Source organism: Arachis hypogaea, chromosome 12 (assembly GCF_003086295.3).
Source record: "Arachis hypogaea cultivar Tifrunner chromosome 12, arahy.Tifrunner.gnm2.J5K5, whole genome shotgun sequence".
Lineage (NCBI taxonomy): Eukaryota > Viridiplantae > Streptophyta > Magnoliopsida > Fabales > Fabaceae > Arachis > Arachis hypogaea.
The window spans coordinates 15,021,284-15,147,455 of NC_092047.1; the positions used below are offsets into that span (position 1 = coordinate 15,021,284).

Genomic DNA, 126,172 nt, shown 5'->3' on the forward strand with positions numbered 1-126,172 from the left:
TATTTTGAGCCGCCAGAAGTGAAGAACAAAGTGACGATCCATGTGATTACATGTTCGACGCATGAGGAAGAAAAGAGGGACCACCAGAAGCCATGCGAATGCTACAACTGTCGAAAATTCAGCATTAAAGGTAAAAGAGAATAACCATCGATTTCATAATAGGTTGCCGACGACTAGGACAAAAGGTGATACTGTTAGGGAACTGTGGATCAAGTGACCAGGCCCATTTTGCCCATCGGAGTAAACCACTTCTTGGGGATATCAAAGAGACTATGCATCAAGGAGAAGGTGAGACTTCACAGTATGTTAAACACATTTGAATTAACCGAAAACTGGAATACCAAACGTCTTAGTTCCTGAATTTGACAGCCGAAACAACGGAGGAAGAGTGACACAAATCTAAGTTAGAATTCTCACTATGAAAGCCGACAAAAGAGTTAGGCAGATCTAAGAAGAAGACTTCTCAAGTTGGAAGGAAGAGGATACCTATTTCTGAAGATCACTTCAACGAACTAGAATCGGATGATCAATCAAAAACTAAAAAGCTAAATCCCCATCACATCGGACTAGTGGCGTATAGGATCGTTTTACTATCACAATGTTCGAACCTGCATGATGTGTTTCACATATTACAGCTTCATAAATACACCTTCGACCCAGTTATGTCCTACAACCAGAATCAGTCCAAGTAAGAGAAGGTCTGACGCTTCCAGTAACTCTGGTTAGGATTGATGATACTAGCATTAAACGTTTACGCAGGAGAGAGGTTTTCTTAAGTGAAAGTAGCTTGGTGTTGGGCTGGTATTGAAGAATACACCTAGAAACTTGAGACAGAGATGCGGAAGGACTACCCACACCTCTATTCAGGTAGCGCACTCTGAATTTTGAGGACAAAATTCCTAATTAGGTGGGTAGGATGTAAACCCCGCTAAAATCGGTATATAATTAGTCAATAAATCGAATTTTCAATAGGAAAATTAAATACGCAAAACTGATATCAAAATAGGATAGAGCTCGTCGAAACGAGAATTTTGATACCAATTTCGAAAAGTTTGGCCCAAGATTGGGCCGGATGGGCCGAACTGGTTGAACCGGACCCAAAATGGGCCCAAGGCCCAACCAAACCCAATCCATTAAAGAGGCACAGCTTCTTATTTCCTTTCTTCTTCATTATTCACGCTGGGAAACTTTCTTAGGGGGAAGAAGAACACAAGCAAAAACCTAACCCTCACTTTAATTTCAAATCCATGTAACTTTTGATCCGGAGCTCCGATTGACGAACCGTTTGCGGCCACGCGTTCACCGTGACGAGCTCTATGAAACCCATGGAACAATTGGGTAGGTAACTCATTATTTCCTTCTCAGCCAGCTTCTCCTAATTTCGGAAATTTATGAACAATTAAGTCAAAAATTGTTCAATTCTTGTGTTCTAGGTTCAAGTTAGCTTCCGGAACTTGTGGGCTCAAGCTATTGAGCATATGGGTATGGTAAGAATACCCTAACCCTAGCCAAATCTTGTTTTAGTAATGGAGAACTGAAATTGGAATATGTATATGTAATAGGTGTAGATTAAGTGGGTATATATGCATTGGGAATATTTGGAGGCTTGTTGGTGATCAAAGCTTAGTTTGTGGCTGTTTTACTTGAGCTTGAAGAGGCTGTAATTTTGTGTTAAGAAGCTGCCTTGGGTGAATTAAGTGATCGGCCAAGGTATGGTTTAAGTTTCATACGTTTAATATTTACGGTATTGTGAAAGCTTAGGTTAGAGGTACCATAGGATAAGTTGAATTGTTTGTTGTATTTAATGATTAGCCTTGTAATGTTATTGGAATAGATTTGTTGGTGGACATATATATTGGAATTATGAGGTGTGGAAGTTATTAATAGTGTGTTCTTATATTTATTTATGATGGATTAGGATTGGTGTTTGTTGATAAGGATGTAGAGTTGTGTTGTGGTGGTATTGCATGTGCTGTAACTAATTATGTAATGATCGGAATTGCATGAGACCAAGTCTGGGCTAAACTTGGGAATATAAGGAACTAAACTGGAAAATTTGGGACCTTTTTGTTAAATATACAATTTATGGCAATTTTTTTAAAGTTAGGTTGTTAAATCTGTCCTGCAGCAGAAAATGTCAAACAGGGCAGCAACTTGTTTACCTTGTTGCGACTTCTACGAGTTGAGTTTTGGAGCGAAACCAATTTTGTTATAAAATTTGAATAATTTTCCTTATTTCTCTAAAACCTCTTAATTTTAAGAGTTGAGGATTGGGAGTTGTGAGTTTTTGAATATTGGTGGTCAGAGCTGAAAAGAAACAGATTTCAGCAAGCTATGTATCAACTTCCAATGCTTGTAACTCTTAGAATTGAATAACAATTGGGTTGCAACCAAGACACACTTGTTCCTGGATGAGTAAAGTTTAACTACATTACTTTTAAAAGTCATTGGATTTAACTTGGATTTTATATTGAATTTTGAATATCATATGCTGCTGCTGTTTTTCTGGTTTTATGCACTGCAGAGCAGTCACGGTTTTTCCTTTATTCCCGAGGCTAGAAAAATCAGAAGATTATGATATTTAGTTTGTTAGAAAGCTTATTTCAATATGAACGCCTGGATATAAAGTTTGTGCAATTCTGAGTTCATTTGCTATATTAGAAACAGAAAAGAAAATAGAGTGTCGAGGATGTCTTAGTGATGGTCATGGGTTCGAGAAGTTAAAGTTTAATCCTCGTGTGATGTGATTGGTTAACGTTAGAGTTGGGTTGATTTAAAGATTATTTGATATTAAGAAGTTTGAGAAGAATTTGATAAATAGTTTGGTCAGGACCTGGAAAGGGTAATCAAGATGAATTATAAGGGAATGATGATGAAAGGTGTGAAAGGGAGGTTGTTAACAAAAGGAGTTAATATGCCATGGCTTGATGAATGATTAAACAATGATTATGACTATGAAATGGCTTATGAATGATGATATCTGAGATACGAGTTTCCCTGGGTAAAAACCGTGGCTTGCCACCACGTGTTCCAGGTTGATTCTCGATACTCTGTTAACCCTACGTCGTAAGGGTGACCGGGCACGTATAAATTCCCGGGTATGGATCAACCCCCATTGAGTGATTATATGATGAATGTATGTGAAATCTATGCATAGACTCTTGGGGATGCGCGACGAGGGACAGTCTAAGGTTTTCGGACTTGTCGGGTTGGCTGGATAACCGACAGATGGGCCCCATCAGCCATAGGACAGACATGCACCATATGCATTTGTTTGCTTTGATTGCTATGCATTTTCTGGGTTTGCCTAATTGATTTATATCGCCTGCTACCTGCTATACTTGCTATTTGTACTATCTGCTCATTACTTGTGCGTGATCTTGTTTGGTTGCTTGTTTTTGTTGCATTGTGGACGATGGAGGGATGGAGGAAAGGAGAAATGGCTTGGTGTTGATTGAATATTGAAAATGAAGGATTAACCACATGACCGTATTTCGGTTCGGTGGCTTTCGTGATAGTGGTTCAGTGGCTATCGTGATAGTGGTTCAGTGGCTATTGTGATAGTGGTTCAGTGGCTATTGTGATAGTGGTTCAGTGACTATTGATATAGTGGTTCAGTGGCTATTGTGATAGTGGTTCAGTGGCTATTGTGATAGTGGTTCAGTGGCTATTGTGATAGTGGTTCGGTGGCTATTGTGTTTTTCGGTTCAGTGGTTGTTGTTAGGTTAAGTTTGAACTTGAATAAGTTAGGCAGATTTAGAATACCTACCCCTGTTTATGGCTTCTATTTTTGTGCTCAAGTTGGATAATTGAATAACGGAGTTCTAGGATTGCCTATAGCATTCTCAGGACCGTACTTCTTATGCGCGTGGCACTTTTACCATGCTGAGAACCTCCGGTTCTCATTCCATATTGTGTTGTTGTTTTTCAGATGCAGGTCGAGAGGCTCCTCGCTAGGCGTCTGGATTCTGGAAAGCGAAGTAGTTCTTGGGTGTATTTTGGTTTCTATTTGTATATATGTATATATAAGTGTAGCTTACTCTCCAAGTAATTTATGTATGCTGCTCCTCTTAGAGGTTGAGGGAGAGATAGGAGTTTACTTTGGTATTTTGGTATATTTTGGGGACACTTATGTATGTTTATATGTATATACGTATCCTCCGGCCAGCCTTAGCTTCGCAGGCTGAGTGAGAGGCTAGTTATGCTGTTCCTTGGCTTTCCTTTATCTCTTCGTTTATTGTTCTATCATATTCCTATTAGGTTTCTTCACCCGCAAGTAATTCGATTTCCCGAGAGTTGTGCTTTTTATTTTGCGATTTTGTTTTGCCCGTTTTTTTTTAAGGCTCCTAGTTAAGTATCTCTCTTCCTATTATTATATATATATAATTCTATCTTTAGAGGTCGTAATATCTTACTATCTCAATCTTATGACTTAAGCATAAGATTTAGGATAGTAGGGTGTTACACATAACAAATTTCATGCTTATTGAATTTGAATGATCTTAAGTTACATAAAACTAGTTTTATTCTTTAATAAGTTTAGTGCAAAAATTCAAATTAAATTATGTAGATAAATTTGTTACAAGTTTATAGTAAAAAATTACGCTCTAACCAACCAGCCTAATATATTAATAGTATTTCGTGAATATCTCAAGCTGAGAGAATTTTAAAATTTATATAACCATAATCACATATATAACATAAATTTAGGTAAAAATTTAAATATGATATAATATTATTAATCAATTTACTAATTATTTGACATATATTACATATATCATATATATTATATATTAAAATTATATATATTATATATATATTGGAGCGGGTATTACCTAAACTGACTTCGACCAAAATTTGCTTCGCAGAAAATTTGTCCTGTATTGGAACGAGCAATTACCCACTCTAAACGGAGCGGAGTAAATATCTATGAATTTGAGTAGTGTTACTACCTCTACTCGTTGGAATAAGAGATATCGTAGACAATAAAAGAAATATAGAATATAGTTTTAATAATCCTAGATTAATAAAAACTTATGTCCCTGTCCCAAAATAAAACTTATGTTAACAAAGAAAAAATTAATAAAAATCCATAAATTATGATATTTGTATGAAGTTTTAATTTTCTCAAACAAGCAAAATCATTTCTATAGTCAGGTTGTATATTAAAAGTACATTTGAATAAAGTATTTAAAATGTTTATTTGAGAATTTTAAGCGCAAGAAAATTTAAATATTGTTTTTCAATTTAAAATATTTGTTTAAATAAGGTAATTATGTTGGTTGCACCTCTAAAATATTTTATTTGAATAAAATAATTAATTATTCTAACATATTATTTTACTAAAAATTATTTTAAATATTTTTATAAATTATATTTTCTCTTTAAAACACTACTCTAAACATATTTTGAAAATACTATAAATTTAGTTTGTATTTTTATTTTTTATTTTTTGAATTTTATAAAAAAAGTAAAAATAATACATTTTTTTGTTTTTAACTTTTATTTTCCTCAAATCTGAGAAATTATTTTTCTGATATTTTCTTTTGGGATTATTTTCTAAAAATAAAAAATTATAAAAAACAATAACCGCAAAAGTTGTAAATACGTGTAAGTTAAAGGACGGCAAAGCAAAAAAGAGGAAATGTTGTGTGAAAGATGATTGTATAGTAGTGGTGTGTGTTACTCTCTCGTCATCCTTAGCTGAAATTCTTCACCGCAATAATAAATTAATAATAGAATCAGAAGTAAACCTAAATCCGTTCTGATTTCTGAACACCGCACAAAGCCTCCGCGCCTTTTCTTTTTCTCTCTTCTCTCCGAAGCTTCTCGAACAACGTAACTCTCAAACCCTAACTCCTCCTCGTTCTTCTTCTTCTCTCTCTAGGGTTTCTACATTCTCTTTTTAGCTCTTACTTCATCGTTGTTATTCACTTTGTTATCACTCTTTTAAATTTTTCAGTTACTTGTTCTTCATTGAAGTATCGCATTTACTTTCTTCACGCCTCTTTCAATTTTTTAATCTTTGTTTTTCTTTTCTTCTTCTTCTGCCTTCGGAGTAGGCAGTTTCGAGAATTCGGTTGGTGACTGTTACTTTTTTTTTTTTTTTCATTTTTTCTTTCTCTCTCGTTTCTTAAATATGTATGTATGTATGTTTGTATTTGGTGGGTTTGTATGACTGTATACATGCTATATTTTATGTTTTTATATACATGCTCATTGTTTTAATCTTTTTCTGTATGTTTATTTTGTTGAAACTTTAGGAGTTTTGTAGTTCAGTTTTTTAAGGCTCTAGATGTTTATTATACCATGCAGTTAATTGATTTTGGAGCTTGTTTTAGTGTACACTTGAAATTTTTCTTGTTTTCTTTTTGGCATGTGAGGTATTGTTTGTTTGTTTGTTTGTTCATTTTAGTTGTTGAAAATGGTGTTGACGAGTTGTTTCAATTGGTTTTTCCTCCTTCAGATATTGTGATGTCTGGGGAAGAATATGATGCACAAGATGCAGGCTATGTGCCTGAAAACCCTGAATTTCCGCAAAACCATTCCGATGAACATGATGAAGGAAATGTGATTGATGATGCGGGGTTTCCTCAACTGCAGCCTGATGAACATGACGATGCCAATTTGGATGAGGGAGCTAATCCTCCTGAAAATCAGTTTGATGGCCACGAAATTGAAGGTTTGCCCGAAGATACCGATGCTCCTCCACAAGAGAATGCTGAGGAGGAGGAGGAACATCATGATATTGGGGATGTTACTGGGAATTTCAATTCTCAGGAGAAACAGGGAGCACAGGATAATTCGAAAGGAAATGAAATAAAGAAGTGGCCTGGTTGGCCTGGAGAGAATGTTTTCCGGATGTTGATTCCTGTACAAAAGGTTGGCAGTATCATCGGCCGCAAGGGAGAGTTTATTAAGAAAATGACGGAAGAGACCAAAGCTCGCATTAAAATTCTTGATGGTCCGCCAGGAACCATGGAAAGAGCAGTGAGTTTACTTTTCGTGTTCTTGTTAGTTATGCCTTGTGGGATAATCCTGCATATTTTGTTTGAAATATCATATACTTTTATATTGTATAAAATTTTGAAATTACAAAACATTTGGTGTTTCTGGACGGGCTATTCCATTAATCCATTGCTGTTTGTTTGAATACTCTTGTTTGTTTCTTGCATTATTATATCTTCTACATTCCAATGGCAGTATATAGTGCATTTCATATTTTTCAATTATTACATACATAGGTAATATGTAAAATTACAAACATTTGTGCTGTGGGGCATGACATTTGTGAATACTTGCTTACTTGGCAATGAAATTGCAACAGCCGCCACTATATCTTGATCTATTTCAATTGTGTGAATATCATTGTTGCACTATTATGTTTGTTACATTCTGGATTCTGATGGCAGTTTATATTGAATTTAATATTTATGTATGTATTATTGTATCGACCGTTGAATTGTGAATCAGCTTTCTGCTGTTTTAATAGCTGGTCATGTTTTCAAAAAAATGTTATTACCTATACTACAAATTGATAATCAATTGTGTGACTTGGTTGGTATTATTATCTATTAATTTAGTGTGTTATGTGGATTTCTGCCTCATTTCATTATTGTATATTAATGAAATTCTATCATGGGGAGGGCGGGGAACATCTATAAGTCACATCCATGTACTTTAACTAACATCATAGTTATTAATGACTTAAAGTGCTATCATTTGGTAGCTACTATAGTCTTTTAAATAACTATCATTTAAATTGATAGTGGGTAGTGAAGTGAAATTAAAAATGTCTGAACACATGGCAAAATAGTATAATGGATAATATAAATTATGACCACAAAGCAGTTTATCTTGCCCAATACTCTTATTACATAACAATATTGCATTTAAATTGATAATCATTACTGATTAGTGAAGCGAAATTAAAAATGTTTGAACACATGTTAATAGTATAATGGATAATATAAATTATGACCACAAAACAGTTTTTCTTGCCCTATACTCTTATTACATAACAATATTGCATTTAAATTGATAATCATTACTGATTAGTGAAGCGAAAATAAAAATGTTTGAACACATGTTAATAGTTAAGGGTATAGCGGGTGTAATATAAATTGTAACGAAGAGATATCATTAATTTGAAAATGAAACTAAATCGTTTATTCGTGATAAAAACATGTTAACAATATTAACTCTGTTTGAAGAACAGTGTTGTTAAATTTAGGTGAACTGAAAGTATACATAATCTATCAGAGCACAACAATTACTAAATAAACAAACAGATTAATTATATAGATAAGAAGAGATTCTTTTGTCAGGATAACCAAATGGGTGTATGCAGGTTGTCAGCATATATGAATGACCAAAGTGGCTTCAAATTGAAGAGCCAAAGTTCCAGTTGGCAGGAAACAGCAATGAGCATATACAACTGCTGAAATGTTTGTCTTAAGAATCAGAAATAATTTGTGCAGACTTTGGTGGCAAGAAGCATTCATTTTACCTGGTAAATTCAGAACTTGGTCGGTTGGTGTCTTGCCACACTTCCTAAAACTCTCACCCAGAAAAGAATATAAAAGTTACTATGAAAATTAAAAAAATAATAAGCTTCTGAAATTTTATAAGCATCACAAATTTTTGATACGGTAAGTAGAACAATCCTGTAAAATTTAAATGTATCATGACCATTTAATTAAACCAGTGGCATATATCATTATTAAATTAAATTATTACCAAGCTATAAGAATTATTAATAAAGATTTAATTATTTATGCCCCCTAGAAATTTGACATAGTGGAACTAATTGCTAATTCATTGAAGAAACATAATGGAAATAAACATAAAACAAAAGTTAGTTTCACATGGAGAAATCAAATTGCTATCAACAAACATTGACCTAAAGTTAGCAACCAGATTTTATATATTTATGTCAGTGTTACATATTGATGAATAAGGCAACAATCATGTTTCTGGAACGTGCAGATTAATCAATGAGTCAAATTCATTAATTTGGCTTATTTTGAAGTTTGTGTTTTGAGGTTTATTATAAGATTCTGTTGTTTCTTGCGTGTTTCTGATTTCTTTTTGTTTGATGCTTAAAAAGGTAATGGTTTCTGCAAAAGAAGAGCCAGATCGCGCCATACCGCCTGCTGTGGAGGGTTTGTTAAGGGTTCATAAACAAGTTGTCAATGTGGACCACAATCCTCCAGATGCATCGGCCGCATCAAACCAAGTTGTTACGAGGCTTCTGGTGGCAGATACTCAAGCAGGAAGCTTGATCGGGAAGCAGGGTTCCACAGTAAAGTCCTTTCAAGATAACACTGGTTGCAATATACGTGTTCTTGGATCAGGTGTGCACACAGATATTGTTAATTTTGTTTGCATGTTTACCACTAGATCTATTATTTGGAACCCCAATCCATATCAACCAGATTTCTGAGACCTGTGCCTGAATAATGCATTATTTTTAGCTGAATACCTGCCTGTATTTGCTCTACGGGATGATAGTGTTGTTGAAATACAAGGGGAGTCTGCTGGGGTTCACAAGGCAGTTGAACTTATTGCACTTCATCTCCGTAAATTCCTGGTTGACCGCGGCATAGTTGGAGTGTTTGAAACACAGGTATGTCCATTTATATATTTTAGTAGTTTGTCAATCTGAAGGCTGGAATGGTCAGACTATGTATGCGGATGAGTTATGTCATGAGATACGACTTGTGAAGAAGAATCATCAAGCTGATATGAATATTCTTGGCCCTTTATCAATTACATCTTTTAAGTGTAAACTGTATTTCGGAATGATGAATTGGTGTTGCTACTGACAGCTTGGGGTGGAATGCATAATAAGCTATATCTTAATTATTGCACATTAGTGTGCCTGACTTCCATCATTCACAGTTAGCATGATGATTTTTTTCAATATGGTTTCCATTGAAACCTAGTGTTTATGAAAAGAATTAAGTTATATGGATCATCTTTGTGCATGTGGCTGATTATTCCTTTTGTTGTTCTTGATAAAAAATCATTATCCTTGATTTCATTTACTCTTCTTTGTCCCAAACTTCAGATGCAAAGGCCAGATGCTCGAGTTAACCAGAATGTGCCCCCACCTCAAGCTTGGGGTCCTCCACATCCACAAGGGTTCCCCACTCCTGGCAGCGGCGGACCTGCTTTTGCACCCAATCCTCAATATATGCCTCCTTCACATAACTACGATAATTACTACCCACCTCCTGATCTGCCTCCCGTAGATAAGCTCATTCCTCCACCTGCCTATGCAAGGGATACTTCTCAATCACAGCAGTCTGTTGCAAATAAGGTGTCTTCTTTTGCCCAACCTGAGGACTTCAGACTGCCATGCCAGTTTTAAATTATTTGTTGTCTTGATATGTGATTTCCTTTGTACCCTACAGGTCACACAGCACATGCAAATTCCTCTAACCTATGCAGATGCAGTTATTGGAGCATCAGGATCAAATATCAGCTACATTCGCCGTGCTAGTGGCGCAAGTATTACAATTCAGGAGACCAGGGGTATTCCAGGGGAAATGACTGTTGAGATAAGTGGCACCGCGTCACAAATACAGGCAGCTCAACAACTGGTGCAGGTAATTGATTTTGAAGGGATAGTGGATTCTTCAGCCTTGTTGAGAAATTCTTGAACCTGTATTGGAGCTCGTGTACTGCGTTCATAACTAATTAAAGAACTGTCTTTTCAAGAGTTTAAACTAGTGATGGGCTATATCTTAAAATGATATTCATTTTATTCTCTCATTGGATTGTGACCATAACCTCAGCGGTGCTCCATGAACTCCAAAGAATTTCTATGGGTTTCCCTGTACTTGGATTTTGTTGTTTTTGTGCATGCATCTGAATTGACAACAATAAATCTTATCTGATGCAGAATTTCATGGCTGAAGCGGCGAGTGCGGCACAAGATCATATGGGGGGGTCAATTAACCAAGGTTACAATTCCTATCCTACCAATGCTTCTGTTTATGCATCTCCACCTTCAAGTGCTGGAGCACATACAGGTCATGCACCTGCTGCTGATTATGGTTCGGTTATGGAACCAATTATGGTTACTAAGAGTTAAAAATTCCCCAAAACACCCAAATCCCCCGCGCACGGGGCGGGGATAGAGGAAAAGAAAGAGGATTACATTCAATTTTAGTGGAGGAGCAGTGTTTCTGTAAACTTTATGTTCAATTCTAGCTAGTTCTCGTGGGTATTGTAACCAGGATTGTACCCTTTAGATTTTTACCTTGTTTTACATTGGATATAACTGGACATGGTTTAGTATACATTTTTCTGTCGAAGTGTTGCCTCGCTCATCTTTTATCTGTTTGGTCTTTTACCGAAGCATCTTTAGATTAGATTTTCAACAAAACAAATATGTTTGATAATTGTAACAAACTTATTTTTTAACTAGTTAGGGTGTGTTTGGCAAATGCGTTACAAGAGAAGAAGTACGTTTATACTTCTTGAAAAGTTTTAATTTTTGGTTTGGCAAATTTTTTATTAAGTATTAATTTTTGGTTTGGCAAATTTTTGATTCATGAATGCAGAAGTGATTTTGCTTTCAAAACCATGATTTTCAAGAAGCGTTTCATTAACGGGCTTCTAGACATCAATATTTTATTTTTATTTACCTTTCATTAACTTTATCCTTTATGTATGTTATTATATTATTTATGGAATTCTTATTATTTTTGTTTACATGAATTCTCTTTTTTTATTATTTATTATTTTTATTTTTTATTAATTATTTATTTGATATTATACACTTTTATAATTGTAATTTTGTATTATTTTTATTATTTTTTATAATATGATTTATTGATTCTATTAAGTAAAGTAAATTAAACAAAAAATTAATAATAATAATAATAAATTATAGCATACTAAAAAAGAGTACTAAGAATACTAAAAATATACTATATAAAAAATATCATAAAAATTTTTTTAATTTATTTTAATTACTACCAAGATAAATATTTAATTTTTTTATTATTCTTAGTACTCTCTAAAATTTATATTTTGTTAGTTTTAATTAAAAATATATTTTGCCAATTTTTATATATTATTTTTATTTTAGTGTATAAATATTAATTTTATTATAGAATTAATTAATAAAATCTATTCAATTATCTAAATTAAAATGATAAGATAATATACAAAAATTATTTAAGTTGGTGTCTATTTTAGTAATTTTTTATCTAAAAGTGATTTTGAGTAGTATAATCCAAACAACATTTATTTTACTATAATTTATTTTGATGCAAAGATTGCCAAACATAAATCACTTTAACATAAATTTACTTTTCATCAAAATCAAATTTACAAAATCAATTTTATTAAACTCCTGTTTGTAAACTGTAATCCAAACACACACTTAGTTAAAATTAGCTTCACCCCTAGTTAATTTCTTAACAGAAGACGGTTGGTTACACTTTCTGCAAGCAGTCAAGTGCGAACAAAGTTCTGACTTCTGAGTAATCGCAACATAGCAGTGTGTTATTCACAACGCTAATTTATCACCGTTGTCCTCTTTATTTGACACTGCAAAATGTAAAATTCTTCTACTCATATTTCTTGATTTTATGGGTGAACGCAGATCGGATCTTCTGCAGTTTTTAAGGTTGGATTTGCAAAACACAAATATTTTTAGAAGCTCATTTTTATTAAAAAAATATTAATAAAATTTATTTTTTTTATTCTTTTAAATATGTTTACTCTTAAATATTAAACATACTTTTCTTGAATAATAAATTAAAATAATACAACATATATGATAATTATTAGTTGAAATAAAACATAAAAAGAATATTTACCTATTTATTTTCTTTATTTTTGCGGATATACAGATACTAACACAAAATCCACAATCCAATCCGACTAGTGTGCAGATCCAATCCGATCCAAAAGCCTTGCAGATCAAATCCATATCCGCAATTTTCGGATCGGATTCGGATAAACACCGTAGAAATGCAGATCGTTCCGATCCATGAACACCCCTACTTAATTTCTTTGTATCTAACATTAATTTCTGTTGTTACTTTATACTTGTTATCAATTTCTGTTGTTACTTTATACTTGTTATCTAATGAAACCTCGTAGAATTGAAAACTTTAGGTTTTACTCATGAGAGTGTATTTGGAATTCGATTTGAGGGATTAGCTTTGCCCATTTTGATATTTTTCTTTCTAGAGATCAAAGTCAATTGCTAAATTTTGATTGGAAGCAGGGAACATGATAAACCAATGTCCATAATCCCCACTCAAAATCTAATAGTGAGTGATACAAAAACAAACTATGATCAGAGGATAAAAGCTACTGCCCTCTACCATCGATAAACTATCAATATAAACAATAACATATCACTGCTTAAGAAGCATTCATACAAAAATGAAGCCAAAAAATTGGTACCTATCAGGGGAAAAATAAAAAGCTCTGACTCACTGGTGCTTGGTGTATAGGTGCCTTTGACACCAAAGAAATATTGTTTGTGACAGGAATCGTAACAATTCAGTTAAAATGCTTTATGAGCAGCTACCTCTCACGTGGCCATGTACTTTGCTCAAACAAATGCATTTAGATTAGTTATTGCAGTGTAACTTGGAGATTTACTCTGCTATATGATTTAGAAGGATGATGGAAAAGAATTACTTCACTAGGATGGATACACCGTATGATGTAACATATTATCTGGAATTTATCATGCCGTCACATTATCGGGTATCTGTGGATGTTCAAGCTTAGGCAAGAGCTCGGAGGCGACCTTGTCATATGGGACATGGTTGAGATTGTCTGGATTGCCGATACCGTTCATCATGTGTGACAAACATGTTATTTCCTGAGCTATCGCATTCTTCCCAAGTACATTGGTCCAGAATTTGGTATCTTTGCTGATGTTTGATGATTTTAATAAATCTTTCACATTTTCCAGTTTTGCTACATTCCTACCAGCACCACACCCCATGGCTGTGGCAGCACCCACTGCGTTTGCAATTGTTAATGTATTAACCAACGGCATATTATGTATATAACCATATGCAACAGCAGCAACAAAACTGTCTCCGCACCCAACAGTATCAATGACATCCACCTGATAAGAATTACGAATCTAGTCTGTTTGAATCAAGAGTAAGATGGAGAATAATAACAAATTATCACAAAACTTAAAATGCAAGACTGACAAACATTATAACTTGATAACAGAAGATGTAATAACAAACTAAATAGCAATGATGGAAGAAATCATGATTTCCCAAAATGCTAGAATTTGAACAAAACAATTGAACACAAAATCAGAAGCTAATACCTTGAATGCAGGAGCACATGCTATATTTGATGCAGTTATTAGAATTGAACCATGAGAACCCATTTTTATAATCACCCATTTTGTGCGGATCCCTCTTTTGAGAAACTCCTGTCCTGCTAATATTGGATCTCCTAGGCCAGTTAAAGACTCGGCCTGTTGGGCAAACCAATCACGTGGAGACATTAGCAAATTATATTTTTAAACAGAAGTTTGAAAAATAATTAAACAAGTTCTCAAGGAGATATCCACTTATTGAAATTATCTTCAATTTAGAATGCAATGCAAAAATGATATCACAATAACTTGCAAAGTTGCAATTGATAATTATACAAGCATTGCAAATTGCAATAGACTTGAATGAAGTAAACTATAACAAGGCAAAACTAGACAACACTTTTTAAGATTACAGAATGACACTTTGGCATGCACAACAGAAAATTGAGCTGTCAATGAGGGAACAAAGGAATCCATCAATATATAAGTAGCGATACACAAGATGTACCCAAAAATAGGAGGGAAAAGAAAAAGATATTAGATATACAAACAACGCAGGCCCATGTTAACAAGGAATGGATTTGGTAGAACATTTGCATAATGTAAAGCAGTTCCTGATTAACATAATATGAATATTAATTTTTTTAATTTCAGAATAAGAAACTGAAGATAATGATAATATGGAGTCTTTGTCAGCATCCAAAAGAAAAGTGTAAAACATGATATAGCTCAGAAGATAGATATACAAGCAGAAGTAGAGTTCCCACAATTTATAAAGCAAAGAAAATAATGTTATACAACATCATACCCAAAACTGCAGAGCACGAGCTAAAGGCAATAACTAGAGTCAATCATAACAATATTAAGGATATATGTTTTCTATATATGAGGAAAGTTATAATTGAAACCTCATCAGAAGTTAGAAGAAGAACATCACTCATTCTGAGAAACTGGTCAAGAGCTCTTTGTTCTTCTGAAGTCCCAGTGGAGAGACTCTTTCCACGTGGTCCAGGATCAAAGAATATCGATGTGCCGACATCAACAGCATAGTCCACTGCTGAGAGCAGTAAACTAGGAGAGAGCTCATCAAAGCCATATCCATTACAGAACAAAACCTTTGAATTTCTGATAGCTAGTTTTACTTCTCTGCTCAGTGTGCTCATCCAATGAAATGCAGGTTCCTTGCTAAAATCTGCTCGACTAATAGATAAAAGATATTGACTTAGGCCCTTTGAAAACGAATGTTTAAGAAAAAATAAAAGCATTAGAAGTAATTAAAGTTTACCTGCAAAAACCATGTCTTTGTAACGGATCAACAAGAACCCAGCATAGAAGTGTTTCGATAGATGCACTGGAGCTGTTCACAACATCAGTACTATTACTCATCTCAACCATACCAATGCCCTCATCATGAAGCACATCTAACAGAAACTTCCCATAGATTTCATTACCCACATGACCAATTGATACACAACTAAGTCCTAGCCTTGCAGCTGCTATTGCCATATTGCAGTTCCCACCAGCTTCCCAATATTTCTACACAAAAATCCATAGGAAATATGTTAAATGAATGACAAAAACCAATTCCAGGAATGAAACATATGCATTCCTTGTTCAGATTATTAATTGATACTTGAGTCTTCAGAATTAGATGTGCATATTCTTGTACTACGATGGCTAGATAAAGGAATTCAAATCAAAATCAAAACAAAACCCTCTTTCTCTTCTTGGGGTTCATTGATCAGCTACCTGTGCAAATCCAAATAAGTTGCAGTGGTTATGTAAATCCCATAATGTTGACTCTAGCATTCTTGACATTACAAGTGGAATATGCCAGCAAACAGTTACTGATATTTTAATACCAGAAAGGAAACCAGCAGCTAATGCAACAAGTTAAGCAATTTCGGCATGGTATGATGGTTAGGTAAATTCCTTCTCAAAGTCGTGAGTAAAAAAATCTACAATTCAGATATTACACGTTGCAGGTAAAAGGTTTGCCACAGTCGCAACCCACTTCTATTTTGTACAATTGATGTTTGTTTTGCTCTAAGACAAGAAGTTTGCAAGTTAACTATTCCAACATTAGGTCTTAGACTTTATTGCTTTACTTGTTTCTAAGAGGCATGCTGTTAGTTCCAACCAATGCGCTATCCTCAAAATTTCTTCTCCTTTTTATTATTTCACTTTCTTCTAAATTTTAATCGCAGCAACTCTATTTCTTTCACATAACAAAATCATGTACCTTCCCTAACCATAAAGCTACAAACTCCCCGCCCCCTCCCCCCCCCCCCTTCTTCTAAAATAAAAAAAGTTTCCCATGCATATAGAGCATAACAATTTGTGTCACAACACAGACCCAAAATTTCGACGGTGTAAAATTACATGGCATGGCAGATTTTTAAAAAATAAAATAAAATAACATCACATGCAGTTTAGTCCCTAAAGCATCAAAAGATTGAACAGAAAAGACATTAATACAGAAAAGCAGAGACTCTAGACGCACACACACATAAGAAATGAAATGAGAATCCACTGAAGTAAAGAAGAAATATTCTGAGGGACTAAAATGTAATTTTCCAGTAGTAAGAGATAGAGATAGAGAGAACCTTGTTGGGTGGAGAAGAGGCCAAGCGGTCCATGAAGGCCTTGCGTTCGTGAAAGGAAGGCGGGGGCAATTGGGGAACATTGAGAACTATATCAACGCAGAGGTTCCCAAGCGTGGAAACGTCGACGTTTTTGGCACTCCGAAACGTTCGGTAATCGTAGGATGGTGAAGGAGGAACGACAATAGGATGATTGTTTGCGACGGCGATTTGTACGGCACCCCTGTTTTTGGTGGCGAATAGCACGGAACGGCGTCGTTTTGCGGGAGAGAGAAGGTTTAGCGGTAGAGTCAACAACCCAGGGTTTGGGGTGGGATTGGAATTGAAGGAATGTGAAGGTCCATGAGAATGGTAGTTAGGGTTTGGGAAATTGAGGGCTTTGTGTGTGAGATGCATTCAGATTTTAGAGAGAGAGAGAGAGAGAGAGAGAGAGAGAGAGAGAGAGAAATGGTTTCTGGTGTGTTTCGTTTGGGGAAAGCTTTGCGAGTGTGTGAAGGGGTTCAACTGCTACTACAAAGTACATACAAGAATAACGATTCTATGTTTGAAATGGTGGGTTCTTAATTTCTTATGCCGGACAGAGTAATCTTGGTTTTTTTACTTTTTGTTAGATTTGGAGTTTTAAATTTTAAAATTTATTTTAAAAATAAAATATAATTTATTTTTTTTATTATTTATTTTATAATATGAACAAAAAAATATATAAAAGAATATTTAAAAATAAAAATTATATTTTATTTTTTAAATAAAAATTTAAAATTTAAAGAGATTCAAATTCTTATACTTGAGTAAATTAATGAAACAGCACAATATTTTTTTTTATGATTTTATTTTAAAATTTTATTTTGATGCAAAGACTTTTTAAGTGAATTATCAACTTCACTAATTCTAAATTCACTCTTATTTTATTTTTGTTATACTTTAAAAGTAAGTACTTAATTTTGTTATCAATAACAAAATACCACCTGAACTAAAATAATTATATTTATATTAACTATATAAATAATCATCTAAAAACTAAATGTATAAATTATTTTTTATAATCAATACATTAAAATTAAATTTTAAAATCATTAATATTGCAATATAGTTCTTATGAGATTAGTCAAGAATCAAGATAGTAAGGTCTTTGTTGTTCAAATATATATATAATTTACAATAATACTAAATGAGACTCAAGTAGTCAAGTGTTTTAATGCTAAGTTCAACTAATTTTTTAATTACGCAGTTTTTTTTTATACTCTCCAACTTCTTTCTTCTACTTTCTTCAAATCTTCTTTTCTTCGTCTTTCCTCTTCTTTTACATCATCATTGCTATCATTTTCTTTCTTTTTTTTTTTTTTTGGTAATTCTCGACCTCTAAAAAAAGAACAAGAAGATGAAAAACAAAAAAAATTGCATAACAAAAAGATGTAAAAAAAAATAAAAAAATAATAAAAAAATTACTGCATTAAAAAAGACATTTCTATATTTTTAAAACAGAATTTGTGTATTTTTCAATTTTTTTTTTAGTTTTATACATAACTTAGAGATTTTTTATTTCATTTTTTAGTTTATCTTTTTTAACAATAAATACAAATTTTTTTTTAAAAAAAATACATAACTTTATAAATAATAAAAAAATTTTGCCTGAAAAAACAAAAAAAAGAATAATAAGGGGGAAAAATGGTAACATTAATGAAGATATTTTTGTATTTTTATTACAAAATTTTTGTATTTTTAGTTTTATTCATAATTTTATAACTTTTGTTTTTATTTTTTATTTATTTCTTTTGACATTAAATGCAAAAAATTTCGTAAAAATATGTAATTTTATAAACAATAAGAAAGAAGAAATAAGAAGAATAAAAAGCCAAATAATTTTTAATTGTTAAAAAATTTCATTGGAACGGTTAAGAAATTTAGATGCTATTTATTTTTAATAACTTTTAATTAGTTATGAAATTTTTGTGTCACAATTAAAAAAATTTATGTTACAGTTAAAAAAATTTGGTATTATTTCTTTGATAAATTCTACACAATTTAAAAATCTCGCTCTTTTTCTCTTTCTCGTTCTACTTTCTCATAATTCTTCTTATTTCACCCTCCTAAAAAAAGACAAAAAAAAAAAAGAGGAGAAAAAATCAAATGAAGAAAAAGAAATAAAAAAGGGTGCAACAATTTTGTTAGATTTTACATTTTTTTTGCAATGATTTTAATATTTCTTTCAGTTAGATTTTGAATGTTCCATTTTATTATGTATTTTATATTTTTTTTGCAATAATTTTAGATAATCCTTTTTGTTATATTTTGAATTTTTTGTTGTTATTTGTATTTTTTTTTTCAATAAAGGACGCTATTGTGGTAGCTGCCACGAAATCCACCTCTATCAGAAGGAGGGACGGTGATCGGGAGGCACACAATGCTGCAGAATTAATGGTGATAGGAAAGACGCATAAAATATTACAGAAATGACTATGGCAAGAGGTGCATGACGCTGCAAAATTGATGATCAGTGGCGCACAATGGCGTAATGCAGTAGAATTTACGGCGACAAGAAAAGTGCACAAAATACTATAGAATTGACAACAACAAAGAGGTGCACGACACTGTAGAATTGATGGTCAGTGAAAAAACATAACATGGAAGAAGAGTAGCGCATTAAATCAGCGTTGTGTTAATATAAATAAAAAGATTTTGTTATAAATTAGTTGATTTGTTAAATTGTTAACAAGAAGACATGTTGGTTACCTAAATTTTTTCATATTATATATATATATATATATATATATATATATAATTTAATTTTTATATATTAGCGATATAAAATAATTTTTTACAAATATTTAATCTCACATCATCAAATCTAACTAATTTTTAGATCTAGTACATAAAATATTTTTAAAAAATGAATGTAAATACTAAATAGACGATTATATCAAGCGATCTTTACATTATAATACATTAAAATTAATAAAAAATACTTGGGAGATAAGAAACAATAAGCTAAAAAAGCAACCCAAAGTTACATTGTTTTGTATTCCTTAATTATTGTTTAATAATTGAATAATATTAGATGTAATAAATGTGTAATTTTGAATAAATATTACATGCATAAAATTAGAGTTAAGCTTCAAAGTGGTACCTGAAGTTACACACGTGCTTCATAGTAGTTCCTGAATTTAATAGTTACCCATATTGGTCCTTGAAGTTGCACTCCGAGACTCAGTGTCGTCCTTCCGGCACATTTCCTCCAGCTGGCGTGATCGGAAAGCTGATTTGGATAACTTGCTGACACGCTGGCGACGCTAAAACGACGTAGTATTGTTGGTGGCGCGTAAATGCCCAAAAACGACATCGTTTCACTCCAAAATTGCTTTTGAAGAATCCCCCATCAAACGTTAACATAACGTATTGTCTCCCCCCTCTCAAAATACAATACAAACAGAGTCTTTCCTCCTCCCTTATACTCATCAATGGCGGTGGTGTGATTGCTGTAACTGTTGCGATTTCGTTGAAACACGACTGCTTTAGAGGATCGGATTTCGTCATCTGCATCAAATGAAGACAGTACTGAAGGCTGGTTTCTCTGAAAGAGGTAACGAAAAAAAAATAATGTGATAATAGGAGTGCTCTATTTTTTGTTATTGTTGTTAGTTTAATGTCTTCAGTAGTTAGAAATAATTTTTTGGAGTGTAATGTGTGGGTATGCATGTTTGTGTTTCACAATGTTTGCTAGGGTTTGATCGTAACTAGCTTTTTGAGTGGTTAGGCTAATGAAATTGTTGACTGGATAAAGGTTGTTTGTCATGGTGAAAAGCTGTTTCTTATTTGTTAGGGTTTGCTACATTTACAGTTGATGTGGTTTCTAACTTGTTAATGTGGTTGAAGATGATGAGGTTGATCATGAAATTTTGTTTTTAAATTGTAGATGGGTGATTCTTTGATTACCATCATATTTCACTATGGAGGGTCATCTGTTACAGAGCGTGATGGAAGTGTGAATTACAGTTGTGGACAGATTTCTGAGTTGCTGAGAATTGACGTAGACACACTGGATGTATTTTTTGTCCGAGACTACTATAAGAGAATTGGGTATGATAATGTGACTCACTGTTGGTGGCTGGTGCCTAATAGGCCATTGCAAAGTAGTCTTAGAGCTGTGACACATGACAAAGAGCTCATGGAGATATGTTACCTTGCTCAGAAAAACAAAAAAATTGTCCATGTGTACTATGAACATGGAGTCTCTGAACTTGTGTTTGATGAGAAAACAGAACTAGCATCATCCAAAGGCAAGGAATTAATAGTGATACAAGACCCTATTCCACATTCATACCCCACCATCAATGCCACAGCCAATATAATTTTTACCACATCACTATCAACTCCAATTCCAGAGCCAACTCACACCACTAGCCCCAAAACAATTCCCACCACATCACCACCAATTCCAATTTTAGAATCAATACACACCACCATTCCTACTCCAACAACAATCTCCACAACTAAGCCTGCTGGTAAAGGTATTTCAGGACTAAAGCATAAGACTCAACCTACTGCAACTTCTATTAGTAATTCCAAATCACCACAAAAAAGAATGGCAGCACCCACTGCTGCTGCTCCCACTATTAAGCCCACCCCACCACCAAAAATAATGGCCCAATCCACTACTGCTCCTACTACCAAGCCCAACCCACCACCAAAATTAACAGCCCAGCCCACTTCAAAACCTCTAACAAGATCAGCATCACAAAAATAAAAAGGTCTGATATACCAAAGAAAGGCCCTCAAAAAGTCAAAAATGCAGCATCACATGCAAGGAGGCCCTTAACAAGATCAGCTGCAACTGGAACTTTTGAAAGAGCATCTATTAAGGAAAAGGAGCCTAAAACTGTGTTTGTGAGCTTGTCTAGTGAGGAAGAATCTTCAGACAGCCATGACAGTTATGACAGTGTAGAGAACGAACCGTATAGGCTTGCCGGTGATGATGTCTCTAGTGAGGAAGAAGAAGTGATTGTGGTTTCTGTTAAGGGAAAGGAGCCTGAAACTGTGTTTGTTATTGTTTATTGCTAGATATCTTAACTAATGGTAGTGATTCTTAGATATAACTGCTGAGTAGTAAATCCCTTTACTTTTATTTATTGTTAGATATCTTAGTTATTGTTGTTTAGTGTTTTATATGTGTGCTGAGTAGTAAATCTATTTACTGCTATTTAGAACAATTGAGTAGTTGTTGTATAAACTGGATGCTGCATAGTTGATGGTTGTTTTATAGGGGTAGTATCTGTTTACTCTGTTGAGGGGCTAATGTGATATCACTTACACAAATTTAGAGACCACTCTGAGTTCATTAATAGAACATTAGGGACCTTTTTTAGGCTTGATTTGAAATTTTTGTACTGACTTTTTGGTTATGCAGGGTCTTATCCATGCAGTTGAGGATGTGTTCTCAAATGTCCATCACAGATTCTGTGTATGGAATTTATGGAGGAACTTCAACAAACAGTGGAAGGATAATCAGCTTAGAGGTTTGCTTTGGGAGTGTGCAAGGTCTACGACTCAAGAAGGATTCGTCGAAGGGATGAAAAAATTGGAGAAGCTAAATAAGGATGCATGGACTTATCTATGCAAATGGCCAAATAACTCATGGAGCAGGGCATTCTTCAGCAGTGCACCTAAAATAGACAATATCTACAATAATGCATGTGAGATTTTCAACTCACAGATCAAAGAACCTAGAGCCAAGCCTATTATCACACTGTTGGAGGAGGTTAGGATGTATGCCATGAGATCTATAGCCAGAAACAATGTGAAGTTGAGGAATAACGTCGGGATCCTACCTCCAATACAGCGAAGCAAGTAGGAAAAGATAAGAAAACAATAAAAAAATTAGGTTCCCATGTGGTCTGGTGATGCAGATTATGAAATATTTAAAGTTCATGAATGGCCTACCAATATGGCTGTGGACTTGGACAAGAGATCATGCACATGTGATTTTTGGCAACTAAGTAGTATAGTCTTTTATGCATATTTTTTAATTTTTTATTCTTGATTTGCAGTTGGAATTTTGTTTATGTATGGCTGTGATGTTCTCTGTAGGGATGCCATGTATGCATGCATGTGCCGCTTTGGCCAGGGTTGGTAAAAAGCCAGATAAATTCTGTCATTACTGGTTGACCATGGAAGCATACAACAACACCTATGCCTTCCATATAAATCCAATTCCTGGTCAGGCACTGTGGGAGAAATCATCACATAATAGACCTCAAGCACCAAAGTTCAAGAAGAAGCCAAGGCCAATTAAGAAGAATAGAAGAAAGGATGCTGATGAGGAGCCAAGTAGAGGCAAGAAGCAGAAGACCTCAATGAAAAGAGTTTATAAAAAAAGGACATTGTTGCTATTGTGGTGAAATAGGTCACACCAAGAGGAATTGTCGTAAGAGGGCCGTTGACGAAGAATCAGCTATTGTGGCTGTTGCAGCTGCTGTAAATGGTGGTGATGCCCCACCTGTGCCACAGGATTAAGTCGATATTCAGCTTGATCTTAGTCAACTTGTTTTGTCAGAAACTGATGACTTGCAACAGGTTCGTAATATTACTTACCATATATATATATATATATTACTCATTTAAATTTTCTTAGTTACTTTAAATATTTCGTGTTTTATACATAGGTGCAACTCCCTTCTGTTCGGCCAACTAAACTGCCTCTTAAGAGAAAATTGTCTACACCCAAAAAGAACACTCCATCAATAAGCACACCAACTGCTACCACCTAACCAACCAGCACCCCATCTACAAGAATTCCATCTGCAAGTATTCCATCTGCAAGCACTCTCCCAACAAGCAGTTAGCCTGCAAGTACTCAAACAGCAAGCATAATGAGATTTGTGCTTAATCCTAGATTCAAGCCAACCAGAATTAAGAATTAATGACTTAGATTATTATGTTTAGGGACAGATGGTGTCTTTGTTTGTCTGTTTGGATGAAGTAATCTACTGTGTATACTTTCTTAATTAGAATTTCAGTGTTGGAGATTTTAGTGTTGAAAACTTATGAGACTTATGTTTTGACAACTCTGATATACTTGGTGACTATTGTTCTGGCTTTATAATGCCTTATTTTGGATGTAATCACTATATTATGAAACATGAATTATGACTTTCTTGAAGAGATCTGTGTCAGATTTTTAGTTTCATTTTGTTCTCTTATATACAATTAAGATGCATTCCAAACACTGTCAATTCCCATTTTATTGACAAGAATTATATTTTGGATGAATAAATTGGTAGTTCATATTGTTTCTCCAATTTTCAAAATATGCAAGCATAGTAGTCTCAAACACTTTAATTTGCATTTCTTTCAAACAAACTGACAGGTACAACTACAGGAACAACATATGCATGTCATTTGTTTCTTGTCAGATATAATTGACCAAATTGCCTATCTAATCTTCTAAGTTTCCAAGCAATCTTCATCTTCCATTCTTCATTGTCAATTGAAGGGCTTGTTCTACCATCACATGTGATCACATCTTCTTCAAGAATTTTATCAATCTACAGAAACAACCCACACCACCTCTTACCTACAGCCTGTAGCAAGATAAAAGAATCAACCAAGTTTATATCCAAAATTACAGCAAACAACAACAACAACCGCTTACATTGTAGTTTGAACAACCCACGAATGGTCTCCCTGGATTAGAATCTATCGCTGACCATCGTAGCACTGGTCTCAAACCGCATCCACACCATACTAGCAAACGCGAATCCCTGTTCCTGTTCATTCTTCTCATGATACTTCTAAACGATCGTGGGTTATTTAAGCTCCCAACTACGTTGCTCGCGCCATTGCCGTTTGGCTATCAAGATGCTGAACAGAATCCAAGAGAAGAGACCAGAAGAGAAGAGAAGGGGCACTGGAGATTGATCTTTAAATTTGGGAATTAGGGGTTTTTAACTTCGAATTAGGGACCAAATTGAGTCAAGAAACTTTGTTCATCTATCCTCCTTGCTCCAAAGAAACCTACTCTGTAGGGAGATCAGTTTCTCTGCATCAGACTTTGGCATTTTATATAAACTCAAATAATAGACAGGGAGGCTGTTCAATACAGATTTAATAAGCACCAGCTTACCGGCTCTATTGAGGACCTTGGCTTTCCAACTGCTCAGTTTCTCCTCCAGTTTTTCTATAATGGGCTTCCAAGTCTTCACCAACCTCAGGTTTGCTCCTAATGGGATCCCCAAGTATTTCACCGGAAGAGAGGTTGTCTTGCAGCCTAGCACCCTACACATACGCTGTACCCACTGATAATCACAATTGATAGGAATGAAGCTAGACTTATCAAAGTTAATACTCAACCCCGACATAATCTCAAAACAACAAAGGATTCTCCGGTAATTCTTAATGGTCTCTTCCTCCAGGGGACAGAACAAGATAGTATTATCCGCAAACTGAAGATGTGACAGCTCGACATGATCTCTACCCACCAGTAACGGCGAGATTCGTCCATTTCTCACTGCCTCCCCAAGTATCCTATGTAGAACGTCAACGACTAGGATAAACAGAAAAGGAGACAGTGGATCACCCTGTCGCAAATCCCTCTCCATCTTAAAAGGCTTAGATGGTGATCCGTTTATCAGCACTGACATAGAACTCGTACTTACACACTCCATAGCCCAACTCCTCTATTTTCGTCCAAAGCCCATCTTTTGCAACACAAGGTCTACAAAGCTCCACTTGATTTTATCATATACTTTTTGGAAAGCTAGCTTTATTATCACCGTTTCCTTCTTCCTCTTTTTAATCCATTGAACAGTTTCGCATGCGATAAGAGCCCCGTCATGAATCTTTTGTCCCTTGACAAAAGCACTCTGAGTCTCACCTACTAGTCATTGCATGATTGTTCGCATCCTCCTAACCAACATTTTCGAAATGACTTTATACACACAACCTACCATACTGATCGGTCTCAGGTCTTTGATTTCCTTTGCACCAGTAAACTTAGGGGTCAACGCCACCCAAGTGAGATTCGCATCTGCTGGTAGCTTGGAGGTCAGGAAGAAATCCATCACCGCCGCCGTAAATTCAGAGCAAATTTCAGACCAACACCTCTTTATAAAGTTCATGTTGTATCCATCACTTACTGGAGCCTTGGATGATTCGCAATCCCACACTGCTTCTTTTACTTCCTCCGGAGTCGGTTGCACCTCCAACGCCAAAGCATCCTCATCACCAATCATGTCCACCAAGCCGTCCCTGAACCCCACCAAAGGAGACTCTTCCTTTTACAAATTCTTGTAAAAGTCTCTAATCTCAATCTTGATTCTAGCTTGATTCCTTATCAACCTTCCATTAATGAGCAGTGCGTCAATCCTGTTGTTCCTCCTTCTCGCAGAGGCTAAGTTGTGGAAATACCTCATGTTCTTATCAATGTCCTTCGCATGTCTGGAACACGACATCTATTTCCAATGTTGCTCCTTTCTTACATACAATTTCTCACAGCAAGTCACAAGCGCCTTTCTTCTTGCCTCCACTGTTCCATCATAAACTCCGTCACCCACCGTGTCATCAATCTTTTTTATCTCTTCCTCAAATTTCATGATTTTCTTATCCACGTCACCAAATTTATCTTTATGCCATCTTCCCAGGGGACCTGTCATAGCCTTCAATTTGTCCGTGAATTGCGCCTCACCTAGGCCTTTCCATTCCTCCTTAACCATTCTCAGGAAATCTTCATGTGTAAACCACGAATAAAGGCTTCTGAACGACCTTGGCCCATCTCTTTGCCTCCTATCTTCCACTATAATCGGACAATGGTCAGACAGGCCCCTAGGACCACCACGTAACCGAGTCTCTGGAAACTTTTCCAGCCATTCCAGACTAACCAGGACCCTATCAATATGGCTGCATGAGCGATCTCTAAACCATGTAAATTTGCGGTCAGTAATCGGCAAGTCCACCACACCCATGTCATGTATCCAATTCTTTAAGTCTTCTGCTGACAAGGGTAAGCTATCAGTATCCCGTCTTTCTTCCACTTGTACAATCTCATTAAAGTCCCCCATGAAACAACAGGGGACCTGGCATAACCCTGCTATGTAACTTAACTCCTCCCATACAACAAGCTTTCCATCTCTAGCATGCGCACCATACACCAACATAAAAGCACAATTAAAATTATACTTCACTAGCTCCCCTTCAACACACAACCATCTATCCCTTTTGTGGCTATTTCTTATTTTAAAAAATTCATCATCCTATATTAATAGCAACCCACCAGATGCACCATTAGATTCAACAAAGTCCCACCCTGCACAACTATTTTTCTAAATTTTTGGTATATCAAATTTAGTCACTAACTGTCTTTTCGTCTCCACCAGGCCTAACATGTTTAATCTAAATTTTCTTTTCAGGTCTTTTATCATCCTTAGCTTCCCGTCACCCCTCAACCCCCTAATATTCCAAGAACTAAAAATCATTTCAATAAATTATAGCACACCTTTTTATGAGCTTTGGGTCTGCTCCTCCTCGCTTTTGCCTTTTGTTTCGTCAAGCATTTTTTCAAAATAATTTCTTCGTTCTGCTGTTGAAGAATCGCCATAATGTCATCTTCTTTGTTATACAATACTGCTCCTGACTCTGTTGCTAGTTCCCAAGCTCTTTTCTTTTCTGCAAGCTGCTCTTCCAATGTAACACCCTCATTGTCACTGGCTTCATCATCATTGGCATGTGCTCTGTCCTCCAAGTTGTCCTCGTCTTCGTCATATCCATCTTCGTTAATAGGCACTGGTAAATATTTGTCAATACAAGCTTTCATACCCAATCCAGACTTCCCAATCTCTTCATCATCTTCACCATTGTGTTCATCAACATCACCATGTCCTACCTCAGCATTGTCTTCCACGCCTGTAGCTCCTAGTAGCTCAGCCGCCCTTCTGCCCTGAACTGCTAAGCTACCTCCTTTTGCCTCCACCACGTGTGTCAGTGTTCGAGTCTCATGATGCCCAACAGCTCGTGCTATTACCGGCTCAACACAAGGGGCGACAGGGGCTTCTCCTAGCTGATACACATGCACTCTCGCCGCCGCCGCATGATGAGCGGATAATTTATACGCTTTTTGACATTGTTTTTAGTATGTTTTTAGTAGGATCTAGTTACTTTTAGGGATGTTTTCATTAGTTTTTATGTTAAATTCACATTTCTGGACTTTACTATGATTTTGTGTGTTTTTCTGTGATTTTAGGTATTTTCTGGCTGAAATTGAGGGACTTGAGCAGAAATCAGATTCAGAGGTTGAAGAAGGACTGCTGATGCTGTTGGATTCTGACCTCCCTGCACTCAAAGTGGATTTTCTGGAGCTACAGAACTCGAAATGGCGCGCTTCCAATTGCGTTGGAAATTAGACATCCAGAGCTTTCCAGCAATATATAATAGTCCATACTTTGCCAAAAATAGACGATGTAAACTGGCGTTCAACGCCAGCTTTCTACCCAAATCTGGCGTCCAGCGCCAGAAAAGGAGCCAAAACCAGAGTTGAACGCCCAAACTGGCACAAAAGCTGGCGTTCAACTCCAAGAAGGACCTCTACACGTGCAACACTCAAGCCCAGCCCAAGCACACACCAAGTGGGCCCCGAAAGTGGATTTATGCATCAATTACTTACTCATGTAAACCCTAGTAGCTAGTTTATTATAAATAGGACCTCTTACTATTGTATTAGACATCTTTGGTCTCAGTTTTAATCCATTGTTCATCTTAGGAGACTATTGATCACGTTTTAGGGGGCTGGCCATCTCGGCCATGCCTGGACCTTCACTTATGTATTTTTAACGGTAGAGTTTCTACACTCCATAGATTAAGGTGTGGAGCTCTGCTGTTCCTCAAAGATTAATGCAAAGTACTACTATTTTCTATTCAATTCATCTTATTTCGCTTCTAAGATATCCATTCGCACCCAAGAACGTGATGAAGGTGATGATTATGTGTGACGCTCATCACCATTCTCCCCTATGAACACGTGCCTGACAAACACTTCCGTTCTACATGAAATAAGCTAGAATGAATATCTCTTAGATCTCCTAACCAGAATCTTCGTGGCGTAAGCTAGAATGATGGCGGCATTCAAGAGAATCCGGAAAGTCTAAACCTTGTCTGTGGTATTCCGAGTAGGATTCAATGATTGAATGACTGTGACGAGCTCCAAACTCGCGATTGCAGGGCGTTAGTGACAGACGCAAAAGGATAGTAAATCCTATTCCAGCATGATCGAGAACCGACAGATGAATAGCCGTGCCGTGACAGGGTGCGTGAGCATATTATTCACTGAGAGGATAAGATGAAGCCATTGACAAGGGTGATGCCTCCAGACGATTAGCCGTGCCGTGACAGGGCATTGGATCATTTTCCCGAGAGATGACCGAAAGTAGCCATTGACAGTGGTGATGTATCACATAAAGCCAGCCATGGAAAGGAATAAGACTGATTGGATGAAGATAGCAGGAAAGCAGAGGTTCAGAGGAACGAAAAGCATCTCCATTCGCTTATCTGAAATTCCTACCAATGAATTACATAAGTATCTCTATCCCTATTTTATTATATAATATTCGAAAACACCATTATCACTTTATATCTGCCTGACTGAGATTTACAAGGTGACCATAGCTTGCTTCATACCAACAATCTCCGTGGGATTCGACCCTTACTCACGTAAGGTATTACTTGGACGACCCAGTGCATTTGCTGGTTAGTTGTATCGAAGTTGTGAACTATGGTATTGGCACCATGTTCTTGGCGCCATTGCCAGGGAAAGAAAGAGTCATGAATTTTACATAATCAAAGTGTAATCACGATTACGCGTACCAAGTTGCTCACGTTACCAGGGATTGTTTGAGCCTGGACATCACAATTTCGTGCACCAAGTTTTTGGCGCCGTTGCCGGGGATTGTTTGAGTTTGGACAACTGACGGTTCATCTTGTTGCTCAGATTAGGTAATTTTTTTTTATTTTTTTTTTAAAAATTTTTCAAAAATATCTCTAAAATTTTCTCATCTGTTTTCGAAAATAATATAAAAATGTTTTCAAAAATTTTATTCAAAATTTTTAAGAATGAATTCTAGTGTTTCATGAAGCATGTGAAGCCTGGCTGGCTGTAAAGCCATGTCTATTCCTTTGGGAATGAGTATGTCAGGCATGTCATATCTAAATTACATGCTGAAGCTTGGCTGGCCATTGGCCATGTCTAGTGTTTTGGACCGAAGCTTTCATTGAAAGCTTGGCTGGCTAGTGAGCCATGTCTAATTCCTGGACTAAAGCTTTAGACTAAGAATGCAAGATTCCTGGAATTCATGTTAAAAATTTTGGAATCCTTATTTTTCTTTCTCATATAATTTTCGAAAAAATACAAAAAAATTTAGAAAATCATAAAAATCAAAAATATTTTGTGTTTCTTGTTTGAGTCTTGAGTCATGTCATAAGTTTGGTGTCATTTGCATATGCATCTTGCATTTTTCGAGAATTCATGCATTCATAGTGTTCTTCATGATCTTCAAGTTGTTCTTGGTAAGTCTTCTTGTTTGATCTTGATGTTTTCTTGTTTTGCATCTTTTAGTTGTTTTTCATGTACATTTTTCGTTTGTTAGAGTCTAAACATGAAAGATTTCTAAGTTTGGTGTCTTACATGTTTTCTTTGCATTAAAAATTTTTCAAAAATGTGTTCTTGATGTTCATCATGATCTTCATAATGTTCTTGGTGTTCATCTTGACATTCATAGCATTATTGTATGCATTCATTGTTTTGATCTAAAAATTTCATGCATTGCATAATTTTCATGTTTTTCATAAAAAAATTTCAAAAAAAAAATATATATCTTTCCCTTTTTCTCTCATCAAATTCGAAAATTGAGTTGACTTTTTCAAAAATTTTTAAAATAAAATTGTTTCTCATGAGTCAAATCAAATTTTCAATTTGAAAATCTTATCTTTTTCAAAATCTTTTTCAAAAATCAATTCTTTTTCAAATTTCTTAGTTATTTTCGAAAATTTCAAAAATATTTTTCAAAAAAATCTTTTTCTTATTTTTATATCAAATTTTCGAAAATAACATAATCAATTAATGTTTTGATTCAAAAATTTGAAGTTTGTTACTTAATTGTTAAGAAAGATTCAAACTTTAAGTTCTAGAATCATATCTTGTGATTTCTTATGAATCAAGTCATTAATTGAGATTTTAAAAATCAAATCTTTTTCAAAACTAATTTCTATCATATCTTTTCAAAAATATCTTCTTACCTTTTTCAAAAATTTGATTTCAAAATATCTTCTCTAACTTCCTAACTTCTTATCTTTTCAAAAATTGGTTTTCAAAATTTGTTTCAACTAACTAACTAACTTTTTGTTTGTTTCTTAACTTTTTCAAAACTACCTAACTAACTCTCTCTCTCTCTCATTTTTCGAAAATATCTTCCCCCTTTTTCAAAATTTCTTTTTAATTTATTAATTAATTTAATTTTTAAATCTTAATTTTCGAAAATTACTAACAATTTTCAAAAACTATTTTCAAAAATCACTAACTCTTTTTCAAAAATATTTTTCAAAAATTCTCTCTCTCCCATCTTATTCTATTTATTCATTCATATCCTAACATCTCATCTCACATCCCTTCTATCCTCACAGTTGTGTTTCTTCCATTATATTACATTCTTTGTCTCCCCCTCTTCTTCCACTCACACAGGGATCCCTATACTGTGGTATAAAGGATCTCCATTATTATTATTACTTGTCTGTGCCTTCTTCTTTGTCATATGAGCAGGAGCAAGGATAAGAACATTCTTGTTGAAGCAGATCCAGAACCTGAAAGGACTCTGAAAAGAAAATTAAGAGAAGTTAAAATACAACAATCCAGAGATAACCTTTCAGAAATTTTCGAACAGGAAGAGGAAATGGCAGCCGAAAATAATAATAATGCAAGGAAGATGCTTGGTGACTTTACTGCACCTAATTCCAATTTACATGGAAGAAGCATCTCCATTCCTGCCATTGGAGCAAACAACTTTGAGCTGAAACCTCAATTAGTTTCTCTGATGCAGCAGAACTGCAAGTTTCATGGACTTCCATCTGAAGATCCTTTTCAGTTCTTAATTGAATTCTTGCAGATATGTGATACTGTTAAGACTAATGGAGTAGATCCTGAAGTCTACAGGCTCATGCTTTTCCCTTTTGCTGTAAGAGACAGAGCTAGATTATGGTTGGATTCTCAACCCAAAGACAGCCTGAACTCTTGGGATAAGCTGGTCACGGCTTTCTTAGCTAAGTACTTTCCTCCTCAAAAGCTGAGCAAGCTTAGAGTTGATGTTCAAACCTTCAGACAGAAAGAAGGTGAATCCCTCTATGAAGCTTGGGAAAGATACAAACAGTTGACCAAAAAGTGTCCTTCTGACATGCTTTCAGAATGGACCATCCTAGATATATTCTATGATGGTTTATCTGAGCTATCAAAGATGTCACTGGACACTTCTGCAGGTGGATCCATTCACCTAAAGAAAACGCCTGCAGAAGCTCAAGAACTCATTGACATGGTTGCTAATAACCAGTTCATGTACACTTCTGAAAGGAATCCTGTGAGTAATGGGACGCCTATGAAGAAGGGAGTTCTTGAAGTTGATACTCTGAATGCCATATTGGCTCAGAACAAAATATTGACTCAGCAAGTCAATATGATCTCTCAGAGTCTGCATGGAATGCAAGCTGCATCCAACAGTACTGAAGAGGCTTCTTATGAAGAAGAAGCTTATGATCCTGAGAACCCTGCAATAGCAGAGGTGAATTACTTAGGTGAACCTTATGGAAACACCTATAACTCATCATGGAGAAATCATCCAAATTTCTCATGGAAGGATCAAAAGCGTCAACAAGGCTTTAATAATGGTGGAAGGAACAGGTTTAGCAATAATAAACCTTTTCCATCATCCACTCAACAACAGACAGAGAACTCTGAACAAAATGCTTCTAATTTAGCAAATCTAGTCTCTGTTCTATCTAAGGCCACTGTGAGTTTCATGAATGAAACCAGGTCTTCCATTAGAAATTTGGAAGCACAAGTGGGCCAGCTGAGTAAAAGGATCACTGAAATCCCTCCCAGTACTCTCCCAAGCAATACAGAAGAGAACCCAAAAGGAGAGTGCAAGGCCATTGACATAAGCAAAATGGCCGAACCCAATGAGGGAGAGGAGGACGTGAATCCCAAGGAGGAAGACCTCCTGGGACGTCCAGTGATCAATAAGGAGCTTTCCTCTGAGGAACCAAAGGAATCTGAGACTCATCTAGAGACCATAGAGATTCCATTGAACCCCCTTATGCCCTTCATGAGCTCTGATGAGTATTCCTCTTCTGAAGAGAATGAGGATGTTACTGAAAAGCAAACTGCCAAGTTTCTTGGTGCAATCATGAAGCTGAATGCCAAATTATTTGGTATTGAAACTTGGGAAGATGAACCTCCCTTGTTCACTAATGAACTAAGTGATCTGGATCAACTGACATTGCCTCAGAAGAGACAGGATCCTGGAAAGTTCATAATACCTTGTACCATAGGCACCATGATCTTTAAGGCTCTGTGTGACCTTGGTTCAGGAATAAACCTCATGCCCCTCTCTGTAATAGAGAAACTGGGAATCTATGGGGTGCAAGATGCTAAAATCTCATTAGAGATGGCAGACAATTCAAGAAAACAGGCATATGGACAAGTAGAGGACGTATTAGTAAAGGTTGAGGGCCTTTACATCCCTGCTGATTTCATAGTCCTGGATACTGGAAAGGAAGAGGATGAATCCATCATCCTAGGAAGACCTTTCCTGGCCACAACAAGAGCTGTGATTGATGTTGACAGAGGTGAAATAGTCCTTCAATGGAATGAGGACTCCCTTGTGTTTAAAACTCAAGGATCTCCCTCTGCAACCATGGAGAGGAAGCATGAAAAGCTTCTCTCAAAGCAGAGTCAACCTGAGCCCCCACAGTCAAACTCTAAGTTTGGTGTTGGGAGGCCACAACTAAACTCTAAGTTTGGTGTTGAACTCCCATATCCAAACTCTAAGTTTGGTGTTGGAGAGTTTCAAAGCTCTGCACATCTGTGAGGCTCCATGAGAGCCCACTGTCAAGCTATTGACATTAAAGAAGCGCTTGTTGGGAGGCAACCCAATTTTTATTTATCTAACTATATTTTTCTTAGTTATATGTCTTTGTAGGTTCATGATCATGTGGAGTCACAAAATAAATATAAAAATTGAAAACGGAATCAAAAACAGCAGAAGAAAAATCACACCCTGGAGGAGCATCTGTCTGGCATTCAGCGCCAGAACAGAGCATGGTTCTGGCGCTGAACGCCCAAAATGGGCAGCTTCTGGGCGCTGAACGCCAGAACAGGCATGGTTCTGGCGTTCAACGCCAGAAATGGCACACAAATGGGCGTTGAATGCCCAAAATGGCCACCAACCTGGCGCTGAACGCCCAGAGTTGGGTGCAAAAGCATTTTTACATGCCTAATGGGTGCAGGGATGTAAATCCTTGAACACCTCAGGATCTGTGGACCCCACAGGATCCCCACCTACCTCCACTCACTTCTTCTCACCACTCTCTTTCACACAACCCCATAAACACTCCTCCCCAAAAACCCTTCACCAATCACCTCAAACTCTCTTCCCCATCACCTCTTCACCACTCACATCCATCCACTCTTCCCCATAAACCTACCTCATAAACTCCACCTACCTTCAAAATTCAAAACCAATTTCCCACCCAAACCCACCCATATGGCCGAACCTTAACCCCCCTCCCTTCCCTATATAAAGACCTCTATTCTTCATCAAATTCACACAACACATCCCTCTACACTCCTCGTGGCCGAAACCACATCTCCCTCTCCCTCTCCATATTTCTTCTTCTTCTTCTTCTATTCTTTTGTTTATTGCTCGAGGGCGAGCAATATTCTAAGTTTGGTGTGGTAAAAGCATAGATTTTTTGTTTTTCCATTACCATTGATGGCATCTAATACCGGAGAATCCTCTAGAAGAGGGAAAGGGAAGACAAAAGCTTCCACCTCCGAGTCATGGGAGATGGAAAGGTTCATCTCCAAAGCCCATCAAGACCACTTCTATGAAGTTGTGGCCAAGAAGAAGGTGATCCCTGAGGTCCCTTTCAAACTCAAAAGAAATGAGTATCCAGAGATCCGACATGAAATTCAAAGAAGAGGTTGGGAAGTTCTAACAAATCCCATCCAACAAGTCGGCATCCTAATGGTTCAAGAGTTCTATGCCAATGCATGGATCACCAAGAACCATGATCAAAGTAAGAACCCGGATCCAAAGAACTATGTTACAATGGTTCGGGGGAAATACTTAGATTTTAGTCCGGAGAATGTGAGGTTGGCGTTTAACTTGCCCATGATGCAAGGAGATGAACGCCCCTACACTAGGAGGGTCAACTTTGATCAAAGGTTGGACCAAGTCCTTATGGACATATGTGTAGAAGGAGCTCAATGGAAAGTTGACTCCAAAGGCAAGCCGGTTCAACTAAGAAGATTGGACCTCAAGCCTGTAGCTAGAGGATGGTTGGAGTTCATTCAATGCTCAATCATTCCCACTAGCAACCGATCTGAAGTTACTATAGACCGGGCCATCATGATCCATAGCATCATGATTGGAGAAGAGGTGGAAGTTCATGAGATTATACCTCAAGAACTCTACAAGGTGGCTGACAAGTCCTCCACTATGGCAAGGTTAGCCTTTCCTCACCTCATTTGCCACCTATGCAATTCGGCTGGGATTGACATAGAGGGAGATATCCTCATTAAAGAGGACAAGCCCATCACTAAGAAGAAGATGGAGCAAGTGAGAGAGCCCATTCATGGAGCTCAAGAGGCGTATGAAGCTCATCACCATGAGATCCCGGAAAATGCCTCAAATGCACTTTCCTCCACAAAACTATTGGGAGAAAATCAACACCTCCCTAGGAGAATTGAGTTCCAATATGGGACAACTAAGGGTGGAACATCAAGAGCACTCCATCATGCTTCATGAAATAAGAGAAGATCAAAAAGCAATGAGGGAGGAGCAACAAAGACAAGGAAGAGACATAGAAGAGCTCAAGGACATCATTGGTTCCTCAAGAAGGAAACGCCACCATCACTAAGGTGGATTCATTCCTTGTTCTTACTTTCTCTGTTTTTCGTTTTCTATGTTATGTGCTTATATATGTTTGTGTCTTCATTACATGATCATTAGTAGTTAGTAACTTTGTCTTAAAGTTATGAATGTCCTATGAATCCATCACCTCTCTTAAATAAAAACTGTTTTTATTCAAAAGAACAAGAAGTACATGAGTTTCGAATTTATCCTTGAACTTAGTTTAATTATATTGATGTGGTGACAATGCTTCTTGTTTTCTGAATGAATGCTTGAACAGTGCATATGTCTTTTGAAGTTGTTGTTTAAGAATGTTAAATATGTTGGCTCTTGAAAGAATGATGACTAGGAGACATGTTATTTGATAATCTGAAAAATCATAAAAATGATTCTTGAAGCAAGAAAAAGCAGCAAAGAACAAAGCTTGCAGAAAAAAAAATAGGCGAAAAAAAATATAGAAAGAAAAGAAGAAGCAAGCAGAAAAAGCCAAAAGCTCTTAAAACCAAGAGGCAAGAGCAAAAAGCCAATAACCCTTAAAACCAAAAGGCAAGGGCAAATAAAAAGGATCCCAAGGCTTTGAGCATCAGTGGATAGGAGGGCCTAAAGGAATAAAATCCTGGTCTAAGCGGCTAAACCAAGCTGTCCCTAACCATGCGCTTGTGGCGTATAGGTGTCAAGTGAAAACTTGAGACTGAGCGGTTAAAGTCAAGGTCCAAAGCAAAAAAAAAAAAGAGTGTGCTTAAGAACCCTGGACACCTCTAATTGGGGACTTTAGCAAAGCTGAGTCACAATCTGAAAAGGTTCACCCAATTATGTGTCTGTGGCATTTATGTATCCGGTGGTAATACTGGAAAACAAAGTGCTTAGGGCCACGGCCAAGACTCATAAAGAAGCTGTGTTCAAGAATCATCATACTGAACTAGGAGAATCAATAACACTATTCGAAATCTGAAGTTCCTATAGATGCCAATCATTCTGAACCTCAATGGATAAAGTGAGATGCCAAAACTATTCAAGAGGCAAAAAGCTATAAGTCCCGCTCATATGATTGCAGCTATGTTTCATTGATAGTTTGGAATTTATAGTATATTCTCTTCTTTATATCCTATTTGATTTTCAGTTGCTTGAGGACAAGCAACAATTTAATTTTGGTGTTGTGATGAGCGGATAATTTATACGCTTTTTGACATTGTTTTTAGTAGGATCTAGTTACTTTTAGGGATGTTTTCATTAGTTTTTATGTTAAATTCACATTTCTGGACTTTACTATGAGTTTGTGTGTTTTTCTGTGATTTCAGGTATTTTCTGGCTGAAATTGAGGGACTTGAGCAGAAATCAGATTCAGAGGTTGAAGAAGGACTGCTGATGCTGTTGGATTCTGACCTCCCTGCACTCAAAGTGGATTTTCTGGAGCTACAGAACTCAAAATGGCGCGCTTCCAATTGAGTTGGAAAGTAGACATCCAGGGCTTTCCAGAAATATATAATAGTCCATACTTTGGCCAAGAATAGATGACGTAAACTGGCGTTCAACACCAGCTTTCTACCCAAATCTGGCGTCCAGCGCCAGAAAAGGAGCCAAAACCAGAGTTGAACGCCCAAACTGGCACAAAAGCTGGCGTTCAACTCCAAGAAGGACCTCTACACGTGCAACACTCAAGCCCAGCCCAAGCACACACCAAGTGGGCCACGGAAATGGATTTATGCATCAATTACTTACTCATGTAAACCCTAGTAGCTAGTTTATTATAAATAGGACCTCTTACTATTGTATTAGACATCTTTGGTCTCAGTTTTAATCCATTGTTCATCTTAGGAGACTATTGATCACATTTTAGGGGGCTGGCCATCTCGGCCATGCCTGGACCTTCACTTATGTATTTTTAACGGTAGAGTTTCTACACTCCATAGATTAAGGTGTGGAGCTCTGCTGTTCCTCAAAGATTAATGCAAAGTACTACTGTTTTCTATTCAATTCATCTTATTTCGCTTCTAAGATATCCATTCGCACCCAAGAACGTGATGAAGGTGATGATTATGTGTGACGCTCATCACCATTCTCCCCTATGAACACGTGCCTGACAAACACTTCCGTTCTACATGAAATAAGCTAGAATGAATATCTCTTAGATCTCCTAACCAGAATCTTCGTGGCGTAAGCTAGAATGATGGCGGCATTCAAGAGAATCCGGAAAGTCTAAACCTTGTCTGTGGTATTCCGAGTAGGATTCAATGATTGAATGACTGTGACGAGCTCCAAACTCGTGATTGCAGGGCGTTAGTGACAGACGCAAAAGGATAGTAAATCCTATTCCAACATGATCGAGAACCGACAGATGAATAGCCGTGCCGTGACAGGGTGCGTGAGCATATTATTCACTGAGAGGATAAGATGAAGCCATTGACAAGGGTGATGCCTCCAGACGATTAGCCGTGCCGTGACAGGGCATTGGATCATTTTCCCGAGAGATGACCGAAAGTAGCCATTGACAGTGGTGATGTATCACATAAAGCCAGCCATGGAAAGGAGTAAGACTGATTGGATGAAGATAGCAGGAAAGTAGAGGTTCAGAGGAACGAAAAGCATCTCCATTCGCTTATCTGAAATTCCTACCAATGAATTACATAAGTATCTCTATCCCTATTTTATTATATAATATTCGAAAACACCATTATCACTTTATATCTGCCTGACTGAGATTTACAAGGTGACCATAGCTTGCTTCATACCAACAATCTCCGTGGGATTCGACCTTTACTCACGTAAGGTATTACTTGGACGACCCAGTGCACTTGCTGGTTAGTTGTATCGAAGTTGTGAACCATGGTATTGGCACCATGTTCTTGGCGCCATTGCCAGGGAAAGAAAGAGTCATGAATTTTACATAATCAAAGTGTAATCACGATTACGCGTACCAAGTTGCTCACGTTGCCAGGGATTGTTTGAGCCTGGACATCACAATTTCGTGCACCACCACACTTCCTTGGCCAGTTCGTCGTTCTTTTCTCTGGTTTACTCCAACCCCGGTCGCCCAGCAACCGTCCCCATCTTGTGATCTGGTCATCGCACAGCTTGTGAGCCAGCCGCCGTTACTCGTTCTTCATCAGGGGAGGTTTGTGCTTCTTCAGCCCTAGAGACCGTAGCCCCCAACTTCCGAAGATCCCCAGGCGCAGAGGCTTCCACAGCTGGTGAAACGAGACCCTGCTGATGCGCGTTTCCCCAATCCGCTGGCTTCAACACCAACCCGGAGCAGACTCGACCCGAGATCTCCAAGGAAGGCTCATGATGTGCGTTTCCTCCAACGTGCTTTGTTGCTTCGGGCCTTTGTCCATCAAGTACCAAGGCTTTATTGCAGCACCTAAATTTGTTTAGGGGCCCCCTTGTATGTTTACAGCCGGCCTTATTTCTCCCCCTACCTGGCCCAGTAGGATTGCAACCATAATCCCAGGAAATAGTCAATTCAGAATTCACTTTATTACTCACTTCATATCCCACAAAATTTGCCATGCCTTCAATATTACCTTTATTAAATTGATAAGTTACCAATTTTAATTGATTGTGTCTTAAATTTTCATAACTCCACTCATTCAAAATTGTTTCTGAATTTACCAATCTAGCCTCATCTTCAACTTCCTCTCGAAACACCTTAATAACCACTTCAACTGCCTAATCTAAATTACTTGTTAAATTTGTTGGCCTTGGTGACATTATAGCTACCTTATCACAAAAATTTGTAGATATATTTCTCTAGTGTTCACAGCTACCCCTTCCATTTCTCATCATTTCCATCTTATTTTTTTATTTAAAACTTTCATATAATATTTAAATCTATTTGATTTATTAACATTATTTATCCTAAAATTCATCTCACAACATAACATGTTATTTATATTGGAGACTACCTATAATTTCAGTCATCGGTTGACAAGTGTTCATGTGATTATGCCTCTCATAAATTGTCGGAAACTGGAAAGTGAATGCAAGAATCCATTTTCAGGAATTTTTTATTTTTAAAATTGAAAGTAGTCTATTCAAGTGCTGGCTTCTGAAAATTTATTAATTAATTAAGTTAAATTAAAGGTATCCCTCTAAAACGACATATTGAAAAAGAAAATGTTTGAACGGAATTCAACTTACAAATGTGGCTACAAATCAACCCAGTTAAGGAGAATAAGTGAACGTATTTTATTATGCGACACATTATAGAAAGTGACAAGATGCCACCTATAAATATAAGTACAACTGAACATAAAGTCTATGTATCTTAATAAAAGAGATTCCAATATACTAGGAAAAATAAATTGTACTAATTAAATTGCAAGTAATTCATATTCCAAGTTCCCAATAAAGCCTCATATTCCATAGAGTTTTGACCAGCACCACTAGCAAGTCTTATAAAGTGACAAGATATTAAACTCAACAAAATACTTATTCAAAGAATTATTAATTTGATTGATTTTCAATCAAAATATAACAACATATTTATCATTTCCTTAACTGAAAATAAAAAAAGTAATACATGACATAAAAAAAGTATATTGTTTGATAAGAAAGAACTATTAAACTTAAATGTTCCAGATATGCCAACTACCTTAATTTTAACGGGGATGCTCTCATAATGACGCAGAAAACGTCTTTTTTTAAAGATATTTTTTAATAAATAAAATTTAACATATATAATAATTTAAATTATATTATTTTTGTCAAAATTAGGTCAGACAAATTAATTTGATCGAAAAATAGTGAATTAAATTTTGAATCCGTCTAAATTAATATTATTTTTTTTATAAAAAATGACTATAATATCTCTATTATATAAAATGACTAAAATACTCTTATTATATATATTAATTTTAAAAATTCTAAATTCTAACTCTTTTCTTTTCTATCGTTATAGGGTTAGAATTTAAAGTTTTCAATATATATATATATATATATATATATATATATATATATATATATATATATATATATATATAATACGGATATTTTAGTTGTGTTTTATAATAGGGATATCGTAGTAATTTTTTATAAAAAATATTAATTTATACCAGTTCAAAATTTAATTTATTAATTTTTTTGTTAAATTGATTTGTCCGGTCTAATTTTAATAAAAATAATACAATTTAATTTATTTTATGTGTTAAATTTTAATTTTTAAAAAATACCTTTAAAAAAAGACGTTTTTAAAATCTTTATTTAAGTGGCTCCCAATCTTAATATGAAGAGTTTAAGATTCTTTATCCTCTTTGCGTATTCTACTTAAACCCATAAAAAAAAGAAAAAAAAGTTTGGAATTTAATAACTTTTATTAATTTTTTTTAATTAAAAAAAACATTTGCATTCTATAACATCCTCACCATCAGAAATTATGCTTTCGGCTGCGCTACTCTGATAGCAAGAAGTATTACGACTACTTTACATACTAAATATTAAAATAGGACCATGTGACTCGACATTGTATCGCTGATTTCTTTGAAAATCGGAAATAAATACTATATCTTAAGAAAAATACAAGTAGGCATAGATTCATATACAAGACTCCTTACATAATATCTCATAATATAATATACACATAAAACATACAACTCCTATCCCTCTTACAAACTTGTAATAACAAAGACGAGGGAAGAAAATAATCTAATTAACACAACATATAAACCAAATGCAGTATAACTCTTCTTAATGCTTCTTCATCCGGTTCCTAAAAAGGTAAAGCTATAGGGGGGTGAGAACCTAACCACATGGTCTCACCACGGAATTTCAAAGTTGTCATAAGAAGATATTTAATAAGAAAATTATTTTCAAACTCAGTGATTATCGTTGCCTTATGAATCTTTTAAAAACCAATAGGTAATCGTTCAAAACCTTTTCAAAGAAACAATGTTTAATCTGTCAGAAATCCGAAACCTTTCCTTTCTTATAAAAAAATCTCAATCAGAAACCAACCACGCAATCAAACAACACAATCATTAATTCAGCACCAAAGTTCATTCTCAAATCTAGCACGCCAGTACAAACACAGGCAAGACAGACAAGGAAAGCATAAGTAGGTAGCAGTTACAGCAAATAGTTCAAGTAGCAGCTAAGAACAGTTTAGCAATTAGGCAAACCAAAACAAGTTCAAACCCAAGCAAAGCATACAAATGCATATGATGCGTGCCTGTCCTATGGCTGATGAGGCTCATGTGTCGGTTATCCAGCCAACCCGACAAGTCTGAATTGTACTTAGACTGTCTCCCGACGTGCATCCCCAAGAGTCTATGCATAGTTTTTTCTCAAATAATCAATATTACTCAATGGGAATAACATTTCCGGGAATTTATATAGTACCCGGTCACACACTTACGTCGTAGAGTCAACAGAGTATCGAGTTTTCAACCTGGTACACGTGGTGGCAAGCCACGGCACTTAATCCAGGGAACCTCATATCTCAGATATTTCAAATTCATAAGCCATGTGAATAATTCAAAGTTCACATCTCAACATTCTCAACATCATAATCATTCATCAATCCAAATCTCATTTCCAAATTCATTTAAAAACCATATTTCAGGGAAAATCCTCATCAATCCTCTTTTTCATTCTGTTCGTTAACAATCTCAATTCCAAAACAAACTTCTTTCTTTGATAGACAAATCAATCTTAAAACGTATAATGCTTAAAAACAAATCTTTTTAATTAATTACTTTAAATAAAACTTTCAATTTTATAAAATTTCGGCAGCATCTCCTCTAAAACTCGGACACTGCCACCCTTTTTCGGGTCCCATCCAAACATTTCTCAAATCCTTTCTCAACCATTTCCAAATCTCAATCACTTTCCAAAATTCAACCAATTCCAGTATCAAAGTATTTTCAAATCAGACCAATTCCAATAATAAAACTCTTTTTAAAGTCAAACCAGTTCAAGTATTAAATTATTTATAAAATCAGACCGACTCAAAATCAAACCGCTTTAACTTCAAACCAAGAAAAACCACTTTTCATAATAATCAAGTAAATGACTTTCCAAATCCATTTCTTATCAACAATCGTACTTCACTCAAGCAATCAAACACCCAATAATTCAGTCCAACAAACCATCACATCCACAAGACAAATATAATCACAGAAATATATCTTTTTGCATCAATATCTATTTATCACAACTCTGTAATGTAAATTAGATTTTAAGAAAAAATCATACCTCATTCGCGATCCAACTACGCAACAAACTACATTTCTATTCTTATTCCACAGTAGCAGCATCAATACCGACCGTTCCCCAGCAGCTACAGCCTCTAAACATAGCCTTAGCTCAATCTAGGCTTACAAATAATTGAGAAAATGGAGCAACAGCAGCTTCGGTGACGACGCAGCACCTTGATACTCAACAATCAAGACCCGTAACTCGATCCTATGACACTAAGACCTTAGATCCTCAAATAACTTAGAACAGAAATACTAATTTATAGGTTTCGAAACACATTGCTTACCCAAACAAGGACGAACGGCTGAACTGAAATAATGGTAACTCCGATGGTGGTTCCGGTGATCACTGCCACGTTCCCAGTGATCCGAACGGCAGCAACGATGGTGCAACAGTTCAAAACAACAAGCAACGGCAGTGGATAGCGATAGTGCACACTCCGGCGGTGGTAGCGGGGTTTCGAGCTGCAGAAGCGGCGGTGGTTAGCGTGGGTCTCTTCTTTCTCTCTCTGCTCCTGTGCTTTCTCTCTCTCTCACTCTGTGCGATCCGACGGCTTCCCCCTCAACGACACGGCGGCGGTAGACACGACTGCGAGAGGCGGCGACCGCGGCTGGCTTCGCACTGGACGGCGGCGATAGGAAAGGAGAGCAGCGGCGACGAAGGCGCGGCGGCTCCAAGCCCGCGACCTCCCTTCAGTCGTGAGCCATCTCTCTTTGCGATCTCAACGCGACGGCGGCGGCGGCGCAAGCAGCAGGACGGAGCGGCAGCGGCGGTCCGCGATGATGGCACGACCTCCTCCACCGGCACTCCCCTCTCTCGGACCTCCCTTCCCTGTTTCCTTCTTTCTTTCTTTCATTCTTTTTTGCCTCCTACTGCTGTTGCCGTATACGTTGTTAGAGAGGGGAAATAAGGGCGGTTAGGGTAGATTAGAAAGAATTAGGGATTGTTGCCTCAATTAGAGTTTTATTTGGGAGTTTAGAATTAGGGTAAAATTCAAATGAGTAATATAACAATTTTATAAAATTAAGAGCAATAGGATAATTGAAAACATAATTTAATCCAACACTAATATTTATTAAAAAATACTATTTAACTATCCATTTATAAATTATTTTCAAATAAATAATTCTAATTCGATAACTATAAATAATATAATTAATTTTCTTTACTCATGAAAATTAAAGTATTAATTTCTAAAATCACAATTATTTAAATCAAATCATGTAAATTTTTATTATTTTACGAATCCTAAACTTGATTTAGTAGCTTTAATAAAATAATTTCTGAAATTAAAATCTTTAATGAATAAATAAATCAAAATTAACTCATAATAAGATTTTTCGAAAATTCTGAGTCTTACATCCTACCCAACTTATAAAAATTTTTGTCCTCGAAAAATTAAAGTAATATATAAGGTAATACATAATCTTTGCACTCTACTTTTTAAACACTTTATAGAGAAGTATGAAATCTTAGTATGCATATATAAATGTTCAAACCTTTACAAAAGCTTGGGGGAACAAAATAGGGTGCAAATCAAGATAGGCGTTCACAAAACAAAACGGCAGCTTGTGTGGCAAAAAGGGCTACAAAACAGGTTGGTACAAAACAACGGATATAACGCTCGCTCATAGATCTCTTATCCATTTTAGAACTTCAGCCCCCAATTCCATCAATCATTTCACAACTCCAAAACCCGTCACAATCCTAACATCCGTAAACTTTTACGAGGAACAAACTGTTATACTCCTCATAACGTTGCACGCTTACCAATTCATCTTTCATGTCTATGAATAGCATTTTTTAAAGTTTCGTTTGCCCTTAAAAGTCATACGTGATTCTAAGGCAATCCTCGAGTTTATTCAAAAGAATATAAGACCTTGGAAAAAGACAAGCGACAAAATCCGCCAGGGTTTGAAAGGATTGTTGAAATCTCAAGTAATCAGGAATGCATAAGAAATGAAGAGTGTCAGACAGAAAATCAGTTTGGCAATCTCAAGAATGATTCCCGAATCTACAAAACCCGATAGAAATAACAAAAGAAAAAGTAGTGCAGTAATTTGAAGCAAAATTAAGTCGAGTCAAGGAATATGAGGTTTACAGAAAAAAATGTCTAAGACCAAAGACAAGGCTTATAAGTCTCGAGTAGAATTAAGAATACTTTCAAATGAATTGCTCATAGAGAATGAAAAACATTTCAAAAACTATTTCACATTTGTCAAAGGAAAAGTGCGCATCAAACACTTTGTAAAAGAAATAACAAAAGTATATTTGTGGCATTACATTAATACAATTCCATGTTGAAATAGATTATGTAGAGTTTTAAAAGAAAATGAATACCGATTTGACTAAGAACAAAAATATTCCCTTAAATATTTGAGAAAAATAGTTAGGTGCACCACTTAACCAAAGGTAGGCATAAAACTCAGAATGAAATCAAATTGCCTCTTGTCAAAATAATTTACAAGTTAAAGACAAAATAGGTGAGGTTTGAAAAGAGAAAGTCAATTGGGTTAAGGCCAAAACAACAATTTTTTTTGAAAATCTTAAAAGACGTTTAGGTATTCAATCAAATAAAAGTACAGTAAAATCGTGAGAAGGTTGTAAGAAAATCAAATGTTTGTTTAAAAATTCTCGAAGTTTATATTCAATCAAGTGCGTATAAAAATTATAACAAATATGGAACAAGAAGTTAAACTTTATTTAGAAAAGAATTCTGAAGTAAAAATTTGCTTATAAGTCGGTTTCAAAACTTTATTTAAAACAGCGCATGCCGACCTCAAAATAACTTTGTCAATTTAAAAAATGGCTATGGATACAATTTAAGCGAGAAAAATTGATTTAACTTTCTTAAGAAGAGAATCCAAAACTTGCTTTAAAAGTTCATATCAAAGCAAAATTGCCATCACGTAAAGAATATTCAAGAATATTAAGATGTACTTAAAAAGAAACCAGGCCATACGAAAAAAGATATTAAATCAAAGGAGTTCAAACAAGATCAACTAGACATAAGACTTCAAACAAGCTTTCAATTTAGCTACTGAAAACTTAAACCTCCTTTTCTACTAGTCGTTCCCTAAAGAGCTAACACCTCGGTTTTTACCTCTAAGAATCACGTGTAACACTGAGATACGTACAAGTACGTTCAAAGAGACACAATTTGCAGGAAAAGAAAAATAAGCGATAAAATTATGTTTCTCATAAATTCGGAAGGAGGTGTAAGATTACAACTAAGCAACGATGTATAGGCACGAGAACACGTGTCGAAAAGAGTCATTTCGCATCATAACAAGAAATATATAATTTAAGAACTCTAAGAGATACAAGAGAAAGGTAGTAGTAAATTAGATCAAAATAAAATAAAACCAAATCAGAGGAGTACAAGGTTTACAAAAATATGAAGGAATGGTTGAAATGACCAACAAATAAGAATGACTAAAAGTCATGAAGTATGCCGGAAAGAAGAATAAAAATGCTAATAGAAAATAATTTTGATTTCAAAAAGCTCTAATAGAAACTATAGAGGAAAACAGGGCAATTGCTTTGCAAAATTCAAGAGAATCTTCAGAAACGTAAATATTGTGTCATGTTAAAATAAATTCAAGTCAAACTAAATTATGCAAGATTTGTGAAATGAAAATTATCCAAGCTAAGGATGAAATATTTTCTTAACAATCTTGAAAGGTACTTTACATAATCAATTAAAAATTTGCATAAAAATAAAGCGAGTTTGGTAGGAAATCAAGTTGTTTTTCACCAAAACTATTTCTAAGGTAAAGACAAAATATGTGAAATTTGAAAAATAGAATTTAATTGAATAAAGGATCAAAAGTAATTCCTCAAAAAACTTAAAAGATACTCAAGTATTTAGTCAATTAGGTGTATATAGTGAAATTACAGTGATATTGAAAGGAGTTCCAAATTTTGTTTAAAAAAAAAAAATTTGAAGTAAGGTTTCAAAAACACATGAATAAAGACATGCCAAATTCAAAACACTTTTGTCAAAATTTAAAGAATGATTATAGGTACAATTAAGTAAGAGAGGATTGAGTTGAAATTTCTTCCAAGAAAATCAAAAATCTCTTTTAAAAAGTTTAAAACTAAAATTCCAAGTGTATATATATTTTATTTTATTTTATTTATATTATTATTTTTTTAAAAAAAATTACAATCTCATAAAGATATTTAAAAAGACTAAGAGATATAAGAAAGAAAACCTACTCACATTTTGAGAAAGAAATTTAAATCAAAGAACTTGAAAAGAATTCACAGAACATGACAAAAACAAATCCTCCAAAGAATTTAAGTAAACATAGACAGTTAGGATTAAATGAGAATGCATTTCAACAAAAAGATAAGGTTGAACAATAATCAACTACTTTTTTAAAAAGAAATCTCAAGTAAGAATTTTCAAGGCACACTATGAAAGAACAAGTTACAAGTCATCAATAGAATTTTCAAAACACATAAAAAAATATCCTCGAGAATTAACTCCTAACGTCCCCAAGTCGGCAGTAAGCGTTATCTATTTCTTATCAATTCTAATTCGCCTATATTAACCTATTAACTTCCCATTCACATAAGCCATTAACATTAAGTTGACCAGACTTAATATCAACAGATACGCAACAGTAAGCTAACAGTGTTAATTGATAGGCAGTCATGTGCATAAGATTCTAATTCTTGTTACTTGGACAAGACCTACAACATGACAGACACTCAGAGAATGCAGTGAAGCATAGTCAGTCCATCCCCAAGGCTCTAATTAGGATGAACTGCACTGATACCATAATGTAACACCCTCACTATCAGAAATCACGCTTCCGGCTGCGCTACTCTGATAGCAAGAAGTATTACGACTACTTTACATACTAAATATTAAAATAGGAGCCTGTGACTCGATACTGTATCGCTGATTTCTTTGAAAATCAGAAATAAATACTATATCTTAAGAAAAATACAAGTAGGCATAGATTCATATACAAGACTCCTTACATAATATCTCATAATATAATATACACATAAAACATACAACTCCTATCCCTCTTACAAACTTGTAATAACAAAGACGAGGGAAGAAAATAATCTAATTAACACAACATATAAACCAAATGCAGTATAACTCTTCTTAATGCTTCTTCATCCGGTTCCTGAAAAGGTAAAGCTGTAGGGGGGTGAGAACCTAACCACACGGTCTCACCACGGAATTTCAAAGTTGTCATAAGAAGATATTTAATAAGAAAACTATTTTCAAACTCAGTGATTATCGTTGCCTTATGAATCTTTTAAAAACCAATAGGTAATCGTTCAAAACCTTTTCAAAGAAACAATGTTTAATCTGTCAGAAATCCGAAACCTTTCCTTTCTTATAAGAAAATCTCAATCAGAAACCAACCACGCAATCAAACAACACAATCATTAATTCAGCACCAAAGTTCATTCTCAAATCTAGCACGCCAGTATAAACACAGGCAAGACAGACAAGGAAAGTACAAGTAGGTAGCAGTTACAGCAAATAGTTTAAGTAGCAGCTAAGAACAGTTTAGCAATTAGGCAAACCAAAACAAGTTCAAACCCAAGCAAAGTATACAAATGCATATGATGCATGCTTGTCCTATGGCTGATGAGGCTCATCTGTCGGTTATCCAGCCAACCCGACAAGTCTGAATTGTACTTAGACTGTCCCCCGATGTGCATCCCCAAGAGTCTATGCATAGCTTTTTCTCAAATAATCAATATTACTCAATGGGGGTAACATTCCTGGGAATTTATATAGTGTCCGGTCACACACTTACGTCGTAGGGTCAACAGAGTATCGAGTTTTCAACCTGGTACACGTGGTGGCAAGCCACTACACTTAATCTAGGGAACCTCGTATCTCAGATATTTCAAATTCATAAGCCATGTGAATAATTCAAAGTTCACATATCAACATCATAATCATTCATCAATCCAAATCTCATTTCCAAATTCATTTAAAAACCATATTTCAGGGAAAATCCTTGATGAGCGGATAATTTATACGCTTTTTGGCATTGTTTTTAGTATGTTTTTAGTAGGATCTAGTTACTTTTAGGGATGTTTTCATTAGTTTTTATGTTAAATTCACATTTCTGGACTTTACTATGAGTTTGTGTGTTTTTCTGTGATTTCAGGTATTTTCTGGCTGAAATTGAGGGACTTGAGCTGAAATCAGATTCAGAGGTTGAAAAAGGACTGCTGATGCTGTTGGATTCTGACCTCCCTGCACTCAAAGTGGATTTTCTGGAGCTACAGAACTCGAAATGGCGCGCTTCCAATTGCGTTGGAAAGTAGACATCCAGGGATTTCCAGCAATATATAATAGTCCATACTTTGGCCAAGAATTAATGACGTAAACTGGCGTTCAACGCCAGCCTTCTGCCCAAATCTGGCGTCCAGCGCCAGAAAAGGATCCAAAACCAGAGTTGAACGCCCAAACTGGCACAGAAAATGGCGTTCAACTCCACAAATGGCCTCTGCACGTGGAACACTTAAGCTCAGCCCAAACACACACCAAGTGGGCCCCGGAAGTGGATTTATGTATCAATTACTTACTCATGTAAACCCTAGTGACTAGTTTATTATAAATAGGACCTTTTACTAGTCTTTTAGACCATCCTGGATTGTATTTTGATCCTGTGATCTCGTTTAGGGGGCTGGCCATCTCGGCCATGCCTGGACCTTCACTTATGTATTTTTAACGGTAGAGTTTCTACACTCCATAGATTAAGGTGTGGAGCTCTGCTGTTCCTCAAAGATTAATGCAAAGTACTACTGTTTTCTATTCAATTCTTCTTATTTCGCTTCTAAGATATCCATTCGCACCCAAGAACGTGATGAAGGTGATGATTATGTGTGACGCTCATCATCCTTCCCCCTTATGAACGCGTGCCTGACAAACACTTCTGTTCTACATGAATTAAGCTAGAATGAGTATCTCTTAGATCTCCTAACCAGAATCTTCGTGGCGTAAGCTAGAATGATGGTGGCATTCAAGAGAATCCGGAAGGTCTAAACCTTGTCTGTGGTATTTTGAGTAGGATTCAATGATTGAATGACTGTGACGAGCTTCAAACTCGCGATTGTTGGGCGTTAGTGACAGACGCAAAAGGAGGGTGAATCCTATTCCAGCATGATCGGGAACCGACAGATGAATAGCCGTGCCGTGACAGGGTGCGTGAGAATATTATTCACTGAGAGGAGGGGATGTAGCCACTGACAACGGTGATGCCCTTGCATAAAGCCAGCCATGGAAAGGAGTAAGACTGATTGGATGAAGATAGCAGGAAAGCAGAGGTTCAGAGGAACGAAAGTATCTCCATTCGCTTATCTGAAATTCCTATCAATGAATTACATAAGTGTCTCTATCCCTATTCTATTGTTTATTATTCGAAAACTCCATAATTATTTTATATTCGCCTGACTGAGATTTACAAGGTGACCATAGCTTGCTTCATACCAACAATCTCTGTGGGATTCGACCCTTACTCACGTAAGGTATTACTTGGACGACCCAGTGCACTTGCTGGTTAGTTGTATCGAAGTTGTGACAGACAATAAAACTAGATCAGAGTACCAGGCCTTTGAAGCCATGGATATGTATCACAATTTCGTGCACCAAGTTTTTGGCGCCGTTGCCGGGGATTGTTTGAGTTTTCGGCAAGCTTTTGGTCCGGTAACATCAGTGCCAGATTCCCTTTTGATCCGGCAACAGCACCAAGTTTTTGGCGCCGTTGCCGGGGATTGTTTGAGTTTGGACAACTGACGGTTCATCTTGTTGCTCAGATTAGGTAATTTTCTTTTTATTTTATTTTCAAAAATTTTTCAAAAATATTTTCAAAATTTTCTCATCTGTTTTCGAAAAAAATAATAATAATAATAAAAATATTTTCAAAAATTTTATTCAAAATTTTTAAGAATGAATTCTAGTGTTTCATGAAGCATGTTGAAGCCTGGCTGGCTGTAAGCCATGTCTAAATTTTTTGGACTGGGGTTTCAACTTGTCATCACAAATGAAGAGATTCTCACACACTGAGTTGTTCTATACATGAAAAGTATCCATACCTGCTGAAGCTTGGCTGGTCATTGGCCATGTCTAGTGTTTTGGACTGGAGCTTTCATTGAAAGCTTGGCTGGCTAGTGAGCCATGTCTAATTCCTGGACTGAAGCTTTAGACTAACATGGCAAGATTCCTGGAATTCATATTAAAAATTTTTGGAATCCTTGTTTTTTCTTTTAATATGCGAAAAATATAAAATAAAAATCCAAAAAAAAATTAGAAAATCATAAAAATCAAAAATATTTTGTGTTTCTTGTTTGAGTCATGAGTCATATCATAAGTTTGGTGTCACTTGCATATGCATCTTGCATTTTTCGAAAATTTCATGCATTCATGGTGTTCTTCATGATCTTCAAGTTGTTCTTGGTAAGTCTTCTTGTTTGATCTTGATGATTTTTTGTTTTGTGTCTTTTCATGTTTATCATATGCATTCTTGAATTCTTAGTGCATAAGCATTAAAGAATTCTAAGTTTGGTGTCTTGCATGTTTTCTTTGCATTAAAAATTTTTCAAAAATATGTTCTTGATGTTCATCATGATCTTCATAGTGTTCTTGGTGTTCATCTTGACATTCATAGCATTCTTGCATGCATTCATTGTTTTGATCTAAAAATTTCATGCATTGCATAATTTTCATGTTTTCATAAAAATTCAAAAATCAAAAAAATATTTTTCCCTTTTTCTCTCATCAAATTCGAAAATTTGAGTTGACTTGTTCAAAAATTTTTTAAAAATCAAATTGTTTCTCATGAGTCAAATCAAATTTTCAATTTGAAAATCTTATCTTTTTCAAAATCTTTTTCAAAAATCAAATCTTTTTCAAAATTCTTAGTTATTTTCGAAAATTTCAAAAATATTTTTCAAAAATCTTTTTCTTATTTTTATACCAAATTTTCGAAAATAACAATATCAATTAATGTTTTGATTCAAAAATTTGAAGTTTGTTACTTACTTGTTAAAGAAAGATTCAAACTTTGAGTTCTAGAATCATATCTTGTGATTTCTTATGAATCAAGTCATTAATTGTGATTTTAAAAATAAAATCTTTTTCAAAAACTAATTTCTATCATATCTTTTCAAAAATATCTTCTTATCTTATCTTTTTCAAAAATTTGATTTCAAAATATCTTCTCTAACTTCCTAACTTCTTATCTTTTCAAAATTTGTTTCAACTAACTAACTAACTTTTTGTTTGTTTCTTATCTTTTTCAAAATCACCTAACTAACTCTCTCTCTCTCATTTTCGAAAATATTTCTCCCCTTTTTCAAAATTTCTTTTTGATTTATTAATTATTTTAAATTTTAAAACTTAATTTTCGAAAATTACTAACAAATTTTCAAAAACCATTTTCAAAAATCACTAACTCCCTTTCAAAATAATTTTCGAAAATTATCCCTCCCCCATCTCATTCTATTTATTCATTCATATCCTAACATCTCATCTCACATCTCTTCCATCGGTACAGTTGTGTTTCTTCCTTTACATCACATTCTTTGTCTCCCCTTCTTGTCTTCCACTCACAAAGGGATCCCTATACTGTGGTATAAAGGATCTCTATTATTATTATTATTATTATTTTTCTGTGTCTTCTTCTTTGTCATATGAGCAGGAGCAAGGACAAAAACATTCTTGTGGAAGCAGATCCAGAACCTGAAAGAACTCTGAAGAGAAAATTAAGAGAAGCTAAAATACAACAATCCAGAGAGAACCTTTCAGAAATTTTCGAACAGGCAGAGGAGATGGCAGCCGAAAATAATAATAATGAAAGGAGGATGCTTGGTGACTTTACTGCACCTAATTCCAATTTACATGGAAGAAGCATCTCCATCCCTGCCATTGGAGCAAACAATTTTGAGCTGAAACCTCAATTAGTTTCTCTGATGCAGCAGAACTGCAAGTTTCATGGACTTCCATCCGAAGATCCTTTTCAGTTCTTAACTGAATTCTTGCAGATATGTGATACTGTTAAGACTAATGGAATAGATCCTGAAGTCTACAGGCTCATGCTTTTCCCTTTTGCTGTAAGAGACAGAGCTAGATTATGGTTGGATTCTCAACCTAAAGACAGCCTGAACTCTTGGGATAAGCTGGTCACGGCTTTCTTAGCCAAGTACTTTCCTCCTCAAAAGCTGAGCAAGCTTAGAGCTGATGTTCAAACCTTCAGACAAAAAGAAGGTGAATCCCTCTATGAAGCTTGGGAAAGATACAAACAGTTGACCAAAAAGTGTCCTTCTGACATGCTTTCAGAATGGACCATCCTAGATATATTCTATGATGGTTTATCTGAGCTATCAAAGATGTCACTGGACACTTCTGCAGGTGGATCCATTCACCTAAAGAAAACGCCTGCAGAAGCTCAAGAACTCATTGACATGGTTGCTAATAACCAGTTCATGTACACTTCTGAAAGGAATCCTGTGAGTAATGGGACGCCTATGAAGAAGGGAGTTCTTGAAGTTGATACTCTGAATGCCATATTGGCTCAGAATAAAATATTGATTCAGCAAGTCAATATGATTTCTCAGAGTCTGCATGGAATGCAAGCTGCATCCAACAGTACTCAAGAGGCTTCTTCTGAAGAAGAAGCCTATGATCCTGAGAACCCTGCAATAGCAGAGGTAAATTACTTAGGTGAACCTTATGGAAACACCTATAACTCAACATGGAGAAATCATCCAAATTTCTCATGGAAGGATTAAAAGCCCCAACAAGGCTTTAATAATGGTGGAAGAAACAGGTTTAGCAATAGCAAGCCTTTTCCATCATCCACTCAGCAACAGACAGAGAACTCTGAACAAAATGCTTCTAATTTAGCAAATCTAGTCTCTGATCTATCTAAGGCCACTGTAAGTTTCATGACTGAAACAAGGTCTTCCATTAGAAATCTGGAAGCACAAGTGGGCCAGCTGAGTAAAAGGATCACTGAAATCCCTCCTAGTACTCTCCCAAGCAATACAGAAGAGAATCCAAAAGGAGAGTGCAAGGCCATTGACATAAGCGCCATGGCCGAACCTGTGAGGAAAGGAGAGGACGTGAATCCCAAGGAGGAAGACCTCCTGGGACGTCCAGTGATCAATAAGGAGCTTCCCTCTGAGGAACCAAAGGACTCTGAGGCTCATCTAGAGACCATAGAGATTCCATTGAACCTCCTTATGCCCTTCATGAGCTCTGATGAGTATTCCTCTTCTGAAGAGAATGAGGATGTTACTGAAGAGCAAACCGCCAAGTTTCTTGGTGCAATCATGAAGCTGAATGCCAAATTATTTGGCATTGATGCTTGGGAAGTTGAACCTCCCTTATTCATCAATGAACTAAGTGATCTGGATCAACTGACATTGCCTCAGAAGAGATAGGATCCTGGAAAGTTCATAATACCATGTACCATAGGCACCATAATCTTTAAGGCTCTGTGTGACCTTGGTTCAGGAATAAACCTCATGCCCCTCTGTGTAATAGAGAAACTGGGAATCTATGGGGTGCAAGCTGCTAAAATCTCACTAGAGATGGCAGACAGCTCAAGAAAACAGGCTTATGGACAAGTAGAAGATGTATTAGTAAAGGTTGAGGGCCTTTACATACCTACTGATTTCATAGTCCTGGATACTGGAAAGGAAGAGGATGAATCCATCATCCTAGGAAGACCTTTCCTGGCCACTGCAAGAGCTGTGATTGATGTTGACAGAGGTGAAATAGTCCTTCAATGGAATGAGGACTCCCTTGTGTTTAAAACTCAAGGATCTCCCTCTGCAACCATGAAGAGGAAGCATGAAAAGCTTCTCTCAAAGCAGAGTCAACCAGAGCCCCCACAGTCAAACTCTAAGTTTGGTGTTGGGAGGCCACAACCAAACTCTAAGTTTGGTGTTGAACTCCCATATCTAAACTCTAAGTTTGGTGTTGGAGAGTCTCAACAAAGCTCTGCACATCTGTGAGGCTCCATGAGAGCCCACTGTCAAGCTATTGACATTAAAGAAGCGCTTGTTGGGAGGCAACCCAATGTTTATTTATCTAACTATATTTTTCTTAGTTATGTGTCTTTATAGGTTCATGATCATGAGGAGTCACAAAATAAATATAAAAATTGAAAACGGAATCAAAAACAGCAGAAGAAAAATCACACCCTGGAGGAGCATCTGTCTGGCGTTCAAACGCCAGAACAGAGCACAGTTCTGGCGCTGAACGCCCAGAATGGGAGCATCCTGGCGCTGAACGCCCAGAACAAGCATGGTTCTGGCGTTCAATGCCAGAAATGGCAGCAAAGGGGCGTTGAACGCCCAAAATGGGCACCAACCTGGCGCTGAACGCCCAGAGTTGTGTGCAAGGGCATTTTACATGCCTAAATTGGTGCAGGGATGTAAATGCCTTGACACCTCAGGATCTGTGGACCCCACAGGATCATCTCAGGATCTGTGGACCCCACAGGATCCCCACTTTACCTCCTCATAATCCTAGTTTTTATTTCCACATCTTCTTCTTCATCTATTCCTTCTTCTTTTGCTCGAGGGCAAGCAACATTCTAAGTTTGGTGTGGTAAAAGCATAGCTTTTTTGTTTTTTTCATAACCATTGATGGCACCTAAGGCCAGAGAAACCTCTAGAAAGAGGAAAGGGAAGACAAAAGCTTCCATCAAGGGTCTATAGCTCAGTGGTAGAACATTTGACTGCAAATCAAGAGATTCCTGAGATACCTCAGGGGATACATTTTCTTCCACACAATTATTGGAAGCAACTAAGGGTGGAACATCAAGAGCACTCCATCATCCTTCATGAAATCAGAGAAGATCTAAAAGCAATGAAGGAGGAGCAGCCAAGGCAAGGAAGAGACATAGAAGAGCTCAAGGACATCACTAAGGTGGACTCATTCCTTGTTCTTACTTTCTCTGTTTTTCATTTTCTATGTTATGTGCTTATCTATGTTTGTGTCTTCATTACATGATCATTAGTAGTTAGTAACTCTGTCTTAAAGTCATAAATGTCCTATGAATCCATCACCTCTCTTAAATCCATCACCTCTCTTAAAATAAAAACTGTTTTAATTCAAAAGAACAAGAAGTACATGAGTTTTGAATTTATCCTTGAACTTAGTTTAATTATATTGATGTGGTGATAATGCTTCTTGTTTTCTGAATGTATGCTTGAACAGTGCATATGTCTTTTGAAGTTGTTGTTTAAGAATGTTAAATATGTTGGCTCTTGAAAGAATGATGACTAGGAGACATGTTATTTGATAATCTGAAAAATCATAAAAATGATTCTTGAAGCAAGAAAAAGCAGCAAAGAACAAAGCTTGCAGAAAAAAAAAAGAAAAAAAAAGGGCGAAAAAAAAATATAGAAAGAAAAAGAAAAAGCAAGCAGAAAAAGCCAATAACCCTTAAAACCAAAAGGCAAGGGCAAATAAAAAGGATCCCAAGGCTTTGAGCATCAGTGGATAGGAGGGCCTAAAGGAATAAAATCCTGGTCTAAGCGGCTAAACCAAGCTGTCCCTAACCATGTGCTTGTGGCGCGTAGGTGTCAAGTGAAAACTTGAGACTGAGCGGTTAAAGTCAAGGTCCAAAGCAAAAAAAAAGAGTGTGCTTAAGAACCCTGGACACCTCTAATTGGGGACTTTAGCAAAGCTGAGTCACAATCTGAAAAGGTTCACCCAATTATGTGTCTGTGGCATTTATGTATCCGGTGGGAATACTGGAAAACAAAGTGCTTAGGGCCACAGCCAAGACTCATAAAGAAGCTGTGTTCAAGAATCATCATACTGAACTAGGAGAGTCAATAACACTATTCGAAATCTGAAGTCCCTAAAGATGCCAATCATTCTAAACTTCAATGGATAAAGTGAGATGCCAAAACTATTCAAGAGGCAAAAAGCTATAAGTCCCGCTCATATGATTGAAGCTATGTTTCATTGATAGTTTGGAATTTATAGTATATTCTCTTCTTTTTATCCTATTTGATTTTTAGTTGCTTGGGGACAAGCAACAATTTAAGTTTGGTGTTGTGATGAGCGGATAATTTATACGCTTTTTGGCATTGTTTTTAGTATGTTTTTAGTAGGATCTAGTTACTTTTAGGGATGTTTTCATTAGTTTTTATGTTAAATTCACATTTCTGGACTTTACTATGAGTTTGTGTGTTTTTCTGTGATTTCAGGTATTTTCTGGCTGAAATTGAGGGACTTGAGCTGAAATCAGATTCAGAGGTTGAAAAAGGACTGCTGATGCTGTTGGATTCTGACCTCCCTGCACTCAAAGTGGATTTTCTGGAGCTACAGAACTCGAAATGGCGCGCTTCCAATTGCGTTGGAAAGTAGACATCCAGGGCTTTCCAGAAATATATAATAGTCCATACTTTGGCCAAGAATTGATGACGTAAACTGGCGTTCAACGCCAGCCTTCTGCCCAAATCTGGCGTCCAGCGCCAGAAAAGGATCCAAAACCAGAGTTGAACGCCCAAACTGGCACAGAAACTGGCGTTCAACTCCACAAATGGCCTCTGCACGTGGAACACTTAAGCTCAGCCCAAACACACACCAAGTGGGCCCCGGAAGTGGATTTATGCATCAATTACTTACTCATGTAAACCCTAGTGACTAGTTTATTATAAATAGGACCTTTTACTAGTCTTTTAGACCATCCTGGATTGTATTTTGATCCTGTGATCTCGTTTAGGGGGCTGGCCATCTCGGCCATGCCTGGACCTTCACTTATGTATTTTTAACGGTAGAGTTTCTACACTCCATAGATTAAGGTGTGGAGCTCTGCTGTTCCTCAAAGATTAATGCAAAGTACTACTGTTTTCTATTCAATTCTTCTTATTTCGCTTCTAAGATATCCATTCGCACCCAAGAACGTGATGAAGGTGATGATTATGTGTGACGCTCATCATCCTTCCCCCTTATGAACGCGTGCCTGACAAACACTTCTGTTCTACATGAATTAAGCTAGAATGAGTATCTCTTAGATCTCCTAACCAGAATCTTCGTGGCGTAAGCTAGAATGATGGTGGCATTCAAGAGAATCCGGAAGGTCTAAACCTTGTCTGTGGTATTTTGAGTAGGATTCAATGATTGAATGACTGTGACGAGCTTCAAACTCGCGATTGTTGGGCGTTAGTGACAGACGCAAAAGGAGGGTGAATCCTATTCCAGCATGATCGGGAACCGACAGATGAATAGCCGTGCCGTGACAGGGTGCGTGAGCATATTATTCACTGAGAGGAGGGGATGTAGCCACTGACAACGGTGATGCCCTTGCATAAAGCCAGCCATGGAAAGGAGTAAGACTGATTGGATGAAGATAGCAGGAAAGCAGAGGTTCAGAGGAACGAAAGCATCTCCATTCGCTTATCTGAAATTCCTATCAATGAATTACATAAGTGTCTCTATCCCTATTCTATTGTTTATTATTCGAAAACTCCATAATTATTTTATATCCGCCTGACTGAGATTTACAAGGTGACCATAGCTTGCTTCATACCAACAATCTCCGTGGGATTCGACCCTTACTCACGTAAGGTATTACTTGGACGACCCAGTGCACTTGCTGGTTAGTTGTATCGAAGTTGTGACAGACAATAAAACTAGATCAGAGTACCAGGCCTTTGAAGCCATGGATATGTATCACAATTTCGTGCACCAATCCTCATCAATCCTCATCATCCTCTTTTTCATTCTGTTCGTTAACAATCTCAATTCCAAAACAAAATTCTTTCTTTGATAGACAAATCAATCTTAAAACGTATAATGCTTAAAAACAAATCTTTTTATTTAATTACTTTAAATAAAACTTTCAATTTTATAAAATTTCGGCAACATCTCCTCTAAAACTCGGACACTTCCACCCTTTTCGGGTTCCATCCAAACATTTCTCAAATCCTTTCTCAACCATTTCCAAATCTCAATCACTTTCCAAAATTCAACCAATTCCAGTATCAAAGTATTTTCAAATCAGACCAATTCCAATAATAAAACTCTTTTTAAAGTCAAACCAGCTCAAGTATTAAATTATTTATAAAATCAGACCGACTCAAAATCAAACCGCTTTAACTTCAAACCAAGAAAAATCACTTTTCATAATAATCAAGTAAATGACTTTCCAAATCCATTTCTTATCAACAACCGTACTTCACTCAAGCAATCAAACACCCAATAATTCAGTCCAACAAACCATCACATCCACAAGACAAATATAATCACAGAAATATATCTTTTTGCATCAATATCTATTTATCACAACTCTGTAATGTAAATTAGATTTTAAGAAAAATCCCTACCTCATTCGCGATCCAACTACGCGGCAAACTACATATCTATTCTTATTCCACAGCAGCAGCATCAATAGCGACCGTTCCCCAGCAGCTACAGCCTCTAAACATAGCCTTAGCTCAATCTAGGCTTACAAATAATTGAGAAAATGGAGCAACAGCAGCTCCGGTGACGGCGCAACACCTTGATACTCAACAATCAAGACCCGTAACTCGATCCTATGACACTAAGACCTTAGATCCTCAAATAACTTAGAACAGAAATACTAATTTATAGGTTTTGGAACACATTGCTTACCCAAACAAGGACGAACGGCTGAACTGAAATAACGGTAACTCCGATGGTGGTTCCAGTGATCACTGCCACGTTCCCAGTGACCTGAACGGCAGCAACGACAGTGCAACAGTTCAAACAACAAGCAGCGACGGCGGATAGCGGTAGTGCACACTCCGGCGGTGGTAGCGGGGTTTCGAGCTGCAGAAGCGGTGGTGGTTGGCATGGGTCTCTTCTTTCTCTCCTCTGCTCCCGTGCTTTCTCTCTCTCTCTCACTCTGTGCGACCCGACGGCTTCCCCCTCAACGACACGGCGGCGGCAGACACGGCTGGGAGAGGCGGCGACCGCGGTTGGCTTCGCACTGGACGGCGGCGACAGGAAAGGAGAGCAGCGGCGACGAAGGCGCGGCGGCTCCAAGCCCGTGACCTCCCTTCACTCGCGAGCCATCTCTCTTTGCGATCTCAACGCGACGGCGGCGGCGGCGCAAGCAACAGGACGGAGCGGCAGCGGCGGTCCGCGATGATGGCACGACCTCCTCCACCGGCACTCCCCTCTCTCGGACCTCCCTTCCCTGTTTCCTTCTTTCTTTCTTTCATTCTTTTTTGCCTCCTACTGCTGCTGCCGTATACGTTGTTAGAGAGGGGAAATAAGGGCGGTTAGGGTAGATTAGAAAGAATTAGGGATTGTTGCCTCAATTAGAGTTTTATTTGGGAGTTTAGAATTAGGGTAAAATTCAAATGAGTAATATAACAATTTTATAAAATTAAGAGCAATAGGATAATTGAAAACATAATTTAATCCAACACTAATATTTATTAAAAATACTATTTAACTATCCATTTACAAATTATTTTCAAATAAATAATTCTAATTCGATAACTATAAATAATATAATTAATTTTTTTTACTCATGAAAATTAAAGTATTAATTTCTAAAATCACAATTATTTAAATCAAATCATGTAAATTTTTATTATTTTACGAATCCTAAACTTTATAATTTAAATATGAAAATTACCCAATAATTGTATAGATAAAATTTTTAATTTAATTATCAAAACTTGATTTAGTTAGCTTTAATAAAATAATTTCTGAAATTAAAATCTTTAATGAATAAATAAATCAAAATTAACTCATAATAAGATTTTTCGAAAATTTTGAGTCTTACACATTCAAACGCAAAATTATTTTCTAATGTAACTTTTGATTCAGCTTATCAAAATATATCTAAATAAAATTAACCAAACTGGCCAATACAATTTAATAAAGATAAATTCTATAATGTCTATAACTTAATATTTAATTTATTTTTTTATGATAAATTTTAAATATTTAATAATTATTTATTTTTATATTTTAAAATTAAATATTAATTTTTAATCTTTTTTAATAAATTAAGCAAACACTTTTAGATACCATAATAATTACCTTTAACAAAATCGTAGTCAAATGATAAAATCTGTTTATATATCCATAAAGTTGGTCATTTAGTAAGCACATCCATTTACTTTTATGATCTTCCATCCATATAAGAATATATTCCCCATAAGCAGACCCAATATGATGACCATACACTAAAAGGAATCATATCTATGACATAATTGCCTTCTCTTTACAAGATGATGTTAAAGACAATTCTCCCACAATGCATCAAATCAAAGATAAAACAACAGACAAAATAGGCAATGCTTATCAAGAGACTCATGAAACAACAAAACTCTGTAGCCTCATCATTACAGTTTGATAAATCTGCTTATTTTTCTTCTACTGAAAAATTACATAAAAATGATAATTAAACAGCACTTGTGTTATGTGAGGTCAAAGAAACATTCACATCTTATTTTACAATATTCATGGAGATTCTGAAGCCTACAAATATAAATCATAAGCCTAATAGTTATCAGTTATCACGTAATAAAGCTTCCACTATATGATCTGCAAAATTATACTCTCACAGCTCATGTTCTCTACAATTCCCAAAATCTGAAAAAACGGTTAAAGATCTCATATGAAAGGACTGAAAAGGTAGTATGCATTCAGGGTTTTCAAAAAATATGTAAACATCATATCTGGGTAAGGAACAATCTATATATCAATGCTAATAGCCTTTAGGAATTATTCAGCTGTCATCACTCGAATTGTATTATGAAACAAATACAAAAGCACACATAAAAACAGACCATATAAGCACAAATGAATTTGTTTCAAGTACACGTTTGAATATAAGATATTCTTCTCATCCTTAATCAAAATAATTCACAGAAATAAGCCATTAGAATTTACAAAAGCAAGACACTTGCTTTCATAACTAAAAACTAATTCCAACTAATGCAACATAGTGATTCGACATAATTAGAAACTACAAATAATCTAATGAGGGATGTCCATAGAAAGCACAAAAACAATGTAAATAATGCATTCATTAAAAAGAAATTTGAAGATTTTTCTCTAAAATAATTGATACGATTCTCCGATGATGCAATTTTCTAACTAAAAGGATAACATTAATATCTTTCATTGGTTCTAAAAGAATTAAGTCAGATAAGGTACCAATCGTATTAATTCTAACAACACAAGATAGAAACACGACTCAAACCACCGTAGAGACTCTAAGTGGAATGCCAATATGAAATGGGTGAGATAACAATTCAAGTTGTTTATTGAAACGAAACGCAAGATATGGAGATACATATGAATAATGAGAATCCGTATCAAATAACACTCGAGCATCCAAAGAACAAACTTGTAAAGTATATGCCACTATTGCATTAGAAGCTTGAACATCCTGACGTGTTAAAGCGTGCACACGTACATGACCTCTTTTTTTCTGACTTCTTCCTCTGTTATAAGTCTTACTCCTATCACCTACTCCTCTACCACTAGGACCAGAAGAGTTCCCAATAGACATAGCTGAAGATGATGACATTGGTATTGTAGAATGTGTAATACCTTGAGAAAAGTCTTCTCTAGGATTAGGACAATCTCTTCTAAGATGACCAGATTGGCCACAACCAAAACATACTCCAATGGCCTTGAAACATATACTAGAATGGTAACTCTCACACTGCTAATAGTAGGGCTGAGCTGGCCTTGTCTGATTTGAATCCTGTGCACTAGATTGAGAGGTACCTCCAACAAAAGGTCTTGGACTCAAAACACTCATGGGAACAGATCCAGAAGAAGCAACCCCACCAAAAGATGTTTGAGGATGAGCTCGATAAACCGAATAACCTTGTTTATTATTAGTCTAACCATGATGAAACTGAAATTCTCCTGAACTAGATCCACCAGAAAATTGTCCCTTCACCTTGGACTTCTTACCAACATCCTTATAAGCATTTCTCTCTGCTATCCCAGCTTCAATTCCATAAGCAGAGTTTAGGACGTCCTTGAAAGACATGCGTCCGACTTCAGGCATAAGAGTGATGAACATAGGTTCTGCCAACCCACGAACGAACCGACGTATTTTCATCTCTTCTGAATTCATCAAGTATGGAGCACTCTTAGAAGGTCTAGTAAACTCCTTAGCATACTCGATCACTGTCATATTCCCTTGCCTTAATCTTTCAAAGGCGATTGCATCTTCTGCTTGCTTGTTAGAGGGATAAAATCGAGTAAAAAACTTTTCGGTGAACTCTTCCCAAGAAGGAGGAAGAAGTCCAACTACTTCTTTGCTCTCAATAAGAGATTCATACCAATATCTTGCTGAACTGCGCAAGCTGTAGGATAATAACTCAACAACTGATTTTTTGGTACACTTGAGAGACCAAATAGCTTTCTTTGCATCCTCTAGATATTGTTGTGGATCTTTATCCAAGGAATCTTCATTGAAAGTAGACGAATTCAACTTCAAATACTTCTCAATTGGCAGCTCTTAATCCCCAAACAATTGATGAACTCTTTAAGACTGAAGATTTTGCACATTAGAAAGTATCACTTCACCCCTATTTTGATTTGTTAGGACTTGTAATTCCGTAGTAAGGGTTTGATTCATTCCCCTTAATTCAGCTGCCAAGTCTGCTTGAGCTACTCCTACTGCAGGATTTTCTTGAACTCCCTCACGGGGTATCTCTTCTTCGCGCCTATCAGCTATCCTTTGGATCCTTGATCTTTGTCGAAGTACTCCAAGTGGCGAAAAAATTGCCCTATTGGATTCAACCGTATCAGGAGCATGAACAGCTCCACTATGTCTTTTCTTAGGTGACATCTTTTAACTATGGAGTAAGTAAAGTGATTGGATCACAAACGACATATGTATATAGAGTTCAAAAGACAATAGGACAGAGAGAAGAAATTATGAGAACAAATGATTGAAGACAACTTCCTATAAGCCTCTGGTAACATCACACCTTATGAAAATGAGCCGGCTTCCATTTGCACAATTGTGATCTTACTAAAGGACACTTGCTCCATATTACACAGAAAAACCGCTAAGGCTCTAATACCAACTTTGTTATGGCCCGAACCAAGCCATGACTAACGCTGAAGGGACAAGTTCCTCAATAAACCAAATGACCAAATTTTCAGAAAAATAGATAGAATCTCCTCTATTTCTAGAATCTTACCAACATGAATATTATCTTCCTATATCAATAGTAAACATCTATTTTCGAAGACAACAACATATTCCAATCATATCCACAACCCAACATGTCAAAAGTCGAATAATATATACTAAGTCGATAACTAAAGTATATAGTTAAATCCATACGTTTTACATAACCAAGTCATAATTATTATCTAAACAGTTCGAGATTCAAAATAACATAACCCATATGAGGATCCTACCTGTGGCATATGAAGCATTAACAAACTCTAGGTTTTTACATAAAGGTTCCATTACATATCACATATCCCTTGAAAAGAAGAATGACTCACCGAAATGAATAAGATCTACTGTGGGACGAGTGGAATGGAACCTGAAATGATACCTGTATGTGAAAAATATGGAAATATGATAGGGTGAATTTTGCAACTGAACAAACATTATATCTATAATCCACACGAGACAATACAACTTTTACCTTCAAAGTTATATTTCTTTCAAAGATGAGAAATTCATATTAATTAATTACGCAAACAAATAGATAAATAGTTAAGCGAAATGAAATAAAATGAGAGTCTCGTTCCAAAAGTCAAATCAAATCAAATATTACACACTTAAAGCGACTTCACCTCTAAGGGTAGCCGTTTTTTCTAGTGTGCCTGTACGGTATAACAGATCCAATGTGTGGCCTACATGATAGGCTAGTAACGCCCCTGCTAGCTGAGATCTGAGCCAAATGCATCTAGATTAATATCATAACCGCTGTTAACTACGGTTTTCTAGTCAGAGTCTCCCAAACCAATCCAAACTAAATCACATATAACCATTTCTAGTATTTGTAACATATTACTAAATTTCATAAAAATAGGGTATATATAAGAATGCATACTAAAAATTTAATTAAAGTTTAACAAAATCAAACAAGAAAACATGGTATGTTTTATGAAATATATAAATATCGTCCTATGTATATTTTTATAAAATTATAAGTTTTTTAGAAATCGATATCCATTCCAAATATTCAAAAATCACATCAATCAAATATTTTCAATTGCTAAAAATAATGATTCGATTTAAATATTGATAATAATATACTTAAAAATAATTATAGACATAATATTCACTTACAATTTGATTCCAAAAAATCGGAAGCAACTCTGAGCGCGTCAACGAGCTACCAAATAATATCCAATAACTCTACAACTCTAGAAATATGACATAATGATATTTGTGAGTTATTAATGATATTTGTCAATTAATATAATTTTACTCATTTTGACAAAAGCTCTAAATTTTTTAACCTAATAATTCTAATTTCATATTTTGCTATACTCACAAGTATGGAGATGACAAAAATTAGAGATATAGCTAATTATTGAATTAAAGAGTTACTTTGACACCTTAATAATAATTAAAATTCAAAAATTAAATGCTTTCTTCATTCATTAAGTTGAACTCCTTGATTTGGGATTGTAAAAAATAAATTTTTTTAGATATAAATAATATATTAAAATGAAGATAAAATAGAAGGGTAAAATGAAATTTAGTGTGTTGTAGTTGGATGAAGATTTTATTTTTTTGGAACAAAAATGATAGAAGGAAAGAAATGATAAAGGAAAAGAGAGATTTTGATTTGTAGGAAGGAAATGAAAAAAAAAATGAGAGAAAAAAAAACGAGTGTGAAGAATCAGGAGAAAGCTGGAGAGAATAAGAAAAAAGGGGTTTAAATGGGGGCATGTGCCCCACGTGACTAATACTCTTTTTTTTTTTGGGTATTATAACTTGACGAGAATAAAGTGTTTTAAGAAATAAGTTCAACTATTTTTTTAAATAGGCACTCTTTTTGTTCTATTTTTCTTTGTATTATATCTCAACTTTTTTTTTTACTCCTTATGCCGGTTTTTCTCTTCTTCCTTCTTCTTTTACATTATTGCTATCATCTTTTTTTTTTTATTTCTCTACCTCTAAAAAAAAGATAAAAAAAATATATATAAAAAAATAACAAAAAAAAACTACCACATTAAAAAAATATTTGTATATTTTTTAAACAAAATTTTTATATTTTTCAATTAAAAATTTATGTTTTTAGTTTTATACATAATTTTTATTTTATTTTTTAGTTTATCCCTCTTGACAATAAACGCACAAATTTAAAAAAATATATGTAATTTAATAAACAGTAACATAAAAATTTCGCATGAAGAAAGAAGAAAAAAAAATAAAAAGCTAAATAACTTCTAAGTGACTAATAAATTTTATTGGCACGGTTAAAAATTTTAATGTTATTTTTGTTTTTGATAACTATTAATTAGTTAAAAAAATTTTATGATTAAAATTTTTTTTATATCACAATTAATAAATTTTAATATTATTTTTTGATAAATTTTATATAATTCAAAATTTTTTTTTCTTTTTTATTTTACTTTCTCATAATTATTCTTATTTCACCCTTTAAAAAAAATAAAAAAGAGAAGAAAAAATTAAACGAAAAAAAAGAAATAAAAAAGTGTAATGATTTTGTTATATTTTAGATGTTATTTTTTTACAATATTTTAATATTTCTTTCTATTAAATTTTAGATGTTCTCTTTTGTTAAATTTTTTTTTATATATTTTTTTTTGTAATGGTTTTGGATTTTTTTTTATTATGTTTTAAAATTTTTTTTCGGTGAATGATGGCAGCGAGAGGCGCACGACACTGCAGAATTGATGATCAGTGAGAAAGTGCACGACGCTATAGAATTGATGATCAATGAAAAAAGGCAAAGTAGAAGAGGAGTGCTGCACTAAATCAGCATTTTGTTAATGTAAAAGAAAATTGTTATAATTTGGTTTATTTGTTAAATTATTGGTAGGAGAGGGTGTTAATTATTTAGAGGTTTTTTATATATAAATTTAATTTTATATATTGACAATATAAAATAGTTTTATACAAATATTTAATCTCATATTATCAAAATTAACTAATTTTTAGATCTACTATATAAGTAATTAGGCGATTATATCAATCTCTTAACATTATCAATACATTAAAATTAATAAAAATACTTAAAAGGCAAGAAACAATCAACTAAAAAGCAATCCAAATATTATATTTGCATTTCTTAATTATCATTGAAATAATTAAATAATATTAGATGTAATAAATGCATAATTATATATGAATGTTACTTGCATAAAATTATGAATGTTAATTTAAACAAAATAACTTTGAGTTATTCTCTTTCTAGCATTACAATAAAATTAAACTCGTTTATATAGTACATTGTATACAAGTTTATAAATTAAAAAAAAATGAAAAAAAACTATATTTATATCAAAATTTAGCCACTAAATCAACTATCATATATATTTGTATATAAATACATGTGTTGTTTAATTATTTTTGTATTTTATACATATAGTATAGATAAAAAAGGATATGTTTTTAGGTGTGTTTCTTATTTTCTTTTTTTTTTTCTATTTTGGTTTTGTTATTTTTAAAAACTTTATGAAAAATAATAAAATGAAAAAATATTTTTTTACGAAGCATTAAAAATAAAAATATAAACCAAATAAATGCTAAGAGATTAAAAATTCTTGAATTCTAAATTTTCATTGTACGCGAAACCAAATAAATAAATAAATCGAGAGATGTTTAATTTGTCATCCCAAATTAGTTTTCAAAACAATAATAAATTTCAATTTAGTACTAAGAAGAAAGGAAACTTAGACCATTATGATTTTTATGTTAAACCTTATAAGACATATGAGATTCATCTCACCACATAACATATGTTATTTACATTGGATAACATCTATCATTTTAGTCATCAATTGACAAGCGTTCACCAAAAGAAAAATTTTAGACAATACCTTAAATAACAATTGATAAAAGTCAAATCAAAGAAATAAAATAGACAAGGTAATTATACCTCCCATAAATTGTTGGAACGTGAATGCAAGAATCCATTTTCAGGAATTTTTTATTTTTAAAATTAAAAGTTGTCTATTCAAGTGCTGGCTTGCTGAAAATTTATTAATTAATTAAGTTAAATTAAAAGTATTCCTCTAAAATGATATATTGAAAAAGAAACTGTTTCAATGAAACTCAACTTACAAATGTGGCTACAAATCAACCCAATTGCAGAGAATAAGTGAACGCATTTTGATCACAAGCCAGATACGTGAAATTGGTGATCAATCAACTCCTTAGTAATTATTCAGTTAAAAAGCCTGACCTGAATTGATTCCTCAAGCTGTAAACTCTTCTCTGTCCTCCGAAGGATCAGATTACCGTACTGTGGGAGAGGCCACAAGGTACCCTGCGGCCATGACTCTCCATAAGTATGAGGCCTTCGAACTTCTTTTTTTGGAGTTACAGTTGGATCCATAAAAGTGTAGTAATAGAATCCAAAATTCTTTTTTATTATTATAATTTTAATTATTTTATTAATATCTTTTTTTAATTCTTTATTTTAAATTATTAAATATTTCGAAATAGAACTGAATAAATATGACTTGCATCATCTGGTTATATTTTTATGAGGTTTTTGTCAAGAATGAGCAATTTCTCAATAAAATAGTGTAATAATAATCAATGTGTCATGGATTCTAAAAAATACTACTTTGAGTATTTGTCTTGCATGAATTTCAGGAAAGAAAGGAAAAACAAAGAGGCTGAGATGAAGAAAAGAAGTAAGGTGTGTCACCGACATGCCTACGAATGTGTCAAGGATGTGGCATGCTGGGCCAACAAAACAGAGACCCTCACAAGATGAAACAGAGCTGGTGTGCCTTTAGGCGTGTCCCAAATGTGGCACACCAAGCTTCTACTCAAAGGCGTGTGAGAAGGAGTGGCATGACAACCTTTTACACTGCCATGGGGCGTGCCATCGGGCGTGGCACACTGGGTCAAGTCTCCAGATAAGGTCATTAAGGTTAGCAAAACAGGCATGTCCACAGGCATTCTCGGGCATGGCACACTAGGCCAAAATCCAGAAACTCTCCCAGACCTTTCCAACAAGAGCGTGCAACTAGGCGTGTAATATGGCATGGCACGTCAGTGATTTAATCTCAGTGTATCCATGAGCGTGCTTGAAGAAGTGGCATGCCAACCTCCATCACCAGCGTGTCCACGGGCATTCTTGGGCGTGGCACGTTGGGCAAAAATTATAGAAGCCTGCCCAGACCTACCCAACAAAGACGTGCCACCAGGCGTGTAATATAGCATGGCACGCCAGTGATCTACTTCCAGCGTGTCAATGGGCGTGTTCGAAGAAGTGGCACGCTGGGTATAAGCTCTAGGAGGTCCTTAGCAAAGGCGTGTCACCAGGTGTGTGAGATAGCGTGGCACGCCAGACACCTGCAACGGGCGTGCCACCAGGCGTGGCATGCCAGGTCTATTTTCCAGAGAGTGTTCCAAGAGGCAGCACAATGGGCGTGACTCAGGCGTGGCACGCCAGTTTTAAACATTTAGTGTAAAAATGGGCGTGACCCTTCAAAGTGGCACGCCAACCTTTAGCATAGGCATGTCTCTAGGCACGCCTTCGAGTGGCACGCCAAGCAGAACTTCCAGAGAAATGCTAAAAAAGTCACAACAATGGGCGTGTAACTAGGCGTGCTCGAACAAGTGGCACGCCAACTCTCTTGCACGGGCGTGGTCGTGGCGTGTATTATGGCATGGCACGCCAAGCAACAAGTCCAGAAGGCTAGCTAGGACGTGCTCGAAGGAGTGGCATGCCAACTCTCGAATCTAGGCGTGTCAATGGACATGCCAGGGAACGTGACATGCCAGGTTAAAATACAGAGGGGATTGAAGACCTGCACAACATAGGCACACCACCAACATGGCACGCCACTCAACACGCTCTTCACCCAGCAAATTAGACTCATCAAGAGTTAGTTAGAAATGAGTTTGCACTTGTAATTTGAGTTAATTTTAATTTAATTTAGTAAGTAGGAGTAGTATATAAACCTCTGAGAAATACTTTAAAGGGGGATTTTACTTTTGGCATTTTTTTCTTCCTTCACTTTTCAGCACTTTTACTTTCTACTTTTCATACTCCTCTTGGAAATTCATCACTTTGTACTTTTTTCTGAACTATGAGTAGCTAAATTCTCTTTTATTGGGGTAAGGAGCTCTGTTGTAGTTTGATGGATCAATTGTGAATTTTATTATCTTTTTCTATTCATCCTTCATTTGATTCACTAGAAAGATCTTCGTTCTTCAATTAAAGGGTTCAATTATCTTGGAAAAGAAGTTAAATCTACTTGGATCCTATGTGAACCTTGGAAAAGAAATCATAGGATCATGCTTGAAGCTCTTTCTCACAATTGAGTAGATCTGGGTTTGGATTTGATATAGTGACATGAAATCATTTCAAAGCTTGGGTTTATGAGATTGTGTGGCTCTAAATTAGGGACCAATCTGTTGGGAATAATACACCATTCCTCCTTAAGAAAATACCTTTCATAGAGAAATAAAATAGACACAATCACAACACAAAAATTTAACGTGGAAAATCCCAATTACTGGAGAGAAAAAAAACCACGGCCATTGTCAAATGACAACCAAAGAATATCACTATGTGAAAATTGTTACAACACATAGACTTCTTTCTCTCTAACACCGGCATCTCAGTACACCCACACTCTCAAAGCAAATATTTAACTACACCTCACAACACTCTCTAATCAAAGAGTATAGAGAAAAAGAAAAGTCAGATACAAGCTTTAAGTGTTTTCGACTGGTGCAAAAAATATGGAGAACTTAGCCTCATATTTATAGCCTAGGCCACCCATTCCATTTCCTATCCTAAGCAATGTGAGACTAATTCAACCAAATCCTAACAATCTCCACCTTGACTGAAATAGTCACACATCTTCAGCTTCTATAGTCAACACCGACAATTCTTTGCTGCCATTGTCTATACCGACAATAATAGTTCAGAGAACTATCATACTCCACCATGAAAGTATACTCACTTGGAATTAGACCACTCCAAGCATTTCGCCTTGGTACAGATCGAAACCTTGCTGAAAATTTATGGTGCAACTTCCAAATTGGCTTTTTCTGGAAGTTCTTCAGCCATCGACATAACTCCGCCACACACTTTGCATCTCAACGCCAACCAATGCCCGTGTGCAATTGTGGACCCGATTGCCACAACTTATCCTTATCCATTGTAGTGCGGCAATACCATGAGGATACTTCTTATCTTCTAGAGAACATCATCTTCTCTCATAGAGAGAGCAATATTGCAAGTATCAGATTGAGAGTCTTTTTCTGAAACCGCATTACTTGGACAATTTCTCTTTACATGCCCAGGCTTTCCACATTTCCAGCATGTTACACTCCTTCCACGATTTTCTTTTCCATAATTGTCACTTCTAGCTACAAGCGCCAAATTTGATGAAGTGCTACTGGTGCACGAAATTGTGATGTCCAGGCTCAAACTATTCCTGGCACGTGAGCAACTTGGTACGCGTAATCGTGATTACACATTCATAATTTGTCACAACTTCGATACAACTAACCAGCAAGTGCATTGGGTCGTCCAAGTAATACCTTACGTGAGTAAGGGTCGAATCCCACGGAGATTATTGGTATGAAGCAAGCTATGGTCACCTTGCAAATCTCAGTCAGGCAGATATAAAGTGATAATGGTGTTTTCGAATAATAAATAATAGAATAGGGATAGGGATACTTATGTAAATCATTGGTAGGAATTTCAGATAAGCGAATGGAGATGCTTTTCGTTCCTCTGAACCTCTGCTTTCCTGTTATCTTCATTCAGTCAGTCTTACTCCTTTCCATGGCTGGCTTTATGTGATACATCACCACTGTCAATGGCTACTTTCGGTCATCTCACGGGAAAATGATCCAATGCCCTGTCACGGCACGGCTAATCGTTTGGAGGCATCACCCTTGCCAATGGCTTCATCTTATCCTCTCAGTGAATAATATGCTCACGCACCCTGTCACGGCACGGCTATTCATCTGTCGGTTCTCGATCATGTTGGAATAGGATTTACTATCCTTTTGCGTCTGTCACTAACGCCCTGCAATCGCGAGTTAGGAGCTCATCACAGTCATTCAATCATTGAATCCTACTCGGAATACCACAGACAAGGTTTAGACTTTCCAGATTCTCTTGAATGCCGCCATCATTCTAGCTTACGCCACGAAGATTCTGGTTAGGAGATCTAAGAGATATTCATTCTAGCTTATTTCATGTAGAACGGAAGTGTTTGTCAGGCACGTGTTCATAGGGGAGAATGGTGATGAGCGTCACACATAATCATCACCTTCATCACGTTCTTAGGTGCGAATGGATATCTTAGAAGCGAAATAAGATGAATTGAATAGAAAACAGTAGTACTTTGCATTAATCTTTGAGGAACAGCAGAGCTCCACACCTTAATCTATGGAGTGTAGAAACTCTACCGTATGAAAATACATAAGTGAAGGTCCAGGCATGACCGAGATGGCCAGCCCCCAAAGTCTAAGAACAATGCATTCAAAGATGATCCTCAGATCCTAAGATGATCAAAAGATGCTTAATACAATAGTAAAAGGTCCTATTTATAATAAACTAGCTACTAGGGTTTACATGAGTAAGTAATTGATGTATAAATCCACTTCCTGGGCCCACTTGGTGTGTGTTTGGGCTGAGCCTGAGTGTTGCACGTGTAGAGGTCCTTCTTGGAGTTGAACGCCAGCTTTTGTGCAGTTTGGGCGTTCAACTCTGGTTTTGGCTCCTTTTCTGGCGCTGGACGCCAGATTTGGGTAGAAAGCTGGTGTTGAACGCCAGTTTATGTCGTCTATTCTTGGCCAAAGTATGGACTATTATATATTGCTGGAAAGCCCTAGATGCCTATTTTCCAACGCAATTGGAAGCGCGCCATTTCGAGTTCTGTAGCTCCAGAAAATCCATTTTGAGTGCAGGGAGGTCAGAATCCAACAGCATCAGCAGTCCTTCTTCAACCTCTGAGTCTGATTTTTGCTCAAGTCCCTCAATTTCAGCCAGAAAATATCTGAAATCACAGAAAAACACACAAACTCATAGTAAAGTCCAGAAATATGAATTTAACATAAAAACTAATGAAAAGATCCCTAAAAGTAACTAGATCCTACTAAAAACATACTAAAAACAATGCCAAAAAGCGTATAAATTATCCGCTCATCACAACACCAAACTTAAATTGTTGCTTGTCCCCAAGCAACTAAAAATCAAATAGGATAAAAAGAAGAGAATATACTATAAATTCCAAACTATCAATGAAACATAGCTTCAATCATATGAGCGGGACTTATAGCTTTTTGCCTCTTGAATAGTTTTGGCATCTCACTTTATCCATTGAAGTTTAGAATGATTGGCATCTTTAGGGACTTCAGATTTCGAATAGTGTTATTGACTCTCCTAGTTCAGTATGATGATTCTTGAACACAGCTTCTTTATGAGTCTTGGCTGTGGCCCTAAGCACTTTGTTTTCCAGTATTCCCACCGGATACATAAATGCCACAGACACATAATTGGGTGAACCTTTTCAGATTGTGACTCAGCTTTGCTAAAGTCCCCAATTAGAGGTGTCCAGGGTTCTTAAGCACACTCTTCTTTTGCTTTGGACCTTGACTTTAACCGCTCAGTCTCAAGTTTTCACTTGACACCTACACGCCACAAGCACATGGTTAGGGACAGCTTGGTTTAGCCGCTTAGACCAGGATTTTATTCCTTTAGGCCCTCCTATCCACTAATGCTCAAAGCCTTGGGATCCTTTTTATTGCCCTTGCCTTTTGGTTTTAAGGGTTATTGGCTTTTTGCTCTTGCCTCTTGGTTTTAAGAGCTTTTGGCTTTTTCTGCTTGCTTTTTTTTTTCTTTCTATTTTTTTTTTCGCCTATATTTTTTTTTTCTGCAAGCTTTGTTCTTTGTTGCTTTTTCTTGCTTCAAGAATCATTTTTATGATTTTTTAGATTATCAAATAACATGTCTCCTAGTCATCATTCTTTCAAGAGCCAACATATTTAACATTCTTAAACAACAACTTCAAAAGACATATGCACTGTTCAAGCATACATTTAGAAAACAAGAAGCATTGTCACCACATCAATATAATTAAGCTAAGTTCAAGGATAAATTTGAAACTCATGTACTTCTTGTTCTTTTGAATTAAAAATTTTTTTTTATTTAAGAGAGGTGATGGATTCATAGGACATTCATAACTTTAAGACATAGTTACTACTACTAATGATCATGTAATGAAGACACAAACACAGATAAGTACATAACATAGAAAACGAAAAACATAAGAAGTAAGAACAAGGAATGAATCCACCTTAGTAATGGTGGCGTTTCCTTCTTGAGGAACCAATGATGTCCTTGAGCTCTTCTATGTCTCTTCCTTGTCTTTGTTGCTCCTCCCTCAATGCTTTTTGATCTTCTCTTATTTCATGAAGCATGATGGAGTGCTCTTGATGTTCCACCCTTAGTTGTCCCATATTGGAACTCAATTCTCCTAGGGAGGTGTTGATTTGCTCCCAATAGTTTTGTGGAGGAAAGTGAATTTGAGGCATCTCCGGAATCTCATGGTGATGAGCTTCATACGCCTCTTGAGCTCCATGAATGGGCTCTCTTGCTTGCTCCATCTTTTTCTTAGTGATGGGCTTGTCCTCTTTAATGAGGATATCTCCTTCTATGAAAGCTCCAGCTGAGTAACATAGATGGCAAATGAGGTGAGGGAAGGCTAACCTTGCCATAGTGGAGGACTTGTCAGCCACCTTGTAGAGTTCTTGAGGTATAATCTCATGAACTTCCACCTCTTCTCCAATCATGATGCTATGGATCATGATGGCCCGGTCTATAGTAACTTCAGACCGGTTGCTAGTGGGAATGATTGAGCATTGAATGAACTCCAACCATCCTCTAGCTACAGGCTTGAGGTCCAATCTTCTTAGTTGAACCGGCTTGCCTTTGGAGTCAATCTTCCATTGAGCTCCTTCTACACATATGTCCATAAGGACTTGGTCCAACCTTTGATCAAAGTTGACTCTCCTTGTGTAGGGGCGTGCGTTCTCTTCCATGTATGGCAAGTTGAACGCCAACCTCACATTTTCCGGACTAAAATCTAAGTATTTCCCCCGAACCATTGTAACATAGTCCTTTGGATCCGGGTTCTTACTTTGATCATGGTTCTTGGTGATCCATGCATTGGCATAGAACTCTTGAACCATTAGGATGCCGACTTGTTGGATGGGATTTGTTAGAACTTCCCAACCTCTTCTTTGAATTTCATGTCGGATCTCCGGATACTCATTTCTTTTGAGTTTGAAAGGGACCTCAGGGATCACCTTCTTCTTGGCCACAACATCATAGAAGTGGTCTTGATGGGCTTTGGAGATGAACCTTTCCATCTCCCATGACTCGGATGTGGAAGCTCTTGTCTTCCCTTTCCCTCTTCTAGAGGATTCTCCGGTCTTAGATGCCATCAATGGTAATGGAAAAACAAAAAAAGCTATGCTTTTACCACACCAAACTTAGAATATTGCTCGCCCTCGAGCAATAAACAAAAGAATAGAAGAAGAAAAAGAAGAAATATGGAGAGGGAGAGGGAGATGTGGTTTCGGCCAAGAGGAGTGTAGAGGGGTGTGTTGTGTGAATTTGATGAAGAATGGAGGTCTTTATATAGGGAAGGGAGGGGGGTTAAGGTTCGGCCATATGGGTGGGTTTGGGTGGGAAATTGGTTTTGAATTTTGAAGGTAGGTGGAGTTTATGAGGTAGGTTTATGGGGAAGAGTGGATGGATGTGAGTGGTGAAGAGGTGATGGGGAAGAGAGATTGAGGTGATTGGTGAAGGGTTTTTGGGGAAGAGTGTTTATGGGGTTGTGTGAAAGAGAGTGGTGAGAAGAAGTGAGTGGAGGTAGGTGGGGATCCTGTGGGGTCTACAGATCCTGAGTGAATCCTGTGGGGTCCACAGATCCTGAGTGGATCCTGTGGGGTCCACAGATCCTGAGGTGTTCAAGGAATTGCATCCCTGCACCCATTAGGCATGTAAAAATGCCTTTGTACCCAACTCTGGGCGTTCAGCGCCAGGTTGGTGGCCATTTTGGGCGTTCAGCGCCCATTTGTGTGCCATTTCTGGCGTTGAACGCCAGAACCATGCCTGTTCTGGCGTTCAGCGCTCAGAAGCTGCCCATTTTGGGCGTTCAGCGCCAGAACCATGCTCTGTTCTGGCGCTGAACACCAGACAGATGCTCTTCCAGGGTGTGATTTTTCTTCTGCTGTTTTTGATTCCGTTTTCAATTTTTATATTTATTTTGTGACTCCACATGATCATGAACCTAAGAAAACATGAAAAACAAGAATAATAGAGTTAGATAAATAAACATTGGGTTGCCTCCCAACAAGCGCTTCTTTAATGTCAATAGCTTGACAGTGGGCTCTCATGGAGTCTCACAGATGTGCAGAGCTTTGTTGAGACTCTCCAACACCAAACTTAGAGTTTGGATATGGGAGTTCAACACCAAACTTAGAGTTTGGTTGTGGCCTCCCAACACCAAACTTAGAGTTTGACTGTGGGGGCTCTGGTTGACTCTGCTTTGAGAGAAGCTTTTTCTGCTTCCTCTCCATGGTTGCAGAGGGAGATCCTTGAGTTTTAAACACAAGGGAGTCCTCATTCCATTGAAGGACTAGTTCACCTCTGTCAACATCAATCACAGCTCTTGCTGTGGCCAGGAAAGGTCTTCCTAGGATGATGGATTCATCCTCTTCCTTTCCAGTATCCAGGACTATGAAATCAGCAGGGATGTAAAGGCCTTCAACCTTTACTAACACGTCCTCTACTTGTCCATATGCCTGTTTTCTTGAGCTGTCTGCCATCTCTAGTGAGATTTTAGCAGCTTGCACCCCCATAGATTCCCAGTTTCTCTATTACAGAGAGGGGCATGAGGTTTATTCCTGAACCAAGGTTACACAGAGCCTTAAAGATCATGGTGCCTATGGTGCAGGGTATTATGAACTTTCCAGGATCCTGTCTCTTCTGAGGCAATGTCAGTTGATCCAGATCACTTAGTTCATTGATGAACAAGGGAGGTTCAACTTCCCAAGTATCAATGCCAAATAATTTGGCATTCAGCTTCATGATTGCACCAAGAAACTTGGCAGTTTGCTCTTCAGTAACATCCTCATTCTCTTCAGAAGAGGAATACTCATCAGAGCTCAATAAGGGCATAAGGAGGTTCAATGGAATCTCTATGGTCTCTAGATGAGCCTCAGAGTCCTTTGGTTCCTCAGAGGGAAGCTCCTTATTGATCACTGGACGTCCCAGGATGTCTTCCTCCTTGGGATTCACGTCCTCTCCTCTCCTCACAGGTTCGGCCATGGTGCTTATGTCAATGGCCTTGCACTCTCCTTTTGGATTCTCTTCTGTATTGCTTGGGAGAGTACTAGGAGGGATTTCAGTGATCCTTTTACTCAGCTGGCCCACTTGTGCTTCCAGATTTCTAATGGAAGACCTTGTTTCATTCATGAAACTCACAGTGGCCTTGGATAGATCAGAGACTAGATTTGCTAAATTAGAAGCATTTTGTTCAGTGTTCTCTGTCTGTTGCTGAGTGGATGATGGAAAAGGTTTATTATTGTTAAACCTGTTTCTTCCACCATTATTAAAGCCTTGTTGGGGCTTTTGATCCTTCCATGAGAAATTTGGATGATTTCTCCATGTTGAGTTATAGGTGTTTCCATAAGGTTCACCTAAGTAATTTACCTCTGCTATTGCAGGGTTCTCAGGATCATAAGCTTCTTCTTCAGAAGATGCCTCTTGAGTACTGTTGGATGCAGCTTGCATTCCATGCAGACTCTGAGAGATCATATTGACTTGCTGAGTCAATATTTTATTCTGAGCCAATATGGCATTCAGAGTATCAACTTCAAGAACTCCCTTCTTCATAGGCGTCCCATTACTCATAGGATTCCTTTCAGAAGTGTACATGAACTGGTTATTAGCAACCATGTCAATGAGTTCTTGAGCTTCTGCAGGCGTTTTCTTTAGGTGAATGGATCCACCTGCAGAAGTGTCCAGTGACATCTTTGATAGCTCAGATAAACCATCATAGAATATATCCAGGATGGTCCATTCTAAAAGCATGTCAGAAGGACACTTTTTGGTCAACTGTTTGTATCTTTCCCAAGCTTCATAGAGGGATTCACCTTCTTTCTGTCTGAAGGTTTGAACATCAGCTCTAAGCTTGCTCAACTTTTGAGGAGGAAAGTACTTGGCTAAGAAAGCCGTGACCAGCTTATCCCAAGAGTTCAGGCTGTCTTTGGGTTGAGAATCCAACCATAATCTAGCTCTGTCTCTTACAGCAAAAGGGAAAAGCATGAGCCTGTAGACTTCAGGATCTACTCCATTAGTCTTAATAGTATCACATATCTGCAAGAATTCAGTTAAGAACTGAAAAGGATCTTCAGATGGAAGTCCATGAAACTTGCAGTTCTGCTGCATCAGAGAAACTAATTGAGGTTTCAGCTCAAAGTTGTTTGCTCCAATGGCAGGAATGGAGATGCTTCTTCCATGTAAATTGGAATTAGGTGCAGTAAAGTCACCAAGCATTCTCCTTGCATTGTTGTTGGGTTCGGCTGCCATCTCCTTTATTTGTTCGAAATTTTCAATCAAGTTGTCTCTGGATTGTTGTAATTTAGCTTCTCTTAATTTTCTCTTCAGAGTCCTTTCAGGTTCTGGATCAGCTTCAACAAGAATGCCTTTTTCTCTGTCCCTGCTCATAAGAAAGAGGAGAGAAAAAGAAAAGAAAAGGAATCCTCTATGTCACAGTAAAGATGTTCCTTATTGTTAGTAGAAGCAAAGAAGAAGAAATTCGAACACAGATAGAGGAGGGGGGTTCGAATTTGGTGATGATGTGAGAAAGAGATGTTAGTAGATGAATAAATAAATAGAATAAGATGAGAGAGAAGGGGGGAATTTTCGAAAATTATTTTTGAAAAGGAGTTAGTGATTTTTGAAAATAGTTTTTTTTTTTTGAAAAATGTTAGTGATTTTCGAAAATTAAGATTTAAAAATTAAAAAATTAATAAATTAAAAAGAAATTTTGAAAAAGGGGGAAGATATTTTCGAAAATTAGAGAGAGAGAGTTAGTTAGGTAGTTTTGAAAAGGTTAAGAAACAAACAAAAAGTTAGTTAGTTAGTTGAAACAAATTTTGAAAAGATAAGAAGTTAGGAAGTTAGAGAAGATATTTTGAAATCAAATTTTTGAAAAAGATAAGAAGATATTTTTGAAAAGATATGATTGAAATTGTTTTTGAAAAAGATTTGATTTTAAAATCACAATTAATGACTTGATTCACAAGAAATCACAAGATATGATTCTTAGAACTTAAAGTTTGAATCTTTCTTAACAAGCAAGTAACAAACTTGAAATTTTTGAATCAAAACATTAATTGTTATTGTTATTTTCGAAAATTTGGTATAAAAATAAGAAAAAGATTTTTGAAAAATATTTTTTTGAATTTTCGAAAATAACTAAGAATTTTGAAAAAGATTTGATTTTTGAAAAAGATTTTGAAAAAGATAAGATTTTCAAATTGAAAATTTGATTTGACTCATGAGAAACAATTTGATTTTAAAAATTTTTGAAAAAGTCAATTCAAATTTTCGAATTTGATGAGAGAAAAAGGGAAAGATATTTTTTGATTTTTTGAAATTTTTATGAAAAACATGAAAATTATGCAATGCATGAAATTTTTAGATCAAAACAATGAATGCATGCAAGAATGTTATGAATGTCAAGATGAACACCAAGAACACTTTGAATGTCAAGATGAACATCATAGACACAATTTTGAAAAAATTTTTAATGCAAAGAAATCATGCAAGACACCAAACTTAGAATTCTTTAATGCTTAGGCACTAAGAATTCAAGAATGCATATGATAAACATGAAAAGACACAAAACAAAAAATCATCAAGATCAAACAAGAAGACTTACCAAGAACAACTTGAAGATCATGAAGACCACTATGAATGCATGAAATTTTCGAAAAATGCAAGATGCACATGCAATTGACACCAAACTTATGATATGACTCAAGACTCAAACATGAAACACAAAAATATTTTTGATTTTTATGATTTTCTAATTTTTTTGGATTTTTTCGAAAATTATATGAAAAAGAAAAAATAAGGATTCCAAAATTTTTAACATGAATTCCAGGAATCTTGCATTCTTAGTCTAAAGCTTCAGTCCAGGAATTAGACATGGCTCACTAGCCAGCCAAGCTTTCAATGAAAGCTCTGGTCCAAAACACTAGACATGGCCAATGGCCAGCCAAGCTTCAGCATGTAACACCAGAGTATATTGCTCTTGATAACAAATTGCTGCTCATCATTTATCAAGTATGTAACTTACCTCTGATGGTTTGGAAGCCTCAGTCCAAAAGAATTTAGACATGGCTTTACAGCCAGCCAGGCTTCACATGCTTCATGAAACACTAGAATTCATTCTTAAAAATCTTGAATAAAATTTTTGAAAACATTTTTATATTATTTTCGAAAACAGATGAGAAAATTTTGAAATAATTTTTTTGAAAAATTTTTGAAAAGAAAACAAGAAGAAAATTACCTAATCTGAGCAACAAGATGAACCGTCAGTTGTCCAAACTCGAACAATCCCCGGCAACGGCGCCAAAAACTTGGTGCACGAAATTGTGATGTCCAGGCTCAAACTATTCCTGGCACGTGAGCAACTTGGTACGCGTAATCGTGATTACACATTCATAATTTGTCACAACTTCGATACAACTAACCAGCAAGTGCACTGGGTCGTCCAAGTAATACCTTACGTGAGTAAGGGTCGAATCCCATGGAGATTGTTGGTATGAAGCAAGCTATGGTCACCTTGCAAATCTCAGTCAGGCAGATATAAAGTGATAATGGTGTTTTCGAATAATAAATAATAGAATAGGGATAGGGATACTTATGTAAATCATTGGTAGGAATTTCAGATAAGCGAATGGAGATGCTTTTCGTTCCTCTGAACCTCTGCTTTCCTGCTATCTTCATTCAGTCAGTCTTATTCCTTTCCATGGCTGGCTTTATGTGATACATCACCACTGTCAATGGCTACTTTCGGTCATCTCACGGAAAAATGATCCAATGCCCTGTCACGGCACGGCTAATCGTCTGGAGGCATCACCCTTGCCAATGGCTTCATCTTATCCTCTCAGTGAATAATATGCTCACGCACCCTGTCACGGCACGGCTATTCATCTGTCGGTTCTCGATCATGCTGGAATAGGATTTACTATCCTTTTGCGTCTGTCACTAACGCCCTGCAATCGCGAGTTAGGAGCTCGTCACAGTCATTCAATCATTGAATCCTACTCGGAATACCACAGACAAGGTTTAGACTTTCCAGATTCTCTTGAATGCCGCCATCATTCTAGCTTACGCCACGAAGATTCTGGTTAGGAGATCTAAGAGATATTCATTCTAGCTTATTTCATGTAGAACGGAAGTGTTTGTCAGGCACGTGTTCATAGGGGAGAATGGTGATGAGCGTCACACATAATCATCACCTTCATCACGTTCTTGGGTGCGAATGGATATCTTAGAAGCGAAATAAGATGAATTGAATAGAAAACAGTAGTACTTTGCATTAATCTTTGAGGAACAGCAGAGCTCCACACCTTAATCTATGGAGTGTAGAAACTCTACCATATGAAAATACATAAGTGAAGGTCCAGGCATGACCGAGATGGCCAGCCCCCAAAGTCTAAGAACAATGCATTCAAAGATGATCCTCAGATCCTAAGATGATCAAAAGATGCTTAATACAATAGTAAAAGGTCCTATTTATAATAAACTAGCTACTAGGGTTTACATGAGTAAGTAATTGATGTATAAATCCACTTCCTGGGCCCACTTGATGTGTGTTTGGGCTGAGCCTGAGTGTTGCACGTGTAGAAGTCCTTCTTGGAGTTGAACGCCAGCTTTTGTGCAGTTTGGGCGTTCAACTCTGGTTTTGGCTCCTTTTCTGGCGCTGGACGCCAGATTTGGATAGAAAGCTGGCGTTAAACGCCAGTTTACGTCGTCTATTCTTGGCCAAAGTATGGACTATTATATATTGATGGAAAGCCCTAGATGTCTACTTTCCAACGCAATTGGAAGCGCACCATTTCGAGTTATGTAGCTCCAGAAAATCCACTTTGAGTGCAGGGAGGTCAGAATCCAACAGCATCAGCAGTCCTTCTTCAACCTCTGAGTCTGATTTTTGCTCAAGTCCCTCAATTTCAGCCAGAAAATACCTGAAATCACAGAAAAACACACAAACTCATAGTAAAGTCCAGAAATGTGAATTTAACATAAAAACTAATGAAAACATCCCTAAAAGTAACTAGATCCTACTAAAAACGTACTAAAAATAATGCCAAAAAGCGTATAAATTATCCGCTCATCAGCTACCCTCATTTTTCATTCTTCTTTCTTCAGCAATGAGCTTACTGGCAACTTCTTCAAAATTCAGAGTTTCCTTCCCATACATTAAAACAGGTTTGATATACTCATAGGAAGAAGGAAGAGACAATATGAGCCTCAGTGTCTTATCTTCATCATCAATTTTCACTCCAATTGCCTCTAATTCAGAGACAATACCATTGATAGCACTAAGATGGTCGGAGATTTTCACATTGTGATCCATGCGTAGATTATGGAACTGCTCCTTCAATAACAACCGATTTGAGATGCCCTTTGTCTGATACAACCCTTCGAGTTTATCCCAAAGTTCCTTGGCTGTTTTCATTCCTTGCACATTTGCAAGAACATTCTTAGCCAAACACAGGCGAATAGCACTTGCAGCTCTCAAATCTAGTTCCTCCCATTTTTCATCCTTCATACCAGAGATCTTCTCCTTCAACGCCTTGTGCAAACCTGATTGTATCAACACATCTTTAACTTGTATTTGCCACAAGCCAAAATTGATTCTTCCATCAAATTTCTCTATTTCAAGCTTCACAGCAATTGAATATCTTGACATTGTTGCAACCGTATACTGGAATAGTATAACTCAACTGTAGACCGTGCACTAGGAAGGGTCCCCAGGAAAGAGAGGTGGGTCACAATGGACACACTTAAATACCAAGTCTTTCCTTAGCCAGAACCTTTCCAAACTGCACTCTCACAGTGTCACACTGCCTTCCAGCAATAACAACAGCAACCAAAGATCAACCTCAAGCCACAGGACGAAATTCTTTTCTGATGTGGAAGGTCAGACTAGGCTGCAACCACAGAGCATATTAAGAATAAATCCCACCGAACCGAAGCTCTGATACCACATGTTGGGAATAATACACCATTCCCCTTGAGAAAATACTTTTTACAGAGAAATAAAATAGACACAATCACAACACAAGAATTTAACGTGGAAAACCCCAATTACTAGAGAAAAAAAAAAACCACGGCCGTTGTCAAATGACAACCAAAGAATATCACTATGTGAAAATTGTTACAACACATAGACTTCTTTCTCTCTAACACCGACACCCCAGTACACCCACACTCTCAAAGCAAATATTTAACTACACCTCACAACACTCTCTAATCAAAGAGTATAGAGGAAAAGAAAAGTCAGATACAAGCTTTAAGTGTTTTTGACTGGTGTAAAAAATATGGAGAACTTAGCCTCATATTTATAGCCTAGGTCACCCACTCCATTTGCTATTCTAAGCAATGTGGGACTAATTCAACCAAATTCTAACACAATATTCATCTTTTTTCATGAACAATTAGATCAAGGAATTAGCAATTGATCAAGTTAAGAGAGATTGATTCACCAAGGGTTTGATTCTCCAAGGGATTGGGTTTCAATCACTCATGATTTGCCAAGAAATCAATGAATTATATGATTGAAGAGGAGATGAAAGACAATTTGATCCAGAGAATGCATTATCTCTGTACTCCAATGATTCTCCCCATTCCTATCTCTCCATTTCCTGATTCTTTGCTTTACAATTAATGCTTACGTGTATCGTTCCTTTTTAATTCAGTAATTTACTATCCTTGCCTTTATTTTATTGCAATTTATCTTCCTGCACTTTAATCTTCCAGCTAGTTACATTTTCGCTCTTTATTTCTAGTCATTTATTTCTTTGCTATTTACTTTTTAGTTAGTTACTTTACTGTTAAGCTATCAACTCTCATCAACTTTGATTGTTTAACTAGTATGACCAATTGATTAAAATTACTCAAATCTATCAATTCTCATGGGATCGACCTCAATCTCAGTGAGTTATTACTTGAATACGACCTGTGCACTTACTCGTGGATATTAATTTATCAAAATCCATATCAATACGCTTGGGAAAGTGAAAGTCATGTACGCTTATGTTTAACTCTATTAGCCCTTTCCAAGAGCTGCTAACAACTAACAGCAAAGATTACAAAATTCTTATCACAAGCCATACTAATAAAAGATGCCACAGGTTATAAATCCCATGCCAGATATTTTGCATACCTATTCCTTTGTCTATTTCACACAACACTTAAAGGAATCAACTAATTCTAGGATTTTCCATGTGATTTTCAACTTGTTTTTAAGACACTATCATGACAAATATTGTCTTGGTGACACAAAAATTAAGCCTTTAAAAAACATGATGTACACATTATGCTCTTGTAGTAGAACAGGAGTTGTTGTACATAAATATCAAGAAGACTTTCCTAATGCAGATGAAGACCTGTGTCCAGTTGATTATGTAAGGGAATTCGTGATGGATGAAGAGTTCTGTAGGATTCTGGACAAGGCTAAAGGAAAAGGATCTTTGGTGGTAGTAGATTTCTACTGCACCTCTTGTGAAAGCTGCAAATATATAGAGTAGGATTTTTCCAAGTTGGTGCAAGAAGACCGGTGATGATGAAGCTCCGATTATTTTCCTAAAGCATAATGTAAGTATATATGAACATCAGTGATTATTGTCTTTCGTTGATTATTGGACTGAGAACTCATGCTATCTAGAAAGTCTTTTATAACGCTATTCCTTGAAAGTAATGGATGAGTATGATGACCAATCCGAGGTTGCAGAGTGACTAAGAATCAGGGTATTTCTCTTTAGTTTGTTATGACATGTCTTTGTAATTTTTTCCACAGAATCCTCAAAGAATTTTAAATAAGACAGTTTGGTCCCAATAAATTTGTATTCAGTAGTAGTCCTTAAGAATTATTCTCATAAAGACAAATTGGTCCTTCTGTCATTTTCAATTAGGTAAAAAAATATTACTATAAGATAAATTAGTTCCTCTTCAAAATGACGAAAGAACCAATATGTCCAACGTGAATAACTCTTCAGGACTTATAGAGAATAAAAATTTATTAGAGATTCTTTAGTGCCAATTTTTGTGTTTATTCTTTTTTTTTTTTTAAATATCTATCGAAATATCCTCGTTTCTCTCATCTCCTTTCTAGATGATTCAATCTTCTCTATATATGGGAGTAGGCATATGATCATGTAGCATTTGTGCTAAAAATAATATTTAAATCTTCATATTATATGATCCTAAGAATTCTAAAATAGCACTTCAACTGATGCAGGCTGTGCCTCTTTTCCAATTCTACAAAGATGGGTCTTGCTAGAAGCATTCCCAACCAGAGATAAAGATTACTTCCAACAACCAAAGATAAAGAAAAGATTGTCGCAGCCATCCTAAAAAATTTATCTCATGAGTCCCAATATATTTTGTGTTAACTTCATGGGAAGGGATCACTCTCATGCAAAATTGGTTCTACATGACACGTGTTCTTTAAACATAATTTTGTAGACCACACATAAAATGTTTTAGCCATGTAATTGTATTTCACTTAATTGGAACACTTGCTTGCAAGATCTTGGGTATAGAATTCAAAAGTATGGATATAAGTAGAATATACCCTCGCCTTTTACTTAGTGTAGGGATCCTCAATTTTCCAGAGACCCTATAGAGGGTAACAATAAATATTTTTTTCTTGTTAACCTTGTGCGTCTCGGTTGTTTATATTTAGCTGAAAGCTTTCACTGTATATAGATTTAAATAACAGTACATGCCTACATATTTACAGTGCCTGTGAATGTTATTCAATTGTTAGTCATACGATAACTTGTGTAGGTATTGCATTGGAAGAAATATATATGTCCATTTTACATAAACCAAGAAAGGATATAGGTTTTTTTCACTCTAGGTTACTTTTTTATAGAGAAAAATTCATGTTAAATTCAGGTCACCTTCAAGATTTACAGAGTATCTTGTAAAATTTATCTGCACAAATTACAAATATCACTGCGTATTAGAAAGAAAAATTATCAATCATATTCATTCAGCATTGGGCGGCACACAATCAAAAACCTTCCCAATTAATATTGAACCTGTAATTGACCTTATCCCTGTTCGAGTTAAGAAACTGATGTCCAAACCAGTTAAATTATGATCTTCATGGACCCACACTTCTGGTCCGTATATCAAACGGCAACGCTCAGTAAATAAACCAACCATCCTAAAGGCTACCTCCTTGAAGAACATAGATGCAATCTGACCAATAGAAAAGGATCATTGATTAGTCATCACCTGAAAAATACATAATAATGTTAACATCGAATTTATAATGTTAACATTAACGGAATTTATTGTAATGGAATGGGCTACATAGCAAATTGTATGAACGCGGATGCAGGCATATAAGAGGGTTTAGTCATGTCAAGTTACTGGTAATGATACTCATTAAATAAATCCTTGCCACATACATGAATTAACAGATTAAGTCCTCAAAATTTAGGTAAAGGAAAACATAAAAGTGAGGACGGAACATTGATTCCAAAAAAGCATAATGACAGTGAAAACAAGTTGATCAAGACAGATATAGAATGATAAAACCATACATGTCAGTAAAGTCGTGATTGAAACTTAAAATCCACCAACAAATAAAGATTGCAAGCCCCTGAAACTGAGCATGGATTGAATTCCCATACGTTTATCAAATGATCAAACAGGATATCCTGTGAAACAGTTGTCTGAAAATACAAAACATATGGTATAAGGCTATAAGCACAACAAAATAACAATCACTAGAAACAAAGAACGAAATTCTATTACCATAAACAAGTTGATTTCATGCTGTCCCTTTCAACAAACCAGCGAACCCCAATCCTGCTAGTGGTTACTTGGCTTGACCTATTCCCATAGAAGTGGGAACAACTGCCAAAAGCCCAAATAACACTTTTTGCCGCTTCTAGTTTTAAGATGTAACATTATACCCTCTTAACTCTCTTTTAGCAATTTTCACACTTGAGTGATACCAATAGCCGATGATGTAATACATTATATAGAGTTGTGTAGCAACGACATATTGGAAAAGTGACTCCATTGCATTGGCATGAATAACATACTGGCAACATTTTTATAGAAGCAGATTCGACAGATTTTAATGGTAGGGAAAAGAGAAAGTAACAATAATCATCCTGAGTAGAGAAAATGAACTACCTTTACACACTTTGGTCTCTCCAATTCAACATGAGAAACATAACTTTCAACAAGGAATTCAAATTCCAATGCAGCATCAAATGATCCATCTAGATAGTGCCTAAGTATTTTCGACCTTTGATGTCAAGGGACAAACCCATGGTAGAAGTCAACAACTACAACAACATCAAATAATTGCTTTGGCAAGTACCTAATAATCAGAAAGTGTACTAGCTCACAAATACAATTATGCACTAAAATGATCAATTTGTCTAAATACAACATAGGAATTAGGGATTGGGGAGAAAGAGAAGCGTGTTACCCCAAAACGCGCTTCTCTTCGTAAATTTTGGAAAGAACACCTTCTTCACCATCTCCACATCCAAGAAAGTGCCTTGTTTAGACAGTAGCATTGTTGTTACTCAACGCTCCCATAAACGGGGAACTAGCAATGCAACATCCAAGGGACTGAATCTGATTGGTGGCACCGCCAATGAAGGAGGTAAGGCACCGACAATCATCAAATTGTTGCTACTTCTCCTCCTAATTAATTGAGCTATGTCGCTTCTGTGTGACGCTAAGAAATGGAGTGCCTTCGTGGTGGACAAAAATACCGGCATTTTTTCTTTAGTTCAGAAAGAATTGGAAGATGGAACCCTAAATTGAGAAATTGAGCAAGTTTTAAAAACGAAAGAATGAGAATAGGAAAACGGCAGATTGGGATTGGAAATCGAAAGTGAACATTTGAATATGGGAAAACAAGGAAATAGAGAGAATTTTGGAATAAGAGAAGACGCAGAATCGAGAAAGAAATGCTAAGATAGAAATAGAGAAGGCGTGAAAATATGGTGGGCATTGGTTGAAAGAGATGAAGATGATGATGATGGTGGGATTCAAAGTCCATAGTACAAATATCATAACGCCCCACATGGTTAACAAGTCACCCCTTTCATGCTATGATACTAGTTGACTACACACGTGGACTACTTCACCCCCTTCCTTATCATTTACATTAAAATATTAGTACGTATTATATTAAATAATTTAATAAATTATTATCTACATCTTAGGTAGTTAGTATTTTAGTACTATTATCTTATTAAATTATTTCATATAATAGTACTAATATTCAGGCGTGAACAACAAGAAAAGGGGTGAAGTAATCCACGTGTGATGTCAACTAATATCATAACATGAAGGGGGTGGCGTGTTAACCATGTGGGGCATTAAAATCTTTGAAGTTTGGATTTTGAATTCCACCATCATCATCGTCTTCATCTCCTTCGACCAACGCCCACCAAATCTTCACGCCTTCTCTGTTTATATCATAGGTTTTTTTTCTCGATTTTGCATTTTCTTTCACTCCAAGATTCTCCCCATTCCCCTGCTTTCTCATATTCTGGGGTTCACTTTTGATTTCCAATACTAATACGTCGTTCCCCCATTCTCGTTCTTTTGTTTTAAAACCCGCCTAGTTTCCGAATTTAGGTTTCCATCTTCTAATTCTTTCTAAGTTGAAGAAAAAATGCCGATAGTTTTGTCCACCGTAAAGGTACGCCACTCCTAAGCGTCACACAGAAGCGACATATTACTACTATTATCTTATTAAATTCTTTAATACATACTAATATTCAGGTGTGAACGACAAGAAAGAGGGTGAAGTAGTCCACGTGTGTGGTCAACTAGTATCATAGCATGAAGAGGGTGGCGTGTTAACTACGTGGGGCATTTAGATCTTTGAATTTCAGAATTTGAATCCCACCATCATTACTGTCTTTGTCTCTTTTAACTAACCCCCACCAAATCTTCACGCATTCTCTATTTCTATCTTAGCGTTTCTTTCTCGATTCCACGTCTTCTCTCATTCCAAGATTCTCCCAATTCCCTTACTTTTCCATATTCTAGGGTTTACTTTTGATTTTCAATCCCAATCTGTCATTCCCCATTCTCATTCTTTTGTTTTAAAACTCTCCAATTTTTCAATTTAGGTTTCCATATTCCAATTCTTTTCAAGTTGAAGAAAAAAATGCCAGTATTTTTTGTCCACTGTAAAGGCACTCCGTTTCTTAGCATCACACAGAAATGGCGTATTAGTAATATTATCTTTTTAAATTATTTAACATAATAGTACTAATATTTAGGTGTGAACGACATAGAAGGGGGGTGAAGTAGTCAACGTGTGTGGTCAACTAGTATCATAGCATGAAAGGGGTGGCATCTTAACCACGTGGGCCATTAAGATCTTTGAGTTTTGGACTTTGAATCCCACCATCATCACCATCTTCGTCTCCTTCAACCAATGCCCCCTAAATCTTCGTGCCTTATCTATTTCTATCTTAGCATTTCTTTCTCGATTCCGCGTCTTCTCTTATTCCAAGATTCTCTCCATTTAATTTTCTTACTTTCTCATATTCTAGGGTTCACTTTTGATTTCCAATTCCAATTTTCCGTTCCCCCATTCTCATTCTTTCATTTTAAAACTGGCCCAATTTCTCAATTTAGGATTCCATTTTTCAATTATTTCTGAGTTGAAGAAAAAAATACTAGCATTTTTGTCCACCGCGAAGGCACTCTGCTACTTCGCATCACGCAGAAGTGGAGTCGCTCAATTGATGGTTGTTGGTGTCTTACCTCCATCATGGGCGATGCCTCCAATAAGATTCAGTCCCTTGTATACTGCGTTGTTGGTTCCCCACTTACCAAAGCATCGAGTAATGGCAATGCTGCTATCCAAACGAGGCACTTTCTTGGATGTGGAGATGGTGAAAAAGATGTTCTCTCCAAAATTTATGAGGAGAAGCGCATTTTGGAGTAGCACTTCTCTTCCTCTCCAATCTCTAATCTCTATGTCAAATTTAAACAATTTGATTATTTTAGTGTGTATTTAATTGGAACTTGATATGGTTGATAGAGAATACACTTTGTATTTGTGAGTTGATACGCTTTCTGATTATCAGGTACTCGCTAGAGCAATTATTTGATATTGTCGTTGTTGACTTCTACCATGGGTTTGTCCCCTGGTGTCAAAGGTTAGGAACTATCCAGATGGATCATTTGATGCTTAGTTAGAGATTGAATTTGAATTCCTTGTTGAAAGTCATGTTCTCATGTTAAATTGGAGAGACCAAAGCGTATAAAGGTAGTTCATTTTCTCTACTCAAGATGATTATGGTTACTTTCTCTTTTTCCTACCATTTAAGTGTGTGTTTGAATTATAGTTTGCAAACGGGAGTTTGTATAAAAGTGATTTTGCAAACTTGATTTTAATGAAAAGTAAGTTTGTGTTAACGTGATTTATGTTTGGCAATCTTTATATCAAAATGGATTATAGTAAAATAAATGTTGTTTGGAATATACTACTCAAAATCACTTTTAGATGAAAAATTACTAAAAGAGACATCAATTTAAATAATTTTTTATATTATCCTATCATTTTACTTTAGATATTTGAATAAATCTTATTAATTTATTTTATAATAAAATTAATATTTACTTACTAAATTAAAGTAACATATACAAATTGATAAAATATATTTTAATACATAAAAATACTAAAGAGAGTACTATATATTTTATAATGTCAAACAAAAAGAAAATATTCTATATTATTTTAGTACCGTTACTCTTCTTTAATTTAGTATCATTTTTTACTATAAATTTTTATAATTAGTATATAATAAAAACAAAAATAAAGTACAATAAGAAGTACAATAAAAACAAAAAAATTTCGTACAAACATAGAATATAATAATTACAACTAACAACATATATCATATAAACAAAAAAATTACAATAAGAAGTAAATAAAATTCATATGAATAAAACTAAATAAAAAAATAAAAAATTTTATACACAACATAAATATAGTACAATAAAGGATAGAAAAAAAGAATTTATATAAACAAAAAATAATAAAAATATCATAAAAATTAATAAAAATAAGAATTTATACCAATAATAGTTGTCATATGAATAAAAAATATAATAAAAATATAACATCAGAACACTAAAAAAATAATATCATAATACAAAAAATAATATAAAAAATATTTATATATAAATAAAAAATATAATAAAAAACATAAAAATCAAAATATGAAAGAGAGTACTAAAAGTAATAAAAAAAATTAAAATATTTATCTTGGCGGTGATTGTAACAAATCTGAAAGATTTTGATGAAAAAAATTGGAACCAAGAACATACAAAAAAAACTAGTGTGAAAATTATATGGTTACTTACATCATTTTTATAGAAGAAAATGAAGGATAAGATTGGTAGAAGAGGAATAATTTTCTTACTTAATTTCTCAATTGTAATTAGCCTTCCCCAACGTGAACCCAAAAGCTAGAATTTTTAGCTTCCTCTAAACGTACGTTTAGAGGCAAAATCACTTATGGGTTCAGAGTTTCAAAGAGTTGCCAAACATAAAGATGAGACGTTCAAAGCACTCAAACGAGCTTCTCTCTTCTCCAACGTGAACCCCAAACACATCCTAAATCTATTGGATTCTGCTTTGCTTTTATAAAAAAGTTAGCAGTATGTTGTTCATACCAATGCAATGGAGTCGCTTTGCCAATATGTCATTGCTACACATGTAATACCCTAACACAGAGAACTTTATGCCTAGGTCGTAAATCAATGGTGATGAGGCGCTATGACCTCTAAAAATAAAATACGCATACACACACGCAGCACGCACGCACACACACACATGTTAAATTGGAGAGACCAAAGCGTATAAAGGTAGTTCATTTTCTCTACTCAAGATGATTATGGTTACTTTCTCTTTTTCCTACCATTTAAATCTGTTGGGTTCTGCTTTTATAAAAAAATTTGGCAGTATGTTGTTCATACCAATGCAATGGAGTCGCTTTGCCAATATGTCATTGCTACACATGTAACACCCTTACACAGAGAGCTTTATGCCTAGGTCGTAAATCAACGGTGGTGAGGTGCTACGACCTCTAAAAATAAAATACATACACACACATGCGCGCACACACACACATATTACTTTTACTAGGAGCCTTGAAGAAAAGGTTAACCAAAACCAAGACCAGACAATTTTGTCACTCTCGAAAAAGCGATAAGATAAAAGGCTTATACAGAAAAACCAAGAGACATATGTATATCAATATAGAGTTCCAAAAATAGGGATACATAATCAAGCTCTAGACTCAACCTGCGAAACAAAGACTGGCTATATATATATATATATCAATCCTAAGTTTTCAAAGTCAACCTCTAAGAGGGACAAAACATGTTTATACAAAAGCGGAGAAGGTACACATATATAACTAAGTACTTAATATAAAAAGCCCAAAATGTAAATCTTCGCTCCCAAAGAGTCTCCAACACACTCAGCAAGGTGCCTCATATCCTGCACCTGAAAAACAACATGTATAAAATGAGAACCAAAGGTTCTCAGCATGGTAACAGTGTCCAAAAGATAAGATATAAAGCTCTGTGAAGCCGAAGGCAATCCTAGACTGTTGAGTTAAGAAATTAACTAAAATTAATTAGTGATGACAAATATTATTTAATTGGGTAAAATAAATAATTAAATGTTGATTGTTTATAATTATATGAAGCTAATTATTTATTGTTGCAATACTACAGCCCAAATGAAAATGGAAAATGAAACAAGGCTGATGGGTTGAAAACTCAAACAAAGTCCAAAAGAAAACAAAGAAAGGAACCAACGGGCTAAGCAAATCAAAACCGATCCAAGTCTGTGTCCATCAATTTAAGTTGATCCCACCAAGCTTCTCACACAAGATTGAAGTCTTCACTCTTTCTCATTGCTTCCAAAGCAACGTTCCTTTCCTCTCTGTCTTAGTCAAATCACTGAACTTAGAAAAAGTAAGAAAGAGAGCTTAGTCACTAAGCTAGTCATGAAAGAAGAAGGAAAGAGAAGGTTAATCAAAGAAGGGTAAGGTCTAATCACCCATATCAAGAAAAGATCAGAAAGCTCAAGGTAATCTATTTCCTCTTGCATGCAACACACTTGTTTTTCTTCATCTTCAACTCCCTGTATCTCCGTTTTGAGCTATATGGAAAAGAGGATTTCTGTTCCTCTCTGCTGTAAATCCACGGTCTCAAAAAAGTCTTGGGGACCAAGTTGGTGTTCAAAGGCTCAGATCAAGTTGACCATTGAAAGACTCTTGTGGTTGCCGCTTTATGGCTTTCGGTCAAGATGAGGAAGTCAGAATCAAAGTTTCTACTCTAAGGTTTAATGAGAAAAAGTGAATCTGTGGGTTGGTGAAGCTCAAGGCTCAAGGTGTTGACCTTGGAAGAAGAACCCAGCAACATGCAAAGAGATAAAAGAGGTTTGCTGTTCATTCAGAAACCAAGGAGAGAAAACCAGAGTGTGAGAATAGTGTTCTGAAAAGAAGTTCCTCTACTTGGATAATACTTTCTTTCAAAGAAGCATTTGGCCAATACTGAAGAACTGTATCTGAGGTTTGCGAATCTGGTTTTGCACATAGCAAAGAGGCTGCTGATGAAGTCAATCTCCTTCATGTTTTACAGATTGTAAAGTACTTTTCTATGTTTATCTTTCTGTAATTTCTTGTGAGATAAGGCATTGTGAGAAAGCTCAAGTAAAAGCCATGAGTGAAAAAAGGCTGAGTGATACACTTGAGAGAAAAGCCTAGAGTTATTTCAGATTTCTTTAGGTATGTCTATGTCTTGTATCTTGTACCTGTGAGGTATCCCTTTCTTAGTTGGGTTAGCACTAAGAGTGAATAGTTAGGTATTAGCATAGCCAATGTCAAGTTAGGTTAGAACTTGAGTGTGAAAGGATTGGGTCAATCCTGTGAAATTGGTGTATGTAATACTGTTAACTATAGTGAAAATTCTTCCACTGTTGTGGAGGAGACTGGATGTAGGTTGCATAGTACAAGGCAACCGAACCAGGATACATGCTGGTGTTAGCTTTTTTCTTCTCTGATAAGTTCTGTTTTCTGATATTCATGAGACAAAAATAAATTGTCTCATAAATTTTTGCTGCTGAGTACCAACAGAATCAGAATTGAAAGTTTGTTTAAAAAGGGTCATAACAGCAACTTAAAAGGAAGGCATAGATTCAACCCCCCTTCTCTAAGCCTACCACAACCTTCATAGACTTATACAACCCAGATCAAAGCCTAGAGTTCTCACTAAGCCAAAACTATGGTAATTCTATCTAGGGGTTCTATTCTATCTCTTCAATTCTAATTCTCTACAAACCTACCAATCACCAGGTGGAATAATCCTTAGCGTCACCTCTGCCAGCATGAGGGATCTCTCTATTGTTCAAACAAAGACAAAGCATACAAGTAATACACAACTAAGAAAATAGATACAACATTTAAGTCATTTAGCATACAAGCATAGATAAACAGTTAGGCAAGCCAAAACACAATATACATACTCAAACAAATCATACAATGCACATAATGGATGTCTGACCTATGATCGATAAGTCTCATCTGTCAGTTATCCAGCCAAACCCGACATGTCCGGTAGCGAATCCTGGACAGTCCCTGCATCACACATTCTCAAGAGTCTATGCATATATCTATATTCATTCTTTAACCATCTCATTAGGGGAGATCTTTCCGAAAAGGTATAAGTGTCCGGTCACACTTGCGACACAAGGTTAAAGGAATGAGATGCAAATAAATTATAATTACCATCATGGAGCAAGTGGGGTGAACCGCAACCCTTGCTACTACCCAAGAAGCTCAAGTCATCATAACCCGGAGTAAGTAGGGTGAACCAATCCCTTACATCTACCTGAGGAGCCTCAACAACCAACATGGAGCAAGTGGGGTGACACCACAACCCTTGCATCTACCTAGGAGGTACGTTCTCATATGTTTATGAGGAATAAAGGAGGGGATCTTAACCTCCTACCATCTCACTGGAGGCGATTTTACAATACCAGGAGGAATAAAGAAGGGTATCCTCACTTTCCACCATCTCTCTGGGGTCGCACTTTTGAGAAAAAGTGCTCAGATGAAACAATTATGCTCAATATCAGTTTCATAGTAAAAGTATATTTATGCAAACTTATCTTCTCTACACTCCAATATGTTCTCTTTGATCCACTCAGTCCACTCTACAAACGCTCTAGTTAAATACACCACAATTCTCTACAATCCTAGGTCACTGGCTCTAAACTTATAACCGAAAATTACCCCTTTATTTCACTCAGTACTCTTTTGTTTGTCCGAAAACCTAAACACTAGCTATCGTACCTTAAACAGGTGTTACAGAGGTTTAAAAAGTTAGAGAAGTTGTTAAAAACTCAAAATTACAACTTTTTCAAAGTAGGGTGGTCATGCATATGCATGCCACCCTTCGCATACGCATGACTTGAAAATTGGCCAAGTCGTGTACGCAACCACCTCATGCGTACGCGAGTGTGTTGGACAGAAGAGAGTCATCGCGTACGCATGCATGTTTTCGCGTACACATGCTGTTAAAATGCCAAAGTCGCGTGCAAAACAGCGCTACGTACACTAAAGTGCTAGGCAAAGCCCGAAACTCGCGTCGCGTGGAACATTTCGCGTATGCATGCCTTAGGTTTTTCAGAAAAGCTGTTAAGTTTGTAGAAATCAGTTTTTTACACTAAACTTCAAACGCGCATAACTTTTTTGTTAAAAATTATTTTTAGTTTGTTCTTCGAATGTTATAAACTTCACGGAACCAATTTTCATTCAAAATAAGTTTCACAAGATTTGGGGGGACTGGAAGCCAAGTTATGACCCTCCGAATTTGGTTAAAAATCAATTTTTACCAAAACGTTTCAAATCCTTTAGTTTTCAAAACTCTTAAACCAAAACCAAACTAAACATACCCAAACCAATATCAACACAGCCAAACCAATACCAACACCTCAAAACCTCAATTGATTCAAATATTTACACTCAAAATCTACCAATTTCTTCAATTCCTATCAATCATCATCAATATCGACATTTTTTATTCATTCCACAACATCACAACCATTCTAATGCCTAACACCCTTCAAATTCACTCAGTCCAACAACTTCACCAATCATTCATTTCACAACATATCAATATACATTCTCAATTTTTAATCAATCAACAATTCAACCTATCTTACGGACAACTAGTCTAAGTCTCACACAACATTACAAATTAGCTAAAGAAAACCGAAACCATACCTTGACCGAATTTCTCCAAACTCAAAACACTACAATTCAAGCTTTTAAAACTCCAAATCAAACCCAAGAAGCTCCAGCCACCAAAGCCTATTCCAAGTGCTCCAATTCACCAATTTAACTTCAATCAACATAAAATTCAACCTAATTCCATACAATACCATCATATCAATGCTAAGGTTTTCTAATTCATCAATTCACAAGGATTTAGTGATTTCTTACTTTACCCACTTATGATTGGAGCAAAACCCAATTATTATCCAATGCTAGAGAACACATAAACCATCAAAAACACAATTTCCTCAATACCGATGAACTAAAAACGAAAATCATAGCGAAGGGAAGAATTGGCTACGAAAAACAAAGTTTTTTACCACTTTTTTAAATAAAAATGAAGAGCTCGATGAGACAAATGCGTGGCAACAAACGACTCGTCAATCGGAGCTCCAAATTGAAAGTTATGGATGATTAAAGATGATGATAAATAGTGCTTTGGTTAGGTTTTGTCTCCCTTTACCGTTTCAACGTGGAGCTCAAAGTGGAAGGGGTTTTGTGGCTGAAAATCCTAACTTTGGGTTTATATATGTTGAGCCTTGCCCGATTCAATCAGTTTAGTCTGATAGTCCGATTTTGAGGCAAAACATTTAAAATTAGTGTTTTAATTCATATTCTAAATATTTTTACATTTCTAAATTATAAAATTTAATTTTCTAATTTCTGGCTCATATTTAATTTATTAGATGATTATTTATTAATTTATCGGATTTTACAATAGAACTCTACATAATATATTACATCATCGACCACTGATATCACTCTAGTGTGAAAATTGCTAAAAGAGAGTTAAAAGGGTATCATGTTACATCTCAAAACTAGAGGCGGCGAAAATGCATGTGTTATTTGGGCTTTTGGCAATTGTTTCCACTTCTATGGGAGAGGTCCGGGCCAAGTGACCACTAGCAAAAATAGGGTTGGCTGGTTTGTTGAAAAGCGCAGCACGAAATCAACTTGTTTATGACAATAGAATTTTGTTCTTTGTTTCTACTGATTGCTATTTTGTTTTAAATTTTTAGACAACCATTTTACAGAGTATCCTATTTGATTATTTGATAAACATATGGGAATTCAATCCAAGCCCAGTTTCAAAGACTTGCAATCTTTATTTTTTGGTGGATTTTAAGTTTTAATCACTACTTTACAAACAAATATGGTTTTGTCATTCTGTATCTATCTTAATCAACTTGTTTTTATTGTCATTATGCTTTCTTAAAAATAATGTTCTGTCCTCACTTTTATGTTTTTCTTTCCTTAACTTTTGAGGACTTAATTTGTTAATTCATATATGTGCCAAAGATTTATTTGTTGAGTATAATTACCTTGACATTACTAACCCTCTTATAAGCCTGCATCCATGTTGATATGTAGCCATTCCATCACAATAAACTCCATTAATGTTAACATTATAAAATCAGTGTTAACATTATTATGTATTTTTCTGGTGATGACTAATCAATGTTTTTTTTGTTAGTCAGATTGCATTTATGTTCTTCAAGGAGGTAGCTTCTAGGATGATTGGTTCATTTACTGAGCGATGTTATTTGATATATGAACTAGAATTGCGGGTCCATGAAAGATCATACGAAGAAAGGGCATAATTTAGTTGATTTGGACATAAGTTTCTTGCCTCGAATAGGACTAAGGTCAATTTACAGGTTCAACATTAATTAAGAAAGATTTTGATTATATGCTGCTCAATACTAAATGAATATGATTGATCGTTTCTCTTTATAATATCCACTAATATTTGTAATTTGTGTAAATAAATTTTACAATACACTTTATATAATCTTAAAAGTGACCTGAATTTAACATAAATTTTTTTTCCTGAAATAAAAGTGACCTCGGAGTGAAAAAAAAGCTATCAATCCCTTCTTGGTTTATATAAAATGGATATATATTTTTTCTTTCCAATGCAATACACACAACTGACACAAGTTATCGAATTACTAGCAATTGAATAACATTCACAGACACTGTAGACATGAAGGCCTGTGCTATTATTTAAATCTATATGCAATGAAAAGTTTCGGTCAAATATATACAAACGAGACGCATAGAGTTAACAAGAAAAAAATATATTTATTGAAATCCTATGAAGAGTCTTTAAGAAATTGAGTTTCACTTTTCCAAGCGTACATGATTTTCAGTTTTTCACTTTCCCAAGCATAGATGGCTTGTGATCAAAATGCGTTCACTTATTCTCTGGAATTGGATTGATTTGTAGCCACATTTGTAAGTTGAGTTTCATTCAAACAGTTTCTTTTTCAATATATCATTTTAGAGGAATACTTTCCAACAATTTATGGGGAGTATTATCACGTTGTCTATTTTATATCTTTGATTTGACTTTTATCAAATGTTATTTAGGGTATCGTCTAGAATTTTTTTTTTGGTGAACACTTGTCAACTGATGACTAAAATGATAGATATTGTCCAATGTAAATAACATATGTTATGTTGTGAGATGAATCTTATATCGTCTTATAAAGTCTAACATAAACATCATAATGGTTTTGGTTTCCTTTCTTCTTAGTACTAAATTGATATTTATTATTGTTTTGAAAACTAATTTGGATTCATTCTGGTAGATTCTTTAAAAAAAAAAACTTTATTTTGGGTAGATAATGCATCACATCATTTTATCATGTAACATGTGATTATTATTGGTTTTGCTTTATTTATCAGTTGGCTTTTTTGGCAAGGCAAGGATCCTTCCCTATTAACAATTGCTTTGATGGATCCTCATGAAACTTTTGTTGGTTTGATTCATTGGGAGTTCAAGTCCTTATCAGGGCTTACTTATTTCTTTTTCAATTTCTATTTGATATTATTATTACAAATGGATAAAAATAAGAAAATGACAAATTAAACATCTCTCGATTTATTTATTTGGTTTCGCGTACAATGAAAATTTAGGATTCAAGAATTTTTAATCTCTTGTTTTCTATTTTTATTTTTGATGCTTCGTAAAAGAAATATTTTTTCATTTTATTATTTTTCATAAAATTTTTAAAAATAATAAAACTAAAATAAAAAAAATAAGAAACACCCCCAAAAAATACCTTTTTTATTCATGTTATGTGTACAAAATACAAAAATAATTAAATAACGCATTTATTTATATACATATATATATATATATATATATATATAAAATGATTGATTTAGTGATTAAATTTTGATATGATTATAGCATTTTTGTTTTTTATTTTTTTTTTTAATTTATAAACCTGTATACAACGTACTATATAAACGAGTTTAATTTTATTGTAATGCTAGAAAAAGAATAACTCAAAATTATTTTGTTTAAATTAACATTCATAATTTTATGTACCTAATATTCATATATAATTATGCATTTATTATATCTAATATTATTTAATTATTTCAATGATAATTAAGGAATGCAAAATAATATTTGGATTGCTTTTTAGTTGATTATTTCTTGTCTCTCAAGTATTTTTATTAATTTTAATATATCAATAATGTAAAAATATTAATATAATCGTCTAATTACATTTATTTATTTTAAAAACGTTTTATGTAGTGGATCTAAAAATTAGTTAGTTTTGATTATGTGAGATTAAATATTTGTATAAAATTATTTTATACCGCCAATAAATTTATATATAAAAAAGTCTAAATAATTAACATCCTCTCTTGCCAACAATTTAACATATCAACCAATTTATAATAAAATTCTTTTTTTTTTACATTAACAAAATACTGATTTAGTGCGGCACTCCTCCACTTTGAGGTGAAAATGGGAGGAAGGAAAAGGAAAGGAAAGAAATAGGGAGGAAAATAGTTATTTTCCTTTGTTTGGTTGAGGAGAGAAATGGAAGAGAAAGGAAAATGGATGGAAAATTATTGGTGGGACCCACCAATTTTTTTTCCTTCCAACAATGGAGAGAAAATGGAGAGAAAACTAAATCTCTCTCTACTTCAAATATTACCCCTTTACTTTTTTCTATATAATTTATAATATAAGGGTAAAATTATCTTTTTATAACATTTCTTTCTTTTTTATTTTCCTTTCATCCAAACACATCTAAAGAAAATAAAAATTTACTCAATTTTTTTTCTTTCTTTTCTTTTCTTTCTATTTCCTTTCTCTCTATTTCTTTCCTTCCAATCAAACATAGCCTTATTGATCATTAATTCTACCGCGTAATGCACTTCTCAACTGAACATCAATTCTGCAGTGTCGTGCGCTTCTCGCTGCTATCATTCACTAAAAAAATTCAAAACATAAGAAAAACGAACATCTGAAACTATTGCAAAAAAGAACATAAAAAAATTTAACAAAATAGAATATCTAAAATTTAATAAAAAAAACATTAAAATTATTGTAGAAAAATAACATCTAAAATATAACAAAATCATTGCACCTTTTTATTTTTTCTTTTTCTTCGTTTAATTTTTATTTTTTTTTATTTTTTTTAAGAGGGTGAAATAAGAATAATTATAAAAAAGTGGAACGAAAAAAAAAGAAGAGATGAAGAAGGAAGAATTTTAAATTGTGTAGAATTTATCAAAAAATAATATCAAAATTTTTTAATTGTGATATAGAAAAAATTTTAATTGTGCTTTCTTAACCGTGCCAATAAAATTTATTAATCAATTAGAAGTTGTTTAGCTTTTTTATTCTTTTTTCTTCTTTCTTCGTACGAAATGTCTACGTTACTGTTTATTAAATTACATATAATTTTAAAATTTTTGCATTTATTGTCAAAAGGAATAAACAAAAAAAAATGAAATAAAATTATGTATAAAACTAAAAACACAAATTTTTAATTGAAAAATACAAAAATTTTGTTTAAAAATATAATAATATTTTCTTTAATATTCTAGTTTTCTTTTTTCGCTACTTCTTATTTTTCTTTTTTTTGGTTATATATTTTTTTTTGTTTTTCATCTTGTTCTTTTCTGAGAGGTAGAGAAACAAACCAGAAAAAAAAATGATGACAATGATGTAAAAAAAAAAAGGAAAAAAAAAAGCCGCATAAGAAGGAGTTGAAAGGGGTGGCAATGGGTAGGGTAGGTTAGGGTTTGGATCCAACCCTAACCCAACCCGCGGGTTGAGATTTTTATATAAACTCAACCATACTCAACTTGAGAATATCCTAACTCTAACCTTACCCGCTCTTAACTCGCGGGTATCCAATTATATTCGCGTGTTACAAAAAATATACAACATTATTATATAACTTGATGATAATTTAAAATAGAACTGATTTTTATGTAAAAAAATATTAAATTATCAATTAATGATTTTCTTTAAGTGGTTAAGGATCTTTTGCATTTAGTGAGAGGTATATAGAGTGCGGATTGGTCGGGTAAGGTTGATGCTCAACTCGCACCCTACCCGACCCGCACAAGAACCCTAGCCGCACTTTACCCTACCCACTGCGAATCGGGTTGGCAACCCTACTCGATCTGGTGGGGTCGGGTTGGGTACCCACGGATAGGGTATATATTGCCACACCTATTTGAAGGAAGAAGTTAGAAGTTAGGGTGTAATACAAAGAAGTAGAACAAAAAGAATGTCTTTTTAAAATATAGTTAAACTTATTTCTTAATACACTTTATTCTGATCAGGTATTATTGTATATATATACTTTTGACATCTCATGAACTATATTACAATATTAATTATTTATGTAATTAATATAAATAATTATTATTTTAGTTCCCGTTGATAACAATTAAATTCTTACTTTTAAAGTATAACAAAAATTAAATAAGAGTGAATGCAGAATTAGTGAGGTTGATAATTCACTTAAAAAGTCTTTGCATCAAAATAATCATAAAAAAAGATTTGTATTGTGCTGTTTCATTAATTGTTTAATTTACTCTAAAGTCTAAAACCAAGATTACTCTGTTCGGCATAAGAACCCACCGTTTGTATGTACTTTGTAGAATCGTTATTCTTGTATGAGTCGATGAGTGATGTTCTTCTAACTTCTGATGAGGTTTCAATTATATCCTTAATACTGTTATGATTGTCTCTAGTTATTGTTTTTAGCTCGTGCTCTCCAGTTTTGGGTATGATGTTTTATAACATTATTTTCTTTGCTTTATAAATTATGGGAACCTACTTCTGCTTATGTCTATCATGTTTTACACTTTTCTTTTTGATGCATGCCAAAGATTCCATATTATCACTATCCTCAGTTTCTCATTCTGAAATTAAAAAAAATAATATTCATATTGTGTTAATCAGGAGCTGCTTTTTTTTTTTTTTTGATATAAATCAGGAGCTGCTTTACATTATGCAAAAGTTCTACCAAATCCATTGCTTGTTAACATGGGCCTGTGTGGTTTGTGTATCTAATTCTGGGCCAATGTTAACATGCATCAGCAAAGATACCAAAATCTGGGCCAATGTACTTGGGAAGAATGCGATAGCTCAGGAAGTAACATGATACCCGAGAATGTGGCGTCGTATTGAATTCCAAGAATGCAATGTATGATTAGTCATATACTCATATGACAAGGTCACCTCCGAGATCTTGCCTAAGGTTGAACATCCACAGATACCCGAGAATGTGGCGTCGTGATAAATTCCGGATAATATGTTACATCATATGTTATATCCATCCTAATGAAGTAATTCTTCTCCATCATCCATCTGAATCATATAGCAGAGTAAATCTCCAAGTTACACTGCAATAACTAATCTAAATGCATTTGTTTGAGCAAAGTACATGGCCACGTGAGAGGTAGCTGCTTATAAAGCATTTTAACTGAATTGTTACGATTCCTGTCACAAACAATATTTCTTTGGTGTCAAAGGCACCTATACTCCAAGCACCAGTGAGTCGGTGCTTTTTATTCTTGTCCCCCTGACAGGTACCAATTTTTTGGCTTCATTTTTGTATGAATGCTTCTTATGCAGTGATATGTTATTGTTTAAAAGTCGTGCGCTTATGCTCAACTCCATTAGCCCTTTCTAAGAGATACCAACAACAAGCAGCAAAGATTACAAAATTTTGATCACAAGCCATACAAGTAAAAGATGCAACAAGTTATAAATCCCAGGCAGGATAATTTGCATACCTATTCCTTTGCCTATTTCAGACAGAACTGGAAGGAACCAGCTGATTCTAGGATTTCCCATGTGGTTTTCAGCTTGTTTTCAAGGCACCATCGTGACAAACTTTGTCTTGGTGACACAAAAATTAAGCCTTTAAAAAAGATGAGGCGCACGTTATGCCCTTGTAGTAGAACAGGAGTTGTTGCATATGAACATCAAGAAGACTTTCCTGATAAAGATGAGGACCCGTGTCCTGTTGATTGTGTAAGGGAATTTGCGATGGATGAAGAGTTCTGCAGGATTCTCGACAAGGCTAAAGGAACAGGATCTTTGGTGGTAGTAGATTTCTACCCCACCTCTTGTGGAAGCTGCAAATACATAGAGCAAGGTTTTGCCAAGTTGTGCAAGAAAAGATTGTCGCAGCCATCCTCAAGTATTCATATCTCTTGAGCCCCAAGATATTGTGTTAACTTCATGGGAAGGGATCACTCTCATAAAAAATTGGTTCTACATGACATAAGTTCTTTAAACATAATTTTGTAGACCACAAATAAAATATTCTAGTCATGTGATTGTATTTCACTTAATTGGAACACTTGCTTGCAAGATCTCAGGTGTAGAGTTCAAAGACATGGATAGAAGTAGAACATACCTTCGCCTTTTGTGCAGGGTTCCTCAATTTCTCGTAGACCCTTCAGAGGGTTTTAATAAATATTTTTTTTTCTTGTAAACCCTGTTCATCTCGTTTGTTTATATTTGATCGAAACCTTTCACTGCATATAGATTTAAATAATAGTACAGGTCTACAGTGCTTGTGAATGTTATTCAGTTGCTAGTAATACGATAACGTGTATGTATTGCATTGGAAGAAATATATATGTCCATTTCACATAAACCAAGAAAGGATATGCGATAGCTTTTTTCCACTCTAGGTCCTTTTTTTTTAAGGGGAAAAAATTCACGTTAAATTCAGGTCACTTTCAAGATTGTACCGGGTGTATTGTAGAATTCATCTACATATTACAAATATCACCTGGTATTAAAAAGAGAAACGATCAATTGAATTCATTCAGCATTGGGCGGCACAATCAAAAACTTTCCCAATTAATGTTAAACCTGTAAATTGACCTTAGCCCTGTTCAAGGCAAGAAACTGATGTCCAAACCAATTAAATTATGACCTTTCATAGACCTGCACTTCTGGTCCATATATCAAACGGCAACGCTCAGTAAATGAACCAACCATCCTAGAGGCTACCTCCTTGAAGAACATAGATGCAATCTGACCAACAGAAAAAGAACATTGATTAGTCATCACCCAAAAAATACATAATAATGTTAACATTGATTTTATAATGTTAACATTAACGGGGTTTATTCTGATGGAATGGGCTGCATAGCAGATTGTATGAACACGGATGCAGGCATATAAGAGGGTTAGTCATGTCAAGTACTGGTAATAATACTCAGCAAATAAACCCTTGACGCATACATGAATTAACAGATTAAGTCCTCAAAAGTCAGGGAAAGGAAAACATAAAAGTGAGGACAGGACACTGATTCCAAGAAACCATAATGACAGTAAAAACCAGTTGATCAAAACAGATACAGAATGACAGAACCATACCTGTCTATAAAGTGGTGACTGAAACTTAAAATCCACCAGAAAATAAATATTGCAAGTCCCTGGAACTGGGCCTGGATTGAATTCCCATATGTTTATCAAATGATCAAACAAGGTACTCTGTGAAACGGTTGTCTGAAAATACAAAACGTATAGTATAAGGCTATAAGCACAACAAAATAGCAAACAGTAGAAACAAAAAACAAAATTCTATTGCCATAAACAAGTTGATTTCGTGCTGCCTCTTTCAACAAACCAGCCAACCCCAATCTTGCTACTGGTCACTTGGCTTTACCCATTCCTATAGAAGTGGGAACAATTGCCAAAAGCCCAAATAACACATGCATTTTCGCCGCCTCTAGTTTTGAGATGTAACATGATACCCTCTTAACTCTCTTTTAGCAATTTTCACATCAGAATGATACTAATGGCCGATGATGTAATACATTATGTAGAGTTGTGTAGCAACGACATATTGGCAAAGCTACTCTATTGCATTGGCATGAACAACATACTGCCAGCATTTTTATAGAAGCAGAATCCAACAGATTTTAATGGTACGAAAAAGAGAAAGTAACCATAATCATCCTGAGTAGAGAAAATGAACTACCTTTATACGCTTTGGTCTCTCCAATTCAACATGAGAAACATAACTTTCAACAAGAAATTTAAATCCAATCTCCAACTCAGCATCAAATGACCCATTTGGATAGTGCCTAAGTATCTCCGACCTTTGACACCAGGGGACAAACCCATGATAGAAGTCAACAGCTGCAACAACATCAAATAATTGCTCTGGCGAATACCTGATAATCAAAAAGCGTATCAGCTCACAAATGCAAAGCGTATTCTCTATCAACCCAAAAGTGTCAAGTTCCAATTAATCAGACACTAAAATGATCAAATTGTTTAAATTCAACATTGGAATTAGGGATTGGGGAGGAAGAGGAGTGTGTTACCCCAAAACGCGCTTCTCCTCGTATATTTTGGAGAGAACACCTTCTTCACCATCTCCACATCCAAGAAAGTGCCTCGTTTGGACAGCAGCATTGCTGTTATTCAACGCTCCCGTAAACGGGAAACCCGCAACGTGGCATCCAAGGGACTGAATCTGATTGGTGGCACCGCCAGCGATGGAGGTAAGGCACCGACAGCCGAGGAATTTGTTGCTGCCTCTCCTCCTAATCAATTGAGCTACGCCGCTTCTGCGTGACGCTAAGGAGCAGAGTGCCTTCGCGGTGAACAAAAATGCCGGCATTTTTTTCTTCAACTCAAAAAGAATTGGAAGATGGAAACCAAAATTGAGAAATTGGGCGGGTTTTAAAACGAAAGAATGAGAATGGGGGAACGACAGATTAGGGTTGGAAATCGAAAGTGAACCCTAGAATATGGAAAACAAAGGGAATGGGAAAAATCTTGGAATGGGAGAAGACACGGAATCGTTTATTCAAAACAGAAAAGCTCTACATCGAATCATTTATTCAAAACAGAAAAAGTTTTTCATGATAATCCTTGAAGAGAACAGGAAAAAAGCATGTCTTCAGATTGACATTGTTTTCAGTTACAGGCTGGAAAGGAAATAAAACTTAATTAATTATTAATTACTCAAATCAAGGAAACAATTTCAGCTCCATTCAGAAGAAGAAAACCAAACCCTCCCTACAGTGACTGCAGAAGCAGACGCAGAGTCAGGGACGGGCAGCGGACCTGGGTTGCAGAACCGTTACAGAGGTAGGCCACCAGCGAGGAGAGTTGCCCGTATTGGAGAGGAGGCCGCACGCAGAGCTCCGGACGCCAGAGACAGACGCAGTGGAGCCACTAAGGACGACAGAGACGCAGGCGAGGCGCGCCGCACGGCGGAGCCAAGGCGGCCGGGCGACACAGACGGAGGAGACAGAGGCGCGGGGACACACAGAGGAGGCAGAGACCAGCGACGAAGCACACGGCACGGCGAGGCCAAGACGGAGGAAGGAGAGGCGACCTCCGTTGGCTGACCGGCGGAGTGAGTGAGTTAGGGAGGAGAGAAAATCGGTGATGACTGATGAGTGAGTGATGGGTGAATGAGGTTGGGGAGGGGGCGCCGAGGGTTCTGGGGTGGGAAATTAGGATTTTTTTCACATTAACTTCAAAAGTAAATGTCTAAAATGGTCCATAAATTTTAAATCGTTATTCAATTTAGTTTTTGATTTTTTAAAATGGCCAACTAAATTTTTGAAATTTAAAAATGTGTATCTCTGTTAATCCCTCACAGACCGTCTAAACGTTGCTGATGTGGAACGTAAATTGCTATGTGGACATTCCAGTTGTATGCTGATGTATATCAAGATTGAATTTGATTCAAATTGATATCTGAAATTGCCTAATAATACCCAAATTAGTCCATTTCAATTATAAAATTCTAATTGTCTTTTTTTCTTCAAATTGTATGCTGTGTCCTTCTCTTCTTAGACCTCTCTTCTTCGTCCTAAAACCCAAATTGATTTCTCGTCTGCGTGAGTGATGATGGGTGGTGACGAAAGAAGTCAAAGTAGCTCAAGTAGGAACAACTCTGCAGGCAGACCTTATGGCAACAAAGGAATGCGTAGTAGGGGAGGTAAGAATGCCGTTTTCTGCAATTGCGGGCTTCGAACGGTGATGAAGTACTCAACGACGGCAGAAAATTCTGATAGACCATTTTATGGTTGTCTGAACTATGAGGTAAGATTATGGCTGTGAAGAAAATGTTAAGATGGTTTCACTTTGAGTTTGGATTCACCTGTGTTTTTTACTCTACTGTATGGAATCCATTGTAATTTTTTTGCTGGGCTGATGAATGTAAAGAACCAGTTTGTGCAACACCCATCTCACAATAAATTTTGCATGAGTTAAATTGGAGGATGACAACCTTGGAGAGTGATATTAAGACCGTGAAGATGATGACAATGGTGCTGCTGGCTTTTATAGTTACTTTTGGTGTGTGTTTAGATTTTAGCTTGTTGGGGTTTATATTCAACAAATGATGATTATGTTATGAAATTTTAAATTTCTTAAGTGGTATGTAATGTCTTGATGAAGATGGAATGAAATAAAACACTAATTTTACATGAGTTCAATTCTTGATGCTGCACTTGTTCTATTAAAATTGTGTTCAATTAAACCAAAAAGAGATAAATCAAAACATGCAACAAAGCTAATATGAAATTAATTTAACATAACATAACTAATTCTGGAACATAGAACAAGTGTTGTTTGTGCTAAAGCACATTGTGCATAACATACTATCACAACCCAAAACATCATAGGCCATAACAACATTCAAAGGTCATGCATACAGGTTTCAAAGGTTACATTACAAAAAGGCACATTGTTTAACCATAGCATTCAACTACAACAACATGAACTCAAAAAGCCACTACACTTTGTGCTAGTTAGACATTTTTTCTCGGTGGATTGAATCCTGGAGTTGGAACAAATTTCAAGAAGGAGGCCAGTTTTTTAGAGGTTGCTGCACTAGCTCCCCGAATAGTCTCTCTTGAAATCTCAGTTAGATGTGGAGCAGTCGCAGCAGTGGATGAAGTTGTTCTCTTGACAGGGAGTTTGTTGCGCCTCTCACTTTTAGTTCTCAGAAGCCCTTTCTTGACATTCTTTGTAGTCTTTGCAGCCTGTGATAGCAATAACAACAATAAAAAGTGTCATTATATGGATGATGACACTGTCAAGAATCATATTAGTTGACCAAAAACATATCCTCTCAAGTTAACAAGAAAATGGATTTGTTTCCAATTTGATTAACTCAAGCTCTAATTTTGATTAATGTTTTTAATACTATTATTACCTGAGTTGCAGGTTCTTGTTCAGCTCCTAGACCCCTTCAGCAGCAACTTCTGTTTGAGTTTCAGTTTGTCCTCCTTCAGCACCAATCTCACATTCTGCACTAACAACCTCACTTTCGTCACCTTTAGCACCAGCGTCATCCTCATTTGCAGCATCTTCAGCAGCCTTTGTAGCAGCTGCTAGCTCATCAGCCTTTTGTTTTTTTGCTATTTTACAACTCTTTGTTGTGTGACCAACATCTCCACATGTCCCACAGGTAAATTTGCCATATTTTCTCTTCAATTTTATTGCAGTGCGCTCTTGGCTACCCCGAACAGGTGTCTCATGTGCATCTTTTTTTCTTGCATAATGTGATAGCCTGCCACGGGATTTGCTCCTTACAGGTGGTAAGCAATGGAGGTATTGTGAAGTTTTCCACAACTATTGGCCTCTTACCGGGTTGATATGGTATTCATATGTCTTGTTGTATGAGCTCATTGTTAGCCATGCATGGACATAATTCTCGGGTCTACCATTCATGACTGAAATTACAGCTATTGCATGACGACAAGATAACCCTAGAAAATAATAAATTTGAGTAACTAAGTGTGTTGATAGATATACTACCGTACAATTACACAAAAAAATAAAATAAAATATTAATTACCCGATAACTGCCAAGGCCTGCAGCTACATGTTTGGTTTCCCAAATCAACCACCACATTATGTGGTTTACCATGCACTTCAAACATGACTTCAGCTGCATCTCCAGACCACATTGGTGTATGATACCTGCTGTAATATCTCTCCTTCGCAAGTATACTTTGTTGAATCGGAGGTAAGTGTCCCACATGACTAGAGAATTTTAGTTTATTCCTTTCCATACTAGTCATGGCATACCTCCTAACCTCCTCCAGTAAAGTCAAGACGGGCTTGCATTTGTATGGTTTGGTGGCAGTGTTGAACACCTCACACATGTTGTTACACACATTGTCAACCTTTGGAAAGTCCTTGTAATGAGTCCTGGTCCATGCCTGCCTAGGAAACTTGTCTAAATATGTCCACGCCTTCTCATTCACCCTCTTTATAGACTGCATATGCCCGTTGATTTCTTGGACAGTCATTACTCTAACACACTTTCAAAGCAAACTCTTCAAGTGTGAGTCCTTCCATTGTTTCTGAAAGTTTTGCCAAAGGTGCCACACACAGAAGCGGTGATGCGCACCTGGCATAACCTCACGCAATGCTGGGATCAGACCCTACAAGATAACAAAATAGTCACTAAAAAACCTGAGCAAATAACAAATTCTTGAGTTTTACCAGTTATATAATAATAAATTGAAAAACAGGGGCTAATTTGAAGTTATGCGCTTAAGAATTCCTAAATTTTGCAATTGGAATAACAATAGTATACTAAATGAAGTTGAAAGCATAAAAAATCCAGCAAGGCTAATCAAGTTTCTAACCAAGTTTCTATACTATACAAATCCAACAAGGCTAGTACAAATCCAGCAAGGCTAGTACAATGCTATTTGAAATGAATTGAATTTAAAATGAATTAATTTGTTTGGAATCAATTATTAATATAAAATAGTCCTTCGAATTGTGTTCATTAATTCAAAATGGTCCTTAAAATCATATAACGTGCCTCTAATTGAAGCATATAGGTTACCTTTTGCATGTCAGAGATGAAGCATCAACCGTGCTCTGTCTGATCTCCAATGTCTTTATGCAAGAGCTCCAAGAAAAATTTCCAGTTGTCTTTGTTCTCAACATGAACAATTGTCCATACAATTGGATACACATGATTATTCGCGTCCTGACTCATGGCGCACAGCAGCCAACCTCTATAATAGGTCTTCAAAAAAGCCCCATCAAGTCCTACCAAGGGTCTACAGCCACCCACAAAACCTTTCTTGCATCCATGAAAACAGACATAAAATCTTTCAAATACACCTTCTCCGTTAGGCATCGGACTAACACCTAACTTGATAGTTGAACCCGGATTAGATCTCAATAGCTCCTCTGCATAATCTCTGAGTTTAGCATATTCTGCAACTTCATCACCCCTCACTATTTTCCTTGCATCACCCAAAGCTCTTGTAATTGTAGTCCTAGACAATTGTATTCCAGTTTTTGCTTTAAAGTAATTAAAAAACTCACAGTGTCTAAATGTTGGGAGCTTCCTAACCTTCTTAACAAGTACATCAGTTACCCAAGACCTAGTTGCACATCTATTCTTGAAAGTTCTCTCACATGTATGATCATCATTAAAGGTCTTAATCTGCCAATATCTATTTGGTTTGCTATAAGAACAAAACACCATCCAGGGACAATCTTCATTCTTGCATACCATCCTACATCTAGTAGTGTCATTTTTCTTGTACCTAACACCCCTACCCTCTTGCAATGTATAATTTCTAACCCCTTTCTTAAAAGCATCCTTAGTGGCAAACTCCATACCTAGCTCTAACCTCACATGTCCAAACTTGGCAACATCATTGAAGATGGGAGTCACAGTTGGGTCTGCATCATCCTCAGAGTCTGGTGGAGTCTTCAGTTCATCAGATTTTCAACTATCATCAGAAAAAGAATAAAATCAATACATATTCACATTAATTATAATAAAAAAATATACTTTACATACATTGCAAGTTTTCTTCTTTCTCATCATCATCTACCTCATTCTCATAATCAGATGCATCCATTGAAAGTTGATGAAAAATATCTTCATCATTAATAGCCTTTTTCTTGCCTTTATCATTGTCATTGCCAATCTTCCTTTTTCTCCTATGGCTGGTAGGACCAACATCATCATCGTTGTCACTGCTTGAGTCCACACAATCAAGTGGCATGTGTGGCTTGTATAAACTGTCTTTTACAGACTCATAAGAATCAGATGAGCTATCAACAATCAAGTGAATTGGCTCCTTGCTTGCTTGTTTCCTCCAGCCTTGTGATCTTGTGATATACCTTCTATGCATTTTTGTAGATGTGTTGAATTTAAAGTTAATAGGCTTGGATTGTTTCTTTGATACACTGGATTTCTTGATTTGTGCATTGTTGGTTGAGGGAGTAGGTTGAGAGCAGACTTTCTAAGATATGAGTTTAGATGTAATGGGGTTTAGTTGGGATAGAGATTTAGGGGACTTCGCTTGTGAACAAGATTTATGGACATTAAAATTGAGGGCAGTGGATTTTGGTGGAATGGGCTTGGATGGAGTGGGCTGGGGGACAGTGGGCTTGGGAACAATGGGCTTGGAGGCAGTGGGCTGGGGGACAGTGGGCTTGGGAGCAATGGGCTTGGAGGCAGTGGGCTGGGGGGCAGTGGACATGGGGCAGTGGGTAGGGGACAGTGGGCTTGGTGCAGTGGATTTCAGTTCAACTGGGATAAAGGTAATTGGTTCTTCAAGTTGACTTAATATTGTGCTGGCTTTCTTCACAGCTTCAACACCTTCTACTCTATCTTCTTCCATGTCTTCCATTCCAACTTTATGGCCTATGGCATGATCCTCGTCAGACTACTCCATTACATTAATTATATCAGGAACCGAAGGTCCGTGCTCAAAATAGATGTGGATGATGTTATTCTCATGGCAGTGCTTGATCATACTAATAAGGTCCTGGTCCACTTGCAATCTCCTAAGACCAAACTTCAACCCATCTTCAGGGTCCAAAAACCAACATGCTTCAACCTTATCATACCCCAATTCTCTATAATAACCTGTTATCGCAAACACGTCAAGATAGTCTTCATCGACTCCAACCCATTCATCATACAAGTCAGATGTGTAGATAAAATTTTCACTAGGATCTGTCTCAAACTTTCCACCATGGTGAAAAACAAGTTTCAATCGATCAGGCATCTGAAGTTTACAGCACAATGCACAAAACAGACAGCATTAATCATTTTGTCAAACAACCATATTGCAAAGAACTAGAAATCAACACTCTATTTGTAATAAGAAAGCATATATTTACTTCCTATTGACTATAACTTAAACCAAATTATGATTTATGTGGTTACAAGTTTCATATTAGAAATCCTAAACCCTAACATTTGCGCCATTAACAACCACAACATTCTAAACTACTCACTTACGTATACAACAACGCATTCACACATAAGTATCAAGAACCCTCAATGAAATACAAAAAATGGAAGAGAATGACCAACATGAACTGTTACCTCTCACCGTCGGCAATGTGTGAAGGTGATGCTTCGTCGATAACTCCTTCACTGACCGGAGAGAACGGATTCTAAGGATGATCCTCAGCAAGAAAATGTGAGTGGGAAGTATGGGAGAACGAACGGATAGAGAAGAAGAGAAAGCTTTTCTGAAGTTTTGGTAGGAAACGTTGAAGTGGAAGGGGGACCAACAAGAGTTGTTTATTCAAAGGGGAGAAGACGTTGAATGACGTCGTTTCACACACTTAGGGCATCCTCTCCTTCAACGACGTCGCTTAATGGAATGTCCACATGGCAGTTCACGTTCCACATCAGCAAGACGGCACTTCTGTGAGGGACTACGGAGATGCACGTTTTTTAATTCAGGGATTTAGTTGGTCATTTTTAAAAATTAAGGACTAAATTGAATAACGATTTAAAATTCAGGGACCATTTTGGACATTTACTCTTAATTTCAATATTCTGTTTTGATGAACATATTCATAATGAAGGATTTTTTTAAATAAATATCTTATTTTTTTATTTACCGATTTTTTTAAATAAATGCAAACGACGCTTGTATATATTACTTATCCTCAGCGCCTTTTGAACGTCATCTTCATCTATTTGGAACCTCTCTCTTCTCTCTATTAAACCATTTTTTTGAGATATTTGAGTAGAACGGACTCTCCAAAAAAAGTACCTCATTTGGACCGTAACATTGCTGTTAGTCAAAATTCTTGTAAACGGAAAATCGACAATGCAGCATCCAAGAAATTGAATCTGATTGGTGGCACTGCCAGTGATGGAGGTAAGGCACCAACAGCTGTCGAAGTTGTTGCTGTTGAGCGATGTCATTTCTGCATGACGCTAAGGAGTGAAGTGCTTTTGCGATGGATAAAAATGCCGACATTTTTTTTCAACTCTGAAAGAATTAGAAGATGGAAACATAAATTAAGAAATTGGACGTGTTTTAAAATGAAAGAATGAGAATGGGAGAACGGCATATTGGAATTGGAAATCGAAAGTGAACCCTAGAATATGGGAATGCAGGAAAATGGGGAGAATCTTGGAATGAGATAAGACGCATAATTGTTTATTCGAAATAGAAAAGTTCTACTTTGAATCATTTATTCAAAACAAAAAAAGTTTTCATGATAATCTTGAAGAGAACATGAAAAAACATGTCTTCAGATTGCCATTTTTTTTAGTTATAGGCTGCAAATGCAGTACAACTTAATTAATTATTAATTACTCAAATCAAGAAAATAAATCCAACTCTATTAAGAAGAAGAAAATCAAACCCTTCCTAAATTCATTCTCTCTAATCAACAAAAAAGTACTACAAAATCTAATTCATAATATCCAAATATAGATACAGCAACATTCAGTCATCAAATTAAAAGAAACTAAACCATTTGACTTTTAGATTTGCGCTACTTGTTTGATAAATGTGCAACTATTTGTTTGAAAGCAAAACTAATTATGCAGCAGCTTGACTTAGGCCCAGTTTGGGTAACCAACTTAATTAAGCTCCTTTTGATAAAATAACTTAAACAATAAATGAATCTGTTAAAAGTAACTTATAAATAAGTTATTTTGTGTTTGGATTTTTAACTCTAAAAATACTTATTTTATAGAAATGTGATGAAAAGTAGAAGTATTATGAGAGAAGTCATTTTTTTTAATTTTTCTATAAACTCCTAAATAGCTTCTTAGAAAGTTGCAATTTGGTATTGAAAATTGCACCAGACATTAATACTACTACTTTTCATAAGTCAAAAGTAAAAAAAAGTTACTTCTTTGAACTAAAAGCATTCTAGGTTTAGGACTTTAACCTTGCATTATATTTTATTAATGTTGTCTTAGTTCATAACCAAATTCATTAGTGTCAATTTCGATAAGATTTTATAGTTAAAATTTTTAAATCAAACAATAACATTCTTTTTCATCTGAATCACAAAAACATAAACCATAGTACAATCTTGTTCATAGTCAACATATGCACAAAGATTAATAAATTAAAAGCACATGTATGAGTAAATAAACATAGAAAAATTGTGAAAAATCTAAAGTCTACTTTGACAAGTAAAAATCTAATTTTTCATTTTATAGTACACCTACATAATAAATAATCAATAATCAAGTGAGAAATGAAGCACTATGTTAGCTGCACCATGATAGATAAAATTAGAAGAACAAAATTTATATTCTATAAAATATAGAAAGAAGGGGAATCTGAAAAGACAGAATAATGTAAGCGATGATGCAGGAACTCATCAACGGTCGACGGTCCACGGCAACTGTGAGGACCCGAAACCAGAAGACGTGGAGCGATGAAGAGCGACGACCCCACGATGGCCATGATCCACGGCAACTCGACGACAGCGAGAACCCAAAACCAGAAGACAATGAGCGACGACAATCCGAAGAGTTGCTTCTGTCGCCGGCGACGAAGAGCCCATAGAAGGTCGTGAGACATTGAAATGCCGGCGACGAGACGCGGACGAACATGAAGGAGAAGAGACTCAAGTGAGACCGAGAGAGACTTTAGTGGCAGTGAGAAAGATGAGAGAGTTTGAGTTTGCGACTTGAGAATGAGAGATTGAGAGTGACAAGGTGGGGTAAGAAAACTAGAAAGATGAAGAGCTGCTTTGATATTTTTCAGTTTTTCAGATGTGTTTGTTTTTGAATAATTGACCATTTGTACCCATGATAGTTCAGAACGCTGACAAATGTACCCATCATAGAAGGAAACTGACTTTGTAACCATGAGAGATGGGCTCCGTGTGACAAAAATAGCCTGGCTTGGATTGGCACCTGCTTCGGGTTTGTATAATCCTACATGGCAATCCGAACCTCCCAAAGCCCAATCCACGTGGATCTGAACGTTGTATACGTAGGTAATGGTTGAAATGAAAACCCTAGCAAGCTCTCTTCCCCAATTCGAAACATAACCCCATATCTGAAATTTTGTTGCAATTCGAACCATAACCCAGAGTGATCTCAGAACCCCAGCGATGTCATCACGCAGATTTAACTCAGATGGAAATTTTGGAACTCGCAGCAGTTCTTCAAGTTCGAAGAAGATGAAGGAGAAGAAGCTCGACGGCAAATGTTTCTGTGGGAGAGATGTTGTGTTGATGGAGTCTGGAACGATTACGAACCCTAACAGATGGTTCATCAGATGTCCTCTATGGGCGGTAAGGGACAGCTGCTGTTGTTGTTGAGGTTAGACAATGATTTCTGAGTTTTAGTTGACAAATTTGGGATTTTTTTTCTCTTAGACAAGAGATTGCAGATAATTTGTTTGGGTGGATGAACTCGAACAAGGATGGGAGGGCGTGGCAAGATGTTTAGCAAAGAGGAAGTTCGAGCATTGTTATGCAACACCTGATGATGGATTGACTCTGAATTCAGGGGGGAAATCTGCAAGCATCCTCAATTATGGCTAAGAAGATAGACAAATTTAGGGTTGAAATTAGGGGTGAAATTAGGGGAATTAGAGTGATGATTATTACTGTTGCACTGGGGGTAGCATTTTGTCTGTTTTGTGAGTTGTATTTGGTTATGAAATCATAAGACTTGTAAAAAGAGAGGTCTTTGTTCTGTCATAGTTAAAATTTTTGAATGATATGGATTGTTCCTAATCTATACTGGTTTGCTTTTTATGTGATACATTGATGTAGATACACAATGTTTGAACTTGTTGCTGCAATCTAAAATGATTCTGATAACATTAAGGATCAAACAGTAAGTTGGAAATTAGCAACCTGATAATTTTGCTGTTCAATATATGAGTAAGGAACTAATTGGAAGACGAAAATGTTGTAACAATAACAATAGTGATATCAAAAAGAGGCAAAAGATGGCAAGTATATAATTGCCTTAACAAGTAAATTGTTCATTATATATATATATGGATGCTGGAGGTTCCAAACATTCTGATATTAGACAAAAAAAAGCCAAGTACTGGCCACTGAATTTACACCCTCAAAAAAAGCCTTACTAAGTCAGAACTAAGCAATAGGATGAAAATCCATCAGAAAAACATAAGAGTTATGTATCTCACAAGTGTAACCTAAAAACAACAAAAAGCCAGATTCCAAATTTTGCAGTATTAGTCTATGATATTGGGGTCGAGTTACTGCTCCCGCTTGATAAACCATTTTTTCCTCCGCTTGATCCCCGTATCCTGTCTCGACCTCTACCTTGACCTCTCCCTCTATCAGATGTGCCTGGACCTGTAGCTGTTGGAGTCACAACTCCAGGTGTGGGTATGAACTGCATGAACCGGGTGCTTGTTCCTGCACTAGCACCTTGTAGTGGATGTGGTGTAGTTTGAGAGTTGTGTGTGGAGGGAGTTGTTGCTGGCTGGTTGGTAGCTGGTGTACTTGGCTGCTGTCTTTGTCCGGTCGGAGGCGGGCGTTTAACACTTCTCCTTTTAACCTGTTTTCTGGTTGTTGCATTGGTTGGCTGTGGCTGTGGTTATGCAGTTGGTGGGGGAGGCATTGGGTGAGGCTGCTGCAAACCATAGAACAAGTCAGTTATTATCACACAAGGTTTGCTAGGCAGCTTAGTTAAATGACTAAAACGATGCACTTACTTGTTGAGTGTTGGTTCTTGCAGATTCGTTTCTTTCTTCAGTGGCCTCCTGTTCAGCCTGTGCAGATTCTAAGGTCTCATCATAGTACATTTCAGCCAGTAAATCCTCATCCTCATCATCTGCTGGTGCTTGTGGGGCAGAACTCCCTTCACCTACAGCTTCCTTCCGCTTTTTACAACTTCTCTTATTGTGACCAGCCTAATGATAAACGTATTAGTCATAATTTGAACTAGTTATCACATTTATCAATAACTATAGAACAGGACAAAATATCAACTATAATTGGTTAACCATACCTGGAGGCAATACTTGCAGATAATAGTCCCAATCCTCCTCGATGTTCTATGAGGGTCACTCTTCTCCTTAGGGCCATCATTTCTCTTGTCTCTCTTGAGTGTAGGTCGACCAATTGGTTTTCTATACCGTGGTGGCAGAATGGGGAGGGTATCAACATCGTGCTCCCAGTACTCCTGGCTTGGAACTGGACGCATAGTAATCTGATAGGCTGCGTTGTATGCACCCATGGTGAGCCAGTTGTGGGCATATTCTTCTGGCCTCCTGTTCTGGTAAGCCAGTGCAGCACAGGCATGTCTACATGGTAAACCTGTGATTTGCCATAGTCGACAGCTGCATGTACCTTTGCCAAGATCCACACTTACCTTCGTTGGCAAACAATGCACCTCATACACATTCCCTGCGTCATCTCCAGTAGGCAGAGGCATCCATTTGTTGCTCTCTCGCTTTTCCCTCTCTAATCTGCTCTGTTGGGTTGGTGCTAGTCTTCCGTTGTACCCAACCAAAGCTTTTTTGTTCCTAGCCATAATCTTCATTACGTAGCACCTGACTTCCTCCAACATTGTAATGATCGGCTTACCCCGTCATCTTCTTAACCTTAGCATTAAACACCTCGCAGTTGTTGTTGGTGTAGTTGTCCAACTTAGGGTATTCACTGAAATGAGCTCTGCTCCATTGTTTAGAACTAATCTTATGCAGGTACTCCCAAGCCCCAGCATTGATGCTTTTCAGTCTCTCCATGGCAGCATTGAAGTCTTGTATTGTGGTTGCCTTGGCACAAGACCACATGCACATTTTCAGCTGTAAGTCACTCCATTTCTTGCGAAAGTTTTGCCATATATGCATTGCACAGAATCTGTGGTTGGCATTTGGGTAAATCTCTTGTATGGCTGGGATTAGTCCCTATAGTAATTCATTTAAGTAAACAGTGCTCAGATTTCAAACAAACCAGAAACAGATTTAAGTATTTAGCTAGACAATTTCCCAGCACTCCAATATCAGTCTCAAAACAAAACAGAGTTGTTTATATGTCTCAGCACAAACCATACATAAGTAAAACTAAACCAGATTCCAATAATAATTCATATGTCTCATTCACTATTTAGCTAGTCCAACAATCCAAACACATCAATAGGGTTCTCATTCCGATACAATTTTCAGCATTAGGCTACTAATGATTAAGCAATGAGAAAACATATAATTTCTAATACATACCTAAACCAGACACAAAACAAATAATCAGCCATACCTTATTATACATATTTAAGAGAAAACATCAAAGTCACTAAACACATGAATCAGCCATACATTCTTATAAGTAAATCTGCACAAGTACCTTTTGCATATCTGACATGAAGTTAAACCCATTAGCTTGAAAATCTCCCACATCCTCCTGGAGTATCTCCAGAAACCACTTCCAACTTTCTTTGTTCTCTGATTCGACAACTGCGTAGGCAATAGGATAGATATGATTATTTGCGTCCTATCCTATTGCAGTCAGCAACTGCCCCCCATAGTATCCTCTTATGAAGGTCCCATCCAAACCTATAAAAGGTCGACATCCTCCCACAAACCCCTTCTTGCACGCTTCAAAGCAAACATAGATTCTCAGAAAAACTGGATTTGAATCAGGCATGGGATTTGTTTGGATCCTTACTGTCGAACCTGGATTAGTCTTCAGTATCTGGTTACCATAATCACGAAGTCGTGCATATTGTGCAATCTCAGAACCTTCAATCCGCTCTTTTGCTTTCTTCATAGCTCTATAAATTTTCCTTTCATTAATTAGTATATCATACTCGGATCTGAAGTATTGGTCAGCCTCTCTAACTGTCAAGTTTGGCTGCACTCGAATCCTCTCCTCCAACTCATCTATGACCCACTTTCCATCTGCTGACTTACATCGATTGTCCCTACTACATGTATGTTCATTTACGAATGTCTTTACCTGAAAACTTGCTGGAAATGTTCTCTTGGCACAGTATATTTGCCAAGGACACTCCTCATCATAGCATATAGCCTTCGATCTTGTAGAATCACATCGAGCAAAGAATATGCTCCTTCCAATATTGATATTAAACTTTCTGACAGCCTTCCTGAAGTGGCTTAGAGTTTCAAACTCCATCCCAACCTCCAACTGAACCTGGTTAACTGGAGCATCGGGATTGCTCTGAGGAAAAACTGGAGTTTGTTCGGTATCGTCGTCACTTGCTATGCTATGCAATTCCTCTGATTCATAGCAATGATGACCAGGATTTTCATCAGAGAAATCATCATCATCAACGGGGACGTAGAAGGTTGGAGGCTTGTCTGGATCGGGGTTTGGAATGAAAGACTGGCCTGTAGGGGGGCCTCCTAGTTGATCTCCTCTTATTCACCTTTGGCCTTCCCTGAACCTCCTCTGAAGGATTGCTCTGATCATTCTGGGGAGTCCTATTGGTGTCAGAGGGTGGGACTGTCTGAGGGATTGATTGTGAGAGTGGATTCCCATATGGATGAGGGGTGTATTGGGTTAGTTGTTCTGGTTCAAGAGGTGCAGAGACATTGGGTTCAGAAGCAGGGACTGAGTCTGAACAAGCAGTGTGTGTTGGTTGCTGATCTTGTTCAATAGGTGGCTGGGAAGGTTGGGACTGACTTGATGGTGGTTTATCTGGTATGCCAGGCGTTGGGGGAGGCTGAGAAACCTTTCCTGCCTCAACAGATCCTGAGAGTTGTGGGTCTGCTGTCTCCTCTTCCATAGTGATATTGTCCTCTTTTTGGGCATCCAAATCAGCCTGTGTATGTGCTTCATAGGCCTCTTCCCTGCTCTGGGCCTCACTCCTTTTTCGGTCATCCATCCCAACATGCAGATTACTTACAATATCAGCATCATCCTCATCTTCCACTACTATCAACCTTCTTTTGGGACTGTTTTTCGGAGTTGGAACCTTTTTAGCACACCGCTTTACTCTCCTCTTTGATGGAGTCATGTTGTTCTCCTCTACTAACACGGGCTCATCCACCGGATGCTCTGTATATACATTTACTCTATTACTGTTCTTCACAGCTGCCTCATACATCCTAACTATATCCATGTCAACCTTGAGGTCCCTCAACCCATCATCAAGCCCTTTCCCAGGTTCCAGCCAGAAAAATTTAGAAACAGATGTATATCCTATATCCTTCACCAAATCAGATACGAAAAAATCATTCAAGGTATCAACATTAACCCTCTCTATCTCTGTGACTTCACCATCAACATAAGTAAGCTTCCCAGACGGCCCTCTCTCAAACCGTCCTCTATGATTAATACACAGTGTTATATGGATGGTGGCCATTCCTGAAACTGAAATAAACCAACACATTCTAAGATAATAGTGCATGTTACTACACCTAACACAAACCATAATCAACTACTTCAGCACCCTAACAGAAACCCTAAATCAATTAATCAACTAATTTAGCAACTCTCAGCCACGATTTCATATGGTAATGTAATCTATCCAACTAGTCTCAGTGACATTTGAAATAAATTAACACTGGCAATGACATACCTCAGCTCTCTGCCGAGCAAAGGGGGTGACCTCTACACCGTCGGCGACGAAGTCCCAGGGTTCGAGCTCCGCTGCCTATTCCTTGCAAGTTCCTCTACCACGTTCTCGTTTTGATGGCTCTGTACTGCTCCAAATGCCTTTTCCAACTTCCGAATGACAACGTTGAAAGCCGTAGCTTCAGGGTGATGGTTTCGGAGTGTTCCCGGCGTCTTCTCCGGCTAGGAAACAAAAGGACGCTCTCTGCTAGGGCATAGTCAACGTCCCGCAAATTTCTCTTCAATGTTAAATTTTTTAATGTTAAATTCCACGTGGATTGAGCTTTGGGAGGTTCGGATTGCCATGTAGGATTATACAAACCCGAAGCAGGTGCCAATCCAAGCCAGGCTATTTTTGTCACACGGAGCCCATCTCTCATGGTTACAAAGTCAGTTTCCTTCTATGATGGATACATTTGTCAGCGTTCTGAACTATCATGGGTACAAATGGTCAATTATTCGTTTGTTTTTTTGGTACGAATGACTATGAGAGATTAGAGTTCATGGAGAAGCATTAATAAGATTAAAGCAATTTTTTTATTGTGGATGAATAATCAAATGTGTTTTTGATTTAGAGCAAAGTGATAAATAAATCCTGAAAATTTACATTTCGAACAAATTAGTCCTAAAGAAATAAGTACCAATAAAGTCTTTCAGAATAACAAACGTGGACAAATTAGTTCAAATTAAGATTTTTTATTTTAGAGAATTTTATTGGTACTTTTTTTAGAGACTAATCTGTCCAAAGTGTAAATCTCCAAAAGTTTATTTATTACTTTACTCTTTGTTTTATTTTTTAACTTATTCAAAATTTAAAATTATAAGATTAAAATTAGTTGAATTTTAAAATTTGGTTAATTTAAAAAGATAATTTTTGTCTAACATAAAAAATAATATTTAAAAAAATTATTTTTATTAAATTATAAGTATTTTAATAAAAGTACTAATATGATATATATTTCTTTAAAAAAATTAAGTGCTAACGTAAAAAATATAATCCATATGTTATTTTATTATTTGTTCACGTTTTGTATGTACCGAAACAACCACCTAAACTTAAACGTCTCAGATATGCCAACTAACTTAATCTTTGATATGAAGAGTTTAAGATTCTTTACCCCCCCTGTTTCTAATTAAACCCATAAATAAAAGAAAAAAAAATTGCAATTTAATAACTTTTATTAATTTTTTTAATAAAAAAGTTGCATTCAAATGCGAAATTATTTTCTAATGTTACTATTGATTTAGCTTATCAAAATATACCTGAATAAAATTAACCAAACAGACCAATGCAATTTAACAAAATCCTAGTCAAATGATAAAATCTGTTTTTTTTTTTTTTTGTTAGGGGGAGGGATGGGATTAAATCTGTTTATATATCCATAAAGTTGGTCATTTAGTAAGCACATCCATTTACTTTTATGATCTTCCATCCATATAAGAATATATTCCCCATAAGCAGACCCAATATGATGACCTACACTAAAAGGAATCATATCTATAAGGTCAAGAATATCCATGGCATAATTGCCTTCTCTTTACAAGATGATGCTAAAGACAATTCTCCTACAATGCATCAAATAAAAAATCAATCACCAAAAACAGACAAAATAGGCAAAGGCTTATCAAGAGAGACTCGTGAATAAACAAAACTCTGTAGCCTCATCATTACAGTGTGATAAAACTGCTTATTTTTCTTCTACAGAAAAATTACATAAAAATGACAACTTAAACAGCACCTGTGTTATGTGAGGTCAAAGAAACATTCACATCTAATTTCACAATATTTATGGAGATGCTGGAACCTACAAAATATAAATCATAAGCCTAACCTGTATCTCATCCAAACTTTAAACTTTTAACACATTGTAAGATTTGTCAAATGCCACATTTTTTAGCTGTCATGGCGAACGGCTAGGGGCTCCTTTCTTGAATGAAAATGTGGGCGTGCCAGATAATGTCGCTCACAGGTTGACAGAGATATTGTGGTGAAGGACAGCATTTCATAATATAATCTCTGGTTTGAACTGCTGTTCCTTAAGTTTCTGAACAACTTTTTCAGCTAAATCGCCATATGCTCTGGAAACCACAGAATCAGGGGCAGCCAAAACTATGGGGTGCCCTTGATCACACGCCTCTCTGATCTCCATTTCGAGTGGTATCTAGAATCGTTAAATTGAAACTTGTCACTAAAACCAAACACATAAATTTTGCAGAAGTCACTTAAGAAGATTGAGAAGAAGGTGGGCTTTTACCCAAGCGATTATTAACTTCACTTTCTCTATGTCTTCCTCATTTAATTTTGGCTTGAAAATTTTAGTTAAACATGGACGCATCATAAATCCTTTTATGAAAAGAGAGAATGAACAAATTAATAAACTATGGTTCTAGTTATGTAAGTTAACATTTTCTATGCTATTTAAAATTTCAAAAAACTTGGGTTTGCATTTTCACAAAGATATAGCTAAATCAACCAAAAACTAAAGAAGTGATAAGTTATCAGTTATCACATAATAAAGCTTCCACTATATGATCTGCAAAATTATACTCTCAACTGTACAATCTAGATAGAGATAATAGGCATACCTCGCCTAAAAATTCTAACCCCATTTCACTGGCTGCCTTAGGAGCCCCTCCTTTACCAAATATATACGATGGTTCACCACAATGTGGACACTTAAAGCAGCTCATGTTCTCTACAATTCCCAAAATCTGAAAGAACGGTTAAAGATCTCATATGAAAGGACCGAAAAGGTAGTATGCATTCAGGGTTTTTAGAAAATATGTAAACATCATATCTGAGTAAGGAACAATCTATATATCAATGCTAATAGCCTTTAAGAATTATTCAGCTGTCATCACTCGAATTGTATTATGAATCAAATACAAAAGCACACATAAAAACAGACCATATAAGCACAAATGAATTTGTTTCAAGTACACATTTGAATATAAGATATTCTTCTCATCCTTAATCAAAATAATTCACAGAAATAAGCCATTAGGATTTACAAAAGCAAGACACTTGATTTCATAACTAAACTAATTCCAACCTAATGCAACAACATAGTGATTCGACATAATTAGAAATTAATGAAGGATGTCCATAGAAAGCACAAAAACAACGTAAATAATGCATTCATTAAGCAAAAATGTAAAGATTTTCCTCTAGAATAATTGAGACAATTCCCGATGATGCAATTTTCTAACTAAACAATAGATGATTATTCTCATGTTAACAAAAAGTTGGAAGAGACACATGTATATGCTGACCCAAAGTAACTAATCATTTAGGAAAAATTAAGGAACACCAGTAATTATCATACCGGAACATCAACTTTATTGAACATTTTTACACCCCTCCTGGCATCCATTAATGCAACATCTTGAGGAGTTGAAACAATCAGTGCACCTACCATATATTCGGTCATTAAAAGAACAAAGACACAAAAAGATAAAAAAAAAGGCCCATCTGAAGACCGAAGGATAACTAGTAATTGCATTAAACATAAAAACTTGAAATATAATGATGCTTTCTTAAATTTTACCCTTGACTGATTTTATTAAACTTTCAACCCATGTACCCTTTTGCTTATAGAACTGATATTACACTGAAGATGTTTCAGCTGAAAACTAGCAGAGCATGATAAATAGGTCTAAGTCACAACCTCCTTTTGTAAATTTCAGTGCATACTTCAGGTAGATGAGATCACAAAGACTAAAATGCAAAAATCCGTAGGCCGTCTAAGCTTTTTGTCAAAGCATTTGCTTTAGACCTCATCACCCACACCCCAAAGGTCACATTAGTGGAAATACACTGCTTTTCGTGACCTACCTGATAATTGCAGATTCTGAGACATAGCTATCTGGACATCACCAGTCCCAGGAGGCAAATCCATCACTAAAACATCAAGGTTTCCCCAGTCAACTCCCCTTGTCATTTTCTCAAGAGCATT

The 126,172-nt window shown here is 36.0% G+C and overlaps 4 protein-coding genes, 1 long non-coding RNA gene, 3 other non-coding genes and 3 pseudogenes across 13 annotated transcripts in view; 5 read left to right on the forward strand and 6 right to left on the reverse strand.

Annotated features, from left to right (window-relative positions):
- The first annotated feature begins 1,160 nt into the window (after positions 1-1,160).
- On the forward strand, positions 1,161-4,225 carry LOC114924862 (uncharacterized). The gene is made up of 4 exons (XR_003812608.2): positions 1,161-1,338; positions 1,434-1,487; positions 1,563-1,710; positions 3,932-4,225. It is a non-coding gene; the product is annotated as an uncharacterized lncRNA (long non-coding RNA).
- Positions 4,226-5,695: 1,470 nt separating this feature from the next.
- On the forward strand, positions 5,696-11,324 carry LOC112726972 (flowering locus K homology domain). Its single transcript, XM_072208895.1, is given in 8 exon segments — positions 5,696-5,838; positions 6,467-6,990; positions 9,110-9,356; positions 9,477-9,628; positions 10,073-10,324; positions 10,419-10,613; positions 10,910-11,066; positions 11,069-11,324. Coding segments are annotated over 7 exon segments (1,545 nt in total). The 5' UTR covers positions 5,696-5,838; positions 6,467-6,474; the 3' UTR covers positions 11,095-11,324.
- Positions 11,325-13,358: 2,034 nt separating this feature from the next.
- Positions 13,359-17,502, reverse strand: LOC112726973 (uncharacterized). Of its 3 annotated transcripts, none has more exons than XM_025776552.3 (5): positions 16,930-17,502; positions 15,609-15,859; positions 15,232-15,523; positions 14,330-14,482; positions 13,359-14,113 (listed from the first exon to the last, which is right to left on the reverse strand). In XM_025776552.3, exons 1-5 carry the CDS (start codon positions 17,320-17,322, stop codon positions 13,724-13,726), a joined length of 1,479 nt encoding a protein of 492 aa, XP_025632337.1. In that variant the 5' UTR covers positions 17,323-17,502; the 3' UTR covers positions 13,359-13,723. The 3 variants fall into 3 exon arrangements, with proteins under 3 accessions (XP_025632337.1, XP_025632339.1, XP_025632338.1); XM_025776554.3 differs by having other exon boundaries at positions 13,359-14,004; positions 16,930-17,501; XM_025776553.3 differs by having other exon boundaries at positions 13,359-14,136; positions 16,930-17,501.
- A 14,741-nt stretch (positions 17,503-32,243) lies between these two features.
- Positions 32,244-32,351, reverse strand: LOC112730763 (small nucleolar RNA R71). The gene has a single exon (XR_003166573.1). It is a non-coding gene; the product is annotated as a small nucleolar RNA R71 (small nucleolar RNA).
- Positions 32,352-53,486: 21,135 nt separating this feature from the next.
- LOC112731242 (small nucleolar RNA R71) lies at positions 53,487-53,594 on the reverse strand. The gene has a single exon (XR_003167030.1). It is a non-coding gene; the product is annotated as a small nucleolar RNA R71 (small nucleolar RNA).
- A 24,945-nt stretch (positions 53,595-78,539) lies between these two features.
- Positions 78,540-78,647, forward strand: LOC112730909 (small nucleolar RNA R71). Its single transcript, XR_003166711.1, has one exon. It is a non-coding gene; the product is annotated as a small nucleolar RNA R71 (small nucleolar RNA).
- Positions 78,648-84,880: 6,233 nt separating this feature from the next.
- On the forward strand, positions 84,881-86,503 carry LOC112729749 (thioredoxin-like 4, chloroplastic; annotated as a pseudogene).
- LOC112726974 (uncharacterized) lies at positions 86,491-88,814 on the reverse strand (annotated as a pseudogene).
- A 604-nt stretch (positions 88,815-89,418) lies between these two features.
- LOC112729151 (uncharacterized) lies at positions 89,419-98,721 on the forward strand (annotated as a pseudogene).
- A 4,945-nt stretch (positions 98,722-103,666) lies between these two features.
- Positions 103,667-107,953, reverse strand: LOC112726975 (uncharacterized). Of its 2 annotated transcripts, XM_025776555.3 has the most exons (5): positions 107,496-107,921; positions 106,748-107,356; positions 106,399-106,594; positions 105,792-105,923; positions 103,667-105,446 (listed from the first exon to the last, which is right to left on the reverse strand). In XM_025776555.3, exons 2-5 carry the CDS (start codon positions 107,044-107,046, stop codon positions 105,339-105,341), a joined length of 735 nt encoding a protein of 244 aa, XP_025632340.1. In that variant the 5' UTR covers positions 107,047-107,356; positions 107,496-107,921; the 3' UTR covers positions 103,667-105,338. The 2 variants fall into 2 exon arrangements, with proteins under 2 accessions (XP_025632340.1, XP_029146456.1); XM_029290623.2 differs by having other exon boundaries at positions 106,748-107,953.
- A 15,733-nt stretch (positions 107,954-123,686) lies between these two features.
- Positions 123,687-126,172, reverse strand: part of LOC112726976 (iron-sulfur protein required for NADH dehydrogenase, mitochondrial) — a 4,859-nt gene continuing 2,373 nt past the window's right edge. For 2 of the 3 annotated variants that reach the window (XM_025776556.3, XM_025776557.3), the window contains exons 6-9: positions 126,052-126,172; positions 125,543-125,628; positions 124,803-124,928; positions 123,687-124,378 (exon numbers count right to left, since the gene is read on the reverse strand). The exon at positions 126,052-126,172 is cut by the window's right edge and continues 6 nt beyond it. In XM_025776556.3, coding sequence (XP_025632341.1) covers positions 124,220-124,378; positions 124,803-124,928; positions 125,543-125,628; positions 126,052-126,172 — 492 coding nt within the window. In that variant the 3' untranslated portion in view covers positions 123,687-124,219. Of the gene's footprint in view, positions 124,379-124,471; positions 124,561-124,802; positions 124,929-125,542; positions 125,629-126,051 lie in introns of all 3 variants that reach the window. The other variant, XR_003165504.3, reaches the window with a different exon arrangement.

Bases quoted from the DNA above. Each gene is read 5' to 3' on its own strand.
- LOC112726973 (XM_025776552.3), bottom strand. From the start codon at position 17,322: ATGCATCTCACACACAAAGCCCTCAATTTCCCAAACCCTAACTACCAT. The intron at 15,524-15,608 runs GTAAACTTTAAT...TTTATCTATTAG, and splicing joins CAAAGACATGGTTTTTGCAG to TCGAGCAGATTTTAGCAAGG. The intron at 14,483-15,231 runs GTTTCAATTATA...TTTGCCCAACAG, and splicing joins TTCTTCTAACTTCTGATGAG to GCCGAGTCTTTAACTGGCCT.
- LOC112726975 (XM_029290623.2), bottom strand. From the start codon at position 107,046: ATGCCGGCATTTTTGTTCACCGCGAAGGCACTCTGCTCCTTAGCGTCA. The intron at 105,924-106,398 runs GTAGTTCATTTT...TTGTATTTTCAG, and splicing joins AGAGACCAAAGCGTATAAAG to ACAACCGTTTCACAGAGTAC. The intron at 105,447-105,791 runs GTATGGTTCTGT...TCTGTTGGTCAG, and splicing joins AGTCACCACTTTATAGACAG to ATTGCATCTATGTTCTTCAA.